Genomic DNA, 144,179 nt, shown 5'->3' on the forward strand with positions numbered 1-144,179 from the left:
TGTATTCATTCCAGGGGCCCCATATCCTTGACCACTTCCAGGGCAACCCCGCGCAACACATACAGTCATTTCCCTATACATGCACCAATCTAGATCCGCCTTCCAATCCTCTATTTTGGGTGGTTGCGAGGCACCTGACTTTTGTGCACTATTTCCCTTTGCTATCATTAGACCGAGTGTGACCCATTGTTTGCTATTGTCGCAGGGTTTCTGTTCTCACACAGAACTGTGCACAGAGGAGTGGAACCTCGGCGAATTAGGGTGTCCCAAAACTCACCTTAGCAACCACCTCACCCCTTACCGAGCTAGCTACAGTGTCTCATTGGACGTATCAAACTCCCAATGTTTAGACAAACCAGAACATGAACTTATAGTACCTCAGGGTACGTGGAACTCATGAACACTCTTTCGTTATATTATCATTACAAACCAGAACATGGAGTAAAGAAGACACATGTGCATTTGAAATGTTTATTTACTAATGCCGTCTTCTCAGGCGCAGTATCTTAGATAATACAAGTATACTTATTATCAGTAGCAAAATTATCAGCATAGTTACTAAGACATAAAAAGCGAATGGTGACAGCATGTTAACATGCTGTAATGAATAAGAGTTAACAACACTTATATCTCACCCTCCCTAACACATATATTATATTATTAGCTAAGAAGGTCTCTTTGGGTTGTTTTAGGGCGGGCCCATACCTTAGTGTCCTAGCATGAAGGAATCACATCAGCATACACCAGCTCTCTCTGCATGTGCACCGCATCAAGTGTGTTCTATGTGCCTCGTGCAAAGCAATATCAATCCCGCCTGAAGCCAGAGTTGGCAAAGGCTGCACTAGTGTTATGACTATGAAGGCGTGGAGATCAGACCTCATAACAATTCCGTATCGTGTTGTTCCTGAAACTTCAGCACTCTTCGTGCAGACATAGTTTATTAAGCAAAGCTGATATCAGAGCAATAACATATTATTCTCACATACACCACGGCAAACTACTAGGTTGAAAGCTAAGTCAACAATTAAGTGTCGTGTGCAGAAGTTGCAAGAAAGAAAAATGGCGTTTAAACCTCAAATGTACCTATGCTAACTTAACACGATATAAGGATATACAGGAGCTATATGACACCCCCCCATGATCCGAGAACGGACTAAATATGATAACAGAAGTGCCATCTCATGAGAGCAGAACTCAACAGTAAACGAGCATGAATTGAAACTAAAGATCAAACAGGTAATGTTAAAAAATAGCCCAAAAATATAACGTGGCTCAAGCCAATAGGCAAGAAAAAATAAAAATTCACGACAAATAAGTCAACGACATGCTATAAATCAGCAAGTCAAGATGAAGCAGTGTCTATGACAAAACTGTATATGAAAAGTAAGTAGCAACAGCCTCCAATAGGAAGTCACTGTCCTCATCCGAAAACAGTTCAGCCATCCAATTTAAAAGATGAAAGGAACATACGTGTTCTTCCAGCACCGGATCCTCTATAACCATCAGAGGACAGCTCGGTGGGTTTTCAAGAAAACTCAGTTCCAAGAAATTCCGTGCTGCCGACAACACATCCCAGGGACCAATTAGTCCATGCGCCACTGCTAAGGCCATAATCCTCTCGTCAGAACAAACCAACTCGTGAGCAATGATAGGACTCATCAGTTGATTAAAATCGACGTCAGGAGAAACCGGTCCGCAGAGACACAAATCAATGGCCCACTGGAAATCACAGGTCAGGCAGTGAAAAACAGGCTGGACACAGGTGAAATAGGAGAATCGAAAAGATAATCCAAATGCCGTGCTCAAAGTTCGCCAACGGCAGTGTGCCATAATATTCAAGCATGCGATTGCGGAACCGCGTCAGCAGCAGTTGCGCGTGGTCTTGCACAGGATGGGCATCCATATTTAAAAAGACAGAAAACCACCAGAGCGCCAGCCGCTATTGCAAGTAAAAACGGGAACCCTCCAAACAAGGATGAAAAGATTGAATGGAAGAAAGCAGGGATGACTCCAAAAATTTTCTCAAAGGAAGTCACGAGACCACTGCTAACAACTTTAAAAAAATGTGATAGGCCCTTTGTGGAGGATGCGTTAAAGATAGTACGAACCATTGCTCCGAAATGCAAAGGCAAATCAGTATTCAATAGAGCCTGAACTTCCGTACGTGTGTTAGCAACGTGAAGCACGAAAGTTTCACGGGCCGAGCTCAAGGCCACCTCTTTCTGGGACAAAAGAGCTCTTATTCTTGCCATGCCGCTGAATTCTGCTCCCAAGGTTGGTATTCTTGGCCAGATGGAAGAATCTCTATGTTCATGTGTGGGAGGGTAAAGCACATTTCTGCAGCAAATAACCCGCTCACTTACTGTAACTATGAAAGGGATACCTTTAATTAAACCACAACAGTCTTCATTATTGAGCATTAAATAACTTCCATTCTCTAATAATTTAAACGTGGGGATGATAGCAGGAACAGGCGTGCCTTGTAAAACGCAAGCCATGTTCGGCCTGTCCTTGTTGCATGAACCGTGTAACTGTATGTGTCGACACATTAAGGAATGATCTGGCGTCTCAGTACACTCCTCCCCATTCAGATAAACCTCCTGGTCATCCTTAAAACATCTGTACGTGTATGGGAGTGACCAGACTTCATGAAGGAAACCGCTACCCAAAGGTTCATAACGACCTATTGGCACATATTTCATACAATTTGAAAATTTATATAAAGCAAAAGGCAGTGTTATTAAACCGTGGATAAGCCACGTTGCAGCAGAGGCTTCTGCCACTGAAAAAGGTAAAGATTCTAACCTCTCAATATGTAACATAGAAAAGGAAGCATCACGCATTGAAAGCAAGCGTTGTTTCTCAGTCAAATTAAAAGGGGCAAATAAAGAAGAAACGTTCATGTAACCCCAGGGGACTTTACCCATTTTCAGAGTTTGAAGGGTCCACGCAAACTGCATGATTGATCGTAATTGATTCTGACCATGGTATAACACAGATATTTCATCATGCACAATATCGACAACTGACGACACAATATTATCCAATGTGTAAATTCTAGAGGAAAGCACATTAATGCTATTGTCAACAACTGCAAGCACTTTCTCAAGATTAGCCTGATCAATAGCCCTAAGGCGTGTAGCAGCCTCAATCTGTGATAGCTTCCAAATTTCATTGTAAACCCCATATAACCACCTTTTCGACCTGCCACTAGCCGGGCCTTTAATGAAATCATTCAAATCCACTTCTGCATTCAATTTGGAAAGGTGATTCTTAACCGCAGGTAAAGTTGAATGCTTCAGCCAATTTTGACACAACTTGCCTACGGAATACGAGGTGACAGTATGACCTAAGTCAAACCGGGGATCAGATCTAACAGTCTTAAAACCGTCAGTTAAATTTAAAAATCTACTTTGACAAGAATCTGCACTACGGTGCCAAAGCAGCCAACCCTTAGGATTCATACTGGAAATGTTAAAGGAGGAATTGAGAAGCAGAGTCTGTAATTCTCTAATTGATAATCGAGTAAAATTACTCCACCCATCATATTCCTCCAACTCCGGGAAAGACGGAGTGTTCAACCTTTTAGATGTAGCCAATCCAAAGCATGTGGTCTGGGAAATTGTTTCATTTAAAAACAACATATGATTCGGGATGAGACATGCACGGTGCAAAGCCTCAGTGCCTTGTACCTGCCAGGCCCTTGAACCCCAAACCGATTTAACGTCTATTGTTTTTTTCCATAGCTCATAGCCTCCAGTAACTAATTGATCTAGGAAGGCCTTCGAATACAACAATTTTGTATCGGTAAGTCTAACCTTGGACAGTGGCTGTTTGTGAAATTTAAATTAAAAGGACTCGGGATTGGACTGGTTAAAATCAGTGAAATAAGTATACTTTTTAAGAAACGTTTCTGAACTCCCTTGTGTAGGTGCTGGGCAATGTTCCCACTGAGTATAATTAACAGCATCCCTTCGGGATGATGTTTTGTGTAAAAAGTGATTGCCATAATGTTGGTAACAGAACAATTCACCATAATTAGCAGATACTAAATATAAATCCTCAGCATCAAAGGCAGCATAGTATTTTAAATCAGAAAACAAACTTTCCACAGCATTAACATCCCAGTCATCAGAACGAATGTTTTGTTTCACCACATCCCCCATATTCACTCTAAGTACATTAGGAACATTAACGACTTCCGTGGGGCCATGAATCTGAAACCGAACTGCATCCCACACGATTCCATCAAGGACAGGCCATGCTGTGATGTTAACCAAAGTCAAGTCTCTTTTTAATCTGTGTGTAGAATGTGAAGAGGAAAGAGGGGCCAAAGTTCCATTTAAATGAGTAATGCATGTTCTTTCCTCGACATAATGTCCATTGATGATTCGAAAAAAATAAAACACAAAACCAATTGACATAAAAAGGTAAATCGAAACAAGGACTAGCCAAATGTAAGTCCAAGGCGGTATCAAAAAATGTTTTTTAAACAGGCTTGCATAAACTGCAACACGAGAGGGTTCCTTTGAGGCAAGAGAAACAGAGTCAAAAGAAAATCTGGAGTCTGCGGCTAAACGTGCAGGTCAGGTATGGACAAATCAGTGGGATAGGCATAGTCTGTCTCATCAATGTTAGTTCCAGGTAAATTATTTAATAAAGGACTGGAAAGAGCAGGTAATTCGATGGCTACTTCAGGTTCATTATTAGAAGCAGTAGGCATAACAGAATTTCTCACAATGGAAGGACAGGAAACAGCCGGTGTCATGCTAAGAAGAATCGGCCACTCTGTGTATCTTGACATTGTCAATTGAAATAAACCTGTTTTCCTTACGACCAGGAAGAGGTGGTAAAATGACTGTTCTAGTGCCCTTCACTCCAACGACGGGAACCGGAGCTCGATAGGAAGGTCCAAATTCTTTCTTGTTATCGATCTTCTCCCGAACCAGTTCTCCAACTTGGGGTAGCCAGCCAACTACCGGGATCTGCAACGCATCATCCGACGTGGAGGGCAAATGTTCCTTTGCAAGACTGTCTCTGGTCTTTTGTAGATTCTGTAAAACATTGCAATGTTCATCTGCGTCAAAGGAAGTGGCGCGAACCACATAGTCTAGACCGTCAAGGTCAGGGACGTACATCTTGATTCCAAAGAGCATTTCGTATGGGGTCCGCCCACCCAGAGACCTTCTAGGGAGATTATTAAGAGCACGCTGCACGCCATAGAGGTGAGCCAGCCAGTTTCTGCCAGTGCCTATAACTCGGGCTGTCAAAGATTGCTTTAAATCACGGTTCATTCGTTCAACTACACTATTACCCTCAGGTCTGTAGGGTGACGAAAACTTGACTTGGACCCCCATCGAAGTCATGGCATCCTTATACGCCTTAGAGGCGAAAGCCGGACCCTGATCCGAATGGAAGGTACCACAGGCAAAAATCCCTATAAAGACACGCAAATCTCTAATGACAGTCCGTGAATCAGCGCTGCGATGTGGCCAAACCCACACAAAGCGTGTGCATGAGTCAACTGCTACTAAGATGTATTTATACGCAGTATCAGATGAAAAAGGACCGCAGTGATCTAAATAAACACAACCTAGCGGTTTATTAGAAATGTACAACTGAGTCTGTGGCGGACGCGTAGCAGTCGAAGGTTTAATCTGCTGGCATATGTCACAAAGCAGGACATAATCACGCGTCTGTTTGTACAGTCCCCGCCACCAGAAACGTTGTTGTAATTGAGTTACAGTGGCTGAGACGCCCGCATGCGCAGACGCCACACCTTCATGTGCCGCTGTAATCAAGTCTGCTCTGCGATCCGAGTTGGGAATCAGCCGTTCCCCAACATCAGGAATTGTCACAAAAGGAACCTTTTCGGGACTTAAGTGGTATTTGTACTTCGAAGGGAATCCCGCAGGATGTTTACTTCCCTTCTCAGAGGCAGCAATCGCTGCCAAGATGTCGCTATCAATCTTGGTTTTTGACCTAGTAACCGCTGCAACTAAGTATGTAGATACTGCTGATTTCGCTGCTTCATCAGCAAGCGAGTTGCCAACAGCGTGAACTCCCACACGTTGATGACCGAGAGTATGAATCACATAAACGAGAGGCAACAGAGCCTTAAGCTCTGCCACTCGAACCCAGATCATTTTGTGTTTTATTGTGCTACCCTTGGAATCATGAAAATCATTTTGAATCCAAAAGAACAAGTTTTCATTGTAAGACTGGACACAGTAGTAAGAATCACTTACAATCAGAGTAGTAACACTTGGATCCGCGTACTCTAACGCTAGTAAGAGTGCAGGAAGCTCTGCTAATTGCGCGGTGCAGTCACCCAGGGGCAACGTGTGCACTTCCCTGGAAATGAACTCATCATTCAACATAGCACCGACCACAATGGCACATGCGGAAACGTAGGCATGTTTAGAGCCATGCGCAACCTGCGCCGACCCATCAGTGTAAATGATGCAATGGAAGTCCTCCAAAGGTCGCATAGCCAGAGGAGCAGGATGAACGAATTCATACTGCAAGTACTCTTGCGACCGTAAGGAGGCGTCAAAAATAAACGTGACATCCGTGGATGTCAATGACGCAGCCCACTGAATCCACCGAGGGTGCAAAGCTTTTGAATTTGGTACACTGGCTTTCGTGACTGCCTCCAAATGAGGACAGGGTGTTACCACTAACATGCGTTTCCCCTGCGACAGTGCTCGTTCTTTAAGAATCGCCATCTGTACAGCAGTTAAAACTTTCTCCACAGAGGGAAACCGCAATTCAGCCGAAGTGTACAAGTGTGACTTGTAAGCAATAGGTACTGTGTCACCTTCATTGAAAGTCAGGTACGTGAAACCCACCGCCCCTGGAATTATTCTTATCACCAGGTTGGTGTGGTTATCACGAGTCAGTAAGTATTTAGAAGCGAGCAGATCGGCCTGCAAAGATTGCAAAATGGCCGAATGCTCAGGCAGCCAGCATGATTTTGAAAAAGTGGGTTGTATCAAAGCATACAAAGGCTTGATACGCTGGGCATATTCCGGGACATAAGTTCTGCCGAAATTCAAGAAGCCCAGTAAAGACTGTAATTTTTTCAGTGTTGTAGGAGCGCGCAACTGTGCGCATTTCTCCAGGAAGTGAGGAGCCAATCCTCGACCTTCATTGTTCAGCTCATAGCCGAGGAACAACACTGTGTGTTCTGCAATGTGCGATTTTGCAAAATTAAACTTGTAACCCATATCTGCAAAGTTACAAATTATTGAATTCACTCGACACAGATGCATCCAAATTTCGTCGTCTGTGAGATAAATGTCATCCACATAAGAACATGCATCTGGATCGATATTCTCCAATAGAGTGACTATTCTTGAGGTGAAGACACCAGGACTATTTTTGTAGCCCATTGGGAGTCGCCGGAAGCATTTCTGCACACCAGCGGACGTAAAACTTGTCCATTGGGAGCTAAAGCTATCCAGTCTGTGGGCATAAAAACCGTTGGATATGTCAAGCATTGTCTTGAAACGCTTACGCACTAGACTATCCACTAGCGCAGAGCCGTGAGTATTCTGTACTGCACAGTTACGGCAATGCGAGTTCAAATGCCGGTAATCCAATACCAAACGATATGATCCGTCAGGTTTGGTCACAGTAAAAAGGGGATTATTCATTGGTGACACACACGTTTCAATAACTCCCTGATATTCCAATTGTTCAAGGATTTCTGCGACGGCAGCTTTAGCTTCACGCCGTATGGGATATTGAGGCTGAGGCTGCGGCTCAGACCGCAAAGGAATTTCGTGGCAAGGGGACAATTTGTCCCAACCACATTGGTTGCGGTAGAGAGCCGGTGCAAGAGCCCGAGCCCACTCTTCTGCAAAATGCTGCGCATGCTCAGTCGAGACAGTGTGCGCGAAACTGGGAAGGATTACCTCCTCCCCTCGCGGCGCTGCGAGCACAAAAGGTGGGGGCCAGTCAGCCTCGGAAAGCAAAATGTCGTACGTAGACGAAAGGTTCTCCCAAAATACCCCTCTGACAGTACGCTGTATGTCACCTTCAATTAACAGGACAATTTCAAAAAGTCTTTCAGGGGGAGCTAATCTCGTATCGGCTGTTTCTATTACAACAAACACTTCAGTCGCTGTCACCCTCAGTAGTGGACGGAGCGCCTCTCTGACTATGGTAATCTCCGCCGCGCTGTCCAGCAAGGTCAGAGCCCACGTCAGATTCCGAAGCCGCGTTCTCACTATCTGTGGCATATCTATGCGCTGTTAAGGCTGCGACTTTCTTTTTCGCAAACTGCGGACGCTTAGGCGTAGAATCTTCCTGCTTCACTGCGCCGTCCGTCTGGCGGGACTGACCACGTCCTTGTTGGCCACCACGTCCACGTCCACCCCCTCCTCCAGTGGTCTTCGGGACCGATGTTTCCTGAAAGGAACGAGGAGAGCGTTGATCAGAACCCTGAAATCGATCAGGTGATTTAATCATCGCGCGATCGCGCAAATCATAAACTTTTTCTGTTGGCGCAGGTGCTTGTACTGCAGGAAAAGAATCATGAGTCTGTGTATTCTGCTTCCCCTGTGTCTGTTTCTTAGGCCAATTTTGTTTTTTGGACTTGGGCTGGACATCTGTCACTGCAGATTGTCCCTGAGGTTGTTTTTTCTCCTTTACTGGAAAATATTTCAGACCTCTACTTGTGCGGCCAATTGTCTTATAAGCGGCCACCACAATCTTTGCTAACTGTCGGGGTTTGTCGGCATCGGGCAGAGCAGCCAAAGCATTCGACACCTGAAAGTTAACTGCATCTCCTTTAACATTGGAGAGAATGAGATCACATACAATCTCAAAAGAACCACACAGGCGCATACCCAATTCAACCGCTGCCTCTGGACCGTGATCATTCTGAACACGTCTAATGATATCAGGCAGGGCAGTCATAGACGGGGTGCCGAAGCACCGTGTATAAACTGCCGCAAATGTTTTTCCCCAGCTTTCACAGTCAACAAGTTCAGGAGTTAAATCCTTCGGTAGAGTAATCGTTAACATTCTATGCTTATCAGCAGGAGTAGAATTCGGAAAAACCGCCTCCAGTTGATCAAACTTCTCTGCTAGCCAGAATGGGAAGTCATCGTTGTCAACTGGACGAGCACCAAAAACCGAATTAACCATCACTGGATTGAGACGCATTCCGCCTCGATCCATGGGAACGGCCGCACCCCCCTGGGGACCACCAGGCAGGTGGCGACCGATGTATTGCACTAATGCACGAATCACGGAAATGGAAACCACATGCAGCCTACGAATTTCCTGCAGGGTACAAGCGCCGTGATTCGGGTGCGGGGTAAAGCCACCCAACGCAGGCCAATTTGTACCCGGAATTGAGAGTGGACCTAACCTCGCAGCTGACAAAGAGTGGGGGAGGGCGCCATCAAACCAAACTCGATGCTGCCAATGATCAATAGGTATTTCCAATGCCCTGTACGGTGTATACACAGCCGGGACATCCGAGGCGGTGTAGGAGTGGAACAAACCAGTATTAGCGTCCACAGCCGGAAACGTAACCCAAGAGTAAAACAACTCGTAAGGGAACGCCGGATCTGCACATACCACAAAAATCACAGCCATCCCGTCTACCGGGACTTGGTACGTCTGAAGATGGTTGCGTACCGCTACGCGACTATGCTGCGCAATAGCCACCGCCGCCATGACAACACTGGAAACAAGAAAACACAAAGAATACTTTTTAGCACAACTGGGTAGTAATTCAAAGAAACCGTTTAAGAAAGAATCAAGCTTGAATGAGACCTATTTTAAAAAATAGGTAGGTTTCACCGACACCCCGCTTTCCGGAAACGGAGGTGAAGGGGTTAAGGTATGAACGATAAACTACTCGAGTGTCATGATATAAGACCACCGAAACCGTTGGGCGCCATGTCGCAGGGTTTCTGTTCTCACACAGAACTGTGCACAGAGGAGTGGAACCTCGGCGAATTAGGGTGTCCCAAAACTCACCTTAGCAACCACCTCACCCCTTACCGAGCTAGCTACAGTGTCTCATTGGACGTATCAAACTCCCAATGTTTAGACAAACCAGAACATGAACTTATAGTACCTCAGGGTACGTGGAACTCATGAACACTCTTTCGTTATATTATCATTACAAACCAGAACATGGAGTAAAGAAGACACATGTGCATTTGAAATGTTTATTTACTAATGCCGTCTTCTCAGGCGCAGTATCTTAGATAATACAAGTATACTTATTATCAGTAGCAAAATTATCAGCATAGTTACTAAGACATAAAAAGCGAATGGTGACAGCATGTTAACATGCTGTAATGAATAAGAGTTAACAACACTTATATCTCACCCTCCCTAACACATATATTATATTATTAGCTAAGAAGGTCTCTTTGGGTTGTTTTAGGGCGGGCCCATACCTTAGTGTCCTAGCATGAAGGAATCACATCAGCATACACCAGCTCTCTCTGCATGTGCACCGCATCAAGTGTGTTCTATGTGCCTCGTGCAAAGCAATATCAATCCCGCCTGAAGCCAGAGTTGGCAAAGGCTGCACTAGTGTTATGACTATGAAGGCGTGGAGATCAGACCTCATAACAATTCCGTATCGTGTTGTTCCTGAAACTTCAGCACTCTTCGTGCAGACATAGTTTATTAAGCAAAGCTGATATCAGAGCAATAACATATTATTCTCACATACACCACGGCAAACTACTAGGTTGAAAGCTAAGTCAACAATTAAGTGTCGTGTGCAGAAGTTGCAAGAAAGAAAAATGGCGTTTAAACCTCAAATGTACCTATGCTAACTTAACACGATATAAGGATATACAGGAGCTATATGACACTATGGCTATTCAGGTCTGTAGGCTCCCACACATTCAGAAGGCAGCGCCGCACCTATGGGCGGAGAACAGATGTGAGCACTTCCCCAATGATGTCCTGCACTTTCCACCAGTATGCTTGTGCTTGGTCGCATTCCTAAATTATATGCAAGAATGTGCCCACTTGACCACATTGTCATCTACGATCCCTTCCCTCAGCCCTAACCATGCGAACCAAGCAAGACCCTGTAACGTACACTCTGTGGAGAATTTTGAGTTGCACTAATCTAAGTCTAGCCGAAATTGCCACCACCCTTGGGGAGGAAACCGCTTCCTGCCATTCCTCATCATCTAGATCAAGGCCATCTCTTTCCCATTTTTCTCGTAGTGGCCGAAGAGGGTCTATCATATTATTGATTAGTTTCTTATAGGTTAAGGATATTGCTTTTTCGGGCAGATGGCCATCCAGCAGTCGGTTTTCCAATGAGGAGGATTCTGAAGGGTAAGAGCCTTTCGGGAGGTGCAACCATAATGCATGGCAAATCAGAGCATACCTGAAACGCTCTGACTCCGTTAAGTCATGGCGCTGCTGCAGCGAGGCGAACAGTTGCAGCATTTTTAATGTTGGGCCTTGGTAATCATCTACAAATTCTGAAAACACACAATTGCCATGCCAGAGCATTTATGAAGAGATATAATAAGTGGTTATGGAGAAGGTGGGTAGGAAGTGAGTGGCCTGGTGGAAGTAATTATGTGTGTGTGTGTGTGTCTGTGTGTGTATTTATATTCTTTTACATTTTTCATTCCATTCATCACTTAGGCCTCCATATTACAAAAAAGTCAAATTTCTTAAGCAGTAGTTTAATATTCAAGAAGGTTGATTAAACCCAACATTTCTTCTCTCCATTGTGCAAAAAACAGAATACATCAATGTTGCCATATGTCCATCTTTTATGCCTTGGGGACGATTCTGGGTCAATATGAGTTGTGTTACCCCCAGAGGATTCCACTCTGGATGATTCCAAGTGGACTTGAGTGCCTGCACCTGGCATTAAAGATTGTGAGAACATCGGGACCCATTTTACTAGATGCAAATGTGCACTCAGTAAAACACCAAAGGGCACAGGTGCAGCCTGGCACCCCCAACCCACTCCCAGAACATGGAGGAAGAATTGTATGCTTCACCTGTAGCTGACACTCCCCTACCCCTATCCTTGCCCAATGACACACAGTCCCCCCTTCACTCTTCCAATTCTAGTTACCACCTGATCAGAGCAGGTGGTAAATGTGAACAAACAAGTAACTGAAATTGGAGATAACTATTTCCTCTACTCCCGGATCCACATGATTATTCCCCATTCTAGGGACTTGAACTTGCAATTGTATGATGGAGGTGTGAAATTACCAGCAAGAATCAGTGATTCCAGCCACAGGAATTTTAGTTCCCTTGCAGCATTCAACTCAAATTCGATCCCTTACTCACACAGCGCTAAGGCTTCTATGCCATGATAGGTTGTAGTTAAAGGAACAGCTTGTTCCCACTTTTACAAGAACACTTTTTACATGTGTGAGCATGTACCCATCTGAAAGAGTACTTATGTTCTGATACATAGCCCCACCTCCGGTGCCTACAATAGCTTTAAGAATATTCCACTATACTCCAGCCAGGCTATACAAACAAAACTTTGATGAAGTGACACTTGTTGGGACTGCTGACTTGTTGGAACTGCAATTTTCCAGCATGCTCTCAGGAATATATGTCATTTCGCTGCCACCTCTTGAAGCCGTATCGGATTTTGTTCCAGAACCATTTAGCAACTCTATCCGACACACCAATATTCCTAAACTTCCCTATGATTTCCCTGGGCCACTGGGTCTCTCTGACCACTCTAAATCTCAAGCCCAATGACATGACCCGTTGGACCTTCTGTTACCAATTGTATTGAAAATCATCCTATCAGAATGGAAATCGTTTCCCAATGTATCGACCACACATGGTGGGCTGCATGGATTACCCGCAACTCCCAGCATGATTCTCAAACCAATCCTAAGGTATCGAAGTAAGTCCCTCGAATGCTCGACCGATAAATGGACCACAATAACAACACCTTCCCCCCCTCGGCTACAAACTGGAACCATTATCGATTGAATTACATTCACACTTACATTTTCGTAATCTCACTGGGCACATCGCCTCTCCTGCCTGCCCTTCCCCCACTTGTTTCATTTGTTCTAATTGTGATACACATTTATGATATACCTTCTACAAGATGATATACATACCTTCCCATGTTCTCAAGGGACTCACCTCTTCATCTAGAATGACCATAGAAGGTGCCCTTACTTAGAACTATAACCAGTTCCTAACTCACCCACCACAAGACAAATCTTGATGCACTGACAAGGTTTAACAATTATCTTGCTGAAGGCAGATATGACATAAGGAGCTGTAACTCGAAACCTCCAATAGTCCCAGAAATGCTTCATGTATATCATACTGTTTCCGATCATTCTAATTAACCTGGGATTGTGTATCATTGTGTAGCATGTGTTATCTCTCATGATCTCTTTTGACTGAATGTCTCAGAATAACTAATAACATTTAAGGAATTACAAATATTTCTATGGGTGTAGATGCATCATGTAACATTTCTTGAGGTAGTGTGCCACGTGCAAGGCTGGAGAAAATGTTATCACTTTTTCTTTATTCACCAGTCCCTGCCATTAATTCAGAGTCACATTCCACCACTTGAAAGTGAAGGGCTTGCGCCGGACATTGGTTCCACAGTGCACCTCTCCGCAATTCCGATGATAAGGGTAAAAATCATCAATGAAGTTGCATTGCAATCCCAGGGGCTCCAGCAGACATCGTACCTCCTCTTCTAGGCAGCATTTCCCGCCAATGATTGGGCCAAAGGGCTTTGGGATGCCTAGATGTTTTTCCAGCACCAGCATATTCACCTGAACAAATGATGGGGAAAGAAAAGAAAAGAAAATTAGATAAAACTTAAAGAGGATGCTAGTGCATTTACATGTGAAACAGAAATACATTTGAACTAGAGTTATGCACCATGCCCCAAGTTCTTTTGGGAGGGGTTTAGTGTTTGTCTCAGAGCTCAACATGAATTAGTTTTTTATGCTGCGACACTGTCTTCTAAGTCTATGTCATATTTGACAGCTGTGTCTATGACCTAATCTCAGCAAAAGGATGAGTGATTTAACTAGGAACAATTCTGTATCTTTGGTTGCTTTCTGTCTATTGTGGGAGGCCTTTAACACATACATTAGAGTATGCGGACACAGATTTCATGTGTCACAACAGTCTAAAAGTTAAAAATGTAAATAATGTTGACCAGAAATAAAGCAATTGTCAATCACTCTGTTAGCTTACACAGTGTCGAGAGGATTTTAAAGAACAAAAATAAATATTCAAAGTACCTGGACAGTTCTGGATATGACAGGAAACTTTTTTGTAAAGAGAAACAGGTTAGGGACGTAAAATTATATGACTACTAAAAAGGCATGAACTGATAGCTGGGGAAGGTGAATGCACTTGCTCATGCTCTTCAACAATGCCAGCAGTGATGGTGAACACCTGACATTTGTAAGAGGCCTGAGAAGTGATCAATGTCTAACTGAAGAGGAAGGTTCTTTAGCTCATCTATGTTCCAAGAGACACTCTTCTCCCTTGGTATCCAACTTTCCAGACCACTCTCCCCCTCTCTAGAATACCGAACCAATCCAATAAGGATGCACCTGAAAATACTTTCTGTGATGGTGAGGCAAGGCGGAGCGCGAACGGAGCAGGAGCAGGAGCGGGAGGTTAAGCCTTGGCGATACAATCGAAGGATCTCCCGCCCACCCGCCCGCCAGCCCAACGGGCCCCTGCGATGCGCACAGCAAGCAGTCAGCCCGAGCAGTAGTGCTACAGCGGTCACCGTTGCTGAGACTAACACTCGACGGGCACCCGCAGTGCGATCTGAACCGCAGCCGGTAGCCTAATCGAGGCAACAACCTGTAATCTGCCGATAATTTCCAAGGTGAGACCGAGTACTCGGGTCTCAACAGAGTGGATTACAGAGCAACGGCGGCCCCAGCGGAAAATATCAGTAAAAGGTCTGCCGTTTGCCGTCGACCAAATTAATTACAAAAGGGGGTGGTGATGGACAGAGTATCTGAGTTAATCAGAACACTCCTACCCAGTCAACAGATCAGGGCTTGATCCATCACCGTTTTTTAGCTCACTGCACCATCCCAGTTCAGAACCTTTTTTTTTTTTTTTTTTTTTTACCTGATGGTGCAATGAGCAAGAGACTCATGTCTGAGCATACCCTTCCACACTCATGGTGGCCAAATTAATTACAAAAAGGGGGTGGTGATGGACAGAGTATCTGAGTTAATCAGAACACTCCTACCCAGTCAACAGATCAGGGCTTGATCCATCACCGTTTTTTAGCTCACTGCACCATCCCAGTTCAGAACCTTTTTTTTTTTTTTATCTGATGGTGCAATGAGCAAGGGACTCATGTCTGAGCATACCCTTCCACACTCATGGTGGCCAAATTAATTACAAAAAGGGGGTGGTGATGGACAGAGTATCTGAGTTAATCAGAACACTCCTGCCGTCGACCAGCAGTGCGGAGGAGACCAATGAGCAGACTGAGGCGGACCGGAGAGGGAGAAGAGGACTAGAGACGTCAGTGGAGCACCAGTATTGGAGTAGCTTGAGTGGCTTGAGGAATCGGTGAGGAGCCCCGGGAACTGGTAGACTCTGAGGAACGAGACGGCCAGCTTGAGTGGAGGCATCCGGCAGTGGGACGGTGAGAGGGGAGCCCGGGCTCAGGGAAGGGGGTGGTGGTGATTTGAGCGGTCAGTGCTGCCTTTCCCCGCCCTAGTGACCCCCCTAAAGTGCCCCGCGCCTCCAAAAGAGAATCTAAACAGCCATTTGTCTTGTGCCTAGAGGGACCTTGCCGCCGCCTAACAGCCCATACTACGTTAGGTAACACGTGGGGTAGCCTAAATACGTGGGGTAGCCAAAAAATATTTACCACCTCGGGAAGGTGGAATAAACTATTGCCCCAGAATAAGGATATGGCCTTCAAGAAGTTGAGGTCGCGAACCATTTTTATGAAACGAATGGGAACGGAAGAGGCAATTAGGAAGTCCTCTAATAAAGCGGTGAAAAGTGGACGGATACTAAGGACTCCTGCAATAACTAATTATTTTTCCACATCTACCATCAAAGACCAAATAGAAAATAAACCGCAAAACTAAGGAACAAAACCTGAGCTGAAGGAGGGTGGAAAAGACATATCGGGTGCTTTACAGGATCAATCAGGTGAACGAAATTTAACTAACCCTTCATTTGACCCTAAACAAACTACCAGTCCATCATTCATAGAGGAGTCCCCCCTGGAATCAGACTTATCCGGTCTAATTACCCTGAGTCTATTAAATATCCAACGTAGCGCTGATTGTAACAACTTATGTCCAGAAACAATCGACAAGGAGGACGAAAAGAAGCTTGAACCACAAAAAAGGGTAGAGGATATACTTACTAGCACACTACAATAGTCCCCAGATCAAGAAGATGACCTTGAATATTCACCAGACCTTTACATGTTTAAATCCTCCAGCTTAAATAATTACAACACTCCAGTATCCAAATCTCTTTTTACATTGCAAAGAATATTAGATTCTGTCCTCTCATTCTTAGGCCATATACTAGAGAACTCAGATCAAACTCTTGATGTCCAAATAGGTATACTAAAATTTCTAGTAGAAGAAAAAAGAAAAAAGATCACCCTGAGTCAACAAAGATACAAGAAACACCAGTAAACTCTCAAGAGGCAACAAGTAATAACAACATTATTAACTCGCCGCAAGTTCAGGGAAAAAGTGACATTGGTACTCAAACGAAAGGAAGATCAAATAAGGGAACTCAGAATAACCGTCAGGAACCTACTATATATTCTCTAAAGAAACTCTTCAGAGAAGATTCAATTAATACCATTAACCAATATCCTATTTTTACTAACACCAAAAATAAAATAATAACGATCAATTCAGTGATTGATCAAGGAAAGAAGACAAATATCATCCTCGATGGTGAACAAGCGGGGGATACACAAAAAATCAAGAAGAACGAAGAAGGAACTGGAAAAAAAAGAGGAAAACCGCAGCGAAGAATCACAAAAAAGAAAGCACGCAGACTCAAATTCCAAAAAGCAACAATCCCTTCTACACTCCAGCAAGAGTATGAAGAAACTACGAAAACACCGATTCCGGCAAAGGGAAAAAATCAAAACGTGGGAGTAAATGTAGACAATAACATTTCTAGAGAAAAAACCAATTTAAACCCAAGAGCCGAAGAATTTTACCTCAATCCATTAACTATAGGGTTAAGGGAGCGTGTTATAGAACCAGAAGATCATGATAAAATAACCCCATTCGGGGAAGAAACATCGTCAAAATATTTACAAATAATAGAGCTCTTTCCAACGGATAGTATCCCACTAAATGGAGGTAGGATAGTCAATCTTCTCCAACGTATAACTTCGCTACAAACCTTAACAAGTAAAGAGATCGATTTAGTAATATTCCCTGATAAAGAAAACATCAAAACAGCGGTGGTAAAATTTTGGTCACCAGTGATACCAGGGATTGTTCTAAGAGAACAGGAGACCTTGCATAAATGTGGCTACGATTTGGTCCCAACACAGGAAACCATATTCAACCATCCGAATAAATTGTTTATAGGATCTCTATGGGAGAACCCCCAAATTCAAAATAAAACTATCTACAGCACAGAAGACTCAGTAACAAATTTAAAATCTAATCAAAATTTAAGAATTTTAGTAAAGAACGGAGAAAGGGAAGTTTGGAGCCATGTTGCAGAAGCAAAGGAAGCGGCAAAAACGTTCCAGACATGGGCATGGATCTCAGAGTCACTGAACGGTAGGAAAAATGCAAAGAATCCGATACATTCTGTTTAGCAATGGCCTTTCGATAACATCTTGGAACATGGCAGGGAAAACCACAGACAAAATGATGGAAGCCATGAAAAATGGACCGGACATATTGGCATTACAGGAAACCTGGTCAATAAAAACTTTTAACCAGGACGGATATTTTGTTTATGATATCCCCGCACAGGAGACTAAACGGGAACACGCTAGAGGAGGGATAGCTATCCTATTAAGGGAAGAATATCGCTGGACTCAAGAGATTGTTGATACCAAGTCTAAGCAATTCCAGTGTATAAAGATCAGGTTGGAGACTCACTCCTCAGACCCTCAAAAAAGTCTATTACTCTTCAATGTATATGTCCCTCCAGGACCAAAGAACGATGTCAAATTTACGGAAACCTTCGATGCCATTCAGCAAATAATCGAAGCACAATCTTATCCGCCATACTTAATTATGGGTGACTTCAACAGTAAAATATCAAATACCGAAATCTCCAACTCGGCAAACTGGTACAAAGATGAAGTTCTAGAAATACCGGTGCCGACGTTCCCGACTAGAAGTAGGGCTGATAAAAGGGGGAAAATGCTATTAGCGTCACTTCCAACACTAAACGGAATTATACTGAACGGGAATGTGGAAGGTGATATCCCTGCATCCTACACCAGACGAGGAAATAAAACCCTCTCAATCCTAGATTATATAATCTGTAGTATGGAGTCGTTTGAGTCCGTTTCAAATCTTCGCACCTATTTCATTGAAGAGAGTGACCATGCAATCCTGCTATTACATATGCAATGGAAAATAAGCACCTGCTCACCTAGTCATATCATGTATAAACAAAGTACAGTCGAGGCACAAATAAATCAAAGGCGGATCTACTGGAACTCAAATATGTTAGACAAAATAACTACCTTAATCGACACAAATCACCTTTTATCCAAAGAATATTCCGCTGACCTGATAACAAATTTTGAATCCATTATTGAGAAACTAAAACAAGTCTTTCAAAATAAATTGCAACAAGTTCCATCGGTAATGAATAAAAACAAAAACAAAAACAAAATCTTGGATTCAGCAACTGCAAAAAGACTAAACAAACTTATTAGAGCACAATATGTGGACCGTACAATCTTAAGACAGGCAGAAATTAACAAACTAAAAAATCAACTAAAGCGAGAAAAGCTTCGCTTAAAAAGAATAAAGCAGGACAAAAATTGGGTCGACCTTCAAATTGCGGCAAAACAGCGCAACCAACGATCATACTGGTCACTAATTGCAAAGGAAACTGGAACAAAAAAAGCCCTGCATTCCATCCCAGTCCCGCCTCAAGAATGGGAAATTTACCTGACAGCCTTATACAGAGCAAACATGAGTAATGAAGAGGCCAAAAATGCTGGGAATAATAGTGAACGAAACAACGTACCGATTGGAACCACCTCCCCGTTTTCGATAGAAATGCACGTTCGAAAGGCGAGATCCACAGGAGCCTCCGGCCCAGACCAAATCCCCATCAAGGTCCTACAAGCAGATCCTAAGGGTTGGAGTAAGATGCTCTCTCCCCTCTTTAATTTCATCTTTAAAACAGGAGTAGTGCCAAAATCCTGGAAGGGGAGCATCATAATACCGATCTTCAAAAAAGGATCAAGACATCAGGCTGGTAACTATCGTCAAATAGCATTACAAGATGCCACTGGGAAAATCTTCGCAGCTGAAGTATTAGACCAACTTAAAAATTGGGCATTTTCTCAGGACTTAATTCCCATATATCAGGCTGGCTTCAGGCCAAAGCACTCGGTTACTGATAACATCGCAATATTACAAACAATCCTCGACAAATACGTTGTGGGAAAATCTCAAACCGGTATACGCAGCATTCATCGATTTTTCTACCGCATTTGATCGAGTTGATAGACCAACTCTCTGGAAAAAACTGAGGAAGCTAAGAATCCCTGAACAATTATTACAAATCAGAATTACATTGCATTCGCACACGTGGTGTCAAGTGCAAATGGGGAGTGAAAAAGGCCTGACTAAAAAAATTCCAACAGCAAACGGACTCAAGCAGGGGTGTCTTCTAGCCCCTTTGTTATTCTCATTATATCTTAGTGATTTGCCTCAACACCTGCAACAAGTGCCAAGTCTGCCTCCAAAGATCGCTGCCCAAAACATTCACGCCCTCTTATATGCAGACAATATTGTAGTCTTAGACCTTACCCCCTTCGGCCTACAAAGAACTCTAGACACTTTGAACAAATATACTCAAGAAAACTTTTTAATCCCGAATCTCACTAAAACAAAAATAGTTTCCTTTTCAGGGAGAAAAAGAAGCACTAAATTTTGTTGGAGACTCGGCGTTGGAATCATAGAAGAGATTGAGGAATACACTTACCTGGGCAGGATTTTTACTAAGACATTAAAAAATAATTCACAGGTTAATAACCTGACTAGGAAATCCGAGGTGCATGCCGGAGCGCTTCAAAGACTATACGTAGCATCAGGTAACAGACATTTCTCATCCCTCCTTAAAGTATATAGCTCAAAGATACCTCCAGTTTTATCGTTTGCCTTGGAATATATTCCAATAAAACAGTGGTCATTCCTAGACCAAAAAGAAGGGAAGATATTGAGGAAAATGTTGAGGGTATCACAATCTATTCCGGTGCAAGCTCTTCGCCTCGAACTTTCTATCACGAGTTCCTTTTCAAGAGCCATCGCAAATGTTATCAGATGGGCATATAACCTACTGCATGCAAAGGATGGCACTCTCCGTTCATTACTTAAAACAGAGACCTTCGACTGCGATGCTTCGAAACAAGTATTCTATAGCAACATGACCACCGCATTTAAACTAGCCGAGATTAATGTTAATCTGTTGCTCACATGGACTCCATCACAACTGAAACTCTTTTTAAAATGTTTTACCCCTAGGCTCAGTTATGATCTTGATTTCTCACATTGCGCCAAATTGATCCTGTATAAAAGCTTTGCGGAAACAATTGCACCTAGCAAGTGCAACAATACATAGACTTTAATCTTTCGCATGGCGCTAGGAGAACAATCATCCTGCTATGGCTCGGTATCTTACCAGTGCTAACTATAACATCAAGATGGCACTCAAATGGTTCTTCTTTATGTAATCTTTGCCACGGAGGGGAGCAGGATGTGGAACATCTTCTTTTCATATGCCCTAATCCAAAAGTAGTGGCAGCCAGGACCAAATATCTGTATCCTACATACATTAACTGCCGTATCACCACTGTAAAGGACTTGATCATAGTATGTAAATCTCCACCCAATGAACTGGTTTGTTATAATTTTTATACATTTTTAAAATCCTTTTTAGCTTTGTATTAATATGAAATTTAATAGTATTTGTAACTGATTTTATTGAACACAATTTGTGGTCCTCAGTAGAGTACCAAAACAAATAAATAAAACTTGAAACTGGTGAGGCAAGGCTTGATCTCTTACCATGTCTGGGAAGAAGGCACCAGCCATGCCGCAACTATCGAGTTTGAATAAGGCAGGGATATCGATGATGTCCTTCTCTGTCAGGCCCAGCTCCTTCTTCAGGAGATCCCTGCTGTGGTCAATGCAGCTCTGGCAGAAAGAAAAGGGGCACAAGGTCATGATTTGCATATAAAGCCGACCCTGGTTGAAATAATGCATAGAGAGACAGCGTCATATATGGGAAAATATAACAGTAGTGTTATAGTCACCTGCACATGCTCATTGTCTTTCTTCAATTTTTGGTCAGAAAGGATTTCATTAATAGTTTGGTTCTTAACTGTCAATCCTATAGAAAAAGTAATAAAATGTTTAAAGGGCAGTAGTAGTGTGTAGGCAGTTATCAACTATGGAACGTGTCCATTTTCAGTAGACAACACAGTATTTGGAAAAGATTGTGTGTTTTCTGCCGTATGAAAACAAAGAACAAATTATGCAAGTGCTCAGGAACTTTGCCAAAATCAATGTTAATAATAGGTAACATCGGTTTCTAATTCTTAATAATGGCATAACTCTCTGCAATATGGTCTAATGTAGTGTAAATATAAGGATGAGCAGTCAGACGACCCAATATAGGGCTAGGATTAAGTTCTTGGGGACTCATTTATGAGAAAAAAGCAGCGTGAAAGCAGCGATGCGTCACTTCTCAGTGTGACCTCCTTGCGACATGATTGATGCGTCATATTTACTGTATGACGCATCATGTCACAAGGAGTTACAGATACGTCAGTATTTCTGACATATCTGTATGGCGCAAAAGTGACGCATTGCTGGAGTGTGTCATAAAAGTGAAGCAACTCCAGCAATGTGTCCTTTCACATGGGGCAAGCCCCATGTGAAAGGGCCTGCGTCAGTCTTATGCCTGCTGTGAGGCAGGCGTAAGAAATTGATGCATTTGTGTCCTAAACCGTCACTTCTATGACCCTTTCTTGCGTCAGAACGCCCCCCCCCCTGCATACATTATACCTGACGCAGGTATAATGTAGCGCAAGATTTACAAAGTGACGCATCTACCTAGATGCGTCGCTTTGTAAATATGGTGCAACAAGGCACATTTTTTACGTCGCTGGTGCGTCACAAAAATATCTACATGTGTCCTACATTGGAATAACATATATTGTCTTACAGCTCTGTATTATACAGCCAAATACCTGGTAAAATACACACAGGGTAGTACAGTTGTTTGAGCACAGCCATCTATCTAATGCTATTTTAGTCCGAGTGACGTATTTCAGATTGACTGGAGGTTAGCTGGGATCTAAGGAGTCCAGACCATCTAAATGCTGTACACAGGACCAGGGTGCCATGTCAGACTTTAAAAAGCTGCCTTGGAAGATGCTGGAGAATGTTTGAGTCTCACTGGCCAATCAGAATGCTTAGATTTCCTTAGTGAGCAACCCCCATTTCATTCACTTTCTTGCAAGCTAAGGCGCTGCAACGATCTTCTCACCTTCACACTCCACCTTTTCGCTCCTGCTTTCACTAAACGTCAGCAGCACCAGGGGCAGGTATGGCCAGTGTGTGCTTGAGCTGTCATTCCATGCATCAGGAGCCATAAAAGGATAATTCATGCACATGAGATTTCAATACACCTATTATCAATTGATAATTGCTTCTTACTCATGATTATGTCTTCTGTAACAACCATTGATTCTATACGGAGGCCTTAAAGCCGGAAAGTGCAGTCATCAAATTAGAGCTGAACTCGACTCTCAGCAACAGGCTGCAGAATCTAGGGGGCATATTACCAACCAATAGAGATAATTTTTGTCTCTAACTTGTTTAGAGAGAAAAATTATCGCCGCAAATCGGCGATTTTTATCGCAGATAAACCTTGCTATTAGCAAGGTTTATCGCAAATGCGATAAAAAACGCCCGCAATGCATGAATATCGCTGAAAAGTCAGCGTTATTCATGCATTATCGAGCAAATGCTCTTAGCCATGTTATCCACCTCCCATTGGATAACATGGCTAATAACTGCTCCTGGGCAAGTGTTAGCTTTTGGAGATATTTGCGCTTAGCGCAAATATCTCCAAAAGTTGGTAATAGGAGATAGCGATGTTAGCAACTGTTTTCAGTCGCTAACATCTTGGCACGCCCACTTTGCATGTCATTAGTGATAAATATCACTGACATGCAAAGCGGGGCCCAAGATGGTCACTATCTCCTATTAGCTGTCGCTAACTGGTGTTAGCGACAGCTTGGTAATAGGGAGATAATTTTATCTCCGCTTTCTTGGCTTTTAAAGCCAAAAAAGCGGAGATAAAGCCCCTTGATAATATGCCCCTAGGTTCGAAATCATTCAGTAATTAACCCAGCTGGCAGCTGGATGTCACCCAACGTAGTATGGACAAGTGGATTATAAAGAGTGTGTGGGACCCAGCAGGGGGTATATTAAGAACATATTATTAGTGGCAACTGAAATCACGGAGGAAATGACCCTGAAGGTCTTTATATAACTATTGATCCTTAGAGGACTAAGTAAACACTGGTGAAAAGGAATTAATCCCACATTTTAACACATTTTATTTTGGAGTCTTAATGGGACTTAAAGCAGTGAACAGAGCCCATGCTGGCATGGTGCATTTTTTACCTTGAATGCCGGGACATTTTTTGGGGGAGGGCGGACAGGAGAGGGGGGGGGGGGGTGTTGCTTATGTGTTTTTATACTGTAAAGATTTTTAAGTAATTGTACGGTTAATAATAAAGAAAGATAGTGTTTTCATTAGATACTTTTCCGATTATCTGAAACATTAAAAAAAGAGTGGCCTGTCAGACTGTCTACTTCTAAGTAAGTGTCCGAGGAAAAGTTATGTCAGGTTGTGAAAAGCTACTTAAGAGTTCCATAGCCCATTACAAAATGGTGCTTTGGGGTCAGTGCAACAGCTTCAGTGCCTTCTTATCTTGTCCATAATCTGAAATCCTTACTTTATAGTGCTCTGAGCCCGGTCATCCCAAACAGGTTTATCTCATAACAGTGAATCTAAACTTTGTTCAATGGTTGGGTTCAACAATTCCTGTTAGTATATAATATTCAATGGATTAATATCAAGAACGTTTAGGCTCTCCTCTACCCTACTCTCTCCTCTCTATCCGCCATCGCCTTCTGTAAATGTGACTTATGGACCCAATACTTTGAATATTCATTGCAAAGCCAGGTAACACCCCTAGAATACGAGTAGAGCTATTTAACTTACAAAAAGCAGAGGAAAATATTTTGGTGAAATAAGGTCCCAGTGCTTGCATCATATTTTGTAATGAGCAGGTATTAGAGTGCTTATAGCTACAACTTAACTTACTTACACGCCTATGGATTCTTAAGTATGTTTATCACCATGTACAACTAGGGCGGTGAGCAAAACATATTCATAATTTTATAAAACAAAGAAAAAGAGAATGGGATTTGATGGTCATGAAAATGAAAGGTTGGGAGGGGGAAAAGGAATGTTGTGGTGGCTTTGGTGAGAGTCGTCAGAAGGAGAGGCGGAGAGACACAAGGTAGAGGCACAAAGGTTGGGAGAGGAAGTAAGTTTAAGAGACCATCTGAGGGCTGGTTTTGGCTTGCATGCCATCAGCGTGCACTTACCTTCAAACATAACAGCATCTCCATGGCCATCTAACCTCTTCTGCCTGAAGAGTTGGTAGCAGGCAGTGGGACTTGCAAGGACCAGTCTGAACCCCTGGATGCAGATAGAATATTAGAGGTTAGAACAAGAGGCGTACTTGAGCACTTCCAGAATGCAAGTGATTTACTTTAGTCAAAAACATCTGGGATTGGAATGGAATCCCTGGGCAAAACATTGGCAACATGAGGCTAAATGAAGGATCCGTCCACACTAATGTTGAAAAGAAACACTTTCACTTGAAACACCAACTATAGATGCACACCTGCGACCAAACACAGTCCTATAAAATCAACATATTTACCTAACACCTCCCTCCTACTTGTACATGCAGGACCACCTCACCCTCCTCTGTAAAGCAGACTAAAGATTACCAAATGAAACACTCAGCTTACCACTTACTGAAAACAGGGCCATGGCACACACCTCTCCCCCTATTGTGCACTAAAGATCAGTACACACACCTCCACCCTATCAAAATAATCCTAAAGATCAGAGTACACACGTTCAGTTTCGAGGTGCATTGTCTGTTACTCTGGAATAGCTTCTTCCATCTTTTCTCATGGTGAGCCTCAATTGCTATTTTGAGGAAGTTATATTCAAGGTTTGAGTTTGATTGAGTTGGACAGCACACCTTCAACCACATCATAATACCTTTCTATCCACTCCACTTCCCCTTTTAATGCCATGGTGGATGACATGGAGTCGCTTAACAAACAGTTGAGTAGCTTGTAAGCGATTCCACTTTGATACTGCTTTTTTAGCTTCAGTATCAGCTATCTGAGCTTAAGAGGCAGGTGACCCTTGCATTTGCAGTCTGTAGCCACGCTGGATCCTTGGAAATCACCAACAAGTTTGTGTTTATCACTATGGTAGAGAAAATTATATTCTTTTTCATGATGGCAGGCATGCCCTCTCTGTTGTATTTGTAGGCATGTTTCACAAATGTTCCACTGTCTTAAGTGGCCTGTATGGGCTAATCTATTGGAAGGTGGAATGTGAAATGTTAGGTCTAGGGCTTGCCAGGGTTGGTGATACTAATCTTCTGTTTATTATTAAAGACATTTTTCGGCTATAAATTGCTTTGGGGATTTCTTTAATGGCAACAAGGGTGGTACGTGTCCCACCAGATCAACCCTAAATTGAAGTTATAAGGCGAGTGACATTTTACGCAGAAAAGCGTCCTGGGTGCAAGACAAGCCAACGAGAAAAGAAAGCAGTGTGTTTGGTGACAATGAGGACAGCGAGACTTGCAGTGGGAAGAGCCGACATCATCATCTCACTGTAAGGTGACTTTGGGGAATATTTGCCAAAATCAACAGTGAGAGTGTGCCTAAACACAGCGTGAGAGCAGGGAAGCTAGTGATCGGCCTATAGCCGGAAAGTGCTGGTTCCGTGAGCTTGTTTCTACTTCACAGGACCCGCGAGTGCCTGCCCGCAAGTGGGTGACATCATAGTGGGCTGAGGACCCATGTGACCATGATCTCGAGCGCGCTGTGTGTTTAGCAGCTTTGCGTGAACTGAAGCAGGTGGTAAATAAGATGGAGAACTCTCAGAAGGGATGAAATAAATTTAGTAGGCCAACAAAGGGGGCAAGAAGAATGTGCTGTAGATGTGGCAGTTGTAAGCACATTGCTATGTTTGGGAATTGTTCAGCTGTAAAGGCAAGATATTTTAGATGAGAAACGACCTTTACAACAACTCATTCACAACGAAGGGCCTGAACCACGACTCCTTAACAACGACTGAACCTGAATCACGAGTCTTTTAACACCTTCGCTGCGGCGGCTATTCCGCCACAGCGCTAAGAGGTGAGGGGGGACGCGCGGCGCTCACACGCTGGTGACGGAACCGCTCCGTCACCAGCCTCGGGTGAGCTGTGCTGATGATGGAGCGGTTCCGTCATGGCCATGCCCACTCAATAGAATGCCCCGCGCAGGCGCGAAATCAGCGCTGCGCAGGCGCGTCGGGCGGCCATGACGGAACCGCTCCGTCATCAGCACAGCGCCACCGCGGCTGATGACGGAGCGGTTCCGTCATCAGCGTCGAAGAGGTTATACACTAATGCATTTACAACTACCTCTGGCCAGTAGATGGCACTCTTGGATTGCAAATGAAAGATGTATTACTATTGCGCAAAAATGATGGATGGCTGTATTTTATAAGGTTTTGTAGGGTAAATGCATTAAAGGTAAAGGCAAACTCGGCGTAAAAAATAAAAATCTTTAAATGTGAGTATTTTCGTAAGTAATAAAGGCAAGTATTATGTGTAAAATATGTGTATATATATATATTTGTAAATATAGGGTTACAAGTGTATTTTTTAGGGTTTAGGGTGAGTATGGGTTTTTGGGTGGCAAGGGTAATATTGGGATTTAAGGTGGGTATGGGTTTTTGGGTGGCAAAGGTACTTTTTACGATTTGGGTGGGCACGGGTATTTTTAGGGTTTAAGGTGGGTATGGTTTTTGGGTGGGAAAGGTAATTTTAGGATTTGGTGTGGGTTTTTTGGATTGCAAGGGTAATTTTAGGGTTTAGGGTGGACATGTTTTTTTGGGTGGCAAGGTTAATTTTAGGATTTAGGGTGGGTATGGGTTTTTGAGACCGCAAGGGTATTTTTAGGGTTTAGGGTAGAGATGGCTTTTTGGATGGAAAGGGATTTTGTAGGGATTTGGGTGGATGTGGGTTTTTGGGTGGCAAGGGCTATTTTAGGGTTTTGGGAGGGTATGGGTTTTTGGGTGGTAAGAGTAATTTTAGGGTGGGTATGGGTTTTTGGGTGATAACTATATTTTTAGGGTTAAGGGTGGTATGGGCGTTTGGGTGAAAAGGGTAATTTTAGGGTGGGTATGGATTTTGGATGGCAAGGGTACTTTTAGGGTTTATGGTGGATGTGGGTTTTGGGTAGAAAAGGAATTTGTAAGGTTTAGGGTGGGTATAGATTTTTGGGTGGAAAGGGATTTTTAAAGGTGTGGGGTGGGTGTAGGTTTTTTGGGTGGAAAGGGATTTTATAACATAATAGTGAGTATAGGTGTGTGTGTGTGTGTGTGTGTGTGTGTGTGTGTAGTGTTAATACTTACCAATATTCACTTTACAATGCATGTCTTTAGCATGCATGCCTTTACCACAAAATTTAAGTGTTTTACAGGTACATACAAACCCATTACCCATACATACATGTGTGTATATATATATATATATATATATTTATATATATATATATATATATATATATATACATATGGGTTTATACTTACCAGTAAAATAGATACATTAATTGGGTAAAAGCAAGCGAGGTAAAGGCATAGTAGTTGTCAAAGATAGTTGTTGTTAAAACTTTAGTGGTTTAGACTTAGTGGTTAAGAAGTAGTTGTTTAGACTGTAGTTGTTCAAGTGGTAGTTGTTCCATCATACAACTGTTTCAAATGTAATAGGGTTGGTCATTTTTCTAGAATGTGCAACCAAAGGAGAACCGATCATAAGGAAAGAGTCAACTGGGTGCAACAGTAAAGGGAAGGAGACATGGTTGAAGAAAGCGGATCAAAGGAGGAAGTTGAAGCTTTGATGTAGGGCAATGTTGAAATGAAGGTAGTGTGTGAAACTCATACAGGTGTCCCCAAGGATGATCAGTATTGCCCACCTAAATGTAAGGTGCCTCTAATGAGGGGTTGATGTTGCGATGTGGCTGCACTCTTGTTCACCATATCTGTTGATCAATCAAGAGATCTGGTGTGATCTGGGTTAAGTGGAGCTGTGGACACCCAATGTGGAGTTGGTGGGGTATGGAGGGTCAAAGTTACTGATTTGCATTTTAAGGATAGAGTTACTAGCTGGTGTGTGTATGTGGTAGAGAAAGGATGTTGTTTGCTTAGATGGAGAGAGCAGAGGGCACTAAATATTGTGCTGAATCCAAATGCAAAGGAACAGGTGATGTTGATGACACCTGATGACGGGGATAGGTGGAGCGAAGAGTTTCCAACTTTGTTTGGAAATGGAATAGAATACTTAAAGAAATTTGTACTCAAAATTGCTCTAAGAAAGGGAACTGTTGCTAAGGCTCAAAAAGTATGTAATGTGCCAGTTATTTTACGAGATGCCATTAAGGCCGAATTGGATAGATTTTCGGAAAAGGATATCATCGAACAAATAATAATCAGAGCGGTTAAGTCCAATGGTCATTGATCCTAAGCCCAATTGTAGTATAAGGATGTGTGTGGATTTGAGAGATCTGAGTGGATCACCATCCTATCCCGAATATAAATGAGCTGCTGGCTGGTGTGAAAGGAGGGTGATTTTATTTTACACTCAATCTCTCGAGCGTCTATATTCAAGTGTTGCTGCATACAGAGTCAAAGCATTTGACTTCTTTTATAATGCCAAATGAAGCATTCTGTTTTGTTCATATGCCTTTTTGGACTAACATCCATTTCAGCATTGGTGCAACGGGTGGTGCAGAATTAGTCGGGTGGAGTGGAAAATGTGAGAGTGTTCCAGGATGATTTTTTGGTGTGGGCGGCAAGTAAGGGAGAGCATGATAAGTTGATGTGGAAGGTGTGTGGGATCTTGGAGGAGGCAGGCCTCACTGTGGAAGCTAGCAAATGTAAGATTGCTTGCCTGAGTGTGGAATATTTTGGCCACACCATGTCATATGATGGAATATCACCCAAGATCAAATTAATGGAGGCAATTGTTATGTTGATGGAAACTTGGCTAAATGAATCAGCTGCTCCCATCATGGACTTTTTAATACCTCCCAATTATGATATCGCTAGGTTGGACAGATCCAGTGGTCATGGTGCAGGCATCGCATGTTTACATCGCAGCAATCTAACAGTGAAAAAACGACATGCCGTCCTCCTGCCATCTTGTGAATACCTTTGAATTGAAGTGCCTGGTTGCAATAACCATTCATGCAAACTACACACGTTTTACCACCCACCTTGTGACAACTTTCCCTTCACAGAGCAGATCATGGACATCATCTCGGCCAATGCTGATTTTCATGGCACTCAGATATTTCTGGGAGATTTCAATCTCCACTGGAACAATGGTAATGATGTGGTGGTCAATAGCATTAAATCATTCCTATTTGACCTTAACCTAATCCAAATCTGTGACAGACTTACTCATATCAAAGGAGCTACCTTAAATCTTGTCATTGGTAAGCCCAACTCCATCCTCCTTGATTCGATCCTCCCATGTGAGTGGGCAGACCACTTTTGCTTCACCTTTCTCATCTTGGAATCGGTAAGAACAAGTAGAGCCCAGCCTAAGAACCCAAAATAGCTGAAATGATGTCTACGGAACATCAAATATCAAGATCTGACTGTTCTCTGCAATAACATCCGGTCCCCTCCCTTGAACATGTCGGATGTCCACGTCCTTACAGCCCACAATAACCAATCAATGTTTAAGGTACTAGACTAGGTTGTACCCCTACAGCTTAAAATAGTCAGCTGAACTGTCCAAACCATGGCTCAAAGATAGTCTTAATTCCAAAAGAAGAAATCTAAGACTTGCTGAAAGGATGTGGCGATCCCATCCCTCTCTTGAACATCTCTACCATTTGAGATCCCTGAGAAGCATTTATAATAAACGCATCAGATGCTGAAGGCCACCTTTTTCAGAACTCAACTAGATCAAGCAAAAAAATGTTCCAAAAAACTGTTCGAACTCATCAAGTCCCAAGCCAACAGCCATCCTAATCTCTCATCTCTGGGTCAAGGGTCAACACTGAACTGTGAAGAATTTGCTGATTTCTTCATGGATAAGACTATTAAGATTGAAACTGAATTAAGCTCTGCCCTTGATCATCGGTCGATCAGTCCACTGAACACCCTCCGTCCCCCAACTATGCATATCAATGACCCTGCGCAGACCCACCTCCCCAAAAACAATGCATTCTGGAGCCTGTTCCAAACTTTGGATGAATGCAACATACGCAAAATGCTGTCAACTTTGAAACCGTCCAATCACTACAATGACCCTCTGCCATCAAACCTTTTCCCGGAAGTGAGATCCTCCTTACTAACACTTTGGACTACGATTGTAAATACATCACTTCAGAAAGGTGCTATTACGAAATTGCCTAAAATCGGGTCAAGTTATCCCAATCATAAAGACACCATCTGCTGATCCCACAGACCTTCATAACTTTCGCCCAATCCCTAACATCCCTACCTTGACAAAGCTCCTGGGGAAATGTGTGATAGCCCAAGTCTGTAACCAAATCGACCATTTCCAACTCTTGAACCAATGCCAATCTGGCTTCCGTCTGGGCTATAGTACAGAGTCTGCGCTAATGCACATCGTCAATGATGCGTTAAGAATGTTGGACCACAATGAGTTGTGCATTTTGATCCTTCTTGACCTTTCATCAGCATTCAATACCGTCAAACATGATATCCTAATCAACCTCCTAGAACGCAGGATGGGGCTGTCGGGCCTCTACTTAACTGGTTCTCTTTGTTCCTTCAGAAAAGATCCCAAAGCTTCAAGGTGTACCTATCCCTGTCCCATGTGAAGCGATGCAATATGAGGAATACTGATATGTGTGGTGAGGATGAGCTGGAGAGGTGAACGAGAGGCGAGGAAGAAGCTGTGCTGAGGGAGCAGGAGTGCGGTAGAAGGAGTGTTCAGGATGAGCGGAAAGGAATGTTTGTAAAGAGGAGTGACAGAATGAAAATGTTGCCTGGATATTGAAAGGAGTACGTTCTGAACAAGAAGTTGAAATATTGTTTACCTACAGTATTGAAATGTATTAATGTATATTAGAATGTGTAAATAGTTTATTTTATTTTATGCAAAGCATGGGTAATAATTGTGCATGCATTGTATTTTTTTTGTCATGTTTTGTGAAGGTTTGTTGGGAAGAGAGATATGTTGTATTTGTAGGCATATTTCAAGCATATTACACTGTCTTAATTGGACTGTATGGGCTATTCTATTGGAAGGTGGAATGTGGAACGTTAGGTTCAAAGAAGGCGAACATGGCAGCTGGAGTCTAGGGCTTGCCAGGGTTGGTCGTAAGAGTGTACTGCTTATTGATAAAGAACATTTTGCTCACAAATTGGTTTGGGGATTTCGTTACCCTCCGGGGAGATGTTTGGCAGGATCAGGAAGAATGCTTTGAACAGATGTGAAGTGGGACCTAGGCAACATAAAACACTTTCTTTCAGGCTTGGAGAAGCCTCAGAGGCAGAGGTGGCCCAAATGGCACAAGGAGTTGCGATGAGGTTCAGATGGCTGTAATCCAAATATTACAGTACAGACAATACTTCAAGCCACCACAGGATGCACGAGTGAATTAAGATGCCAATAGAGGCAATCATTATAGTAGCAAAGAGCTTAGATTTTCACTATGGCATTTCTTATTGGCTTGCATGTCATTAAATTTGAAACTTACCTTACTGTCAGGGGCCGGCAGAAATGATAAGAACTCGTCAATGTGACCCACTTCCAACCAATCAGACCACAATTCCAGGGGTGGCTGTACCTTTTGTGCGTTAAGGAAGTCTCTGACAACCTTTGCCATCTGTAGTCCACCATTTCTGATAGAAAAAAACACAAGAAAAAGAGTCAAAGATCAAACATGGCGATATTAAGAAAAGTAAGGAAAAGCGACTAGACTGAGACACAGCAAAGGAGGAGATCAGATACAAGAAAAGAGACAATAATCATATCTGAAAAAATAGCAGTCAGACAAGTAGAACACAAAGGACAAGAGACTTGGGGCCAGATGTAGGTCGCCAAATACCGGTCGGTAACGGCCGATTTCGGCCGTTACCGACCGGTATTTGGAGTTTGAGATGTAGGGGGCCTAAATTTACAGAATCGGTAAAGTTACAGATTCGGTATATTTACTGATTTGGTAAAATACCGAATCGGTAAATTTACCGATTCTGTAAATCCAGATGTAGGTGGCACTGAAAACAGAGCCACAGGCCCTTAGGAATTCGTTATTTACCACCAAATAATACTGGGTGGTAAATAATGAATTTCTGTGTACATGCACATCTGTGCATGGACACCGGCGCCATGTGGCACACATACATGCCCTAAGGGCATGTATGTGTGTCACATTGCACACCAGCCAGAATCAGGGGTGCAACAAGGTGTCAAAGTGACACCCTGTCCCCCTTGTAAATTCGGTAATTTTACCGAATCGGTATTTACCGATTCGGTAATTGACATTGATTCCTATGGGCCTCAAGACCCATAGGAATCAATGGCAATTACTGAATAGGTAAATACCGATTCGGTAATTACCGAATCTTACCGATTCGGTAATTGAATTGGTAAAAATACCTACATCCCGATTGCCAGTTCTTAAATACCGAATCGGTATGATTTGGTATTTAAGAATCAGTAATTGGGGATTACCTACATCTGGCCCTTGGGGCCATATGTAGGTGGCCAAATACTGGTCGGTAACGGCCGATTTCAGCCGTTACCGACCGGTATTTTGGTTTTCAGATGTAGGTGGCCAAAATATTACCGATTCTGTATATTTACCGAATCGGTAAATTTACCGAATCTGTAAATTACCGATTTGGTAAATGTACAGAATCGGTAATATGGGATGTAGGTGGCACTGGAAACAGTGCCACAGGCCCTTAGGAATTCGTTATTTACCATGAAATATTATGGCATGGTAAATAACGAATTCCTGTGTACATGCACATCTGTGCATGTACACCTGTGCCATGTGGCACACAGACATGCCCTAAGGGCATGTCTGTGTGTCACATGGCATACAGACAGAAACAGGGGTGCAACAGGGTGTCAAAGTGACACCCTGTCCCCCTTGTAAAATCGGTAATTTTACCGAATCGGTAATTACCGATTCGGTATTTGCTATTGAATCCTATGGGCTTCAAGGCCCATAGGAATCAATGGCAAATACCGATTCTGTAATTACCGAATCGGTAATTACCGATTCTTACCGATTCGGTAATTGTTAAAGAATAAATTTACCTACATTGCATTCACCGAATTGTAAATACCGAATCGGTAACATTCGGTATTTACGATTCGGTAAATGCAATTTACCTACATATGGCCCTTGATCTGGCACTTACAGGAAAGGAAGAGAGATAGAGATAGAGAAAATCAGAAAGAGAGAGCGACACTAGGGAAAGATCAGAGGGAAAAGAGACTTGTTGTGACACAAAAGAAAAAGGAGCACAAAAGATCCCGGAAAGGAAAGGAAGATGCAACATGAGAAAGGAAACATGTAAGTAGTTCATCCAAAATATGTTTTACTTTGCATTCTGGTAACTGTTTTTTTGCATTTTTAATCGGAAAGAAAAATCTACATGCATCAGAATGCAAGGAAACACGGGACTGGATGAGCTAATACTTGGTATGGAGCAGTATTATATTTTCTGAAAAAAAATATCAATAAGTACTTTTGCTTGAAAAACATATTGTATCACTCTTTCGAAGAAATACAATCATCTAACTCGCAAAGAAATGAGGATAGGAAGTTAAAAGGACAGCTTCAGAGAGCAGAACTTGTTTTTTGTCAGGTGTGAGTAGTTCACTCAGTATTTCCTTGGCACGCTTGTTTGAATTTTATTTTAAACCTGCGACCTGAATTCAAATAAAAATAGAGCTAGAGATCTCAGCACTGCACCACGTTTATTATCCTACTACTTTTATTACGCACACCAAATTGTCACACAGACTGTCACACACGAGGCACTAAAGCATACCACAGTAACATAATGCAAGTATATGTATTCCATACTCTTAAATACTACAAGTATTCGCAAAGTGGACTGCACATTTCTACAAAAAGCGGGCATTGGAGAAACTACAAGGTGAAAAATACATGAAAACCTTGGAGGATAGATATAAAATCAATTCAAAAGACTGCAAGATCAGAAAAGTGGTTCTAGAGCTTCCTCACAAAACGAATGGGCTTCTTAATGCTGGAACACCTTTTAGGATTTTATAAGATTATACAAACATGTTTGAAGGATTTAAAATCTGATTACCATGCTGCTTGGAGGGCTGGTTCTCTAGCCACTGACCTACTGGGACGCTATTGCCAATAGCAGAACTGCTTAATGCTTCGCTGTCAGACACTCACCAGTTTCCTCACCCTTAATGAGGCTGGGGAACTGAGCGTCTGGCAGGTGGGCAGCAATTTTTAACATTAGGGCTGTTAACACCTGAGTATAAATGAAGCCCCAAGTGTTTTGTAGGCACTTTGGTTGAGATGCCTAAACAGGCATGGGCTAGTGTGGAATATTTTTGATTTAGAAAAAACAAGCTGGGTATTTTTCAAAATGGTACAAAGTAAATAAGATCTATCCATCCTTAAGAAGTTTAGGTGGGTCTGGATATACAAAATGTTTTGTAGAGTACTTAGGTGGTGGATGGATTCCATGACATAGATTGAGATATCTTTGGTGGGCTTTGCTGACTAGGAGCTGATTAATGGTATTTTGTGAGAATTAGCCACATCTAAAAGGTGTTTTAATACCGAAGGCTTCAACTATCTATAAACAGTTGTTTTATGAAACAAATTTCATAGCATAGCTTGAAAAGCACTCAGCAATCTGGAGTTAAGAGATCAGCATAAATGTGTTTCTAGATTCTTGGGGCAGGTATGGCTCTGATGTTCAGATGAACTGGACCAGATTGTAAACTGAGATTGGTGTAACAAATTGTTTTATCATTATTTCGGTTATATGCAAAACTTGCTAAATTCGATCTAATGGATTCCAGTGCCTGAGGATATGTGGGAAGGTTAGGCTAGTTGGCTTAATCTCTTCTTTTCATACCCTAGGCAATCTATAAGGGATGATATCCAAGCCATGGCATACTGTGTGGTTGTGAACTTCAGATTAACATCAACATTATTATATGTAATGATGTTTTCTAAAGCCAAGTATTTGTATACTAACAAGATACTCTGGATGACAAAAGAGTTGATGGCTCTTAAGAGGCGCATTCTCTCTATTTGGAATGTAGGTCTTAATATATTATTCTTTGATAGCTTCTTGGGATAATCTAGTTGGTCGCCATAAAGAATATACAAATATTGTGGTTAAATATTTAACTTTAAAAGCATTAGGGGTCATTTCTTAAGGCTCTTTTCACAAATCTGATTGGTCTTTAGTAGTCATTATTTGTCCTAATTGCAGTTCTTTCCTTTTACATTCATCGACCAAAAAGTATGTAGGCTGATATTTCTGCACACATTCATGTATCTGTGATCTGAAAATTTTGTCTGTCCTATATTTTAATTTTATTGTGCTTTACTTGAGCAATTCAATATTGATACTATACACAAAATAAATACTGATACCTATGAAAAAGCAGAAAACAATTATCAGACAAAATGAAAGGAAAGAGAGTGGTCAGAAATGAGAAAAAGTGAGAAGGGGCAGAAGTGGACAGAGAGAAAGTGGGAGGAGGACAGGAGAGAGAGAGAGTCAGAGAGAAATCAGGCGGTACAGATCACATGAGACAAAAATGAACAGATGGAGGAGGAATAGATAAAGATCAGGCATAAGGGAGTGAGACATGGATCAGACATAAGTGACAAAAGCAATATTTATCGTAATGGAAAGAAAAAGTTCCAACACATGGAAAAGAAACAACAATCTGACACAGTGTACATACATAAGAGATGTAGTGGCTAAGATAAGACATAGGAGTATCCATAGATTTGAAAAAGGAAATGATCAGGCCTGTTAGAAACAGTGATCAGAGATGCAGAAAAGAGACACTGAACAAACATGTGCAAAAGAGGCAAAGGCTGTAGATACAACAAAGAAAGCATAAAGAGATAAACAAAGGTTATCCAAAAGGGAAGTGAAAAAAACGGAGATACAGAAAAGAGACAAGGATCAGACAAGCAGAGGAGAAGGGGCAAATATCAGACACAATGGAAAAATGCAAAGATAAGACACTATGCAAGAGAAAAAGCAGAGAAAAAGGGGAAGAGAAAATAATCAGACACCAAGAAAGTGACAGATAAAACATAAAGAAAGAGATATAGATATTTCAGAAATCCAATATTTTATTTAATGAAGTCCTTAAAAATAAAATGTATATTAAATAGTAAACTTACACTACACATTACTCTGTAGAGCTTTCTTTTTTCTGCGGTGCTATGTAGCATTGTAAGGGACAGGTAACTGTAGTGTGAACATGGCGGAAAGCAGAGAGTGCTGGTCAGGAGTTCTCTTTTCTCTGTTGTGCTATGTGCATTGTAAAGTGAATGTGCGACATAAGGAAATTAAACTACCTGCCTCTCGGTGATGGACTAAGCTCACGCATAGCTGCCAAGAATCCAGATTGCTTTGTGTGACATTTTCATAGTTTCAGTGTAATTATGAGTGACATTTCAACCACTATGAGTGACACTTTCTTGCTAGCAAAATTAAGCAAGCAAGGAAGACCAAGGAAACATTTAAAGAAATTACATCCATTTGAGCCTTGGCTTTGCGGCTCGGACTGGAGGCCAAAAAACACAGTGGTGAAAGCATGCCTAGTGTTGCAGTGGACGGGCCGGTAGAAAAACAAAAGAGATTGCCAGCCCTAAAGCCCCCCCCCCCGCCCTACTCCCTGTCATGTCTTGACATAAATAATGACAGACTCGTGGTATGCGCTTTCTATTCACTGAGCTTTATTAACACGTCTGTTCCAGTCCCTGTCCCTACTCTATCTGCCCCTTTCCTGTCACTGCTCCTCCTCTTCCTCCAACCCCTAGACTCCTCCCATCCCAACTACTAGAGCGTGTACAACATCACACTCCCTGCAAAATCAATCTGGAGAGCACCATCTCAGGATTCGGGGCCTCTCTCTGTGACGCACTCCGGCCCAATAGCAAGGGTGAGAGAGGCCCCAACAACTTCATGAACAGTTTAATTATCACGGATGATCCACCTATGCCTAATTGAACCGTGACCGTGATTAGTGCTCCCACTGATCCAGACTACAGGCTGAGGCAGCTGCTCATCGCGCCCTGCCATTGAAAATAATCAGATATAATTATTAGCACAGTGACACATAGGTGGCAGTACCTGATAACTAGTACTTACTTCAACTTTAGCAGCACTGCAGGCAGTGTGACTCTGGCAGGCAGCAGGCTCATGCTGGGAGCCACCTCGGACAGGTAATCATTTCGGTTTGCCGGCTGTCTTCAGTGAGGTCATGTGCTTCTACTGTAGATCAGCTATGCACGGGAATCCTCCTTGCTACCTCTTTCAAGTGACCAGGCCAAAACCGAGCTTCTCCACAGCCCTAGGCAAGCAGAAAGAGCCTCTAATAAGAGGCTCCACACCCTGCCAATAGATGCTAGAGGGCGGCGGGCAGTAATTGGAAGAACGGAGTGTGGGCAAAAGAAAACAGAGTCTGGGAAACAATTACAGGGCACAGCAACAGATGGAACCCTGCGGAGCATGTCTTTAGAAGGAGGACGCAATTGACACTCCATAAACTGCTTGATTTGCAACTCCTTCCACTAGCAGCCCTGGAAGTGAAATTACAACCCCAGGCCCCTAAGCCTCAACGGAACCTATCGATTCAATGCTAATGCGCCTAGTGTTTGAGACAGCAGCCGGGTAAAGAATGGAAGCCAACAATTAGAGACATAGACTGAGCCAAGGCTGACCTGAGGATGGGGGTGGCTGCGAAATGTGCTCTGAAGCGTTTCAAACATGATGCGTTGGCTGTCTCTCCCGGCGAACGGGGGGCCTGCAGCTGCACCACACTCAGTGACTTCTTGATCCCTGAAGCGCATCCGAAACTTATGTCGCCCGCTTGCACCGCAGATGGTAGCAGAGCAGGTCAGAGCGAGGACAGACCTGTGACTATTCACGGTTCGTTCAGTTCACCAGTGGTGGTCGTATTGACCTGGTCGATTCACCCGGATCTCCATTTTAAGATAATTTCCAGTGCCAGTCGAGTCTGACCCCGGCGCTTCAGACCGACCTCACTTCCTGAGGTCACAACCACCACCAGGGCGCCACAGAGCCTATAACACAACAACCCGGGGAACCAGGCAGTAGATGACAGATTGTAACATGGTAGCACTTGTAGCCCGGCACTGAGAGCTCTTTAACTGTTACTGAGCCAGTGCTGGCAAGTGAAATCTGCTGCAGCACGGCCGGGCACATGCACAGGTGTCAGAGGCACCAGCGCACGCTAGTATGTGGCGTAGGCAGCAAGTGTCAGCGCTGTCAGCAGACAGAGTGGTCAGCAGACAGAGTGCGGTCAGTGGCAAAAATGCGTAACAATACTTTTCAGTGCGGTGATGCGGGAACACCACACTGAAATGCGTTAGTACTTGGCAGGCCTGCTCACGCATCTTGGAGGTGCAGTTGCAGGGTGTTTAACTTGCTGTGGTGAACTTTCTGCAGAGGTCTAGAGGGGAACTGACCCTTGTGGACCGTGGTGTTCCCGGGCTGTTGGCAGAGGCGACGTTGAGACTCAGTAAGGATCGGAGAGCCTCGGTGCAGATTTGTTTCCGGGGGAAATACCAGGCTGCTTCAGCACTGGCTGGGTATCCCCAGCTCAGTATCCTGCAAAAACTGTGTTTAGTGAGCAGAAGGAGGATAGGAGCCATATGACTCCAGAGCGTGGGCTCAGGAAAAGTAGCAAGAAGAAACCCAGGAATCCTCTAAACTCCCCTTCCAAGACACGAGAGAGAAAGAGAAAAGGTGAGTGCAACAGGGATATGGGGAAATGAAGGAGGCTGAATTGAAGGGAGAAAACCAGATACGCTTTGAGGAATAGAAACATATGTTGGAGGCAACGACTGGGGAGTTGACTCAGAAGCCAGTTGTGGTGTCTCATCCCATCCAGGATATTATTGCAAAGGGGAAACCTAAGTCTAGTTTCCGTTAGGCCCGGGGTAAATGCAAATCTAAAGATTCTGTGGGTAGAGGGTCTAAACCAGCAGAGCGCATTAAGGTCAGCCCCCTCCCTAAGATCTTTCTTCAAGGTCCAGTCCCAAAAAGCATGTGGCAAACAAAATGGTGGGGGCTCCATCAGCACAATGGAGGTGGAGAAGCAGGGAGCAGAGGGTAACAGGATGATCTTTGAAGAAAGTACCAGGTACAAGGTGCTAGCAAGAGAGGAGGTGCATAAACAAGTACAGCCCTTGGAGTACAGTTTCAAAGTTTCAGTCCTGGCATTCAAGACTCTAAAAACCAGCATGGTGTTGGGAGATTACTAGTGACCTTACCAGAAGAGATAAGAGGCGAATTCAGGATATCGGAGAAGAATCAAGGAAGAATACACAAAACTTGCACTGCCATTACATTCAAAATGAACACCTTAATGGAGAGAATGTATGTGAAGGAGGCTTTATTAGAGGAGCTCCATAGAGAGGTTGAAGCCAATCATGGTGAAATTTAGAGCTTGAAAACAGGAGAGAAAGAACTCAGAGACAAAATAGAATCCTTGGAAAATAATGTGAGATAAAATAATGTCAGAGTATTAAACATCTCAAAAGGTTTAGAAGGAAAAAATATTCAGGGTTTAATGATTAGTATGTTGAAAGAATGTATCCTTGCTGTAGACCCCATAGAGCTTGAGGCGGTTATACAAAGGGTTCATTGCAATCCTTTCACAAAAAATGTATACAGGAAGAACCCAAGAAAAATTCTGATTAATTTTAAGACATATTCACTGAAATAGAGAATTTTATAGGAATCCTTTAAACATGGAAGCCACACAAAAGGACAATGATCTTTCTGTAGATGTTCTGATATTTCTAGAGCCTTGCAGAACAGACAGGGGGAGTTGGTGAAGTATATTCCGTAACTTGCCCACTGCCCAAATGAGACTCCCTGCCACTCTAAAAATCATGGGCAAAAATAAAATGCACAGCATAAGGGACCCCAAGCAGGTAGAACATTTAGTGGAATAGATCAAAGCACAACAGAAACAGAACATGTCAATGAATCAAACGGTTGGAAGAGGGAAGAAATCAGTAGAACAAAGCAAAACAGAGGGCAAGCAGAAAAGGCAAAACAGGGCAGAAGAGGGCAAAACAGAGTGCAGAAAAACAAGCAGAAAAGGAAAGACAGAGGGATTGCGGGAAAGCTGGCCAGGAGATTTGTCACTAGGTGAGTTGGCACAGGGACCTGTTCACACTTAACATGTTCTGGCAGAGGATGGTGTCAAAAGATGTCTACTTTATTCCAAGCATAGTGGTTAAATATATGTGCTGGTTCACTTATATAGTATAGTATACATGTAAAGTGCTTTCTCAGGCTCAGCTGGAACACTATTGGAAACACTGTGCATTTGGAAAACTTGGAAACAAAAAAAGGAAGTCCCCTGGTGTACACCTGGAGGACATTGTTGTTTTTTTCCTGCCAGGGATTTCTATGCTTGCAATCCAGTCCCAGGCAGGATAAAACTGCATTTGAAGACTTCCCCTTTGTAGTTGTAGTTATTTGGTACCTGGCTGTCAGGAAAGTCTTACATGTGGCAATGTTTCCACTGGTGTGAATAAACTGGTACCCACCTTTAAATGAGGCAGGGGAACAATTGATGGTTGGTTAAGAAATCCTTTATTTTTGGGAAGATTGTCCCTTGTTGCCCACCTACAAATTAGGCCATAGATTTCCCAAAATTAAGATGGCCTTTTCAAATTACATGTGCTATTTTTAACCAATTAAATAATTAGCCTCAAAAGGTACATATCCCTATTTTTCATGTGATTTGTAGAGACTGTATTTTCAAAATTTCTCAAAATATATGAAATAAGGAAACTGCTGTGTTAGTAAACTGTAATAGTATTTCTATGAAAAAAGTCAGTACCTTGAACAGGCTAAATTAAATAAAAGGTTTTGCAGCACATAAATACCTTGACTAGGCTACCCAAAATGTTTGTCAACGCTAAGTTGTCATCTAAGATCTTACATTTTCTCTCTGGAGGTGGTTTATTCTCTGTGGACTGTCCACTTCGGAGTGTCCATGTTTCTCCTTATGGCCACGTAGAATGGAACGAGACCTGAGATAGGATTAGTGGTCTTTTGGGAGCGTGTATTTAGACAAGCATAATGGTTGTGTAGAAAATGTAAGAATGAATGAAAGTCTGGGGTTAGTTGAGGCTATTATGTGTTTCCAGATCAAATTTCCAAAAGCTCCTCTCTACTAAGTTGACAATTTGATGGCCATGCAAAAGAGACTGAACAGACACATCCTTTCATGCTCAGCCTTATTGAGGTGAATCTCAGGAGTCAACTCTATGGTGAGCATGCTCAGTGGTACTTGACAGATGATGTGTTCTGTAAGGTAGGGCTGCCTGTGCTGGGGCTGTACATCATGCTTGGCTTTATTTATTTTATTTATTTGTGGGTTTGTACCGCGCTGGACTCGACTCCCGAAGGAGTATCTCCGCGCCTTTGACAGCTACAGCATAAAAAGAGGGGACAAACCACAGAGTGGTGTTCAGATTAGTATTTCTAAAATAGGAAAGTTTTAAGCTGTTTCCTGAAGGGGAGGTGCTCTCTGCATTGTCTGAGAGACTTTGGGAGGCTATTCCATAAGGAAGGTCCTGCCACAGATAAAGCCCTGGTCCCATGTCTGGCTTTCTTAGCCCTGGGTACACAAAGCAGGCTTTGCTCGCTTGACCTAAGAGAGCGGGTAGGGACATAGGGGATAAATTTGTTTGCCAAATATGCTGGCCCTAGTCCATTTATGCTTTTATGGATTATACAGCATATTTTAAATTTGGCTCTCTGTTTGACTGATAGCCAGTGTAGTTTCACCAGCAAGGGTTTTGATGGGGTTCGAGGAGGGGCGTTCAGTACCAGGCGGGCAGCGGTGTTTTGGACCACCTGGAGTCTAGCCGTCACCCCTTCACTTACAGACAATAGTAGGCCATTGCAATAATCTAGTCGATTTAGGACCAGTGCCTGTACTAATGTCCTTCTGGTGGAGTCTGGAAGCAATGGGAACACTTTCCGTAGCAAGCCAATGATGTGAAAGCAGGAACCCACCACCTTTGTAGTGCCATGTATGTTTTACGGATATACTATTTACTGATATGTGCAATTTACTAGTGTTGGGTTTCAAATTATAGGCCTTCATTCGACGAGAATTAATGTAGGGCAGCACCACAAACCCTCTTGCTGTGCTTCCCTACACCAGCGTGACAGGGCAGGAATGCACCGCATTTATGAAATACGGTGCATTCCTTTTCCCCTGAGATAGTGCACAATTTGCTGCCTAGTGCCAATGCAGGCACCCTTGCACCATGGTGCAAGAGTGTCTGTTTCGCATGCAGGATTGTTTTTGTGAAGGTTTGGCCACCTTCATGCACAAAAACAATACTGAGGGGCGTTTTCCTCTTTCTGTGTCTGCTGCAGAATGTAGAACACATGTAAAGAGGAAAAAACGAGGAGAAATATAAAAATATTTCTCCTCGTTACGCCTGCTCTGGGGAGGCCTAAGGTTTTGGACCTGCCCAAGGTTTACTTGATTAAGTAAATCTGGGGCAGCCTCAAAGTTGATGGATGTTGCACAGGAAAACTCACTTCAACACCCATGGAACACCTCCTTCGCGCAGATTAGGGCAACAACAGCGATTTGTGCTGCTTTGTCTCACTCCATATCTCTGAGGCCATGCAAAGCCACGCAAGTTACTTTGTGTGGCCTTGTGGATATGATTGAGAGGCTTGCGCAGCAGAAGTGTAAATGACGCAGTGTAAGCCTCTCTTAAGTTAGCCCCATAGAATTTATTCTTCCAGAGACTGGTTGTTTATGCTTCTGTTCCGGTGGTCAGTTTATGCTTCCTAACTCAGTTAACGGGGACCGCTCTTGCAGTCGAGTGCAAGTGACCTCAGGGAGGGTTGTGCAGTGCACATATTTATTGCTTGGGGAGTCCACATCAACAAGCCATTATCTTGATCAAGCTGAGTTGCAACTACATTAGCAAGGTAATACTTTGAACAGTCTAACTAATATGTCTATTAGCATGTTGTAATCATGTACCTTTTCTGCAGGCTAATAAAGATGGAAAAGGTTCAGACTGGAAATCATTGATCTTTTCTCACAATTCCTCATATAAACTAATTTGAGAATATCATCTAACTGCCATTCCTGAACCAGTTCTTTTTCTTTATCTACAATTTCTTTCCCTTTCTACATTTTGCTTATTATTTCTTCTCCCTATCCTCGCTATCATTTTCATGCTTATATTATCCCTCTTCAATACATATGTTCTCTTCCTCATCGCTCTTTAAACCTTTAACCCTGAATTAATTTTTACTCTCTGCCATGTTCCACCCCATAGCCTACACTTCTCTCATTCATGTAATTTTCCTCTTCCAATTTCCTCTCATTCGTCTGTTAACTATCTCTCTATATATATGTGTCGATTCCTCTCATCGCTTTCTCACTGCCTACCTTATATCCATCTTTTTTCATAGCATGAATGTTTCTTTCTCTCCCTATCTGTCCTTTCTCTTCCTCTCTGATTCCTCATCTTATCCCTTTGGTAACTCTGAGTCACTTGGGACTCCTGTGGTAGAACCATTTGCCTTCATTCACTCATACACTTACGTGGGATTTTTGCCACCAATCAGGATCCTACCCAATGGGTACTCCTTTCCGTTCACTGTCACTGGAGGACACACCTCAAGATTGCCGAAGGAGTCCAAGCTGTTGACTTCTTCGGGTTTTTCTGGTTCTCTTGTCACATAACCAAAATCCGGCCCCTTGAGAATGGTATATGATAGAAGTTTTTGTACAGAATTAGAAACATTCCTTTAGATTCTAAGAGAAATAGATGTGTCTTAAAAACTGTTATCAAAACACACATTTGTATTACTTCCAATGAGTAGTCTTACAATGAGTCTGTGTACAGTCATCAACTCTGCAAGTCATGTCAGATATTTAGAACATACAATGATGGAGGCAAGAAGAGGTCAGTCTGGAAGGTCACAAGGTATTTTATAAAGTTGGGAGGTGCAGAGGTTTCTTTTGAGATGTAATAGCCTCTTACAAGATAAGAACAGTTGAATTTGAATGTCCAGTCTGTTTTTAGGTCATCATGGTCTCATGGAAAGGTGAATGGCCTAATTTAGAGTTTTGCGGATGAGACACTCCATCACAAACATGATTGATAGCTCGTTTGTGATATTACAAGCGCATTATATCATATGCCACTTGTTACGTTTGTGACAGAGTATCAGATCTGCCAAACTCTAAATAAGGACTGAAGTCTATTGTGCGACTGTGAAGGGTATCATGGGGTTCCTGACGCCATAGAGAGCCCTGCAAAAATATTATGTGAGGGTAATGAGGTGTATATGGAGGATGAAGAGCGCTTTTATAATGATGCCAAGGGAGGGCCTGGGCATACGGTGCGGGTAAAATGGTTTTGGATTGGAGTAAAAGTTTCAAATGTAACACGACAAGTTCCCTTGTTGGGTTGATCTGATCATGTTTAGATGATGAGGCAGTTTCTTGTAGGTGGAAGGAGATCTTATGAGGCAGAGGAGGTGTTGTCCTTATGGTTGCTCGTGAGAGTGACAAAGATTGTGTTGGGATTTAGCAGTCTTTTGTGAGAAAAAAGGAACCCAATGTGGAAGGTGCGATTACAATTCAAGAATGACAAATCACTTTGCTCTCCTGAGGCACAGCCGGGAGCAGCGCTTTTCGCTCTTTTAAAACTGTTATTTGTGTATTTTAAAACTGTATTATTGGACTCACCCCTGGGCCACCACCTTCATTTTGGCACTGACACCCCCCGCACAGCGGAGCTATCGCTGCAGCGGGCGAGGTGCTTGAAATCCTGATTGCCGCCATTGGACACGAGCGCTAAGCCACGCCCACTCGCGCAGGCCACGCCCCCTCCGCTGGCCTCACTTTTAAGCGCTGATTACAAGCGCCGGCCCCAGAATCACTTTGCTCTCCTGAGGCACAGCCGGGAGCAGTGCTTTTCGCTCTTTTAAAACTGTTATTTGTGTATTTTAAAACTGTATTATTGGACTCACCCCTGGGCCACCACCTTCATTTTGGCACTGACACCCCCCGCACAGCGGAGCTATCGCTGCAGCGGACGAGGTGCTTGAAATCCTGATTGCCGCCATTGGACACGAGCGCTAAGCCACGCCCACTCGCGCAGGCCACGCCCCCTCCGCTCGCATCACTTTTAAGCGCTGATTACAAGCGCCGGCCCCAGAATCACTTTGCTCTCATGAGGCACAGCCGGGAGCAGCGCTTTTCGCTCTTTTAAAACTGTTATTTGTGTATTTTAAAACTGTATTATTGGACTCACCCCTGGGCCACCACCTTCATTTTGGCACTGACACCCCCCGCACAGCGGAGCTATCGCTGCAGCGGGTGAGGTGCTTGAAATCCTGATTGCCGCCATTGGACACGAGCGCTAAGCCACGCCCACTCGCGCAGGCCACACCCCCTTCAACCCCCTTACCTCACTGTTATTTAACATGTGTCACCATCGGAGCGCAGCAGACGAGCGCAGAGGGCGCGACGATTGCGCGCCGAAGGCGCGCCTAAGGCAAGCCCGTCTGCGCCCGTCCGCGGCCGGCTGGGGCCGGGGGCCCGTCATTCTGCCCAAATTATATCCTATGCCCCCCGGGACCTGATCGCATTACACTCTCCCTGGCCGTTGGAATCCACCAGCCACTTTAAATTATGCCAACTTGGCGTCTTCAACGCCCGTAGCGTTTTCCCTGAACTCAGGGCCCTCCCATCCTCCTCCACCTCCGAGCATACCGCTTCCCTCCCACCTTCCATAACCCGGCCTGCTCAATCATCACCACCCTATCTGGAACTAACTATCACCTACCTTAACACCCGGTCGCTAGTCAGTCACCAACATGACATCTGCCACCTCCTGGACTTAGATCGACCTGATATTCTACTTCTTACCGAGACCTGGCTGAATGACGACTCTTCCCCTGATATCTTGGCAGCCATTCCTCCGGGGTATTACATTCTTCAAGCTAACCGACCAGCTGGTAAATCCGGAGGTGGCGCAGCCGCTATTATCAAACTCCCCATCACATTCACCTCCCTCTCCCTACTCACTATCCCCCAGGCTGACTGCCTGGTTATCAGACTCGATTCCTCGGTGTCCCCTCTTATTTGCGTTTTGGTATACCGTCCCCCTCTACCCATGCCCAACTTCCCCTCCATCTTCTGCAATCTACTATCCCAGCTCACTATTAACTACTCTAAACTCCTGGTTTTAGGAGACTTTAATTACTGGCCGTCGGACCCACATGAAAGCACTCACTCCTTGGCTTTCACTGATCTATTAAGCGGTCTCAATGGCCTTCAACATGTCCACACAGCCACCCACCTCAAAGGCCACACCTTGGACCAGGTGTGGACCTATAACCTCGAAACCAAATCACTCACGATCCTCCCCTGTCTTTGGTCGGACCATTTCTTAATTTCTTTTCTTCTTCTGGTCCCCCCGTCGCCCCCCCCGCAGCCAGGGTCCTAGCTTCCTGGCCCGCAACTGGAATAATGTAGACCTCGACCTTTTCCTTTCCTCTCTAACGTCTTTGGCTCCGCCCGGCCTAGGCTCTCCTGATTCCCAGGAAGCCGCACTCACCAAATGGCTAGAGTCTGCCAGCGACAAGATCGCCCCTCTTAAGTCAATTAGAACTAAGCGCCCCCACGACGCACATCGCTGGTTCTCTGATGGTCTTAAAACTTTGAAGCTGGAACTTCGCCAAGCTGAACGCCGTTGGCGTAGAAACTACGATCCTTTAGAAAAATCCAACTTCTTAAAATTATCCGGAGAATATAAGCAGGCAATCTCAGCGGCCAAAACTACCTACTTCTCCACAAAAATTCTCAACTCCGCGCAAAAATCCAAGGACATTTTTGCTATTGTGGAGGAGCTTTCACACCCAGACAGGGTGACCATCAAACCCCTCCCATCTCAGTCACTTTGTGACTCCCTTAACGGTTTTTTTATAGACAAAATCAGCAAAATTAAAAACAGTATTTCCTCTGGCCCTCCGGTGCTGTCCCTCCCGGAGGCCATCCCCTTTTCTAATCCCCTCTCCTTAACTCAGCTTCCCTCTATACCCGAAGAAGACTTCCGCTCCCTCCTTAACAAAGTCTCATCTGGTTCCCCCACTGACTGCTGCCCTCCGGCGATTCTCCGGGCAGCTTTTTCGGCCTGCCCTGCCCCCCCACTCGCACTATTGAACAATTCTCTTTTACTCGGTGAGGTCCCCAGTCAGTTCAAGAACGCCATAGTGGTCCCTATATTAAAAAAAACCAACGCCGACCCCTCGGTATTGGGCAATTTCCGTCCCATCTCCCTTCTTCCTTACCTGAGTAAGGTACTTGAGACACATGTGACCAGTGTCCTCAGCTCCTTCATTGAGGATTCCAACTTTCTAGACTCCCAGCAAGCCGGGTTTAGACCTGCCCATTCGACAGAGGCTGTTATCCTATCTGTCATGGAGGAACTCCGCAAAGGCGCTGACTCCAACACCAGTCAAGCCTTAGTGCTCTTAGATCTATCGGCAGCCTTTGACACGGTCGACCACACCATCTTGGTCGACCGTGTCAAAGAGGCGGGCATCAGTGGGACGGCCCTTAACTGGGTCCGTTCCTTCCTGGCGGACCGTCACCAATCGGTCCGTCTTTCCCAATTCACGGCCCGCAGGGCGAGGCTCACCTGTGGCGTCCCACAGGGTTCGTCTCTGTCACCCCTCCTCTTTAATCTGTATCTCACCCCCCTGATCCGCTCCCTCCGCGGTAGGAATGTCACTGCATTTAATTATGCAGATGACATTCAGCTCGTCTTCAAGCTTGACTCCTCGGACGAAGCGGTTCAAGATTTTCAATCCACCCTCTGCCATATCAGTAATTGGATGGGAGTTCATCATCTCAAACTTAACCCCGACAAGACGGAGCTTGTTCTTGTCGGAGGCCCATCCAATCCCTGGAATCCAACTTTCTGGCCCCTTTCCCTTGGTCACCCTCCCCACCCTGCTGACAAAGTGAAAAGCCTAGGGGTTTATATCTCCCAGGACCTCTCTATGAAGCACCAGATCAGTGCCACAGTGTCCTCCTGTTTTTTCCAGCTCAGGAAGATTCGGAAAATAGCCCACTTTCTGACTACTGAAGCCCTCACTTTAGCACTGTTGGCACTAGTCATATCTCGGATTGACTATGCCAACGCTCTGTATGCTGGCATTCCACAATACCAAATCAACAGACTGCAGCTGATACAGAATCAGGCCACTCGCCTGATTCATCACCAACCTAAACATCACCACGTCCGTCCCCTCCTTAAAGCCCTCCATTGGCTTCCAGTCTCAGAGCGCTGTAAGTTTAAATTGGGCCGCCTGACCCATAAATCTCTGGCCGGTACCGGTCCCTCTTTTATCTCCTCTCTTCTACTTCCTTATGCTCCCTCTAGGCACCTTCGATCCTCTAATCTTGCGCTCCTTCAGACCCCCCGGTTCAGACGCAAAAAACACGGTGGTCTTAGATTCTCCTTCTTGGCACCTTCATTCTGGAACTCTCTCCCGTTGGAACTAAGACTTTCCCCCTCCTACCCTCACTTCAGGTCTCTCCTTAAAACTCACCTCTTCCGCTGCATCTACACGTAAGCCCTCCCCTCCCCGTCCTCCACCTCTCATTGAACAAAGTGACCAGCGCCAAGAAACCGTCCGGTGAATGTCGCGCTTTACAAATAACTTTTACATTACATTACATGGAAGAATTCAACGTACCAAGATATTTTTGAATGGAAAGTATTGCAGAGGTCCATTCCTGGGTGAATCAAAGACCACTGGAAAGGATTTCTGAGGAGCCTCCACATAACCAAATTCCATTTCATCCTGGTAAAAATACAAAACAAAAGTACTGAGAATTAGATCTGGAGCATTAGAAAATAACTTCGCTGACTACAGTTATAGGAGTAAGAAAATAACAATAGTTAGTATTTTGATGAAGAGTCAGTTGGAATCCACTGCATTTATACTTTTTGAGTTTGGTAAGAAAATAGAAAACTAGCTGCCACTGGAATTTGTAAGAGTCCCAATAGGTTGAGGGAATAAAAATAGAAATTCAGGGAGATATCAAAAAGAAACAAACTGGACTTTAGAGAATGGATTGGAAGAAGTTATATTTTAAACACAATGGAATCTACAGATGTCTTTCACATCCTGCCTCATAGGTTTTTTGGCTGTTTTGGACTTTAGAGCATTAAAGACATAACTAACTCTCCTAGCTTAGAAACTACGGAAAAATATACTTTTGTAGCCTGAATGTATTGAACATGCCACACTTTCATAAGTTATTAGGTCATCACCTAGTGAGGTCCATCCCTTTCCGCTGCGGATTGTGGAGTGCTATGACCTATGACCTATGTGGGAGCACTTTCTGTTGTTATATACAATGATTAAGAAGTTGTTCTGAAAAGGAGGGGAGTGGGGATTGTTGCCGTATAGTTAAATACACCTGGCTAGTAGGTGTCCCTTCCTTTATTTTAACAACTAGCCTGTATGGTTAAAAAATAGGCGGAGTTTTATCACAAGAGATTTATAATGGATCTATTCCCCTAAAAGTTCAGCATATTCGAGCCATTCCCCTAGTTGGTTCCTTTTCAGGACCTCGGGAAGCTAGTTCCCTATTTCCACTCCTCCAATTCACACTGGACCCACACTATTTTCATGCAAAAAATATATATACTGTTACCACCTAATAGGCGTTCATTGTTTGGCAATAAATATGATGCTGTAATGTTGCATCATGGTACCTCCGAGGGTAGAGGGTGGTCTGTTTTCATACCTGCATCAAGGCAACACCTCTTTCTTTCCACCTACCTGGATATTCCTACGGATACCACAGGTATGATTTAACATTACAACAATCCGACATTAATCCTATCCCATCCGACTCTAGTGGAGCAAATCCTCTGTGCCTAAGACGGAGGAGTCGCTGGTGTGCCGGTGTGAGCTGAAGAAGGATTTCCGCTGGTGGATTGCGGGCGAGTGTGAGGGCCATGAGGAGCCTACTGCGGCCGATGCTTGGTGTCCCCTCGCTTGCTATCTGGTCCTGTGTGGCCGTGGATGTGTCCGGGGCCTGGGCCGGGTTCCGCCCGAGGTGAGGTGAGAGGGGTGCTGGAGGGCCAAGTGGGGGTGGCCGGCTGCCGCACGTCCTCGCCCTACCGGCCTGCCTGGGTGACGGTCTTGGTCGGGATCCCGGCCGTGGGATGGCCCCGTGGGTCTGGCTGGGGTTTTTTGCTGTGGTTGCGAGGCTCATTCCGGGTTGCGGCTGAGACACACTGGGGACTTTGTTGGTGCTGGTGCGTGACGAGGTGTTCACCCGCAGCCTTGGTGACTAGCCGCTGCTTTGGGGCCCAGGATTGGGTCCGGGATCAAGACTACGCACTTGCCGCCATCTTTGTTCTCCCTAGGGCCTCCAGATAACAGGCATTGGCTCCGCCGGCCCCTTAATCCATCCTGCACTGCTGGTTTGGGCCCAGTGGTTGAGGCTCAGGAAGTGGGTTTCTCCTGTGTGGTGCCACATAGATTTTTGGGACACGTTACAACTCTGCATTCTGCACTGCCGAAGAGGATGCTGCTCCTGGACGCCGCGGTATAAGGAGTGTTCTGTGCGGTGGTGGTCCGGCGAGCTAATTTCTTTTAGAGGGGCCTGCTTGGCCATTCGCTGCGGTTGCAGAGGTGGCTGGATTAGATCCTGTGCGGCTTGTGACCTAGTGGGGGACGGATTCCGTGAGAACCGGCAGTGGTGCGCCCCTTGGAGAGTCCCCAGAGGTGGAGGATCTGAACCCCCATGACCCTGTATACCCTGCCAGATTGAGATTCACCCCAGAAGTAACCGGAACAGCTAATTGGTGAGATTCACAATGGGGAAGGACAAACCTGGTGCCACAGGTCCGAAACAGAGCACCCTGGACCAGTTTGCAACGTCTGCAATTTGGGGACCTCCACTTGGTCCCGTTCCGGATACTGCAGCCTTGCTTGCAGCCATTACAGATGCAAGGGACACGCTGGGGTCCAAGATTAGCGCAGTGGGTACCGAGGTCTCATTTTTGTGGCAGTACCTGCGTAAGGCTGTTGATCGCATCACAGAGACGCAGGTGTTGTCTGTGGAAGACACCGTAGAGGTGCTTCAACAGCAGGTCAATAAATTGACTGTGATTTCCCAGGAGATTGCTACTGAGCTGAGGATGCTGAAGCCGCGCCAGGCGCAATAACCTCCGGTTCGTTGGTTTTCCGGAGGGTTGCGAAGGCGGCTCTAAGAATCATTTTCTTACTTCGTGGCTTAAGGATCTGCTGCCGGCAGACAAGATTTCGGCATGCTTTGTGGTCGAGAGGGCTCACTGGACGCTTACGAGAAAGCGACCCCCTGGAGAAATCCACTGCCTGTCTTAGCCAAATTGCTAAACTATGCGGATAGAGACGCAGTGCTGCAGTATACCCGCTTGAATAAAGATAAGCTTGTCTTCGACTCCAGGCCCATTATGATTTTTCCGGACTAAACCCACCTGGTGCAACAACAAAGACAGTCTTTTACAGCAGCGAAACGGAGGTTACGCAAACTAAACATCTCTTATATGTTAATGTATCCTGTCAGGCTCCAAGTGATTTATAAGTCCAAAACATTATTTTTCGGTTCGCCCGAAGCTGTCTTCGCCTGGTCCGAGGAAAGGGCCCACCTGAAACAACACTCCCCGCCACCACTTGACTCTGACTCCTCTAGGGGCTCGCAGCGGAATTGATCGCAGAACTAAGTCTAAGAGGCGGCACCGTTCTGGCTCTGACTGTTGATCATCTAGTCCTGCACAAGCATCTTGATTGACCCATGGCCTGTGATATTCCTATTAGCACATAACTGATTGTTCATGGGTTGGGTTTACCCAGAGTATTCTGCACTAAGTAGGGGGACATTATGCAAGGTGGTTGACCTGCACAGCCGCTAGCTCCCCACGGTTCATGTTCTTTGGGGTGGTTGGGATCCACTGAAGGGGGGGCCTTGGGGTCCGTGGTTTGGGTCCCGAGGTTCCCCTTACTGCGACAGTTGCTCCTAGTTCTTGGCAGTATCGGGGTGGGGAGGGAGGACATCGAAGGGGGGGTATCAGAAATGTAGAGGTATGTTTTTTGTTGTTTATACACATTGACGCACATCCCATTCTTCACTTGGCAGACCATTACTTTTAGACCCAGGCTAGATATATGGCACTTCCGACAACGGGTTCCCATATCGGTAAACTGACGGTAGTGACATGGAATGTCCGGGGGCTGCTCAACAAGGTAAAATGGGGGGCCGTGCCTAAGCAAGCGAAACGATATGGGGCTGACATTCTTCTATTGCAGGAGACTCATCTTCTGGGTAATAAGGCTCCTTATCTAGTGAGGTTCAGATGCCGACAAGTATTCCATGTTGGTTTCACTAGGGGCTCCTGTGGGACCGCTATTTTTATTCATGCTTGTGTCCCCTTCCTCCATACTAAACTCGGGACGGACTCTGGTTGTAGGTACGTTATCCTGACAGGGATGCCTTATGGTGAACCGCTCACACTGGGCAGTGTATGTGCTCCCCCGCCCCCCGGCACTACGTTTGTTGAAGGTTTGACTCGGCTGTGGGGTGAACTCCTTGAGGGTCTGTCTCTATTGGGTGACCGCTGGAATGCTGTTATGACACCATATGATAGGAGATAGGTGTTGGGGTGGCTCCCCCCGCTGGCACCTCCAAATTATTATTTCTTGTGGGGGCATTGGGTTGGGAGGATCTATGGCGGGAATACCATCCCACCGAGATAGGCTACACATACATGTCAGTGGTACATGGCTCCATGTCTCGATTGGACTACCTGTTCACACCAAGGAGTTATGTCCACAGGTTCTCCCAGGTTTCACATCTTCTGACAGGGTTGTCGGATCACTTGCCTGTCACAGTGACACTCCTCCTAAATTTTTCGAAGCTCCGTTTAGATGGCAGATGTCTCCATGGCATCTGCGTGATACTGATTACCAGGAGTGCCTCCACACTGCGATCCACGATTATCTCTCCCTGAACTTTGACTTTGACCCCTTTTGAGTAACCCTGTGGAAGGCCCTGAAACCCACCATTAGAGAGGTGGAAATTAGCTATAGGACTAACAACAAGCGTAAGTGCTCCGCTCAGAGGTCTGAACTTGAGGCCCAGTGCATTTCCTTGGTAACGAAATACTCGCTGGAGCCCACTCTGACCCTTCGGAGGAACCTTTCCCTTGTGCAACAGCAGCTGCACCATCATCTTACAGGAGGCAAAAGAAATCTAGTTGGCGTCCCAGTATCAGATATACCAGTGGGGGGACCAATCTAGGAAAATGCTATACAAATCATGTCAAGCCAGGCAGGGCCTGGCCATGGTCCCTGCCATCAGGGGTAGTGACAGTGTCTTGCGTACAGTACCCGCGGAGGTGGTGGAGGAATTTGAGCATCATTTTTCCTCGCTGTATACCCAGAGGGAACAGGTCTCGGGAGAAATCATCGCAGAGTTCCTGCGGGATATTCCCCCTCAGTGGCTATAGGCTCAAATGAGAGATCAATTAGATGCTCCCATTACAATAGACAAATTACAGCTGCAGTCAATGTGATGCGTCCAGCTCGTGCTCTGGGTCCTAATGGGTTCCCTATGGACTCCATCGTCTACCATATGGCCATGCTGGGTCGGCACTTATTGGGAACGATCCACAAGGCCCTTGAGAAGCGACTGCTGCCTCGTGACTGGCATCAAGCTGAAATTGTCTTCTTTTTAAAGCCCGGCTGTCCACTAGAGGATACGTCCTCATACCGTCCTATCTCCCTAATCAACTTTGAATCCAAATTACAGGGGAAAGTCCTGGCAGACCCCCTGCGGTCATGCATTTAAGATCTGGTCCATATGGACCAATCTGGCTTCATGCCGCATTGGCCCACCCAACATAACATTTGCCGGGTCCACAATGGCCCCGGAGCTGGACCGCCCTTGGGCCTTACTCTTGGCAGATATAGACAAGGCCTTCGACTCCCTTAGCTGGGAGTACCTCTTCCAACTTCTAGAAGCGATTCATTTTGGTCCACATTTTCTAGCTTACGTGCGTCTACTCTAAACGGAACCTATGGCCTCTGTGCGTATAGCTAGCCACCGTTCTCCCTTCTTCCCCCTTGGTCGAGGCACACGTCATCGCTGCCCCCTATCCCCTATCCTTTTTGCCCTGTCAATGGAGCCCCTGCTAACGTGGGTCGGTGGGGATCCTGTGCTCAGAGGTTTTGATTGGCCACCCTCACAGCCTGACTGTAGTGCGCTTTACGCAGATGATGTCCTGTTTTTTATGACCGACCCTTGGATTTCGGGTCCACGTATTCTGCAGATCCACAGGGTCTTCAGTCAGAACTCTGGGCTCCACACTAACCCTGCTAAATCAGTGCTGTTTCCAGTATGTGGCCATCAGGGCAGAAGCACTTGAGCAGTCCAGTTAAAACACGCCACTGAAGGGTTTCAATATTTGGGAGTATTTGTGTGCCCCTGTCCACAGATTTTGTGGTCACGCAATATAAATCTGCTTCTCGCCAGCCTCCAAGACGAGACAGCTATCTGGTCTTCCCTACCTCTCTCGTTATACGGGTAATCTGCAATTTTTAAAATGGTCTCTCTCCCCAGGGTTCTTTACTGTCTGCAGAATTTCCCTCACCATATACCGCTTACCATATACTATGTAGCAACTCATCTGTTAATCATTAACGACAGGTGGTATATTTCACCTACGGACCCAGTGTTCGCATTAGAACATATCGCCATGGGGAGGACTCTCCTCCTGCAGTTACTCTACAGTGCGCAGAGTCTTGACTTTTTACCACACGCCAGTCGAACACAACGATCAGGTTGTGGCGGTATACGGTTCGACAAATGGGATGGCACATGCGGCTGATGCAGGCAATGCCCTTATGGCACGGTAATTATTTATGTCAGCTGGCCACACTGAAAGGGTTCTGCCAATGGGACCTGATTGGGATTTCCCATTTGGGGGACAATATGCGGGGTACCGTCCTCAAATAATTTCAGCGACTGCAGGAGGAGTTCCATCTCCATAAAACCCAGTTCTATAGGTACCTCCAACTACGTCATGCCTTGACTCCCTCGCTTGTAGACACCATCGACCTACCTGAATTCCATCTGCTAGAATGTCACCTTCTTATGGGTGATCTGGGTGCCACAAAATAAGACAGATATACCAGACGGTGACGACGCACTCTAACACAACCCTACATAAAATGAGGAGGGTGTGGCAGGATGACATTCCAGACCTGACGGATGATGACTGGGGGAGGGGATAGCTAGTCCTCGCAGTGAAGTGGTTGCTTCCAGATACCATCCTATTCAGTTTAAGTATGTGCTTTGCCAGTATTACACTCGTCTTTGTCTTTGGAGGATGGGAGTGGTGGCATCCCCGCAGTACTTGTGGCAGGGAGGAGTGGACACTTCTTCATACGGTATGGAAATGTGTGGCTCTACAGCCCTTCTGGCATAGGGTACCGACCTGCTTTAAAGAGGTGCTGTCCTGGGACCTCCCGCACGATCCCTGACTGTTTTACTTCATAGTACTGAAGACATAGGTGGGATCCGATATAAGCAGCACCTTCTCTTTCTCGCCCTCACAATAGCCAAACAGGAAATTGCTCAATTATGGAAGGGTACTTCTCCACCAACAATAGGAGAGTGACAAAGAGAACTAGAAAAAATGCATGGGTGCAGAGATGGCGGTTGCCCCCAAAAACAGAAAAATATGGTCTTGATGGGCCACATACTGGGGCATTGATCTTCCTCCTCGCCCATCACAATCCCCATAACTACCCATATGGGAGGTTTGCAGACCACAATGTACAATGTATTGTTTTATCTTTTTGTGTATACAAAGGCATTGAAATTTTCTTGCCAATGTGGGTGGGATGGGAAAGTCTGCTTGCAGTTTTCAGTGTTTTTTTTCTTGTGTTATGTGTACAAATTGTACTCATTGTCTTGATGGGCCACATACTGGGGCATTGATCTTCCTCCTCTCCCATCACAATCCCCATAACTACCCCTATGGAAGGTTTGCAGACCACAATGTACAATGTATTGTTTTATCTTTTTGTGTATACAAAGGCATTGAAATTTGCTTGCCAATGTGGGTGGGGTGGGAAAGTCTGCTTGCAGTTTTCAGTGTTTTTTTTCTTTTGTTATGTGTGCAAATTGTACTCATTGATATTTCCACGTCTGGTAACCCTTTATTAATTTGTCTTCCTGTGGATTATGTTGGGCTCTTGCTCATGTGGCACTTTCAAAACCTAATAAAATATGTTTTAAAAAAATGCTTTGCTTTCCCAGGGGAGGAACAATGAAGAGAACTTTTGTTTATTTCTCCTCGCTTTTTCCTCTTTCCATGTATGCTGGATTTCGCAGCACACACAGAAAGAGGAAAAAGTCTCAGAGGATTGTTAGTATGCAGGTATGCAGGAAGGTGTCACTTTCTGCACAAAAACAGACCTACCTAAAATGCAGACACCTTTGTACCATGGTATAAGGGTGCCTGCAACATGGTGCAAGGCTGCAAGAGTGCCTGCATTGGTGCTAGGCAACAGTTGGTGCACCAGTGCAGGCAGAGAGTAGGAATGTGCTGTATAATGTTAAATACTGAGCATTCCTGACCTCTTCCTTTTATGCCGCACAGCAAGAGGATTGCTGCATTGCCTTGTCTGAATATTTAATGAATCTGACCCTCAAAGAAATGATGACAAAGGACCTGAGTCACAAAGGTAGCTTAGACTTTTGAGGAAATGTACTACTTTTTGGATTTTCTCAAAATCCAAGTGTAAACTTACTACAAAATATTACATGTCTCCACTAAAATGAAGGGCTTCAGGTTATTCACAAACTGCAGGTGCTATTCACCAAGGTAAATTACACTTTTTGGTTTTGTACACATGCAATTTACGCTTACACTTTTGAATAACTTTACACTTAGATTTTGTTAATAGCCAAAAGTAGTGAAGTTACTCAAAATTGTAATAATAAATTACATGTGCAAGTCACTGAAAAGTGTAGGTTATCCTTATGAATTAGGCCTGAAATGTTTTGAAGCCCACCTTTCACTAAAGAAGAGTCTTTCTGTGCAGCTGTGTTCTAAGGCAGTGGGGTTGTAGTCTTTTTAGAACAATAGGACACATGTATACATACACCAGAGAATAGGTATTCCACCTTTTTGGGAAACAGCAGACTAACTATTGAGAGAGTTTTTTTTCCCATGGAGAAAAGTTACCGATTGGGAGAAACATTGTACTCATTCGGGAACGGTTCACGGTACAAGTATACCAATTCGTTCTGCACTCTGTTGTTACCTGAATCCAGCGGTCTCCTCGATGATCCGCCTCAGTGCAGATGGTCAGCTGGCAATTAGCCTTTTTCACTAAACTGGTCAGCTGCCCCAAAAACTCGGTGTTCTCAGGTATGCTACAATTGAGAGAAGGAAACATGATAGTCAATTGTGTATTTGTAAACTGAGAATGCATGCAGTGGCCTCTCAATCCAGCACTCATTTACCTGCAGACGAAGACTTCCAGGGGTGTGAGGGTGTTAGGGGTCATGATCCACGGGGCGACCCGGAAGACCACCTCATCAGTAAAAAGTGCTGAGTCTGGCAAGCCCTAAAGAGATGATAAACAGGTAAGCTGCCATAGAATGTATGGAGTGTGGGCCTAATATACAAGAGCCTGGTAGAGTGCAGTGGGAACATGGACATTATTTCCTGGCACACAACAAATATGCCCACTATCCCATGCCTAAAAAGGGATTTTATAGTGCACAATAATCGAACCATTATACCATAGCTCAAAGAGAACAACACTAAAGTCCCTGGGCATCATATATCGGGTTTTTGCCGCAGGGCATCACAGCAGGCCTTGCTTCTGCGCTGCCCTGTGGCTAAAGAAAAGGGCAGGAATGCCCTGTATTTATTAGTTACGGCGCATTCCTGCCCTTTTCCCCAGTGCTGCCGCACAATGGGCAGCTGCGCGCCAACGCAGGCACCTTTACACTATGGTGCAAGGGTGTCTGCGTTGTGGGATGATTATTTGTGTGCAGGAAGGGAAACCTTCTTGCACTAAAACAATCACAATAGGCTTTTTCCTCTTCTAGTGTGCTGCATCTCCAACACACATAGAAAGAGAAAAAACAAGGAGGAATAAAGATATTTCTCCGTGTTGTGTCTCCCTTACAACTCCGCTGGGGAGGCATATGTTTTTGCCGCTGCATTAGACTTACGATTTCTGGTAAATCTGGGACAGTGTAAAAAAGACAAGGATGTTGCTGAGAACGCCCCCAGCAACACACATGGAACGCACAGGGCAGCACAATATTCTGCGTGAAAGGGGCACATATATATAAGGCCATGAAAAGCCATATAACATGGCTTGACTTGGCCTTATAAATATGCCAGTGGCATATTGCACCACCAGAACGTGTAAAAAAGACAAGGACGTTGCTGAGAACGCCCCCAGCAACACACATGGAACGCAAAGGGCCGCACAATTTTCTGCGTGAAAGGGGCACATATATATAAGGCCATGAAAAGCCACATAACATGGCTTGATGTGGCCTTATAAATATGCCAGTGGCATATTGCACAACCAGAACGTCAAAAAAGTGACATTCCGGCAGCGCAATAGTGCCAGTAGGGCCTCATGAATGAGGCCACCAAAGTTCAGTGATCCCCTACCAACAATGACCAAAGTCTGCACACAGGAACAAATACCAGTATTCCACGATCTGCAGAGAGCAAGGCAGGTATGCAGTGCACAAAGTGTAAGGCCAGTGTTAAGGAAGAGGCAGAGAGCAACTCCCATGGAACAAGGCCGGTGTCTAAGATCCTAGAGAAGCTCTATACAAAACACCCTTGGACACAGGATACAGGTCCATTGCTTTCCACCCGTTGTGAAACAGAGTGAGCAGAATAATGCCAATATAAGCCAAGACCAAACTTACACTAAATTTAGAAGCTATTTTCTTTGGTAAAAATGGAGCAAGGGCTAGGCTCTGCAGTTCACAGGGATCATGTATTACATGCACATTATGTACTGTGTACTGATAAATTCCATGGCTCTTAGGACATTGTGATTGTTCTTTGCTCAGAAATTCAGCCAACTGCAAATTTATGTTTCACAATTAGTGAGTGAACTGTCATTGTGTTTTTCAGTGAAGTCACCTGTTGAATGACTATTGGATGCTGGATTGTGGATGTTGAGCTCTTTTTTTCACATACCTTTTTGAGCTTATCCTGGAGAGTGAGTTTGATGGAAACCAAGCCTGAAAAGTTAACATCGGGGAAGCTGAGCCCTTCCACGTAGAATTTGGTCTCCTCTTGGCCACTGCATGAAACCTCATAGTCGACTGTAGACCCACCTAGAATGTGATGGTGCTGCGAACCTACGCCAGCCACGGCACAAGGAGAGAGCAGGAGGCACAGGTATCAGCTCATTGTGATGGAAATTACAGTAAAACACCACACAAATCATACACAAGTACAGTATCATATACATCCACCCCCAAGGTGTACAGAGGCAGTGCTAGGTAGGAGGTAGAGGCCACAGGAGTGATCCACATTGAGGAGAGTCACTGGATGGTGCTTAGTGAGTGGTGAAGGTTAGTATGGTGCATCGTGGCTCTAGTAACTCAGAAGACCTCCGTAAGAAATATCACAAGCAAGAAAAAACTGTTAGCCTCATAGAAGGCATATACCCAAAAGTAGGGAAGATTTGTGGGTGCCTTTAACAGAAAACTCCTAAGGCTCAGAGACGGACAGCAATCTCAAAACAACAGCGCCATCTCTAGAGTCAAATAATGTATTGTCCTCAGGCAGGCTTACACACAAGGCAGAATGGGCCCAGATTTGGCACTCCAAATCCTTTCTCTCTTTTAGCCTTAAATTTGATATGCCAAAAAGAAAGGATGTGGGGAGAGGATGTGACCTAACGGCTAGGGCGGTCAACCTCGAATCTGGAGAACGGGGTTCGAGTCTCGGCAACCATGCGCAACATCCTGTGATTCTGGGCAAATCACTTGGTGCGAGTCTCTGCAATGACACTCAACATCCTGTGATTCTGGGCAAATCACTTAATCTCTCAGTGCCTCACAAAACTGAATGTGTCCATCTGTAACGCATCTGGTGCTCATGTAAAGTGCTGTGATACCTTCAGGTCAAGTTCAGGCTATATAAAACTCAGGGGGGAAAAACAAGAAGGAAAAGAACATCTTTAAATAAAAGGCAATAGTGATCCCTGGATGTACTAAATGAGGGTTGCATTAGAGTACACGATATCTGTAGGCCATAATTTCAGATTGCCGTAGAACAGATTAAAGAAATGTATCTGACGAAGTAACAACAGCACAAAAATCAAGGATCGGTGCTTTTTTTTTTTGTCTCTTTTTTTCCCACTCACCCCAAGTTAAAAATGATGCTGAGACATCCTCAGTACTCACCAACCACCATGAACACACCAACTTTATCCACTACATCCTTTGAAATGTTGAGCGCTACAGTATACTTCTCAAAGATAGCCCGAGGGCCGCGGCATCTCAGAATCATGGGGGACATGTCCTTCACATCTAGGGAAGAGAAGTCACATGAAGAGAAAGATCAATCAACAGAGCTGAAAACTCAGAACAAAAGCCTTTCAAAACTGGCGAGAGGCACAAAAAAGAGAGATTAGTAGGTGGCCTAGGTTCCTCCAACCTCAGGTGTTCCCAAACACCATGAGAAAAAAGGAGAGGGTTGTCCACAGAAGGGGTCTCCATTGAATTCTCTGGTCTATTTTGGTAAGGTGCACTGGACATGTGCATTGAATGTTTTAAAATCTTGCTGGCTGCACTAGTTATCATTGGCGTACCAGAATCTAGGATGTGTGAATGTGTGTGTGTTTGTATTTATATAGCGCACTTCTACCCAGAGGTCTCATAGCGCTGTATTCATACCGCTGTGGAACCCATCCTGGCTTTCCTGTGAAATGTCCACTCCTGGGCACCCCCAAGGTGAAGCCAGGCATCCAAGCGCTGCTGGGGCCTTTGTGGAGATTAAGCAAGCTATTGCCCAGAGTCACAGAGTGGGACCCATGATTAGACTAGGCACTGAGGCGAGAATTATCAGGTCCGGGGAAATTGAGTCGAAGAGCCGCCAAGGCGGGAATTGAACCCTGGTCCCGGGCCAGACCTCTGCATCAGGGTCTGCCACTCTAACCATTGAGCCACGCTTCTCCACCAGCAGGCAATGGTGCTGCTTTGTCAAATAAGAAAGGTAGCATCGTGATTATGCAGTTGTCTCACATTTGTTTATGAAACTTTTCTTCAAAGAGCCAGTCTTTTGAGTCAATGAATAATCAGAAGCGTTTCAGAAAGCTAAGTGCTGCTACCTTTGGCCATTTTACCACAGATCTAAATAAGGGTGCTATCTCATCTTGTATCTACATACATTTTCCATAATGTGTGGTTGTTTGATCTTGGGTTGAGAGGGAATAGAAAACCCTTGGAAAATCCTCCAGAATGTGGAGGACATTCCATTACCACAAAATGCTAAATCACACCAAATGTTCTATCTCAGCCCCCAGGAACCTCTGTTTAAATAGACCAGGCTTTTATCCCTGTACAAGTCATACTGATAACATGAAAGAAGCTTGACCTGGGTCAAGCCAATTTGCATGTATATGGGGCCAACGTGCTCCCCAGAAAGTGTTTCTGCACTGCAGGGTAGGTGGACATGTAACAATTAGGACAAACCAGGTTATAAATCTTATCTTCATTTCCCCTATACCTTGTTCTTCCACTCGGCCTGACCTTTTTAACTCATGTACTCATAGATTCTGATTACTAAGGAGCTGTATGGGAAGATATATTTACCACAACCAGTAAATACTTATAATCCAAGGTGGGTTATTTACCAGGTACTGCAAATACTTCTCATTGCAACTTTTTCACCTGAAAATTAAGCATAACATGACGTCTCAATCTTTAAAGAATAAAACTCTGCATGTTTTCTGGCCTTTTCTCCCAATACATTGTTGGCAGGTTTAACCAGCCTATTCTGCCAGGGACATATATCTGGGTGTGATAATAATCACACAACTTGGAATTTAAACCCCAGATTATAAACAGGGCCATAGATGGTTTTGGAATAAATGTATACATTCCCATCTATCTGGTGTGTAGTGACACTTGCATGCGATTAGTTTGATTAGATTTTGTTTCCAAATGAAACTTTTGCAAGAAATGCTCAATTGTTACTAAAGTAGAATAACATATAAATCATTAACTGGGACTGCCTGGAGGGAGACTATCCAAATGAAAATAGACCTTCGTGGGAAGCTCTGCCTTGAATGCCACACCAGGTGAAGGGTCCTTTGCTTTGTTAATTTGCCCAAGTTCCAGGACCGGTGTTCTCACAGAGCACATAGCGGACACCTGGCACAAAGCTCAGTGGGTTGGGACCCTTTGCTGCTCTGACTTAGAGGCCAATGTTCTTTAGAAGTGGAAGTGGTATAGAACAAAAAAAGGGATAACGGTTTTGCCAGTACATAGACTTGGGAAAGCTTAGGTGTGCACCCTGAATATAGACACCAGAATATCGATGGGGCACAATATTGAGGGCAAACTATCTAAAATAATATATCGACAAGGAAGTGTACATTTTCTACACTTAACTCCACGTATATGTACATTGACAATCTATATATCTTCAAGGTATGTAGATGTAGGGTTAAGTATAGTAAATATATACTTCCCTATATGCACTTACTTCTTAATATTTTGTCCTGCAATTTTCTGTCATAGACATTCTTGTACAACAATATTCTGGGGGTTGATATTCAGTAGAACAGCAAAAGCTTATGATTTGTAACTGGTGGTTTGAGTTTTTCGCAAATAAAGTCAAGGCTTTCCCCTATAAGATGCCGAAAAGTGCTCAAAATCCATATGGACGTTGGGATCAAGACAAGAACGTATCTGACACACTAAACAAAGAAGTTATAAACAGGGATCTTCCTGCACATAAACATTCATTGGGTTTTGCTGTTTCTATGTGTGCTGCACAAGGCAGCACACATGGAAACAGCAAAAACTAGAGAAATACAGTATTTCGCCTGTTTAAGACCAGGGTTTCCTTGGTCTTGATTTTGGCGCTGCCTCCTATTTATGCTGCTCTTGTAAATAGGGGGCAGTTTCAAAATCAATGGGTGTTGCCGTTGAACACCCACCACAACACACATTGCCCGTCCCTTTCACGCTAAGTGTAGCGTGAAAGGGTGCCTTATTTACGAGGCAACATTTAGCAACTAAGCCCCTATCACCATCACAATGTCACTGAAAGTGATGTGGTGGCAATAGGGGCTTGTAAATATACCCCTTAGTACGATCACCATCATTCAAATTAAGAGCATGCCTAATGAAGATGGAGAACACCCCCTAAATTTGTTGTTGGCCCTACTGATGTGAGGGCAACACATTTTTGAAGTAGGTAGTCGGAGAGTCATCTTAAGACACACACCAAGCATTTTCATCTTCGCCTTCTTGAGGTCCTCCTTAAATTTGAGCTCTAGGACCCTTCTATGGGCCCTCTGGTTGGTTGTTTGACAACCACGTGAGATGCCTATATACTTCATGCTTCGAGAAGTTGTATCATTATCTCTCTCTCCCTGGCTCCCCTTTATTTTCTTCAGTATACAAATCTCCAAGCCATTTTTGTTGAGGCGAATCGTATTGTGAGCTGCGGACAGACACATATTACTTTTCCTCAGAGCCTATAGTTGCACTGTATGTGTCTTGAGAGACTGGCAGATTCTTTCATTTGAGTTCTGGCTTTAGTGGGCTGCTGCAGCCTTAATCAGTCATTTCGATGTTCTTCCAGGTGACTCGTGCACAATTGGAAGGAAGCTGCTGCAACACACCCGGGCCCAGATTTATCAAGCCCTTGTGTCACACAAGATGATTCAAGGGCAACGCAATCCTTAAGTCAGATTTACCAAGCCACGCAAGGACACCTCGTGTAACCCTGCATTGCTTGCTGAATATGGAGTAACGCATGGCAGCACAAGTCGCTGTCTTGCATTATTCTGACCCTGGAAGGCGTTACGTGGATGGAGCGTGGGTATTCCCACGTGTCTACCCATGCTTTTTGGCACATTCCCAGATTTATCAAGACTAGTAAACCTAGGAATGCATCAAAACTGTACGCCTTCCCGATAGAGGCACAACAGGGCGAAATATCATTTTTTCTCTCTGTTTCCTCTTTCTCTGTGTGTTGCATTCTATAGCACACTTAGAAAGATGAACACACCTCCGAGGATTGTTTTTGTGCAGGAAGGTGGGCTTCCTGCACATAAACAATCCTGCCTACAACGCAGGCACTGTTGCACCATGGTGCAAGGGTGCTTACATTGGCGTTAGGAAGCACCTAGTGCACCATCGCAGGGAGAGAGCAGGAATGGCCCACATCTTGGTAAATATGGTGAATTCCTGCCCTCTCCAAGTTGTCTTGCTGCATTGCACTGAACCAAATAATGATACATCAAACCCTAGATGTTCCTTTACAGTGTTGCAAGTCTGTTGTCTGGCACAAGGTCAACTACAGTAGTGGTTTGTCATATTTGGTGGGAGAAATCTCTGGACATTGATAAATCATATTTAAAATTAACAGGTTCCTTACAGAGAATAAGTGCTATGTCTGCTGCCTACCTGTGGAACAAGGATGGCTGTTGTCCACGCAGTCCATGTTCTTGGAGCATTTGTTATCTCTATCACAATTCACCAACAGTACTGCTCCGCGTCCTTCTGGGCCCCAGGTCCAGGAAGCCTACAGGCGTTGGAATAAAGGTAATATTGTTAATATTGGTATGTGTGTGAGGGGGCAGTGATAGCAGAGGCATGACGGGAATTCATATAGAGTGGAAAGCAGTAAGGAATTGAAGAATATGGAGAAATGTGGGATTAGGAAGCATAGAAGTAAGTACATTTTTATTGTTTCTAGTTATTTAAAACAATAAAACTTTAGCAAAGAGGATTAAAATAATAGGACAGAGTCAATAATATAACAGTTATTTAAAGAATACATCTGTCAATTCAGAGAGCCATAAAAGTGCTTAAGCATTGCATTTTTTAAAATCAATAATACAATTATCTATACTAATATAATAAAGAGAGAGCCCAAACCTTTGAGGCGGGTAATCTCAGGAACCACAGCACCAATCACAACACCCAATACAGCGTTGGAAAGGGCAGTTGCAGCAGAAGGACATAGGCTATGCAGACGCCCACCATATACATTTAAAAGGTAAAAGAACCGTGCCAGCAAAGTAGTCCCTTGTGGGCGGGTCTTTGTTGTGCTGTGGGCATGTGCTGGGGGCGTGACAAACGCTGGGGGCGTGTGGTACGTTCCGCCCTTCATGCCATGTCTCATATCGTGTGCTAATCCCACCCAGCTCCCTTTAAATACCCCTGTACCCCTGCACCCCATAATCATAACCCACCCTTACTCCTTAAAATACCCCAACACCCTTAAACACTAACCCATCTAAACCCTAAAAATACCCCTGTACCCCAAAACCCAAACCTAGCCCTGAACCCTATAAATATCCCTCTACCTCAAAACCCAAACCTACCCCTGAACCCTAAAAATAACCCTGTACCCCAAAACCCAAACCTACCCCTGAACCCTAAAATACCCCTGTACCCCCAAACCCAAACCTAGCCCTGAACCCTAAAAATACCCCTGTACCCCAAAACCCAAACCTAGCCCTTAACCCTTAAAATACCCCTGTACCCCCAAACCTACCCCTGAACCCTAAAAACACCCCCATACCCCAAAACCCAAACCTAGCCCTGAACCCTAAAAATACCCCTCTACCCCAAAACCCATACCTATCCCTAAACCCTAAAACTACCCCTGTACCCCATAACCCAAAACTATATCTGAACCCTTAAAATACCCAAACACCCCAAAACATATACCTCAGTACCCCAAAACATATACCTTATCCAAACATTAAAAAAAAACATGCTTTTACCATTCATGCATTTACAACGAATTTCGTTGTAAATGTATGCGTGGTAAAAAGCATACAAAATGTAATGCCATGCGTTATAATGGCATTGCGGAGTCATGGTACTTTCGTAATGAAAGTATGCGGAGTGATGGTATGCGGAAAGAAAGTTGCGGAATAATGGGTGTTTACCCTCCCCCGGTAAGTACATTGGTGGCACAGCGGCCCACATCTCCAGCAACATACTCATATTTTTTCACCACCCATTTGAAAAATGCACAGGTCTCTCTCATTGATGGCCAGCACCGACATACACTTTTAGACACACCTCCCGCCACAAGTCCTAGAATTGCGAACTTTAGAGCTGGGGAGCTACGTTCGAATCTCGGCATCAGCTCAACATCCTGTTATTCAAGGCAAATCGCTTTGCCTTCCCATGCCTACCACAAATGAATGTGTCCTTCTGTAATGTAAATTGTGCTCATGCCATGTTGTCGAGTTTGCGCTATATAATATTGCAAGGAAAAGTAAAGTAGGGAAACTCGAGTTCACACACTACTAAACGCGCACTCTTAAGTGCATCAGCAGTGCACTGTGAATCAGAGCGTTTCACAGGCCTGTCACAGATAAGAAATGCTATCAAAACGAAATCCTATAAAACAATATACTACTGGCCGGCAGCAATTCATACCCGGACAACGTCGGGACGGGCTGCTAGTGATATATAAAGTAAACTTTCAATAAAATAAAACACTATTCTGCCCACTCGCTCCATTGACAACATTCAGTTCTAATAATAAAATGCAATATACTTTGAAATAATTGCAAAGTTTGGCGCGGTTGCTAGATTAAAAAATTAAGGAAATTAGCCAAAGTGGTACCACGGAGTGGTTCATATGAATATACTTTTAGTGAGCCTATGATTCTAAGGACTAACATTGCTAAAAAGATAATTCTGACAAGGAAAAAGTAACATTCATGCTGTGTCCAATCAGGATCATAAAACATAGGGTAGCATATCCACTAGTCCAAAAACCACGGGGCAGATTTACAATAAGTGGCGCATCCCTGCATATCAGCAGGGATGCGCCACTTATTGTGCGCCATGCCTCCGCCACCATTGATGCGCCGCATTGTAAATGCGGCGCACCAATGGGCAAAAACAGCACAGATGCGGACGCATCTGTACCCTAAAAGCGGCGCATTGCTGGAGTTGCGTCGCAAGCGCGACGCAGCTCCAGCAAGGCTCTGGGGAGCCCTATCTTGTTAATGCTGCGTCCATCCTTACGCCTGCTTCAAGCAGGCGCAGGGTTACGCGCAGCATGGGCCCCAAAGTGACTGACTGTGAAATCTTGTAGATTTCACTCAGCCACTTTTAGGAGGCGTTCCTGCGCCGGAATGCCCCCTCCCTGCGCAGGAACGCCTCCTACTGGCGCAGGGCTTTACAACGTGACGCATCTCTTAGATGCGTCACGTTGTAAGTACCCAGCACCATGGCGCTTCTTTTGCGCCGCCGCTGCGCCACAAAAGTGTTGCAACGGCGGCGTAAAAGGGGCGCAAGGGGCATGTAAATCTTCCCCCAGGAGTGAAGGGCTTACGGGTATAAAATTCTTACCCACCAGCCTGGAGGGGAGAGGCTAAAGTTGCCTTGTTTACGCCACTAGTCTTTCTGTTTCTCTGGTGCTGAGAAAACCTGTTTGTTCCAAGGTTGGGCCCAGATCTAGGCTGGCCAAGGAAGACAGTTGTCAATAATCTGACCATAGTCACTAAAAGCGTAAATGAGACTAAAAGAGATAATACATTCAGAGTTGTTTCAAGCATGGGAGGCCCACACTATGCTTGATGGCCTGGGGGCCTCAAAATCGTTAAGATGTCCCTGGGGAGAGTACGCTAAAAATATAATGCCTAGAAAAACTTTAAAACTGTGCTCACTTTGGATGCGGGCTGTACAGTGCAGCACACATGCAAAGTACGAAGAGTTAGGAGAAATAAAAGCGTTTCTCCTTTCTAACACCAACTTCAAAGTGGCATTATTTTTTATGCAAAACCCTGTCTGCCATTGTTAGTAGATAGGATTTTGCTCCAATACCACAGGTGGTAGCATGGAGATGCCCATGTACTACTAATGGAACGCCCCTTTGATTAAGACTAACGTAAAGAAGCGCTTGGTGCTGCTTTTCGTTTACTTTGAGGTAACTTTCCATTGCAAAACAAGCTTTGCACTAGACAGGACATTTTTAAAAACTTGCACAGGTGTGCACCTCTTTCGTGAATCAAACCCAGTGCAAAATGTTTGTTAATCCGGGTACTGGACTCTTTATGAGGGGTTCTCTAGCAGGGCTCAAAAAGAATCCCCGACAGCAGGCAGAGAAGAATGCTACAAACTTCTGTTCATTTTGAAAAAGAAAACAAACCAGAACATATCAAAACAAAAAAAAAAAAGGAAATTAAACACCTCAAAGACCAATCTACACTAAAACACTGAAATGAAAACTCTTCATACCAATCCTTCAAAAAGCACTTCAATGCACAACTCCTAAACCAGTGAAACGAAGACTATCGGGGCTATTCACAAAGGTAAGTTACACTTACGAGTATTTTTAAACATTCTTACACCATAGAATAATTTTACTAATTTCGGCTATTCACACAATCTGAGTGTAAAATTACTTAAAAGTATAGCCTTACACTTCTCCACTCCCTGATAAAGGGTGTGGAACCTAACTAACAAGTCTAAGGGGCAGTTTTTGTGGGACTTGCGTCACGTTTACGCCGCCGTTGCGTCACGCAACGGCGCGGAAACGTGGCGCATCCCTGCGACCTATTTACAACGTGACGCATCTAGGCAGATGCGTCACGTTGTAAAGCCCTGCGCCACATGAAACCTGCGTCAGGTTTCATGTGGGCGTTCTGTCGCAGGGTGGGCGTTCCCTTGTAGGAAAGCCCCGTAAAACTGACGCAGTGAAATCTACAAGATTTCACTGAGTCAGTTTTACGACGCTGCTGGGTCAAATCCTTACGCCTGCTTGAAGCAGGCGTAAGGAGTGACGCTCCACGTTATGTATGGGTGGCCTCTGTACATTGCAGGAGTTGCGTCGCACTTGCGACGCTACTCCAGCAATGCGCCGCCCGTACACCACAAGATGCATCACACATCTGCCCTTCCTTGCACCATGGTGCGCTGCATTGTAAATGCGGCGCATCTGTGGTGCCGCAAGGAGGAAATTGCGTGACGCATCAGTTCTGGCGCATCCCTGCTGATTTGCAGAGATGCGCCAGAACTCATAAATCTGCCCCTAAGTTTCTACTAAGAAAAACAGCAATAAGTCTAGCACCACACATGGTCAACCCCTGGATGTGCAACACTCCCCTATTGAAAATAATGGCGGCAGGAACTTTAAATGTAAACCCTCATAAGAATTTATGTTAATTTAAATTAAATTATTTGCAATAGATACAAATATAAATAAGTAGGATTTCATGTTAAAAAGATAAATAAAAACATTGAATATTTTAAATAATTTTTTGCATTTAAAAGTTAATGTAACAACAAATTGTAATAAATATGATGCAATTACTTTTAAATAATTACATTTCGCACCTTTAATAACATTTAATACATAATATTACAAATTCTTGTTTTACTTTAGCTTTGAATTTATTTTTTAATTTAACCTTGAGAAATATAAGTTTCATGTAATTTAATATATTTTAAATAATATTTTTTTTCATTCAATCTGAAGTTAATTGTGCTGTAGCATTTTTGCTGTACTTCTACATTTTATATATATCTATTTATCCAAGCTGAAAAAACGTTCTACTTTTTCTGTAGGGTAAAATACAGGGAACTTTTCCCCATACTTTACCATGCAGAGATCTCCGCCCGGAGTCCATGATGTTTTTGCCACTAAGTCTGTCACAAGGACCAGCCACATACAAATGGTAAGATGCAGTTTGAGTCCCTTGGTATTGTTGTAGTATTCCACCCTTCGTCCTTGTGTTTTAGGTTTACACTCTACGTGCAACCTGTATGGCCAGATGTGGGATCTGTGTTTACTGTGCGACAGGACTCAAACAGTACCCCATGAGGAGGCCCAGTGAGGTTGATATCTGTTTGAGATTATTTGTGGTCACTTTTAGAGTCAACCTGTCTAAGCAGTGCAAGTTGGACTATTTCTATGGGAGCAGATTTAATTTTTATTTGTATAAGACTTGACCCTGCCGGTACAATACAATGAGCAAAAAGACGGACTGGAAGTTGAGTATATCAATTGGTGGTGAATGAGGCTTGTGCAAATATTTCACCATCACCTTTTTATTTTTGAGTGGCTACCTAAGTATGATGGCTAAGCCACGGCCTAGGTCCCATGCTCTATGTGCTACAAGAATTAAGCTGCACCTCACTGATGAAGCTCAATGAGGTTGAAACTGACTAGGGATCTCATATGTTCCTGTCTAGATAGGATCAGTGTAGCAGAGCGGAATGGACTCTTCCTATTCAAGCAGGATGAAGTCTTATTTACCCATGGCTGCTCTCTGTCTAGGTTGAAATTAGAGGCAGGTAAAAGAGGGACTGCAATGCCACCCAAGTGATTGCCAGCAGCTGAATTTTGCAGGTATTTCAGCCACCACCTTTGTGTTTCATCATTAGGACCTTTCTGTATAGCTGGCATACCCAGAGAGTGCAAAATGCTATAGACTTTCTTTATATTGACAGGGAATTAAATAAAAGAATACCTCCCTGTTAAATGTGTTTCTGGAAGCAAGCGGTGTCTCAGACGTAATCTGAATTTACTGTAGCAAACCATGTCTATTAGCACAACCATTAAGCATTTGACCTAAATTTTCTAAACATAAATGCAAAACCTGAGACAAACTGTACACATTTGCAGCTTTGTTTCCAAAGAGAGATCCCATCACTATTAAATGAACACTCGAGTAGTCACTAACCACATCAGGTACCCCAAATTCCCAAGAAATAGCGCCTGCAGGCCTTTCTTGAAACTCCCAATGATGAAAAGATCTACGAATTAAATCATGTCAATCTGAAGCCAACACTTATCTCATCCCTTTAAAGCTAAAAAGACAAAATCCATCGACTATTTTACTGAAAACATCCAAAATGAGGCTTGAAACAGAAACAATGGTGTTCCAACTAGTGCCTAGGCACAAATCATAGGCTGAGAAACTGTGATGGCCCCATCGGTGCAAACAAAGCCTGCTGCCGGCATGTGCTGAATTTCCGATGTGTGTCCTCACCAGTACTGAGTACTCAACTAGCAAGGCGAGTCTTTCTCAGCAGTTTCTCCGTAGCGCCGTTGTTGGACCACAAAAAGTGAATAGAATGGAGAAGAAGCCCCTGATTTTGCCAGAGAAGACACCAAACAACACTTCTATATTCCAAACTGCCTAGTTGGCCTACACAGACAAACCTAAAACCTGAAGTACACAACATCTAAAAGTAACCATGGGACTACAGTTTTGTTTCCACACACAGTATCTGCAAATTAGAGATGCACTGATCTGCCTACTAACTAGTAGACAGTAGTAAGAGACACTTGTGGGATCTTGGGTATATCTGGAGGTAGAACTCAGCACAGCAGCACAGTTGCTTAAACTTCCAACTCCAGGCATTTTCCTGTTTGCCTGAGTCCAACTAACGCCTTCTCACTAGGCTGAACTATACAAGCTTTACATTCAGTCTCTTCGGTCTCAGCACTCCAGGTTTCCTCCCAGTACTCCCGTCCTGCCTTTTCTCTCAGCATCTTGTCTTTCTGCTGCCTCTCCACAATGCTGGTCAACAAGGCTGCCACTATTCTCAGACTATGGTGAGATCTCTTCTTGAGACTTTCTTATTTTGTTTTTACTGTTATTTCGTTATTTATTTTTCTTCAAGTTATGCCTTGTCACTATTGAACCAAAGTGTCATAGTACATGAAAATGCAGACCTTATATACTGTAGTCATAGAGTTATTAAACAATTGTGATGATGCGTAAATTTCATGTTAGTAGATAATAAACCACACCAGGAGCAACTTGCAATACCCTCCTAAATGTACGACATATCGGTCATATGGTATGAACATAGCATCTCGCCATATATCATAAAGTAATACATGTGCCTTCTTTGAAAATTATCAACAGTCATAGAGGTCTAGGTATGACATTCTGGTGAATAACATCAGCATACAGCCGCAATGTCATAAAACAGGGAGTAAGCTAAAAACTGGGGTGGAAGTAGGGTGTGTAGAGGAGCTGGCAGTGGCAGGCTGTGTCATTTGGAAGAGAGAAGTGCGGACATTGGCTGGTGGACATATGTAGCTGAAGACAAACAGTAAGACAAGATAGAATCAGTGGGTAAGTGCGGAGTGTGGGGGAGTTGGAGGGGTAGAGGAGGCGTCCACTACAAATATCCGCCCAGTACAGGCAGGACAGGAGTCAAAATGGTAGACCGGGTCACTGAATGAGGGAACCCCATGGCCCGTGCATCGAACAATAATCACAAAGGCAACTTGTATAGATCATGGGGGATGGTCATCATTCCCTGCCACCTGCAGAAAGTGTGTGAGGAGGGTAGCCCATTGAGGGGAAACTGGACGTTTGTGCAGGAGGCCTACCTCCTCATAGCATAGAGCCTCTTCCTCATCCCCCACCCCATTTGCAAACCGCCCCATGCCAAACCTCCACTGGTGGAGCCGTTGGAGATCGCTACTGGAGTGTGAGTCCGTGATTGGTGAGGAGGGATTCCAGAGCCGCAAATCGGGGGTTCACCTTATGTTGCTTCCTACTTTTAAAAATGCCCAGTGCACATGACTCCCACGTGCAGATGTTAGGTAATTCCATGACCTCCCACAGGGTAGTATGCATCGATTGTCAGTAACTCTGCAAAGTCGAGAAGGACCATAGCGTATGTCCAAGGTCCACATCAGAGATATGGCATGGCGGACAGTGACATACATGTATATATCTCCAAGGTATGCAGATGTGGAGTTAATACGCATCTCTGTGGTATATGGTAGTTGATATACTTGCCACAATAGTTTGACTTGATATATTTGTCCTCAGTATTCTGACATACAAACGTTGTATGTTAATCAGCTGTGCGAAAGGCTATCAACTTGGATGACCCACGCCCTTTGACGCATCCCTCAAAATGCATGACTATGTATCTAGAAGAATCCCATTAACGTAACACAAGTGAAGAGTCACGGGTGTCAATTACTTCAGTTCTTGAGTGGATGGATCGATGCATTTCGCAGAGTGATCGAATTTTACGAACCTTCTCTCTATTCTGCCAATCTTTATATCCTCTCCTTTTGCATGCCTTTTTTCAGCATTTTATGAGTGTGCACCAGGGAATGGATTTATTTTAATTTCCTCTGAAGTCGGTTTACTGTGCCTTTGATATAGGACCGTACTTAGAACATTGTTTCTGATTTTCTTGCATCCAGTCCAGGTCTGCATCTTTACGTTAAAGAAAAGGCTTTTGTAAACCAGTGTCTGTGTTTGGAAAATGGTCAGCCTGCTTTCTGTCACCATCCCTCTTAGCTCTCTGTTTATGTGCCTCCAATATCTTTTCCCACTCCCAGAACGCCACATCCGGTTTTTGTCAGGTTGTTCCTCTCTTGTTATTTTCAATGAACACCTTTAGTTGTCAAAATGCTTTCTGTCTCCTTTCTACCTTCCGTGGTACATTCTTGATGACCTAAATGAAGGGCGCCATGTGAGGCACAAAGGGAATTATGCCATGCCAGATGTGAGTTGTTGTGCATGGACATTGAATGCAAAGGACTAGGAAGGGGGAAGGTGAGACAGAGCAACATTTTCTCTTTGAACCATAAACTGAGGGGCATATTGACAAGAAACTAGCAGAGTGCTGTGTTGGCCAAAATTTGTAACTCTGCGCTCCAACAGTTTCAAAATGTAGGGACGCACCGTATTCACAATAATGCGGCGCACCCCAACGTTAGCCCTAGCGCTGGTAATAAAAAATCTGCGTAGCGCCATTTTGTAAGGGTGCCTGCACTGCAGGGGCAATTCTTTATGAGCAGGAAGGGAACCCTTCCTGCACATTAACAATCTTTACAGGCGATTTGTTCTATCTATGTGGGCTGCAGAAATCACCACGTGTGGAATGAGCAAAATAAGAGGAAGAAATAAAATATTTCTCCTTGTATCACCAGCTCAAGACCATGTATTTCCTGGCGGTACTTCTGGCACTACCCCATATCTTGCAAATATGGGGCAGCATCAAAATGCAATGGGTGTTACGGCGGAACACCCATTATAATACTCCTTGCTTTTTGATGCTGCCCCAGATTTGCAATGTATGGGGCAGCGTGAATAGGGTCATTATTAACAAGGCGGCTTTAAGAAACGCTAGGTGGCTTAACACCGCCTTGTAATTAAGGTGAAGGAGTTAATGCCACCAGAACATTGGAAAAAATGACGTTCTGGTGGTGTTAACTCCTTGTAAATATGCCCCTGAGGGTCCCTCTGAAAACATCGGCATAGGCACACCCTGTGTCCGGTAGTGTTGCAAGCAATCATAACAGAGGATCTCTCTGGTGAGGGGCCTGTCAATAAACTTGTGGGCTAACTTTTCCAGTACAGACTCTCACTAAACAACGATGAGTGCTATCTTACAGTTCTAGTATGCGGGTGTGCTGGGTGGTAGTTTCCTTACCTTGTTGGTTTTATCATTGCTGACCGTCCCGTTGCGGTGTACATCAACGTTGAGTGACAGTTCTGAAAAAGAAAGGATTGTTACCCAGGTTTGTGTAAAAACACTCATCACACCAGGTCAACTGACATTTTACCTTAGTCCCTCTTCCCTTCTTCCAAACCTTCTCCCTTACACTTTCCTCACTAGCCTCCTCCTCTCCAGGCAGCCAGCCCCTTCATGATGACAGGGTTACACTATCCAGCAAGAGATGGAGGAGCAGGTTGGTGGCTGTCATGAAAAACTGTTTTACTTAAGAGCCAAATACAAAAGACCCAATAGAAAGATGACTTGCTTAGTGTGATGGAGTCACATTGGTTGGCACTTCTGGTCATTGCCTTCTAGGTTAGGCTAGTCCACGCCATTAAAGCCTGAAACTGCCACGTGACACCCAATGGTTTGTTAGCAGCCACAGGAGGCCCCAACACATTTGGGCCTAGATGTATCAAGCCGTTTGCGAATCGCAAACAGTCTATTTGCATGTTTTGGCATGCATCAAAAATTCCCAAATTAAAGAATTGCAAAAATTTGCGATTTCTTATTTTGCCATAGCATTTAAGGAATCGCAATTTAGCGATTCCTTAAATGCTATGTATGTAGCATTTCTCAATTGCGAATTTTGGTTAAGAAATCGCAAATTACCACCAACTTGTAGTTGATGTTAATTTGCGAATTCTTTTTAAAATGCACATTTTGGCATTTTTTAAGGTGGCATGTGACGCACACACATGCCCATAGGGCATGTATGTACGCCATATGCACACGCATGTACATTTCAGGGGTGCAGCAGGGTGTCCTTGAGACACCCCTGCACCCTTGAAATTATTCTCAATTTGCGATTAGCAAATTGCGAATCGCAAATTGAGATTAATTTCACAATCATTATTCCTTATTTGCGAATTCGCAAATTGCGAATTCGCAAATAAGGAAGATTACGAAATCACTAAAAAATAGCGATTTTTTACATACATCCCATTTTGGGATTTCTGAATAGCGATTCCTTAAAAATCGCTATTTAGAAATCGCAAAGGGGTATGTTGATACATCTACCCCTTAGAATCTCATTACGAGCGCCCTAGTAGATCAGCCCCCTGGAATTACTCTTACCGATTGTCCTAGTAATTCTGGGGCGAGCAGATTAAAAGGAATTCTGAGTTTTAGGGGAATCAGTCTTTTCTTGCCAATTCCAACATTTATTTATTTATTTGGTATTTCCGGTGAAAAACCATGGATCTGTGGTATTCGTCCTAAACTTCTACTTCAAGACTCCTGCAATGAGACATTAAGTGCAGCCTTTCTTTTCCCTTGATGAAATCAAATATCTTCTCACGAAGTTTAGCCACTTAAGCTGCTCTGGCTAGAGACCCAGGGAATTTAGAAAGGTGAATCTTGATGTAAGATATAGCGCATCAGGTCCAGCTGATCCATATATTACGGTGCCTACTCTCAACACTGCTGTCTCTGTCGAACGTCAGTGTTACCTATGCGCTCTGTTTCCATAATGTTTACAAAATTATTAAAAATTATTTGACCTACAAAATCTTTTACGTTTTTTCTGCATAATTTTACTTCACCAGTCATCCCCCGGCTCATTTCTGTATAGATCTTTTCATGTTCCTTTCTCTTGCGCATTGCATTACGTTCCGGCTATTTTTTCAAATCATTTGTAAAGGAAAAGCTTACATGAAATTTATATTGTCTTACTCACACGAGACGAGTGTCTTAAAACTATGGTAAGACCACAAGAAGTACTCCAGGTGTTAGTAATGAAAATGATTGAACGAATAAATGTATATTCAAGATAAACACAATGGGCCCGATTTACAAAGGTAAAGTTAGGGCAGAAGTCTAACTTTACAACTTTTCAGTATTCACAAATGGCATTTATTACAAAGGGCATTTACGAATAATAATTGCCCTTTGTGAATGTCGAAAGTCGTAAAGATAGACTTTCGTCTAACTTTACCTTTGTGGATCGGGCCCAACACCCATGTCTTAAAGAGAGAAAAGCGATTCTTAACATTTTAACTTCTGAGGACTCTCACTTAATCATTGCTGGAATCCAGGGACCCCCACTAAGTGAATATTTGAATCCGGGACCCGTCCTAAGCAATTTTGATAGCTGAACCATAAAACAATAGGGAAACAACCATTCATCAAACAAGTCATGAAATGCTGAAATATGTCATTTGTTTCACTAACAAATAAAAAATAAAATCTAAATCTAATTTTAATGGGAATGTTTGAGCTTTTCTAAATGTAACTAAGGCAGCCCATTATCCATACTATGTTCTGTTTGATACAATCGCACTTGTCCCAAGAATCAATATGAGGATTCCAACTTCATTGTTAAACTCAATTTCGAGTTCCTTCACCAATGCAGAACATAAGAACATTTTCAGTTTTCATTTTCCTTCTTTATTTATATACTCTTTCATAATCTGTTAATATTAATTAATATGTTAAGCAGTCACTAACTCCCTGAGTAGGTGTCAGGAAACCCCAAGGGTCCCCCAACCACAGGTTAAGAAGAATTGGCATAGGTTATAGAACCATGTGGTTGAATCTTTCTGCTACCCAAAGGGTAGGGAACTCTGGGCCTGATTATGATAGCGGTCGGACGAGCGTCCGATTGCCATCCTGTCGGGAACGGGAATAGCTGACGGGGAGTCGGCAGTCCCGCCATGCAAACAGGCCCGGACTGGCCGTTGTGGGCACCGGGCAATCCCCCGGTCGGCTGCAAGGGTGGGGGCCGGTTTTGGGCCCTGGGAGCCGTTTTTGTTGCAGAGCCGTTTTTGCAGCATAGCTGCAAAATCGGCCCTGTAACACAATCGGCTGAAAAGCGGCCCTGGCAAAGCGCTCGCCCCCCTCCCGCCCAGGGGGCGGGGGGGCCGGCCGAGCACTTTGCCAGGGCCGGTTTTGGTTCCCAGTCCGGCCCTGCATGCAAATTATGATCCGACCGCCATGGATACAGTTGGAAAAATGCCTTTGTATCATTGAAGCTGGTGCTGCGGCCAAAAAAAAGGGCTGCAGCACAAGCCACAATTCTAAGAGGCATGTTTATAAACATCCCTGTACCTTGTGACAGGCACCATGGGGTGCCTGCCACATGGTGCAGGGAAGTTTAAGGGGGCACCCTAGGTCTTCCCCGTCACCATTGCTGAGGGCCAGGGGGAAGCGGGGCCCGCTAGAGGCCTACCAAGTCACTTCCCCCCTGCCTTTACATGGCGTGCGGACCGCCATAAAAAGGCAGGTGGAAAGGGACAGGAGAGAGGGGTTGGCCTAACGCCTAAGGCGCTCGACCTGGGGATCTGGGTTTGAGTCTCGGTAACGACGCCAAAAACCCCCTGTGATTCTGGGAAAATCACTTAATCTCCCCGTGCCTAAAATGAAAGTGTGTCCTCATGTAACGTAACTGGTGCTATGTAAAGCGCTCTGATAACTGATTCGGTTCGGTTCTAGTTCGCGCTATATAAAAACTCTGCAAAAAAAAAAAAAAAATCCCTACGGCGGTTGCCTCAGTAGGCAGGCACTACCCCCATTTGTAGGGATTACTGTCCCTCTGATGGTTCAGCCAGATCCTTGAGCCCATCGGATCCGTTGAGCACGGCTCTCCACTAGATGCCTTCACCCGCCGCATCCAATGCAGCTGGCAGACCTGCAGGGCCAATGGCGATGGGACCGCCACCGGCGGCCTGGCGGTGGAGGTCCCATCGCCATCGTAATCAGCCACTATGCACTAATACTTAATGACATCATTATGTATTATTTTGTCTGAAATGTGTGTGTTTTACCTTCAACACTAAATGTTTTCAATATGTTTGCATGAAAGCTTTTTCAGAGGCAGGAGAGTAATTATTTATTCCAAACCAACAAATGAAGGTGGTACCAAAACGTCTGTGGCGCTCTCAACTATTCCTTTTTATCAATTATATTCCATATTTTTAGAACATATGATCAGTTTTTAATGGTATTTTCTCTTTTTTGCAACACATGAAGATATTTTATGAGCAATGCATGACAAAGTGTAGTTGGACCTGATAAGGCATTCTATATTCAGTTTTTTTTTTATGTAAAGGCTACTCACAAGAACAGGGGCGCCAAAGTTTTTTCCACCCAGGGAGCTCCTTGCACTCCAATAAAGAGAGAACAAGTGTTGTGTGTCTGGTTTGTAGGTGGAGATCTTCCTGCATTCATTTTTGTGAACATTAGTTGTTTAAGCACACTTTGCAGGCATTGCTCTACCAGGCACAGTTTAACAGGAGGCAACTTTCTCCTGCCATAGAATGCTTATGGCATTGTCCTTCCTGGCACAACATTTGTGTTTGCCTTCAGTGTTCTGTATTCAGAGGACAGATTAATATGTGTGCGATGTTATCTAGAATTATTGTTTCTAAAACAGTATTTTAAGAGCATTACGTTTCCTGACACACTTTTAAGTATTTTTTTTCATTCTACTGTAGCCTTCACTGGCTATTGTTCGTTCTTGGTCAATTTGTCCTTCTGCACTTTGTTTTTGAGTGTTAATCTTCCTGGGACAATATGACATTGACGTCTTTCTTTCTACTCTAGGTTTCTCGTACCACAATATTAAAAGTATTATCCACATGTTGTGCTCTAGTGTATTATCCCACCCAACACAGTTGTAATTCACATTTACATTCTTGGCACAATTCGATTATGTTTATTCTACTTGCTTTTGTGCATTAAAATAATTGGGGCATTGGGATGGAAATGATTTATTTCGCAAATATAATGTGACCAATATACATGGTCTCAACAACATTCCAAGTGGTAAAATAACTGCTGGCACTCTATTCCTAGCAGACATACTCTCCCTTGCACAACATACTTGGGGACATTATTTCTCTTGTAACCTGTTCAAGAATATAATTTTCAATACATAGGATTCAGTGGCAAATTGTCTTCTGAATGGTGTTTTAGGTAAGCCTGGGTGTGAACTCTGCTCTGTTCGCGGAGTTTGTGGAGCTTTTTGCACTCCGAGAAGCTTACAACGTGTAGTAGAGTTTTTTGCTCACTCACCAACGGTAAGTTGGTGAGCGTGAATGAGAAAAATCCAACGCTAGACCACTTCCCTGCACGATTTCTATGCACGGGCGATCATGGATGGTCTCTACCGCTCGCGTTGAAAAACCTTCTGTTCGCGCTGAGGAAGCTGATGCTCAAGGGGAACTTCTACTCGAGCGACAGAAAGAAGCAGCACCCTCTTGCACCGTGCGAGATACAGTTTGCGCAGGACAAACGCCTGCCACAAAAAATCAGTACCAATTATGCAAAGCAATGCACTCCGCCCCTTGCGGAGGTCCGCGTAGCTTGGTGGAGTTTTTTTGTCACTTTGCGGAGGTCTACGTAGTGGAACTCCGCCCAGGCTTAATTTTAGGGAGCGGTTTCATCCATCACAGTCGACTGAGCGACATAATTGATTTGGCACACTACACTTGTGATAGAGATTGCATAAATCGTATTTGGCATCTGTTTACATATTAGACACACAAAGGCTTATGTTTGGAGCCTGTTTTGGTGACAGAGGCTTTACTCCTTATATTTCCCCTCAATGTATCTTGGTTTGCACTTACCAATACTAGTGAGGTGGAGCGCGGCACTGTTCGGGGCCCTTTTCTCGCTCCTTCCATAATATGTAACATTCACCTGTGGAAACAGTCAGAGATATCACACTCTTTGTAATGAAAGGACAACAAGTCAGAATTCAAGTACATTTATATGCAGTAACAGAGGTTTAAGGATCATTTCATCAAGGTGCTGCAAAATGGTTCACACAACATCACTTTTGCACTGTCATTGCTTATGGTACATTTGCACTACTCCCCCTTTTCACAGTAGGCCTACATTTGGTATTACAAGGGTACAGCCACAATGTGTGTGTGTGTGTGTGGGTGTGTGTGCATGTATATCTGTGCGTGTGTGCGTGTGTGTGAGTGTGTGTGTGCATGTGCGTGTGTTTGTGTGTGAAATGTAATGTGCAAATGCATGAGCGATGTGGAGTGTTGAATATGAAACGGTTGGTTTTCAAATAGGAAAGAGACGTACTTACACTGAGCTATGGTGAATAAATAAACGTAATACAGGGCATGTCATCACTTTAAATGTCCAGCATCAGATACAACATTTGGCAATGCCAGCCCTACCATGTTTCCTAGGTTAACCTGTGATGTGCTGTTTCAGTCTAAGATTTTTCATTTAAATCTGGCACTTATGGTCTTGTTTATTATATTATATAACAGGACTACAAGTCCCAGAATTCATAGGAAACCCTGGACTGGAGCAGCACATCACACATGGACCTGGAAAACTTGCCAGCTGTGCAACTAAATGGGCCTCTTGTGTTAAACGGCATCCATGATTTGGGGCATTCTACCACACAGCCTGGTGGCAAGGACAGTCTAGGAATATGGGTGCTCTGCTCTGCTAGCGATGTCTAGAGATGAACAGGCAAGCAACTTGAGAGGGAGAGCTGAGCCAGGGATGAGGCTTGACCCTCTGAACCAAACCACAAGTTACAACACCCAAAGACCTACTATGTAATCACCTACTACATGATATTTAAAAACAACCTGGAAGTTTGGTGGAAGTATGTTGGACTTGGCCCTTTCTGCAGGGTGTCCCAAACTTTATGCATTTGCCTTCCACTTTTTACTGAATTCATATCTGTTGGCCTTAGGACTCTGTGACGTTTACCACTGCTAACTAGTGCTAAAGTGCTTGTGCTCTCTGCTTAAAAAATGTTAACATTGGCGTATATCCAATTGGAATATTTAATTTACTTGTAGGTCCCTTGTAATGTGGCACTACATGTGGCTAGGGCCTGTAAATGAAATGCTACCAGTGGAGCTGCAACACTGATTGTGCCACCCACTTAGGTAGCACTTTCAACATCTCTCAGGCCTGTCATTGCAGAGCATGTGTGTGCAGTTTTAGACTACTCTGTTGACCAGGCAAAGTAAACCTTTTAGAAGGCCCAAACCTTCCTTTCTAATACATATACGTCACCTCTAGTGTAGGCCTTGAACAGCCCAGATGGCAGGGACAATGTATTTAAAAAGTTGATCATGCACTTTTAAGTTTTACATGTCCTGATAGTAAAAAACTCTTACATTTGTGTTTCATTACTGCAAGGCCTATCTCTCATATAAGATAACGTTGGAGTTGCCTTATAACATTTTATAAGTGTACTTTCCAAATGGGCTCTTGTAAACCCTACATTGTCTACTAGGGGGAGATCAAGGGAATTAGGCGCTCGAGACTCAGTACACAAGAAGCTGCAACGTGTTATATTAGTGCGGTGCTAAAAGAGAAGGGATGTCATCCCTGCATCCCAGACACAGAGGTAAGATACTTAAACGTAAGTCTCCAAGCACACACAATGTTATATAAACACAAATAAGAGCCATCCCATCATACTTATGTTCTTCAATCCTTTCTTTAATTGAATTCAGATGCTTCTGCCAGCTGACAGCCCCGTTAGCTCTCACTAGCAATCAATCAATCAATCAAAGCATTTGTATAGCGCGCTACTCACCCAGAGGGTCTCAAGGCGCTTGGGGGAGGGGGGTCCGCTACTGCTCGAAGAGCCAGGTCTTGAGTTGCTACCTGAAGGCGAGGTGGTCTTGGGTCAGGCGGAGGTGGATGGGGAGGGAGTTCCAAGTCTTGGCAGCCAGGTAGGAGAAGGATCTTCCTTCCGTGGTGGCTCTTCTGATGCGTGGAACGGCGGCGAGGGCGTTGGTCGATCGAAGCTGGCGGGTGGGCGTGTAGAAGGTCAGGCGGTTGTTGAGGTATCTGGGGCCCTGGTTGTGGAGGGCTTTGTGTGCGTGGGTGAGGAGTCGGAACGTGATTCTCTTGCTGACGGGGAGCCAGTGCAGGTCTCTCAGGTGACTGGAGATGTGGTTGTGTCGGGGGATGTCCAGGATGAGTCGAGCGGAGGCGTTCTGGATGCGTTGGAGTCTTTTCTGCAGTTTGGTTGTGGTTCCGGCGTAGCGGGTGTTTCCGTAGTCTAGTCGGCTGGTGACGAGTGCCTGGGTGACCGTCTTTCTGGTTTCTGTGGGGATCCATCGGAAGATCTTACGCAGCATGCGTAGGATGTTGAAGCATGACGAGGAGACGGCGTTGACTTGTCTGATCATCGAGAGGGAGGAGTCCAGGATGAAGCCCAGGTTGCGTGCGTGGTCCGTTGGTTTGGGTGCGCTGCCCAGGGCAGGGGGCCACCAGGAGTCGTCCCAGGCGGAGGGTGATGATCCTAGGATGAGGACTTCCGTCTTGTCTGAGTTCAGTTTCAGGCGGCTGTTCTTCATCCACTCGGCTACTTCTTTCATTCCTTCGTGTAGGTTGGTTCTGGTGGTGGCGGGGTCGTTGGTGAGGGAGATGATCAGCTGGGTGTCGTCGGCGTAGGAGATGATTTTGAGGTTGTGTTGGCGTGCGATGGCTGCGAGGGGGCTCATGTAGACGTTGAAGAGGGTGGGGCTGAGAGATGATCCTTGTGGTACGCCGCAGATGACTTCGGTGGCCTCGGATCTGAACGGGGGGAGGCGGACTCTCTGTGTTCTTCCGGCGAGGAATGAGATGATCCACTCCAGTGCCTTCTCCTGGATTCCGAGGTTGTTGAGGCGCTGCACTAGGGTGCGGTGGCAGACCGTGTCGAACGCTGCGGAGAGGTCCAGGAGGATGAGGGCCGCTGTTTCCCCGTTGTCGAGCAGGGCTCGGATGTCGTCTGTGGCTGCGATGAGGGCGGTCTCGGTGCTGTGGTTGGCTCAGAAACCGGACTGCGAGTGGTCGAGGGATCCATTTGTCTCAAGGAAGGTGGCAAGCTGTCTGTTGACGGTCTTCTCGATGACTTTGGCAGGAAAAGGGAGAAGCGAGATGGGGCGGTAGTTTTTGAGGTCGGTGGGGTCTGCTGATGGTTTCATCAGTAGGGCGCTGAGTTCGGCGTGCTTCCAGCTCTCCGGGAAGGTGGAGGTGTTGAAGGAGGTGTTGATGATGTCCCGGAGATGGGGTGAGATGATGGAGTCGGCCTTGTTGAAAACGTGGTGGGGGCAGGGGTCGGTTGGTGATCCGGAGTGGATGGTGTTCATCGTGCGGATGGGTCTTCGGTGCTGACCGGGGTCCAGGCGCGGAGGGTGGTGGTGGGGGGCGTTGGTTCGGTGTTAGGGTGCTTGGGCTGTGTGCTGAAACTGTTGTGTATGTCTGCGATCTTGCTGTGAAAGAACGAGGCAAGCGAGTTGCAGAGGTCTTGCGAGGGGGTGATGTTGTTGTTTCCGGCGCTGGGGTTGGAGAGCTCTTTGACGATGTTGAAGAGTTCCTTGCTGTTGTGGGCGTTGTTGTCTAGTCGTTCTTTGAATGCGGTTTTCTTGGTGGTGTGGATCAGCTGGTGGTGTTTTCGGGTGGCGTGCTTGAGGGTGGTCATGTTGTCTGTAGTCGGGTCTTTGCGCCAGGCTTTCTCGAGTGTGCGGCAGTTCTTCTTGGAGCTCTAGAGTTCGTCGGTGAACCAGGGGGCTTTCTTGCTGCCGGGTCTGCTGGGAGGGGTCTTCAGTGGAGCGAGGTCATCTGCACGGTTGGAGATCCACTGTGTGAGTTTGTTGGCAGCTTGGCTGGGGTCCGTTGAGCTGGCGGGAGGGTTCTGGCTCAGAGATGTGGTGAGCTGGTCGGTGGTGATCTTGTTCCAGCTCCTGCGGGGAACCTGCTGCGGGTGGTGGTGGGTTGTGGTTCTTTGGAAGCTGAAGTGGACGCAGCTGTGGTCTGTGCAGTGACGTCCAGTGGCGTGACTGAAGGAGATGTCCTTGCTGGAGGAGAAGACGGGGTCAAGCGTGTGTCCGGCGTAGTGGCTGGGGGTATTCACTAGCATGCAGACTAACATTAATGAAAGCTAACCAGGACGTAAATATTCCACAATTTACCTGCGAGAATTTCCTTTCTAGATTCTCTTTGACTGATTTATTTTTTGGATCTTCATATGAAACATTTTGTCCTGATGATGGTCTCATAGATTCACCTCACAAGAGACCGGAACGTTGACACTCTAACCCATTACCTTTTAGTCTCTGTTAAATTTTAATATCTGAGGATTTATTTCCTATGTCTACAACACTCTCCAAACTAAATGTCCATATGAATGGCCTATTGAACATTGAGTGAACTCTAAAGAATTTCTTCTTGTTCATTTATTAATGTTGTTGAAGTATTTCTTCAGGTTGAACCCTTAATGAAACCACTTATCTATGATTGAAATGCAAAAAAATTTGAGAGATACGCCTGGCTATGTTGATTTATTCATCTAATTAAATATTATAGACTACTCTGCTTTAAATTTGTTTTCTTATGTCATGATTAGACTCTAAACAAGTAATTTGAGATTTTTTACTTAAATATTTCTTTAAGTACATACCTTGTAGACATCATTACCTAACTTTTAATCATCGAAGACCCAAGAGTATACTGGGTTGCCTAATTTTGTGTTAATATTTTTAGAAAGTTGGCATTTTCATGCTGTTAGACCTTTTTGTCCCTTTAGCCTGTCTTTGGTCACATGACTGGGATTAACTGATAGCTAGACTTTGTGAATTCTTCTCAGACAGTCCCACAATGGAGAGATTAGGTGTGCCTGAAGGGGCCATCTGCTGGTAGGATTGGGGGACGGTGCTCAGTACAGCCGCACTTGCACCTAAATCACCTGTACTCTGCCTTCACACAAAGAGCTTAATGCCCCCACATTGTTACTGCATCCAGCTTGGAGCCAGGGAAGGGGAGGCAGGAGATTCCATGCACTTCAAAGACACTGTCTAGAAGCTTCTCCCACCTTCCAGAACTAGGTTACCAGGGTATAAAAAGGGGACCTCAGAAATGAACTCTTCAGTGAACTTCTGGACGTGCAGATACACAGCCAGGAAGAAGGTCTGTTGTGCTGCTACAAGGACTGCCAGTCTGCTGGACTGCTGCTCTAAAGGAGCTGCTGCCCTGCTGTCCTGACCTGCTTCTCCCTTGCCTGGGGAAGAAAAACTGAACCTGCAACTTCATCTTGAACCCTGGACCCAAAAGGGACTCAAATGACTAGTCTGCTGACCACATCGTCAGAGCCCCAGGGACACAAAAGGCTCCACACACACAGCACCAGGATCAAGCTGCAGTGAGTTCCTGACCCCCAAGTGATGCCTCTTAGGTCCTGGACCCTTGGTGTGCCTCGCAGGCCGCTTAAATTAAGTTTTTGGGCTCTTGTTGGCCTGTTCACACCAGGACTGAGCCAGTCACACCAAAATTCAGCGCAAGCTGCTGTCAGCCCATCTTTTTGCACAGCAAGCATTGATTGCCCGCGGAGGACCGCCAATGCAAAGCATTATCCAGCCCGTCCACAACAACCAGCCTGCGCTTCGCACCATGTCAACCACCGCCTATGATGCTCTCCTTGATCCTCGCAACCTTCTCTAATGCGAACAGGACTCTTGGCACAAAACTTGAGATGATACACCTTCAGCATGACTATTATGGAACTGCATGCAACCTACTTTCCATCGCAGTCAGCGTGAACTTTTGACTTTGACCAGTTCCAGCTTGCCCAGATAGCCGCTGTTCGCACTGTGTGCTTTTAGGTGCTATTTTACACTTTATCCTTTAAAAATTCATGAGACCGGTTCTACTGATTCGCTTTCTGTCGTTTTTGTCTTGTTGTATTTATTAAAGTCTGTTCTATTTTTCTAGCTTGATGTGAGATACATTTTCTGTGGTGTTATCACTCTTTTACTGTTTTAAGGGTCACACAAATACTTTACACATTGCCTCTAAATTAAGCCTAACTACTCTGTGCCAAACTGCAAGCGGATTGAGCACAGGTTAATATGAGGTTTGCTTGTGCCTTACCCTGACAAGGATTGTGGTTGCCGCTGGACCAGGGCTCACACCCCAGTCAACCAGTAACCCAATTTCTTACAGAGGATAAACACATACATTTATAGGCCTGGCCTTTGATAATCCTCTAGCTCTCTCCCCAGATTATAGTTTCTCCACAAAAAACATACATAATATCTATACAAAGAGTTTTGGTCAGCAGGCTTTATTCACTGGTCTGTTTAATTATCAACCCCAATTTGCTTCCACCCACCAAATTATAGGGCGTGGGGCAATGGGCCAGCCCGCTATGCCCAATGGCTTCCTCCACTTCGAGTGACCGCAGTAAGCCTGGGCTCATAGTTCCCATGTGCCTAAAATCACCACCTTTCTCTTCAGTGACAAGTTAGTATCAAAGTGTTTTTATTTTATTTATAGTTTATATTAACTTTCAATATAATTTATTTATTTTTTCTGCACTTTTGGTTAGATCGAGAGTAATATTCTGTCTCTTTTTTAAAGCTGCTGTAATAAAGCGTTTAAATGACACTGTACAAATGCTCAATTAGGTGGTGATTTTTTCTCATTTTCTTCACAAATAATAAAATGCAGGTACAGCTGAAAGGCTTAGGATTCAAAAATATCTCTAGTAAAATGGATGTGTCAATGATTATTTTTTAAATATTACATTTTGTATTCTAAGCATATGCCAGCCATGTTTAGATAGCTAAACGTTTTTTTTCTTCCTCTTATGGCATATGCTTGCATTAAAAAAACAACTAAAAATGAATGTAACCATTCCACAAGCTTTCGAGGACCACACCTTTTGCTTTTCCTTTCTCCCACTGTACTTCATCATCTGTCCTTTAATTTGCAGGATGCTGCTTCATTATTTTTCTCTTACCAAAATTGCACAAAGAAGAGAGGAAGTGACCAGTGACATAGATTGTCTGCAGCACATCCTTTAATTCGAAATAGAGCCTGGTTAGAGAAGAACCCGTGGCTCAAACCTGCCTTCTGCCTTGGCTTGCCCACATATGGGAAAGACATTCGATTTTGGCACATGTTTGGATGGATTGGCCATGTGGCACAGAGGAAAGAAACCTGGAGGACAGGGTGGCCTTTTAGGTGGGGTGGGTGGATGGAAAAATCATCAGCTATCTAGCCTAGTAAACAGTCCACAGGGAAAACACAAACAATGTTCATGTAGACATGTTTATAATTTTCCACTGCCCCCAAAATGTACCTGAAAATGGTCTGTCTTGCTTGCTTCATTCCCTCATACACTTTGGTATGAACAAATATTCCAGAGCCACTTTCTGTTCCCAGTATACAACTGACTATGGAATTTTAAGGTCTATCTTTAACTTGTGAAGAAGATGGAGGCATTGTTGCACATGGGGGATTTCAGCATGGGGACACAAGGCCGCAGCACTGACATGTGCACTGGAACACACATGCCCGTGGTCAATTTGTAAGAAAAGCTTAGTGAGTAAGCATGCACCTTCCAGCACCCCATCCAGTACACTGCCACCCAGGAAAAAAGGGGTTCGAATCCACCATTCTTCTTCTGCTCACCGGTAGATAAGTCCATGGGACAAGTTCAGAGCATGCATGACAAAGGAAGGTTGAGGGGAAACAGTAGAAGAATGTCTGACAACACCCACTCATTTCTCCATCCTCTCTGCTCATCTAGCACAAAGTGACACGTGAGCATCCTACTTCAAACTATCTGACACCCTTCACTGGCCCGCTGCTGAAGCTTGACAGGCGCAAAGGGCAAACAGCACCCTCCGACACCCCATCGCACACAAAGAACTGAAGTCCTACCAAGAAAAAGAGGGATATCTACAGGACACACTAACAGGACTTATTCTTGCGTTTCCAGTACCACAGACGTTATAAGGCACAGGGAAAGATGGCATGTGCCCAGAGCGCCACCTTTCCTCTGTGAAAGTGAACTTTCGCGCTTACTCACTTACGTGTATGTCTCTAACTCATCCGTTAACCCATTGACAGGGGCTCGAATTCCGCCGCGGTGCGGGCATTTTAATCAATGGGCAGGGTTTGGACGTCCCCCGGTCGTCCCCCGCACACGCCCACCGTCAGATGGGACGGCCGGGGGCTGTCCTCAGCATGGAACGGTTTAATGTATAATTTAAGACTATTTCTTATTGAGTACTAGTAGCATAGGGCTTGAATTAACAGAAAATGGGTAATACAATTAAAAGTTGTTCCAAACAAAAGCGCCTAGAATATTTCTTGCCGGGGGACCCCAAAAGTCTTAAGGTGACACTGGCCACGACCACACCTTCTCCAAAGACTCCACTGCATTGGACACAGAGAGCTCACTGCAGTCCTGCTGTAAAATGACAATGCACTTCTCGCTTAAAAAGGGGGTAGGAAACTTTTCTTTAGCTACCAGCCAAGGGCCACATTGGGATGCTAATACCCACAAGTGCCCTGCTCTGTGCTCTCTCCCCTGACCAGGCTGAAGAACTGTACTACCTAACCCACAAGAGAAAAAGAGGGAGAATACAACAAATCAAAAGTGCTGGTCATTTGTTTACCTTTTCCAATTATTGAAAGGCCAACAGTGGATAGGATGAAAAATAATTTGTCTTACATTCTGAATATGGATTTGACTCTCAAATAGACGTGATTTCTCCATGTGTTTGCTGTTTGGGTTCATTTTTTAATAAAAAGGGAACAAATAGAGGATTTCACTTTTTTCCCAAAATATTAATTGTCATGGTCTTAAAAAGACATTCCAGGTCGGTGAAACACTGGCCAAGTGTCAAACCTCCCAGTTTTCGCACACGTGAAGTGAAAGGCCCCAGTGAAGGAAGGACCTCAAGACCTGGCTCTAACGATGATCCCAGCACCTAACAGAGTCCCGCCCCAGCAGCTTGAGACCCTCACGGATGAGTAGCTGTGCTTTAAAAACCCCTGATTGATTGATTGATTGACTGAAAGGCTCCGAGGGCCTGATTCACAATGAGAATTCTCATCGTGGAGATCCTGCCTCGAGTGCGGCTCCCTCGACTGTGGGGCCTCCGCTACGAGTGCGGAGGCCCTTTGTGAATCAGGCCCTATGGGGCATATTAACAAGAAGGGCGCTAAAATTATCGCCGCTTTAGCGGCAGGAAACTGCCACTAAAGCGGCGATAATGGGCTTGATAATATGCCTTTGAGAATTCCCATAGAAGCCCATGTTCACACCAGAACATGGGCTTCTATGGGAATTTACAAGTGCATATTATCAAGCCCATTATCGCCGCTTTAGCTGCAGTTTCCTGCCGCTAAAGCGGCGATAATTTTAACGCCTTTTCTTGATAATATGCCCCGTATATGTGCTCTGTGCCGCATCAGTGCTCAGTGGGAAGGTGGGGCCTGCCACATGTGTAGGGGGAAAGTCAATACCGCCAGAGGACCTACACTCAAGGAAGAAATAAGTGGTCGAGTGAGCCAGTGAAGAGGAATACGTGACCCATACAACAGGTGAAGGGGCTGAAACATGGCTCACTCATAAGCAGCTTAGTACGACTCAGAGAAGAAGAAGATGGTCAAAAGGAAGCCTAGTAGAAAAAAGAGCGCATGATCCAAAGATAGACCTAAGTGAAAGAAGTATGTGGCCCAGGAATAATCGAGGAAAACAAGGAGTGTACCAGTCCTAGCAGTGCCCTAGAAGAAAAACAAATACACTGTCCAAAGCTGACCCAGAAGACAAGAAGAACGGTTGACTCTGGTGAGGCCCAGAAAAAAGAATTCTTGTTCCAATGGTGACCAAAAAGCAAAAAGGTCTTGTCCCATTTGAGATGCTGACTTAAAATATCTTGCGCGAGGGCAATGTATTGAGCCTGGCACATCCTGAAAGAAAAGTCCAAAATGGGCCAGCAAGAGATGAGAAGGCCTCACGAGGCACTCAGATAAAACAACAATCCTCGCCCTCACAATACCAGCCTTCAAGTTCACTAGAAAAAACATGACCACCTTATGGCAAATCCGTCAAAACCTTGTCATTTGTAGCATGTAAGGCGAGATATAGCACTGGCAGTGCCTAGCATCAGAATACCAGCCCGCGTACAGTACCACGTTCTCCGCCCATGAACATGACGCTAGACAGTGGACTGCTAAAGACTAGGGGACATATTTATCAAAATGTTATGCATTGCAGTGAACCAAGTCAGCTTGCTGTGCTTTGGTGTGCTGTGTAATAGGGAAAGGGCAGGAATGCACCATATTTAACAATACACAGCACATTCCAGTCATTTTCAAGAGCAGGCGCACAATGTGCTGCCTAGTGCCAGCTTAAAGATGCAATGGTGCAAGGGTGCCTGTGTTGTTAGCTGGATTGTTTTTTTTGTGCAGGAAGGGACACCTTCCTGCACAAACACAATCCTGCAAGGCATTTTCCTCTTTCCATGTGTGCTGCAGAATGCAGCACACATGGAAAGAGGAATTAACGAGGAGAAATAAAGATATTTCTCCTAGTTACGCCTCACCTGGAGAGCGTAGCCTTTTGATGCATTCCCATGTTTCCCACTTATGGTAACTCTGGAAATGTGCCAAAATCCATGGGTGGATGCACGGGAGCACCCATGCTCCACCCATGGAATGCCTCCCTGGAGCAGAGTAATGCAATTCAGTGATTTGCACTGCATTGTGTTACTCTGGATGTATCAAGCCACTCAGGGCCAAGCAAGGTGGCCTTGCGTGGCTTGATAAATCATACTTAAGGATTTGCAACACTTTTGCGCCCAATTGCATGGCACCAAAAGCAACACAACCCTTTGATAAATATACCCTTGGGAATCTACCGAAGAGCAGACTGGAAGTAAGCAGTCTATCAAGAGCTGGATTGGAATTGTTCTGAAACTAGCTATCCCCGAGGCTATCAGCATCCAAGAAATGAGAGCAATTGTCCGCCTCAAGCCAATTAAATGACTACAATATTAATCCATTCACAAACACTGGGGACTTTCCAGGTTTAATATTCTGTGAAGAGGAATGTAGTATACTTGTGTGCATCTACCATTCATGCTGACCCCTCACCACTACCACAGGATGAAGATGCGGTTTCAAAGCGTTCTCGACAGCTGTTACTCGAGTTTCAGTACCTGGTCTTTCCAGAAGAACTCAATCCAGCAACTTTAACAAACCCCAAATTCACACCCTAAATTCATCCAGGCATCCCTCACTCATGACTTGCTTTCTCATTCACCCATTAAATCATTGGGGCATTTGTGCACTCAATGCATGAGAACAACTTACTTTGATGTCATTGGGTTCAGTGCTGAGTTTGGTGGTAGTGATTGAGACCTCCAGATTTTTGTCCAGAGGCCACTTCCCCGCTTCTTTTTGGATAGTTTCACTTGAAAGACGACTTGCAACCTTCACGTCTACTCCTAGACTTCCTTCTATGTCAAATGTGGTGGCATCAAGTGGGGCTGATCTGGAACAGAGATGTGTGTTAGAAAATTGTCCTTTAAGCGCATTAGCAACATCACCAGCTCTGTTGTTGGGACACTTGCTCAAGTCCAGCGTTGTTGGGCACTCAACTCTCTTGGCAGCCTCAGAACCACTGCTATGGTGTAGCTCCTGTCAGTGGCTCAAGAAACAGGGGTGTAGTTATTATTAGCACAGCTTGTGCAGTGTCACCGATCCCAGTGATATAAGGAACCCGCTGGTCCCCAAATATAGTTGTTTTCACCTAGGGAATGTGGCCTATTTCCTTGCTTGCAATAGAGTCCATGGCTCCCTTGCTACTAAAAGGCCAAGAAAATATGGTTACACACATGCACCCATGGTCCACATTGAGCGGCACGGGGTCCAAATATCACATGTAAAAATGTGCATGATAAAATACTACATCAAATACATCTATCAAACCACTACATGCAAGTAAGAAAAGCGTATGAGGATGTGTTTTTAAGGATGTAAATATATAATTACATTGACATTGAACAACTGTGTTATTCTAGTATTGTAAGAAATTGGGTTGTAGGTCGACTGGGGTACGAGACCTAGTCAAGCAGCAACCACAATCCTAGACAGGGTAAAAAGGAGGCAACCGCTAAATTAACATGTGTTCACCTTCTAATAGCTTGGCACAGAACAGGCAGGGTTAACTTAGAGGCAATGTGTAAAGTATTTGTGCATTACTTCAAACAGTAAAACAGTGAAAACACTATACAAAAAGATTCTACACCAGGTTAGAAAATAGCTTTTAATTTAATAAATAAAACAAGACTGAAACGACAAAATACAAAACATTTTTAAAGAATAAACTGTAAAATAGTGTTTAGAAGCAATAAGAGCTTACTTAGGCTATCTGATTGTGCAGACAGGGCCAAAGTAAAAAATTTAGGCTGACCACGTTGGAGCGTAGGCCGGATACAGAGACCCAGTGATGCCCACTGAATAAAAGTACCTTAATCCTGGCTGCATTGACATATAAGATGTGGGGTGCGTCATCCTGATCCACGCAGCAACAGGAATGTGTTGGCTCCAATTAGTGAAGAGCTGCGATGCGGAGATTCGTCATCGTCCTCTTTGAGGATGCCGCAATGGGTATGCGAGGACTCTGCACAGGGTAGATCGTTACATAGTGGTTGTTCCAAAGGTGATTCGTCGTGCTGATCCACACAGCAGAAGCAATGTGATAGTTCTGGTCCACTCAATGGTAGCGATGCACCAGTTCTGATCCATACAACAGGGACGATGCACTGGTTCTTATCCATGCAAAGGCAGGGATGCGCAGGTTTGACAAATGATGTGTGGATTTTGTGGCATCAAGCACCTTGGGCCCACTTCCAAGGCTCCAGGACTGGGGTTGCACCACTTGGCAGGGCAGAGTCACAGATGGGAGAGTCCAGGTTCAGAAGCTGGTAGGTTGGAAGTCTTTATGTCCTGAGACGTCAGATTAGGAGGCCAGCCATCTAGCCTTTGAAATCACTTTCACTTCAAGTGGTGCAGGTCCAGTCCTTCTCTCCCAGACAGGGGAAAAGCAGGCAACAGGGAAGCACAGCAAGGGAGGTGTCCAGCAAAGGAGCAGTCCAGTGAGTGGCAATCCTTCAGCAGCAAAGCAGTCATTCTTCCTGGTAGAATCCTCACAGGTCCAGAAGTGTACTGAAGTCCTGGTATGAGAGTTCCAGTTGGGCCTTTGAAGTGGGGAGACTTCAAAGACAGGCCATTGAAGTGCAAAGAGGTTCTCCCTTCCAGTCCTGACTCCAAACTCACTAGAGGGGGTATGCAGCCCTTTGTGTGGGGACAGGACACAGCCTATTCAGGTGTAAACGAGGTGTGGTGCAGTTCCTCTCCCCCAGAATAACCCATCAAGTCACACCTAATCTTACTTTGTGTTGCACTCCAGGGGGGATGCACAAAGCCCAGTTGTCACCCACCCCAGACTGATCAGGGACAGGCAGCAGGCACCAAATGGCTAAAGAAAGAAAATGCCCAGACGTGGGTCCCTTGCTCACTTTGCCACTGGATTTAAGCTAGCCTGGCTGAAGAGGGGTGTTCCCCGAAACTGGTCCCAGGATGCTTGTTTCCAGTTCAGGGAAGACCTGGCTTGGCAGTTTGGGCTGAACTGCTCCCATGAGACACCAGGTCAAGACTGATTTGTATATAGGTCGGTCTGAACTGAGGTGGCGAAGCGAGCTAAAGAATGATGATGGATTCAACCCAGATTTGGTACTGGGGGGGAGCGTCTGAAACGTTTCATCGCTCCCCTCATAATCTCCTTGTGTTACTTTGTTCCCCCTAAGTTGGCAGGGTATGCCCAGATGTGGGTCCTTTGCTCACTTTGCCACTGGATTCAAGGTAGCCTGCCCAAAACTGGTTCCAGGGTGCTTGTTTCCGGTTCAGTGAAGACCTGGCTTGGCAGTTCGGGCTGGACTGTTCCCATGAGGCACAGGGGCAAGATTTATTTGCACATAGCTGAGTCTGAACTGAGGTGCCAAAGTGAGCTAAAACCGATGATGGTTTCAACCCAGATTTGGTACTGGGGGTGAGTGTCTGAAACATTTCAGCGCTCCGTCCATCACCTCCTTGTGTATGCTTTATTCACCGTAAGTTGTCAGGATATGCCCAACGTGGGTCCCTTGCTCACTTTGCCTCTGGGCTGAAGAGGGGTGTAACCTGAAACCGGTCCCAGGATGCTTGTTCCAAGTTCAGGGAAGACCTAGCTTGGCAGGTCGGGCTGGACTGTTCCCATGATGCACAGGGTCAAGACTGATTTGGATATTGCTGGGTCTGACCTGAGGTAGTGAAGTAAGCTACAGAACAATGATGGATTCAACCCAGATCTGTGACTGGGGGCGAGTGTCTGAAAAGTTTCAGCGCTCTGTCCATCATGTCCTTGTGTTTGCTTTGTTTGCTCTAAGTTGGCAGGGTAGGCCAAAACGTGGGTCCCTTGCTCACTTTGCCACTGGATTCAAACTAGCCTGGCTGAAGATTGGTGTTACCCCGAAATCGTCTGAGGATGCTTGTTTATGGTTCAGGGAAGACCTGGCTTGGCAGTTCGGGCTGGACTGTTCCCATGAGGCACAGGCTCAAGACTGATTTGCATATATCTGGGTCTGAACTGAGGTGGCGAAGTGAGCTAAAGAACAATGATGGATTCAATCCAGATTTCTGACTGGGGGTAAGTGTCTGAAAAGTTTCAACTCTCCATCCATCATCTCCTTGTGTTTGCTTTGTTTACCCAAAGTTGATAGGGTATGCCCAGACGTGGTTTCCTTGCTCACTTTGCCACTGGATGCAAGCTAGCCTGGCTGAAGAGGGGTGTTACCCCGAAACCGGTCCCAGGATACTTGTTTCTGGTTCTGGGAAGACCTGGCTTGGCAGTTCAGGCTTGTCTGTTCCCATGAGACACAGGGTCAAGACTGATTTGCCTATAGCTGGGTCTGAAATGAGGTGGCGAAGTGAGCTAAAGAAAGATGATGGATTAAACCCAAATCTGTGACTGGGGGCGAGTGTCTGAAAAGTTTCAGCTCTCCGTCCATTATCTCCTTGTGTTTGCTTTGTTAACCCTAAATTGGCAGGGTATGCCCAGACGTGGTTCCCTCGCTCACTTTGCCACTGGATTCAAGCTATCCTGGCTGAAGAGGGGTTTTATCCCGAAACCGGTCCCATGATGCTTGTTTCTGGTTCAGGGAAGACCTGGCTTGGCAGTTCGGGCTGGACTGTTCCCATGAGGCACAGGGTCAAGACTAATTTGCATATAGCTGGGTCTGAACTGAGGTGGCGAAGTGAGCTAAAGAACGATGATGGATTCAATCCAGATTTCTGACTGGGGTAAGTGTCTGAAAAGTTTCAGCTCTCCGTCCATCATCTCCTTGTGTTTGCTTTGTTTACCCAAAGTTGGCAGAGTATGCCCAGACGTGGTTCCCTTGCTCACTTTGCCACTGGATTCAAGCTAGCCTGGCTGAAGAGGGGTGTTATCCCGAAACCGGTCCCAGGATGCTTGTTTCTGGTTCAGGGAAGACCTGCTTGGCAGTTCGGGCTGGACTGTTCCCATGTGGCACAGGGTCAAGACTGATTTGCATATAGCTGCGTCTGAACTGAGGTGGCGAAGTAAGCTAAAGAACGATGATGGATTCAATCCAGATTTGTGACTGGGGGTAAGTGTCTGAAAAGTTTCAGCTCTCCATCCATTATCTCCTTGTGTTTGCTTTGTTTACCCTAAATTGGCAGGGTATGCCCAGACGTGGTCCCCTTGCTCACTTTGCCACTGGATTCAAGCTAGCCTGGCTGAAGAGGGGTGTTATCCCGAAACCGGTCCCAGGATGCTTCTTTCTGGTTCTGGGAAGACCGGGCTTTGCAGTTCGGGCTTGACTGTTCCCATGAGGCACATGGTCAAGTCTGATTTGCCTATAGCTGGGTCTGAACTGAGGTGGCGAAGTGAGCTAAAGAAAGATGATGGATTCAACCCGAATCTGTGACTGGGCGTGAGTGTCTGAAAAGTTTCAGAGCTCCATCCATCAAACCCTTGGTTTTGCTTAACTTTCTAAAAGTGGCATTTCCTGAATTGTAATTTAAAATCTGACTTCAGCATAAGTTAGGATTTTCAATTAGGATTTCAGAGACATTATCTCTTCCCAATTGGAAATTACACGTATAAAATCTAATAAGGCCTTTCGTAAAGGTTTGAAAACATAGCTTTTCTTACATTAAACTTCAGGCTTAGGTGGGGGGAGCTTTCATTTCAGGGCCAGGACACCTTTTGGTAATAGTGCGCTCTATAAATGTTATAAACAAATAAAGAAATAAGGTAATCCGAATTGTATCCTATTAGAGAGATAGGCCTTGTAGTAGTGAAAAACTAATTTAAGAGTTTTTCACTACCAGGACATGCAAAACTTAAAAGTACATGTCCTGCCTTTTAAATGCATAGCACCCTGCCCTCTGAGTATTTCAGGGCCTACCTTAGGGGAAACTTATATGTAACAAAAGGGAAGGTTTGGGCGTGGCAAAAGAGTTATTTTGCCAGGTCGACATGACAGTGTGAACTTGCACAAACTAGTTCTGCAGTGGCAGGCCTGAGACATGGTTAAAGGGCTACTTTAGTGGGTGGTACAATGAATGCTGTAGTTCCACTAGTAGCATTTAATTTGCGGGCCATGGGTACGGGGGTACCATTTTACTAGGGACTTAAAAATAATTTAAAAATGCCTATTGGGGATGAACCAACATTACCTTGTTTAGGGGAGAGAGCACAAACACTTTAGCATTGGTTATCAGTGGTGAAGTGTGCTGGGTCCTAGTACCAGCAAAAACGAGATCAGAGAACTGGAGGGAGGCAGGAAAAAACTTGGAGGGAGACCACCGTATGGCTGTCAGTTCCTTCTTAAATGCTGGCTCTAGGATTTCCAAGATTGAGTGCTACCTATTCTTTGCTCACCTCTCCTTCTTCTCTTGACAGAGACGCAGCCAAAAGCTCACATATCTGACAAAGGTGTATAGAGTGCCCTCCACCCTCAAATTGTGATAACCTCTAGAATAATTCAAATTTCAAATACATTTTTGTTTTTGTAATATGGTTTGAAAATCATACGCTTGTGAAACAGTCACTAGCAAAATAATAAATATTTTCTCAGCTACCAAATCTGGGACTTTAGTCATGGGCTCTACCGGATCCAGCTAGCCATGCTGCACATGACTCACTTGTGCTTGCGGCGTCTGGTTATTTTTCTCACACTCTTTACTGTAATATCAGAAGTAGTTTTTCCTCTCATCCACACAGAGTTGTAACAAAAGTATTCTGTGTTCCTTGTAGCTTCTGATGACTTTTTCTATCCAAATATGGTCAAGTTCTTAAATTCAATGCTGGCTTTTCTATATACCAGCATCTGTTCTTTTTGCATTTGTCGCCCTAAGTGGGAAGGGTATGCCCAGACATGTGTCCCGTGCTCGCTATGCCACCAGATTCAAGCTAGCCTGGTTGATGAAAAGTGTTACCTCGAAACTGGTCCCATGAAGCTTGTTTCTGATCCAGGCAAGACCAGGCCTGGCAGTTCGGGCTGGACTGTTCCCATGGGGAAAAGGTTCAAGACTGATTTGCATATGACTGGGTCTAAACTGGAATGGCATGGCGTGCAAAAAAACTATAGATTTAACCCAGATCTGTGACTGGGGTGAATGTTTGATTAATTCAGCGTTCCGTCCATCATCTGTTCTTTTGGCTTTTCCATATACATCAATCCATCATGGATCCAGTGTGGTGTATAGATAAAAGCTACAGTATAATGGTGACTTATGAACCAGTACTCTACCAGAACTGTTGGTATGTGGAGTGTCTTTTGACTAGCAGTAAGAGTTAATTAATTCACTGATCAGGTTGGTTGGGTCTGCTTACCAGATTTGATCTTAGTCTAACATAACCCCTTTAAGTTCTTTCTAACATTTCACTGCACCCAAGTGTATTATTGACTTTCGCCCCCCTTTGCAGTGCTTGTGTATTTTGGGCAGATAATGATAATCACTATATGGCCATATTCTCACTATTAGCAAGTGCTCACAGTTTGTACCATAGGGTGTAGCGCTTTTAGGATTATAGATGGATGTACGTTGTTACAACGCATGCTTTTACCACGCATGCTGTTACAACGCAAGTTTTACAACGCAAGCCTTTACAACGCATTGCTTTGGGGGGGGTGCTGGATAGTGAATAGTTTAATTTACTATTCCAACTCCAGTCCCCGTGGATAGTAGGGAAGGTTTTGGATAGTAAATTAGAACTATTCCCTATCTTAGAGCGCCCCCCAGTGCAATGCGTTGTAATGGTTTTTGTTGTAAAACCTGCGTTGTAAAGGCACTGCGTGGTAAAGGATGTTTCCCTTATAGATACCCCTTCCTTTCTTACTCCTTAAGCCTTTTTGCTTGTCCCTTTCTCTTTGGATGGGTCTGCCACTTCCTATTCTGTCATTCTGCATGTAAGTGTCCTCATGTCAGAATCATCTTCTTCCTCCCTTTCTTTCACTCCAGAGTGTCTAAAGTTTTCACAGTTATCTGCTCTCTCGTCTCACTGGACCTTGTTGGAGCATCCTTCAAAAGCTAGCACTCCTCATCTTCAGTTTATAGCGTTCTTTGGCTACCTCTTATATAAGAGTGTTGGATCAACATTTTTTTTACACTGACTTTAATTTAGCACATATTCATCCTGTTTAAAGAACCTCTCCCCCTCTCTAACCAAGGCACATTTAATTTGACCATGACATTCTTTCAGAGTTTAGTTCTGACAGTCATCTCCTCCATGTATGTTTTGAAATATCTGTTTTGGGAATATTTCTTCTTCTCTTCTGCTGCCATGTTGGCCTTCTGTTCTTCTGCCACTACCCCTTGAGGACCTTCTATTACACTCCTCCACAGGGACAGGTGCTGTGTTTTTTTTTGTTTGTAGGATGGATGAAAGAAATACAGCAGAAACAATTACTTTCCTTCCAAATCAAACATATGGTCAGGTGGGCAGTGGTTTATTATGGCCACCATAATAGTTGACAAGGGTCATTTATTTTATTTCAAAGCAGAGGCATAGTGGACATGAGCAAAGAGGGAGGACAAATGATCAATATTTTATGTACATCTACTTTTTCTTAATTGTGGGCTTCAGTTTAATGAAGGACAGCCCAATGTTAAAAGATCAGGACTCAACCAAGACGGAGCATGCTTACAATAAGGCATATTTATTCTATTTAATGAACAGAAGTAAGAGTAGTAGGTTTGGGTGGAATAAAAATCGTAGCAGCAAGGTTGCGGGATAGAGAAAGAGAAAAATCTCCTCACTAAGGGTTAGTGTTAGTAAGGATTATTTTTTTTCAGCAATGTCGGACTGCAGATTAACGTATGCTGCTTTGGCCAAGTTGCCTGCCAGAGGCGTGCAAAGGAAGGACCGATTGACAAAGAACTAACAAGGGTTTGGAGATCTGCAGCCGCGGCCCATGCCGGTAAGAGCGGTCGGGCCGGGTTGGAGGGATTTAGAAAGACGACGACGAGGGAAAATGTATTATTCATTTAATTTCCCCTCGTGGTCATCTGTCGATCCCCCCTTAACCCAGCCCCACAGCCCTACCACTCTTACCTGCATGGGCCGCTCCTGGAGATCTGAAATGGTTGGTCATTGAATGGAGTACTTTGGGACGATGGAGACACTATGTAAGCCCCAGGTGCATTGCAATCCAATCCTTAAAGTCCAAAGGAGGTGGTTCTTTCTATGTTTTGTGAAGATATCCTATGCATCAGACCTATTTCCAGTGTAATGTAAAATGATGGCTCTGAAGTTACCCCCAGTGAATGAATTTTAGTCAATCTGCTTCAAACAATGTCATTTCTTGCAGGGGTCTTGTAATCTCTACATATGATATCTTACTGATGCGCGTTCTCTTTTTTTCAGTGAGTAGATTAGTACACAGGCTTTTTTTAAGTCATAAGTTCTGACAAGCCCCATTCTGCGTCTTTCAACAGACAGATTTCCCCCAAGCCCCAAGGGTCTCCATATATATGGTGAATTCTGGTAAGTTTTAGCCTATCTTCAGTGACATGATCCTACATCAGACCCACGTGATACTTTTTAGGGCCTGTGGGCTCTTTTCAGTGACGTGGGACTTAACCCTCCCTTCAAATATTTTTTAAGTAACTAAAGTGGATGTCAGTTTTTTATCATGGATAGATTTCTACCTAGAAACAGATGGGTGATACATTTTAGTTTGTCACTGTCTGTAATCAGTACATATATGTCACTCTACTGTGATTAGTTCTGGTAGCCCTATGTGATTATCCATGATTGGCCACAGCCTGTTTTAAGGACAGATATTGACCAAGGTCCCTGCTCGTGTTTGGTTGGCCTCAACCTGAAATCAGTGAAAGAATCCTCTCTATAGGACTCCAGTGCCAGTCCCATCTGGGGGATGAGCCTTTCTGCAGTCTCCTTTTGGACAGACAACTGTATTCTTAACTCTGTCTAGGCCTTCTCCTCAGTTCATGAGTTATAAAATGCTTATTTAAACACAGTAACCACATCAAAGCAATATATCGAACTCCTAGGCTCTAGAAATAAATGAAGACCTGACTCACAGTCTAACATTCCATGATCTGATTATATGTAATTATATGTAAACAACGGTTTCATTGAAATGCATGATGTGTAATGAGAGCTGACTCCACCCTGAAAAGCAAGCTTGGCATCTATGTTAATGTGTCTGCAAACACAAACCTCCCCCTCCTAATGGATCGAGAAAATAAAGCTGCTCTTGATACAACTAAGGGGCATATTATCACACCAGAACATGGACTTCTATTGGAATTCCCAAGGGCATATTATCAAGTCCATTATTGCCGCTTTAGCTGCAGTTTTCTGCGGCTAAACCAGCGATAATTTTTAACGCCGTTCTTGATAATATGCCCCAAAGTTATTTTTCTCGACCCAGTAAAAATGTGACCTACAAGAATTTCCTAGGAGAAACCCTATCTCCAAAGCCCACGTGTGGGTCTGCCCCGTTATTCCGGATATGTCTCCCCTTGACTATTAAAACCATCCATCCACAGTCCCATCGCATTGCCTCCCTGCGAAAATAGCTCCTTTTACAAGAAGATTCCTTGAAAAGAGCATCTTCCCACAGCCCTAGCAGGTTCTGTGTGAGTGCAATCTATGCTAAAATACAAGGATGTCAGAAATCCCCTTCTATAACCTGTCGTCGTCGATATCCTTATTAGAGACTGGTTCCTACATTGCTCCTCACCTGTAATAAGATACTGACATTACTACTGGACTGTAATGATTCCTTGCAGTTTAGTTGTGACATTGCAGTGCCTGCTCCCCGAGCCTGCAGGGAGCATCACAATGAGCTTCCAGGGCAAAATGCCAACTGCAAATTACATTAATAAAGTAAAGAGTAGCCTGACAGCTGCCTTTCTATCTAGAAAGAAACGCAGTGGTCGGCTTACAAGGAGACATTTCAATGAAACTAATGTAATTATAGAAAAACATTTTGTAATATCATCTGAAGAAAAGGGCTAGCTAAGTTTGAAAGCTAATGTATTATTCATCGCTCTCAGTTTATATTCAGTTGCCCAGTAGGATTTGTCAAAAACCTGAAGAGCCTAGATTTAAAGTGACATTTTTGGGAAGAATACTAATGTATTTTACTGCTGGACTTCACTACAGGAGAACACGAAACTAGGATCATACCCCACGATTTCTACAACATCAAACTGTCTTCCAGAGTGGCATGCATCAAAGCTCTTATTATGTGTGAAATAAATTACAAGCTGCATACAGGTATGTCTTTCGTTCCACAGGATACTTTCCACATTTACTCTGTATATCTACAAATAGAAAAACGTCTTAATCATAATCATGAAGAGAAGAAAGAATGAGGTTGGGGACAATAATTATGCTACCGACCTATGTTATATGGAAAAAGTGCAGTGTGTACTCTAAAAGGATACTTCGCTTTGGAGTTCCAAGACTTTACAAAGTAACTCCCCCTTCGGCCTCATTCTCTGTTGGGTCAAGGGGCCCTACTTTGACTCAAATAGCCTGATCACTTATGGAGCATCTTACCCCATTCAGGACTACATTTCCCGATACAGGCATATGTTTCCAGTCTATCCATTCCTATGGAAGCAATTTCTATTATCACAAATGGAAGTAATTCCTGTTATAACAATGGTCCCTACAATAAACATCTCTCCGCGGCTCCAGGCTATTTCCCCCAAATGCAAGATTCCAGGTTTCATAGCACGTAGGAAATAGGTGAGCGGAGTCCAAAATTACCTTTTCCCTCCAGTTCTGTGCAATTTCGAATTTGAACAGCCGAAAAGGGAAATGAGATGCATAATCCAGAAACCTGGACCTTTTCGCACATGTATAACACTGACCCTGTTCGTAGGAGGAATTTATTTGCAGAAACACAAGGGAAGATACCTGACTAGGTTAGTGATAGCAACCCCCAAGGAGACATGAATCCATCCGAAATTGATTCGCACCCGTTAAGCTCCACTGGGCATCACATTCCGCTTTTCCACAGCATCAAAAAGAGTAAGTTTTTGCAACAGCTATTGTACCTATAACAACATCCCTGTGAAATGCCCATGCTTTCAATATGATGATGGGCCAAAGGTGTGGAAGATGATGGGGTATCAGTGCTCATCAAAGATACAAAACATATCCTGCTTACCCACAGATATCCACAGTGGTCGGTGTCCCCACCACACACACTGACTGCGTAGGTAAGTTGAGGGAGACAGGGATGGCTCTTTGCTGAGACATGGCTGTCCGGCTGTCCTGCAGTCGCTTGGGATGAAGATGCCCAACTGTGCTGTTGACTCTATGGCTGTCCGGCTGTCCTGCAGTCGCTTGGCATGAAGATGCCCAACTGTGCTGTTGACTCTATGGCGAGCTGTGTTCAGGTATTCCATGACAACCTGACTAAAAAGGGAAACATTTTAAGTCCCTCCCCTTTCCTAATTAGCTAGATACGTTTGATGAATACTTTTGCATGCATATGGCTAGGAATGACACAAGCTGCTGTCTCCTGTTTAATTGGCAGTGACTCTTGGCATTACGTGGCAGGTGACTTCTGACGTGCTTCCAGAAGATGATGGGGTTACTTCTTTGAACCTGCTCAACCAGAGGTAAGAGGACACTAGAGGTGAACACAAACCTATTGTGTACATTTCCAAACTGTTTTGTTTTAGGTTTCTACAGGCAGTGTCCCCTTTTGCAAATTGTGAACTGTCATAAGAAATGTTTCTAATGTGGAGTAGTCATTTTGACATGTTTTCTTGTAAGGTTTTATGTTTGTCTCTTGAAATGGAAAGGTGCTGGGATATGGTGGACTCCCAGCTCTGCTATCTACCATGAAAGAGGGTCTGAATCACACTTGCTTTTACATTCAAAACCTTGACTGTGACTGTGGAGCAGGAGCCTGGTCAGGGCACATCTGAGAAAAAGGAACATTATCTTTTAGTAAAATATTCAGGACGATGTGTGACCTCAGACCACTGCAAGAGTGAAAACATTTAGCCCAGAGGCTAAAAGCCTCATTAGAGATAGCCAGCACTTCCCAGTAAATGCTGATACCATCAGATGTGGAATTAACTGTGAGCTCAATTGCCACATCATTCTGAGTTCGAATGAGTCATAACATGCACCAAGCACCAACAAACTTGAGAAACTTAAAAAGGCATGATGTGGCTCTTGTAAATTCATTAAGCTAGGAATAAAATGAATATGGCGATAAATTGTGACATACATTATTTGCCGCAGTCCTTTGGGCTAACACCAGTATTTTCAAATTTCAGTTCCCATGTGTAAACTGGTTTAAGTACACTGATAGTACCAGAAACCCTTCTGATAAAGGATAATAGCTGCTCTGCATGTGCCAGATCTGAGACTCCACCTTTAGACATGTGCAAGATTGCATTCCAGTGGTGAGGACAATATGTCCTCCCGATTTCCATTGTAGTGCCGTGTTTGTTTTGGACTCTCAGAAGGAAAACTCTGGGAGGTACCAGGACTAGTTCCACAACCAGCTGTGCCTTTTCATCTCTAGACATTTCTTGGAAAATCGCACTGAGCCTGTTCTGATTAATATCTAGTGCAGCATTGTCTCAAAATTAATGGCTGTCTCTTGGCTTTATTCCGCCCACTGATCAGGGCGTTGCATTCAAATTCCTTGCAGAGACATCAATTTAATTCGAACGTGTCAAATGATGTGGCTCTGTTCTTGTCTCAGGAGTACAACAATTGACACGAACAAAAAGTAACAGGCCAGAGTTTGGGATTGGCACAGGTATTTGTAGGATTGTGATCGGGACAGAGGACGGCATGGGGTGGCAATGATTTTTAAAAATCACTTTGGGATTTATTCACAAACCTGTCCATTGAAAAAAATATCTTCATTTTTGCTTGTCTTTTGCAACTAATTCAGGAGTCTGTGTTTTTCTGCCTTTCATTCCTGGACTTTATGATGTGTACCAATGGACATGGTAAGTGCTGTGGTTTTGGAATTACAACTTTTGATGAATGTGCGTGGTTATTTCTCAATAACACTGCAAACCAGGGATTGTGACCCTTGGCAAATGTAAATTGGATTTTAATTCTTGAAAATACAAAGCAGAGCATGAGAAACAGCAACATTGTACTACTTGCTAACTACCGGGGATTCCAAATGTTTGTTGTTCAACATGGGCCATTAAAAAACTATGGTTAGCGCCAATGCAGGTTAGAGAAAATTGCAGTATTTATGTTTAATATTTTATTCCTATGATTAAAATAAAGATTTGGTGGGAGCTATCAAAAGATTTTGTTGTAAATTTGACTGAAAGTATCAGAACTTGTACATAAAGATTTAAGTTATAACATTTTGATGCACATTATGGCTGGCATGGGAAATGAAAGACACACAGATGGAAGCAATGCAGAGCAAATCAAACATTCACCCCAGTCAAGAGATCTGTGTTAAATCCATTGTTCTTTTGCTCAACATGCCACTCCAGTTTATTACCAGGCATATGCAAATTAGTCTTGACCCTGTGCCTCATGGGAACAGTACAGCCTCAACTACTAAAGCCAGGTGCTCCCTGGACCGAAGACAAGCATCCTGGGACTGGTGTCGGGGCATCAACCCTCATAAGCCAGGCTAGCTTGAATCTGGTGGCACAGTGAGCCCGGAACCTATGTCTGAGCATACCTGACACAATTAGGGCGAGAAAGCAAAACACACACAGATGATGGATTGAATGCAGAGCAAATCAAACATTCACTTCAGTTAATAGTTCTGGGTTAAATCGGTCGTACTTTTGCTCACCATGCCACCCCACTTTAGACCCAACATATGCAAATCTGTCTTGTCTCTGTGCCTCATGGGAACAGTCCAGCTCGAACTTCCAGGCCAGGTCCTCCCTGGACCACAAAGAAGCATTTTTGGACCAGTTTCAGGTGAGTCTCTGAAAAGTTTCAGCGCTCCGTCCATCAATCAATCAATCATTCAATAAATCAATCATTTAATTTATAGGGCGCACTACTCACCTGTGAGGGTCTCAAGGTGCTTGGGGTGGGGGTTGCTGCTACTGATCGAACAGCCAGGTCTTTAGAAGTCTTCTGAAGGTGAGAAGGTCCTGGGTCTGTCGAAGGTGGGTGGGCATTTTGTTCCATGTCTTGGGGGCGAGGTGGGAGAAAGATCTGCCGCCGGTGGTCATACGGTGGATGCGTGGGATGGTGGTGAGGGCGAGGTCAGAGTAGCGAAGCTGGCGGTTCGCACTGTGTAAAAGGAGAGTCGCTTGTTGAGGTATGCTGGTCCAGCGTTGTGGAGTGCTTTGTGGGTATAGTTGAGGAGCTTGAAGGTGATCCTCTTGTTGACGGGGAGCCAGTGCAGGACTCTCACGTGGGCAGTGAAGTGGTTACGGCGGGGGGTGTTGAGGATGAGGTGGGCGGAGGTGTTCTGTATGCGTTGAAGTCTTTTCTGGAGTTTGGCCGTGGTTCCTGCATGGAGGGCATTGCCGTAGTCCAACCTGCTGCTGATGAGGGCTTGGGTGACCGTCCTTCTGGTTCCTGTGGGCATCCATCTGTAGATCTTAAGAAGCATGCGGAAGGTGTTGAAGTAGGAGGAGGAGACAGCGTTGACTTGCTGGGTCATTGAGAGCGATGAGCCCAGGATGAATCCCAGGTTGCGTGCGTGGCTGGTGGGTGTCAGTGCATCTCCCAGTGTTGCCAGCCACCAGGAGTAATCCCAGGCAGAGGGGGTGGATCTGAGGATGAGGACCTCCATCCTGTCCGAGTTCAGTTTCAGCCAGCTGGTCTTCATCCATGCTGCGACGGCCTTCATTCCTTTGTGGAGGTTGGTTTTGGCGGTGGCTGGATCCTTGTTGAGGGAGACGATCAGCTGGGTGAAATCGGCATAAGAGGCGAAGTTGAGGTCACACGATCGGGCGATGTTGGTGAGCGGTGCCATGTAGATGTTGAAAAGGGTCAATCTGAGGGATTATCCTTGGGGTACGCCGCAGGTGATCTTGGTGGCTTTGTATCGGAAAGGGGGAGGCGGACTCTCTGGTTCTACCGGTGAGGAAGGAGGTGATCCAGTCCAGCGTTTTGTCGCGGATGCCTTAGTCTTGGAGGCGTGTGCATAGGGTGTGGTGGCAGAAGGTGTCGATGGCGGCCGAGAGGTCCAGAAGGATGAGGACCGTAGTTCCGCCATTGTCCAGCAGAGTCCTTATGTCGTCGGTGGCGGCAATGAGGGCGGTTTTGGTGCTGTGGTTTCTGCAGAAGCCTGATTGGGACGAGTCCAGAATGTTGTTCTCCTCTATGAGGTGGGTCAGTTGTCTGTTGACAGTCTTCTCGATTACTTTTGCCGGGAACGGAAGCAGGGAGATGGGCCAAAAGTTCTTGTGGTCCTTTGGGTCCGCCTTGGGTTTCTTGAGTAGGGTGTTGATCTCATCGTGTTTCAAGCTCTCCGGGAAGGTTGCGGTCTCGAAGGAGCTGTTGAGATCTTCCGGAGTTGGGGTGTGATAATGGAGCTCACTTTGTTGAAGATGTGGTGGGGACAAGGGTCGGATGGTGAGCCGGAGTGGATAGTGTTCATGACTGATGGTGTTGTCGTCGTTGACCTGGTGCCAGGACAGCAGGAGGACAGTGTGCTTGGGGGGCGGTGGGTCTGAAGTGTTGGTGTCTGGCGGGATGTCTGGGTGTTTAAGCTGTCGTGGATGTCGGCGATCTTGCGGTGGAAGAAAGTGGCTAGGGAGTCATGGAGGTCTTGTGAAGGTGGGATGTTGTTGGAGCTGGGGTTTGCGAGTTCTTTCACGATGTTGAAGAATTCTTTGCTGTTGTGTGCGTTGTTGTTGATGCGTTCATTGAAGGAGCTCCTTTTGGCGGTACGAATTAGTTGGTGGTGTTTGCAGCTGGCGTTCTTGAGGGCTATGTGGTTGTCCGGTGTCTGTTCATGACGCCAATTCTTCTCGAGTCTTCGGCAAGTCTGCTTGGAAACCTGGAGGTCGGTGGTGAACCAGATGGCCCTCCTGTTGGTGCATCTGTTGGAGGGTTTCCTGATCGGGGCAAGGGTGTTGGCGCAGTCGTCAATCCATTGCCTGAAGTTGCCATTGGGTCGGTTGGTGGGGCTCGGGCAAGGGTGGCGATTAGCTGGTCTTCGGTGACATTGTTCCAGCTGCGATGTGGGATTCATTGTGGCTGGTTGTGCGTGGTGTTTTTCTTGAAGGAGAAGTGGATGCAGTGGTGGTCGGTCCAGTGGAGTTCGGTCGTGTGGCTGAAGGTGACGTGGTTATTGGCGGAGAAGATGGGGTGGAGCGTATGTGGGTGGGTGTTGTGATGAGCTGTTTGAGTCAGAGAATGGTGAGGTTGTCAATCAGGGTGGTGGAGTTGCTTTTGTGGGCATTCTAGAGGTGGAAATTCATGTCTCCAAGGATGATGTAGTCTGTGGAGGCAAGGGTGTGCGTGCTGACGACATCAGTGATGGAGTAGCTGAACTGTGGTCAGGGTCCGGGGGTCTGTAGACGAGGGTTCCTCTAAGGGTGGTGTTGTGATCGATGTGGATCTGGAAGTGTAGGTGTTCGGCCGTGCTGAGGCTGCCTTTGGTGCTGGTCGAAATTCTGAGTGTATTCTTGTGGACGATGACGATTCCTCCTCCTGTCTTGTTGATGCGGTCCCTGTGGGTGATCTTGTAGTCGTCCGGGATGGCCTATGAGATGTCGGGGGCGGAGGAGGAGTTCATCCAGGTATCTGTCAGGAAGGCTACTTCTGGGGAGTATGAGTCCAGTAGGTCCCAGAGTTCGATAGCATGCTTGTGAACGGATGGGGTGTTGAGAAGTAAGCATCTGAGATGGTTGCATCTTGCCTTGATGGGAGGGGCAGGGTGTGCCGATATTCAGTGGCTGGTGAAGCTGCAGCTTCGGCAGGTGACGGGTCCCTGGGTGCGCTTCGGGGTGGCCTGGAAGCAGGTGGATGATCGGCTGGTGTTAAGTTTGTGGAGGTAGTTGGTGTCGTAGCGGCGTCGGGTGTCGTGGCGCTCGCGGGGGCCACAGGGTCTGGTGCTGGGCGTGGTCCAGGCGCACACTAGCTACGCGGCCGCGCAGCGGCCTCCATTAAGAATAAGGGTGGGCTTAGGTCGTGAAGTAGAGCTTCACAAAGCTACGCAAAGTGCACTTCGCACTACGCGAACTTCACGTAGTACTACGCGAGCTGCATAGTAGCATGTTCGCACCATGTAAGATGCGTTTTCAAGGACTGCACAGTGCGGACAAGCATCCGGCACTGGGCAATCATTGAAAATGGCATCTTGCACAGTGCAAGCTGTCGTTTTCTGCCGCTCGAGTAGATTTTTACTCGAGCGGCAGCTTTCTCAACGCGGACTGGTAGTTTCTCATGTGCGACCACTCGCAAAGAGAAACCTGACCTCCTCGCGTTGAGAATCCCGCCGGGATGTCATTTTGCTTGCTCGCGGACGCGAACATGACGTTGAGGCCCGCGAACAAGCAAAAAATGACCGCTGCACTACGCTGCGCTACCCGTGTTCGCACTGTGCTACGTGCAGCTCGCGTAGTGCGAAGTTACGCAAACTTCACAAACTACGCGAGCGTAGCGTAATGCTTCACCCAGGGTTAATTAAGAAGGGGAGGTGGGAAGGAGGAGCAGATGGGAGGTAGGTGGGGGCAGCGAATGGGAGAGCGAGGGGGGCAGGGCCCCAGGGGTATGCCCAGATGTGGGTCCCTTGCTCACTTTGCCAATGGATTCAAGCTGGCCTGGTGGCAAAGTAGGCCAAAGAATGATGATGGTTTTAACCCTGATCTGTGACGGGGGTGAGTGTCTGAAAAGTTTCAGTGCTCCGTCCGTCCTCTCCTTGTGTCTGCTTTGTTTGCCCTAAGTTGGCAGGGAATGCACAGAAGTGGGTCCCTTGCTATTTTTGCCACTGGATTCAAGCTAGCCTGGCTGGTTAGGGGTGTTACCCCGAAACCGGTCCCAGGATTATTGTTTCCAGTTCAGGGAAGACTTTGGTGGCAGTTCTGGCTGGACTGTTCCCATGAGGAACAGGGTCAATGCTGATTTGCATATAGCTAGGTCTGTACTGAGGTGACGAAGTGAGCTAAAGTACCATGAGGGTCTCTACCAAGATCTGTGACTTATAATGAGTGTCTGAAAAGTTTGAGCGCTCCCTCCATCATCTGGTTGTCTTTGCTTTGTTTGCCCTAAATTAGCAGGGTATGCCCAGACGTGGGTGTCTTGCTCACTTTGCCACTGGATTGAAGCTAGCCTGGTTGATGAGGGGTGTTACCCTGAAACCGGTCCTAGGATGCTTGTTTCTGGTTCAGGAAGACTTGGCTTGGCAGTTTGGGCTGGACTGTTCCAATGAGGCACAGGATCAAGACTGATTTGCATATAGCTGGGTTTAAACTGAGGTGAAAAGTGAGCTAAAGAACAATGATGGTTTCAACCCGGATCTGAGAAAGGGGGTGAGTGTCAGAAAAATGTCAACCCTCTGTCCATCATCTCCTTGTGTTCAGTTTGTTTGCTCTAACTTGTCAGGCTATGCCCAGACGTGGGTCCCTTGCTCACTTTGCCACTGGATTCAAGCAAGCCTGGCTGATGAGGTGTGTTACCCCAAAACCGGTCCCAGGATGCTTGTTTCTGGTTCAGGGCTGGACTGTTCCCATGAGGCATAGGGTCAAGACTAATTTGCGTTTAGATGGGTTTGAACTGAGGTGGCAAAATGAGCTAAAGAACGATGATGGTTTCAACCCAGATCTGTGACTGGAGGAGAGTGTCTGAAAGGTTTCAGTGCTCTGTCCATCATCTTTGTCTTTGCCTTGTTTGCCGTAAGTGGGCAGAGTGTATGCCCAGACATGAGTCCCTTGCTCACATTGCCACTGGATAGTAGCTAGCCTGGCTAATGAGGCAAAGGGTCAAGACTGATTTGCATATAACTGGTTCTGAACTGAGGTGGCAAAGTGAGCTTAAGAACGATGATGTTTTTAGTCCAGATCTGTGACTGAGGTGAGTGTCTGAAAACTTTCAGCACTCCATCCATCATCTACTTGTGTTTACTTTGTTTGCCCTAGGTTGGCAGGGTATGCCCAGACGTGGGTCTCTTGCTGACTTTGCCACTGGATTCAAGCTAGCCTGGCTGATGAGGGGTGTTACCCCTAAACTGGTCCCAGGATGCTTGCTTCCAATTCAGGAAAGACTTGGCTTGGCAGTTCGGGCTGCACTGTTCCCATGAAGCACAGGGTTGAGATGATTTGCATATAGATTGGTCTGAACTGTGGTGGCAAAGTGAGCTAAAGAACGATGATGGTTTCCATCCAGATCTGTGATTGGGGGACAGTGTCTGAAAGCATCTGGTGCTCTGTCCATCATCTCCTTGTGTTTGCTTTGTTAGCCCTAAGTTGGCAGGGTACGCCCAGACGTGGGTCCCTTGCTCAATTTGCCACTGGATTCCAGCTAGCCTGTCTGATGAGGGGTGTTATCCCGAAACTAGTCCCAGTATGCTTGTTTCGGGTTCAGGGAAGACTTGGCTTGGCAGTATGGGCTGGACTATTCCCTTGAGGCACAAGGTCAAGACTGATTTTCAAATACCTGGGTGTTGGACCTGGCCCTTTTTGGCAGGTTCACCCCCGAAACCTTTTGCTTTTTCCTAGCCTGTTTCTGTAACCTGGTGTTGGTGATTTTAGGCCTCTGCGCACTTTTTCACTGTGGTACAGTGTAAAGTGTGTGAGCTCTCTGTGTATGTGTGGTGAGTGACCTGCCCTCCCATAGGAATGCATGGGGAATATGTGTGACCATGGTAGTTCCGGATGTGTGGGGAGTGCAGGGTCGAGTTTGGTGTGTGCGAACTCGTGAGATTGAATGCTGCGCAATGATGTATGCGGCATGGATGTGTCTAGTGTGGAAGTGCCACTTCTAGACATGGGTGTGCGTGTGTAGTGAGTGTGCTGGCACGTGATTGGCTGGAGTAGGCTGGTGAGCCTGGCTCCAAGAGTCTGGATGGGTCTGCCCCGGTGGTGAATGGAGAGATTAGCATGCTGATGTGAGGGAAGGGTGCACCTGGTGAAGTGTAGCTCCTATCGTCCCAATAGGCTCTGCGCATTGGAATAATACCTACAGCAGTAAAGGCCTAGACCAGACGTTAACTAGGTCTACTACTGTCGATACTAGACTTAAAGTTTTGGGTTTGCCAGCTTAGCTCAGAGTTCACTAGAAACTTTCTCGAATGTTCAAGGAGGACTTAACTCCCCTGATTAGACAAGAAGGGATTTAGTTTCTGACAACCATAGAACATGACAACTTTGCTCTCCCCTAATCAAGAGTAAATCTCGAGAGTCGTGTGAACAAAAGGCAATTATTTTACTCAGTCAGTACGTGCATTCTTAGTCTCATCAGATTGTAGAGAAAAGGAAGAGACGGGCGTGTTCAATAAAAAGGTGTTATTTATTGATCAGTCTCTTTTCTCATACAAGAGAAATGGATCGATATTATTGCAATACTTATAGTTAAGTAAAGTGCATACATTAAAAGCAATAGTATAAAATAATACTGTAAAAACATTGATATGGTTTCTAAGCCATATGATGTTTAAAATGAATAAAATATATTACATACACATATACATTTGACTAAACGTACTCAACTGGTGTTTCTAAATACGCCTACCCCGTGTACCTGACCTAAGCCTAATACGTGGGCGGGAATAGAAAGTTACAGTTTAAGTTAAGTTTGTTTTTGCCAAGTGAATAACTAAAGAATTCTCTGTGAGGGGTTATTCAGTTCTGTACCTGGAAGTTAGGATGAATGAGGAATGGTATCTCTTTCTCTGGTCCCGATATTCCAGGCTGCCTGCGAGGGCTACCCAGAAACGCCGGGGCTGGATTCTCGGCAGGAGAAAGCAGCGCGTCTCTCAGCGCGTCAGGAAGGCGGGGCTGCTGCCAGCGGGGTCTGCTCTGCTCTGGGCTTCGGCAAGTATGGCTGCTCCGTCTCGTCACCACGCGTGCGTTTGCATAGGGCAAGATCGGTAATATTTATACCTTTAAGGTGCCGAGATTGACGTAAGGATGGACATAGATACGTCAATAAAGATGTCATACGACTTGCTCGTTAGCACATTCTTTTGCTGAAGTTCTCTGTGAAATCAAAACAATGGCCGCACGGTTTTTCCAGGTTGTCATAGGTTTGATTTGTTATGAGAACTCCGTATGCCTTATCAGGGTCTGGAGGAATATCGCTTGTCTAATTAGATCTCAAGCGTTATGACCTAATCAGATAACACGTTCCTGTGCCGTAGTGTGACTGCGTCAGATAACGGTATCTGCATCATGGGGGTTTTCCTTGCCTCATGGGCTGACTACTAGTTAACTTGTTAGTTTGTTTAACCAGAATAGGGTCAGGAATAGGGGGATCGGTTCAGAACCTATAGGAATACATCACACTGGGACCTGAATAGGGCTGGGCTTTCCCCACACAATGCTGGCTCCGCCCCCTGTGGTGCGACTGATGACCCTAGCCTGACTAGTGAATGGGAGGGGTGGCTGAGCTCATCAAGAGTACTCCCAAACCAGCTGCGCCTGGTTTTGTCCCCAACCTGCACCTTTAGACAAAGGTTTGAATGTATTAAAAGGGGCTGTGTCCCCTTACAAAATGTTCTTGTTTCTGACTGGAATCAACCAGGGGCGTGCTGCTGCTGGGGCCCAGGGGAAGGCTTGCCTCCCTGGGCCCTGCCCAGCCCCTGGATGCCCTGGAGGACTTATTTTGGACTTTTGCCCTTAAAACCTTTCCCAGGACCTTTTGCCAGAGGGGAGCGCTGTACTTTTACTTTTGGTTGCTGAGGCCCCTTTGCTATGGGAGCCCTTCTTGGGGGGCTTGAGGTCTGCCTGCTCCCTAGCGCTTCGTGAGCGCTTTATTTGAGCTCTGCAGCATGGAGCTGCTCTCTGTCCTGCTCGTGTGGATAGCAGGAGCCCACCCTGCATTTGGCCCGTATTTTTTTGCCCACCCTGCTTATTTGTGGCCATTCTTGTAGTTTATTTAGCGGGTGGCCAGCCCGCGGTATATTTTTATTTAAGGAGGGAGCCCAACCTTAATTTTCCGCCATATAGAATCACTACCATGGGCCCGGGCCCGCGTTCATCGTTGGAGCGGCCACGCTGTGACTGGCTCTCTCTGGGGGCTCGACTGGAGAGGCCGCACTGTGATTGGTGCCTCGCTGTAGACTGCACTGGTGAGACGCGCTAGGATTGGCCCAGCGCAGAGAAGAAGTGCAACGTCATAGGGGGCTCGTCTCGTGAGCCGCCATGGGATTGGCAGCGCTGACCCCTGTTGCCGAAGACGACCCGGAAGGCTGGCGATGGATTCTGTGGGGCTCCCGTTGCGTGGAGGGAGCCCCGTGTGCCGCCCGAAGTCCTGCCGAGGCCGAGTGATTGGGGGCCGATGAGGAGCATGGTGCCGGTGGCGGAGGGGGCGTGAGGCACATTTTCGGTGCCTGCCCCCGCCGCTTGAAGGAAGTGTTCCCGCTGGAGTGCCCTACAACCTGGTGAGTGGAGAGGCCGCTGGGCGTGTTCTGGTTTGTGCCCCAGAGCACCCGGGCAGGGTTGAGGTGTCTCGAGCGGCCCCTCCATTGCGGGCCGCTCCCACGTGGGGCACAGAGTCAGGGCGGCCCCGGATAGCAGTGGGCCGCCGCAACGATGTGACTGAGCCTGCGGGGCTCCACCTAGTGGCATATTGAGTTTCAAAGTGTTTAGGGGGCCAGCTTTTCCCCTTATCGAGCGCCACATGATTATTGAGGAACCAGAGTGCTCCAGAGAGCACATGTGGGTTTTGAGCCGCGAAGGCTCCACCGATGGCCCATATTTGTTTTTAAAGTCCCTGTAAGGGGCTTGGGGGGGGCATGGTTATTTGAAAGGCCCCAGAAGGGTCTGTGCAGAGCCAGGTAGCGCAGTTTGGCGCAAGTTTGTTTAAAGGGCCAGTGAGGGCCCTGTCGCAGTTTGGCTGATTTACAGCTGCCCAGCAAGTAGTGGGCAGCTGCACCGTTTAGGCTTTTTGTCTCTTTTAGGGGGACCTGTTCTTTGTGAACCCCGGAGTGAGTCGCACTCCCTTCACCCCTACCTTGGCCGTCCACAGCTGCGCAGCACTTAGTGCCAGCTGCAGCGTTTAGGCCCTTGTGATTGTCCTCAGCTGCCCAGCAATTAGTGGGCAGCTGCAATGTTTAGGTTTGCGCCGGTGGTGCACCCCTGACTGGCGCTGCGTGGCAGCGTGCCCTGACATTCTGGACACAGGGCATTTGAGCCCCTTCTTGAGATGGCCAGTTGGCCAGGGGGCTGGTAGGTGGGTAGGGCTCAAGGCCCTAATGTGATTTCTGCACAATGTGATTTTACTATGTTTAGAAAGGTAATTGCCTAATGTGATTTTTGCGCAATGTGATGTTACTGTGATTATGAGGTTATTTTACCTATCTGGGTTTATGTCAGTGAGAGTTTACTTCACTGTGAGGTACACCCCTAAATGTGATTTATTCTTAGGAGGCAGAGTCTAATGTGTTTAGACTAGTAAGGAGATTGCCTACTGTATTTTTACTGGTTAGGCCTAAATGTGATTTCTGCGTAATGTGCTTTGCCTTTATGCTTGTGTCATACTTCTAAATGTGCTCATGCTTAGAAGTTTGCTTTGCCTAGTATAGTTTATACTAGAGAGGTTATGTGTCCATGCGTGATCTAGGCCTATGGTTATTAGTATTGCGTAGTGTGTACCTACCTTTACCAGTGGTTACTGGTGGTGTTCTACAATTGTCAGTTTGTGTTACAGTTATTCTAAGTGCTAGTTCTACTAAGTGCTGATTCTGACAGTGGCCCACGTGGCCCTGTCCCGGTGTAAATAATCCCCTGTGAATATTGCCCGTGCCAGTTGGCACAATGTATATTGTGTGATTACTATCTGATGTGTTTTGACAATACAAAATGTATTTTTGTATAACCTTGTGTGGGGTTCCTTTTGTGGTGTGCCTAGGATGTTGTTGCTGTAGTGTGCGTGCGCAAATGCTTTACACACTGCCTCTGGGATAAGCCTGTCTGCTCGTGCCAAGCTACCAAGGGGGTGAGCAGGGGTTATCTTGGCGTGTGACTCTCTTGCAAAGTGAGCTAATCAATGACGATGGTTTCAACCCAGACCTGCGACAGGGGGTGAGTGTCTGAAAAGTTTCAGCGCTCCATCCATCATCTCCTCGTGTTTGCTTTGTTAGCCCTAAGTTGGCAGGGTACGCCCAGACGTGGGTCCCTTGCTCAATTTGCCACTGGTTTCCAGCTAGCCTGTCTGATGAGGGGTATTACCCCAAAACTAGTCCCAGTATGCTTGTTTCGGGTTCAGGGAAGACGTGGCTTGGCAGTTTGGGCTGGACTATTCCCTTGAGGCACAAGGTCAAGACTGATTTTCATATACCTGGGTTCTGAGCTGAGTTAGGAAAGTGAGCTTAAGAACGATGATGATTTCAACCCACATCTGTGACTGGGCATAAGTGTCTGAAAAGTTTCAGCTCTCCGTCCATCATCTCCTTGTGTTTGCTTTATTTGCCATAAGTTGGCAGGGTATGTCCAGACGTGGGTCCTTTGCTCACTTTGCCACTGAATTCAAGCTAGCCTGGCTGATGAGGGGTGTTACCTTGAAACCGATCCCAGGATGCTTGTTTCCGATTCAGGAAAGACTCGGCTTTGCAGTTCGGGCTGGACTGTTTCCATGAGGCACAGGGTTGAGATGATTTGCATAGAGCTGGTTATGAACTGAGGTGGCAAAGTTAGCTAAAGAACGATGATGATTTCAACCCACATCTGTGACTGGGCATAAGTGTCTGAAAAGTTTCAGCTCTCCGTCCATCATCTCTTTGTGTTTGCTTTGTTAGCCCTAAGTTGGCAGAGAATGCCCAGACAGGGGTCCCTTGCTCACTTTGCCACTGGAGTCAAGCTAGCCTGGCTGATGAGGGGTGTTTCACCGCATCCGGTCCCAGGATGCTTGTTTTCTGGTTCAGGGAAGGCTTATCTTGGCAGTTCGGACTGGACTGTTCCTATTTGGCACAGGGTCAACACTTGTTTGCATATAGCTGGTTATGAACTGAGGTGGCTAAGTGAGCTAAAGAACGATGATGGTTTCAAGCCCAGGTCAGTGACTGGGGGTGAGTGTCTGAAAAGTTTCAGCACTCTATCCATCATCTCCTTGTGTTTGCTTTGTTTGCCATAAGTTGGCAGGGTATGTCCAGACTTGGGTCCCTTGCTCACTTTGCCACTGGATTCAAGCTAGCCTGGCTGATGAGGGGTGTTACCTTGAAACCGGTCCCAGGTTGCTTGTTTCCGATTCAGGAAAGACTCGGCTTGGCAGTTCGGGCTGCACTGTTTCCATGAGGCACACGGTCGAGATGATTTGCATATAGCTGGGCCTGAACTGAGGTGGCCAAGTGAGCTAAAGAACGATGATGGTTTCAACCCAGATCTGAGACTGGGGGTGAGTGGGGATTCAAGCTAGCCAGGCTAGCTTGAATCCAGTGGCAAAGTGAGCAAGGGACCCATGTCTGGTCATACCCTGCCAACTTAGGGCAAACAAAGCAAACAGAAGGAGATGATGTACGAAACGCTGAAACATTTCAGACAATCACCCCCAGTCACAGATCTTAGTGGAAACCATCATAATAATTCTTTAGCTCACTTTGCCACCTCAGTTCAGACCTAACTATATGCAAATCAGTCTTGATCCTGTGCCTCATGGGAACAGTCCAGCCTGAAAATCAAAGTCAAGTCTTCCCTGAATCGGAAACAAGCATCCTGAGACCAGTTTCAGGGTAACACCCCTCATCAACTAGGCTAGCTTGAATCCAGTGGCAAAGTGAGCAAGGGACCCCCATATGGTAATCCCCTGGCAACTTAGGGCAAACAAAGCAAACACAAAGAGATAAAGGACGGAGAGATGAAACTATTCAGACACTCACCCCCTGTCACTTATCTGGCTGAAAATATCATCACTCTTTAGCTCACTTTGACACCTCGGCTCAGACCCAGCTATTTGCAAATCAGTCTCGCCCTGTGCCTCAGGGGAATAGTCCAGCCTGAACTGCCAAGGCAAGTCTTCAGTGAAACGGAAAACAAGCATCCTTGGACTTGTTTTGGGGTAATACTACTGATCAGTCAGGCTAGCTTGAATCCAGTGGCAAAGTGATCAAGGGACCCATGTCTGGCCGTACCCCGCCAACTTAGGGCAAACAAAAGGAGATGATGTACGAAGCGCTGAAACATTTCAGACACTCACCCCCACTCACAGATCTTAGTTGAAACCATCATAATTCATTAGCTCACTTTGCCACGTCAGTTCAGACCTAACTATATGCAAATCAGTCTTGATCCTGTGCCTCATGGGAACAGTCCAGCCCGAACTTCCAAGCCAAGTCTTCTCTGAATCGGAAACAAGCATCCTGGGACCAGTTTCAGGGTAACACCCCTCATTAACTAGGCTAGCTTGAATCCAGTGGCAAAGTGAGCAAGGGACCCACTTCTGGGCATCCCCTGCCAACTTAGGGCAAACAAAGGAAACACAAGGAGATAAAGGACGGAGAGCTGAAACTATTCAGGCACTCACCCAGAATCACAGATCTGGTTGAAAACATCATCGCTCTTAAGCTCAATTTGACACCTCAGCTCAGACCTCGCTATTTGCAAATCAGTCTGTCAGAAATGGGGTTCCCAACTCTGAGGGGGGTAGCATGGAGCAGAGCGGAAAGGGCCAAACTCCTGAGGACCTGTGTGAAGCATCCACGCAGTACCCACAGACAACACACCAGGCAGACCACAAAAGAGACACAACACCACTTTCGATTGAAAAAGAAGAACTCTTGTATTAGGTCCAACCTGCAAAAGTAAGACACAGTAATCACAGTGGGGCGCCAACGGGCACCAGGGCAATGTATACCAGGGGGATTATTTACAGGGGTAATGGAAAAAAAATAAAAAGGTAAGTCCATGGGTTTCCAGGGCTGAAATAAAGACAAGGCGTTATCACATGACATGAAACATCAGCAGTATCAATGTGAGGGAAAGAAACACTAGGCATGAAAGCCCATTATGCGTAAACTCCTTAGGCCAGCAATACTGCGCATAAATATGGCATCAACATTAGGCACAGTAGCATAGGCATCAATTGTCATTAACATTGGGCACCCCGGCATAGGCTGAACACAGGAGCCTAATACGCCATCTGGCAATTGGTCATTGGTGAAGCATAAGTAAACCACTCCTGTTAAACACAGACAACATTGAGTGGTTCAGGCATAGCATAAACCACTAAGCGTAAAAGCGTTATCCACAACTATAAACATGTGGGCATCACATTAGCCTCAACACCTCTAACATGGGGCATATACCATCAACTTAACCCCATTGGCACCCACATCAGGGGCATCAATAACCCTTTAGTGAACCCTATGGGCTTAGATACCGGGGGCCCTATACCTGCGGTGGGGGTGACATGACCATAGGCTAACTGGCAGGAACCCCGCTAGGTTATCACTCGGGGCATAAAACACCTTTGGCCCGTGTCCGCCTAAAGATCCCCACTCAGAGGCATGTTCCGCCCCAACCCCTCAGCCAAAGACCACCCACGCCGGGGACTCTGGAGTCCAAAGTGCCTCCTGTTGCAGCTGCCCACTGTCCAGCGTGGCAGCTGTGTTCAATAAATCAGGCCCGGCGGCTCACCCCACGTTGGAGCCCCTCCTCTGGGGTGCAGCTGTGCGGGCAGATTCCAGCGCCGACTCCCACCGCGGGTCCTAGGGGCCTCAGGTGCCGACAATGCACCTTGGCTGGCCCCCAACAGTTGAATTACCCAGCCCCACTCACCGGCTCCTCATCTTGGTCTGGGGCAGGCCGAGGGGGCCCTCGCTCTCCTGGAGCTCCCCTTGGTGAAGTTTGGGCTGATCCTGTCCCTGCCGGACGACCGCTGGTTCTGCGGGGCTCTCCCCTCCTCACGGGGGCACTCAGGCTCTACCCGGCACTTGCTCACCGGCGGAGGCGGGGTAGGCTCCCGCCCTCCGTGCTCATCTCCTACCAGCAGCTTCACCCGGGTCTTCCTGCTTCTCAGCCGGCCGCCAATTGCAGCGCGGCAGGCAAGGGGCTGCGGCCGGGTCGGCCAATGACGGTGCACCAAGGGCGGGGCATAGCCAATGACGCGGCTGGGCGCCCCGTCACGTGAGGCGGGTGTTCCTGGCCTCCTGGAATCCAGCGGCGGCTCTCAAGATTATCACGGCGGCCCTCCCCAGGCTACGGGGGGGCCGCAGCGGTGATAACACAGGTTAGGCTCCCGCTTAGATGAGGACGTGGCACTCTCCTCCCTCTTTCTCCTGGGCCGCGGCAGTGAGCTGGCGGCAATACACGGGGTAGGCACCCGCTAGGGCTGTAATATGCAGGGTAGGCTCCCACGTCTTTCAGGCATCCAGAGCGTCGCCACTACTCGGGGTGGGCACCCTCGGCGCTCCCAACAAAATAGAACCTAGGGGCAGCGCAGCGCTTCCAAAGGGCACAGCGCTCAAGATTATAGCGCTTAGCAGACAGCACTCAACCAGGGGTAGCTTCTTGAGCTGTAGCGCTTAGAAGGCACAGCGCTTCCAGTACACAGCGCTTGGTGGGCTCAGAAACAGCCTCTTCCTGCTGCGCAGCGCTTAGGAATGACAACAGTTCAGACAGTGGCACCTCCAGGCGGGTAGCGCTTTGCCGGCCAACAGCATTTGTCACCCCGAGTGGGATGGGTATGCTCAGACGTGAGTCCCATGCTCTCCACACCACTGGAGTCAAGCTATCCTGGCTGAAGACGGCTGATAGCCAGAAACCAGTCCTAGACTGCTTGATTCCGGTCCAGGAAAGATATGGCTTGGCAGTTCGGGCTGGACTGTTCCCATGAGGCACAGGGTCAAGGCTGATTTGCATATGGCCATGTCTGAACTGGGGTGGTGTGGAGTGCAAAAAAATGATAGATTTAGGCCCAGATCTCTGTACTTGGGTGAATGTATGACATTGTTCTGCATTCTGTCCATCAACTGTTATTTTTGCATTTGTCACCCCGAGTGGGATGGGTATGCTCAGATGTGAGTCCCATGCTCTCCACACCACTGGAGTCAAACTATTCTGGCTGAAGACGGCTGATAGTCAGAAACCGGTCCTAGGATGCTTGATTCCGGTCCAGGAAAGACATGGCTTGGCAGTTCGGGCTGGACTGTTCCCATGAGGCACAGGGTCAAGGCTGATTTGCATATGGCCATGTCTGTACTGGGGTGGTGTGGAGTGCAAAAAAAATTTGATTTAAGCCCAGATCTCTGTACTGGGGTGAATGTATGACATTGTTCTGCATTCTGTCAATCAACTGTTATTTTTGCATTTGTCACCCCGAGTGGGATTGGGTATGCTCAGACGTGAGTACCATGCTCTCCACACCACTGGAGTCAAGCTATCCTGGCTGAAGACGGCTGATAGCCAGAAACCGGTCCTAGGATGCTTGATTCCGGTCCAGGAAACCGGTCCTAGGATGCTTGATTCCGGTCAAGGAAAGACATGGCTTGGCAGTTCGGGCTGGACTGTTCCCATGAGGCACAGGGTCAAGGCTGATTTGCATATAGCCGTGTCGGAACTGGGGTGGTGTGGAGTGCAAAAAAACGATGGATTTAGGCCCAGATCTCTGTACTGGGGTGAATGTATGGCATTGTTCTGCATTCTGTCCATCAACTGTTATTTTTGCATTTGTCACCCCGAGTGGGATGGGTATGCTCAGACGTGAGTCCCATGCTCTCCACACCACTGGAGTCAAGCTATCCTGGCTGAAGACGGCTGATAGCCAGAAACCGGTCCTAGGATGCTTGATTCTGGTCCAGGAAAGACATGGCTTGGCAGTTCGGACTGGACTGTTCCCATGAGGCACAGGGTCAAGGCTGATTTGCATATGGCCATGTCTGAACTGGGGTGGTGTGGAGTGCAAAAAAACGATGGATTTAGGCCCAGAGCTCTGTACTGGGGTGAATGTATGACATTGTTCTGCATTCTGTCCATTAACTGATATTTTTGCAACAGCATCTTCACAGCACGGCGCTTTAGGGGTATAGCGCTTCGGGGCAGGCAGTCCCAATAGCAAGCCCCAGGGTACAGCTCCTCACCTCCAGTTCAAGGTGCCCCTTCCCTTCCAGGTGCTTTTAGGTGCAGCGCTCGCGTGGCGTCAGGTACCACCAGCCTCAGGGACCTAGGAGGGCCCTCCTACTTCAGGGGGCCAGGGGACCGAGCAGCAGGCACTACTGGGCCAGGTCAACAGTTAGTGGCGGCTTCATCAAAACAGGGCGTTAGGCTGACACCATCCTCCACTGCAGCCTGGCCCTCCTCCTGAACAGCCGCCTGAACTCCAGCAGTGAGGCTTCCACTAGCCCTGGGGACAGTAGAGGGGTGATAGATGGGTACAGGGTCCAGCACACAGGCCCAAGTGGCAGTATCCCCTGACAGCAGGTCCCCTCACGTTCCTGTCTCAGCTCTGTCTCAGCACATGGTGGCACATCCCCCTTATTTATAACCCCCTCACCCCACCTACCAGACAGTGCCAGAAGCTTCTGGAATTCTCTGGGGAACTGACTTAAACAGGCTCAGGGGGAGGAGTAGAGCACCCTGGGTGCCAGGCTTTCCCTCCAAATGCAGGGATGGCTGGGTACCTAACATCTAGACCGTTATCCTACTGCAGTCAGGTGGCACAACGTACAGCCATTGCATCCATTTTGAATTCAGCTTTCCATCAGGGTACATTTCTATAATGGGGAGTTAATCACTGCACACCATTGCATCACATTATCACATTAACATGGTGTTTCACACCACACATGTCCTATACAGTAACCTTTACCACGGGGGAGACATCCTTAAATTAGAGGGCGAAAAGCGAAAAATTTGGGGGAAAATGGGCCAAGTCCAACACAACTCCCCCCCAGCCAAAAGTCAGGGTAGACCAATCATTGCCTTGATGGGCTTCCCTGCTTGGGGCGGAAAAAGGTGGACGCAGGCCCGCAACTGCAGGGGCATCTGCAGGTTCTTCGCCATTCTGGAACCCGATGGTTCCCTCTCTCAACCCTCCCTTCACCAACCAAACCACCCCACTGAAGCTCTCTAGCGGGATGTGGCCAGGATTGGCCTCTAGGCCATCCAGAAGTCTCTGGCCCTTGCTCTCTCACAGAGTGGGGGGGCGGTAGCCCCAGGCCCGTAGTACCTGTTGACCACTCTCCTTCTCCTCCTTGCAGTTCTAAACGGCCACCGGTCCTCCCACCTGGGGTCCAAACCCTCAAGCTGACCAGCACTCAGGGGTGAGACTCTCCTCTCCCTACCTCTCCTTCTGGGGTTCCGCCCTCTCCTCCTATGCGGGACACCCTCAGAACACCACTCTCTCCCCAACCTGGAGTCGAAACCCTCAGGTTGAACCGGTGACAGGGGCGAGTCCTCCCTCCCCCTGCACCCCCTCCCAGAGTTCTGCACACTTCTAACCGGAGTAGTACCCCTGGAAGTCAATTCCGGGGGGACTCTGATTACAGATGGCCCACCCACCAGGTCAGGCAACCCCTGAACCTGGCCTCCCTACCCAGGATCTACGCCCTGTGGCTGAGCTGGGCCAGAGGAGAGTCCTTCCTCCCTCTGTACCCCCTCCCAGAGTTCCGCACCCTCCCACCGGGAGAAGTACCCCTGGAAGTCAAACCCGGGAGGACACTTTTTACAGACGTTCCACCCGCCAGGTCAGGCAAACCCTGAACCTAGCACCCCAGCCCAGGATCTAAACCCTGCGACTGGTCAGACCCCCTGAACCACTGGAGCTCCGATTACTGATGCTCCGGGTTCTCCTGACATGAGGGGATCCCTTTTACTGGAAGGCACATCCAGGTAGCATAGGCTCCCAACCTGGGGTTCCCTTCTGAAACTCTCCAGGCCCTGTGACTGCGGTTGGGGCACCTCGGGACACCTCCCCGTCTCACTGCCTCCTGTAGATAGGATGTGAGGCCCTACAATCCTCTCACTATCCTGGGACCTAGCTGGGCTATTCCTCACCTCTCCCGCCTCGCTGGGTCGGAAGATCCCTGCACCATTCCCTTCCATATCACTCCCCAATGTCCTCTCAGACTCTCTGGCACTTACCCAAAGGTCTGCCTCCCGTGCAAGTTCTCTGGAGTCTGAGAACCTACACTGCAACAGGTGGTGATGCAACCGGGGAAAACAACTGCGTAGCAGGTGCTCCTTGATGACTACCTGGAACAACCCTTCCCCAACATCCACTGCACAATCCATCACCCAATCCTCCAATGCAGTTTAACACTCCTCTGCAAATTCTCCCCAGGACTGGTGGGACAGTTTTCCCCTGCCCCTGAACACTAACCCGTCCCCCTCTTCCTGGGAATCAGGCACCGTCTCCTGGGCTCTGGGAGTGGGACTCCTGCACTGGAACTACTCTTGCTGCCACCACTGGATCCCACCCTCACTGGTGAATCCAGACCACAAAAACAACCACTCTCAGGGGACAACTTACCCACCTGAGCTACTCTCTCCCTGGCAAAGGCCCTCTCCGCCTCCGCCATCCTCTCTTGCGCTAGGACCTTTTCCGTCTCTAGCCTTTTCTCTTCCACCCTCAGCTGCGCTAACTCCTTGGCATTCCTGAGCTTCTCCAGCACCAGCTGATGCTCCCTTTCTTCCCTCCTATCTACCCACTCTTCTGGGAACAGGGAAACGGATGGGCGTCGCCACTACTCGGGGTGGGCACCCTCGGCGCTCCCAACAAAATAGTTCCTAGGGGCAGCGCAGCGCTTCCAAGGGGCACAGAGCTCAAGATTATAGCACTTAGCAGACAACACTCATCCAGGGGTAGTTTCTTGAGCTGGATCGCTTAGAAGGCACAGCACTTCCAGTACACAGCGATTGGTGTTGCCAGAACCAGCCTCTTCCAGCTGTGCAGCGCTTAGGAATGACAGCAGTTCAGACAGTGGCCCCTCCAGACGGATAGCGCTTCGCCGGCCACCAGAATCTTCACAGCATGGCGCGTTAGGGGTTTAGCGCTTGGGGGGCAGGCAGTCCCAATAGCAAGCCCCAGGGTAACGCTCCTCACCTCCTGGGGGCGGGGGTCCAGTCCAAGGTGCTCCTTCCCTTCCAGGTGCTTTTAGTTGCAGCGCTCGTGTGGCGCCAGGTCCCACCAGCCTCAGGGACCTAGGAGGGCCCTCCTTCTCAGGGGACCGGGGGACAGAGCAGGCAGGCACTACTGGGCCAGGTCAACAGTCAGTGGGGGCGTCATCAAAACAGGGCGGTAGGCTGTCACCATCCTCCACTGCAGCAAGGCCCCCCTCCTGAATAGCCGCCTGAACTCCAGCAGTGGGGTTTCCACTAGCCCTTGGGACAGTAGAGTGGTAATAGATGGGTGCAGGGTCCAGCACACAGGCCCAAGTGGCGGTATCCCCTGACAGCAGGTCCCCTCACGTTCCTGTCCCAGCTCTGTCTCAGCACATGGTGGCACATCCCCCTTATTTATAACCCCCTCACCCCACCTACCAGATAGTGCCAGAAGCTTCTGGAATTCTCTGGGGAACTGGCTTAAACTGGCTCAGGGGGAGGAGTAGAGCACCCTGGGTGCCAGGCTTTCCCTCCAAATGCAGGGATGGCTGGGTACCTAACATCTAGACCACTAACCTACTACAGTCAGGTGGCGCAACGCACAGCCATGGCATCCATTTTGAATTCAGCATTCCATCAGGGTACATTTCTATAATGGGGGGTTAATCACTGCACAGCATTGCATCACATTATCACATTAACATTGTGTCTCACACCACACATGGCCTATACATTAATCTTTACCATCGGGGGAGACATCCTTAAATTAGGGGGGCGAAAAGTGAAAAAATTTGGGGAAAAGGGGCCAAGTCCAACACAGTCTCTGTCCTGTGCCTCATGGGACTAGTCCAGCCCGAACTGCCAAGACAAGTCTTCCCTGAAACGGAAACAAGCATCCTTGGACCTGTTTTGGGGTAATACCACTGACCAGCGAGGCTAGCTTGAATCCAGTGTTAAAGTGAGAAAGGACCCACGTCTGCGCATACCCTGCCAACTTAGGGCAAACAAAGCAAACAAAAGGAGGTGATGGACAGAGCAGTGAAACTTTTCAGACACTCACTCCCAGTCTCAGATCTGGGTTGAAACCATCATCGTTCTTTAGCTCACTTTGCCACCTCAGTTCAGACCCAGCTATATGCAAATCATCTCAACCCTGTGCCTCATGGAAGCAGTCCAACCCGAACTGCCAAGCCAAGTCTTTCCTGAATCGAAAACAAGCATCCTAGGACCGGTTTCGGAGTAACTCCCCTCAGCAGCCAGGCTAGCTTGAATCCAGTGGCAAAGTGAGCAAGGGACCCACGTCTGGACATACCCTGCCAACTTAGGGCAAACAAAGCAAACACTAGCAGATGATGGAGTGCTGAAACTTTTCAGACACTCACCCCCAGTCACAGATCTGGGCTGAAACCATCATCGTTCTTAAGCTCACTTTGCCACCTCAGGCTGGTACCGCCAATTGCTTCCATTTTCCATTTTCCACTCGTCAGGGCTGTGATTAATTCACGCACTGAAAAACCAACAACTGACTGCAGCGGCGCCACCGGACGGGACGCCCTGCATGCCCCCCTTTTTAATGCTCGCCTAAATTGGGCCAACTCGTGTTCCCACTCGCACCCCTCCCAGTCTGGGTATCTGGAAACGTAAGCCTACGTGGGAATTTTACCCTCGACCTATCAATCTGGACTACTACAGCGGCGCCACCGGACGGGACGCTCAGCTTAGTATATTATCGAGGTAACAGAGGATTTACCCTCCCCTCTTGAACTGGTCACGTTAATTTTCTGGTGCCTTGGAACCGACTTACATATCTCTCCTTTATTCAGGACCTTCCTTGGAGTCTCCTTGGAATTGTCTTTTGTATTAACTGGTTTATTTGTCATTTTAATTGCAAAAGAGAAGTGCAATCATAGAGTATATGCGCAATGTCTGCTTTCTCCGTACTACATCTAAAACTCTTCCCATCATTAGAGCCTCCCCACTCCATCATCTGCTCTGTTGTATAATACAAATTAAATATCGTCTTGAGGTGCTGGGCTTTCAAGTTAGCAGACATCAAAATTCTTCCTGCAATATCTATCGACTGCTGCATGTACATACCTTCCTGTCCTAGCCTTTCAGACCATTTCCTGTCTTGTGTAGCTATATCGTCCTGCTGAATTTCCATTAATACCTCCTATAATACACCTATTCTTGCCCATCGTCTGATTGCCTCTATTAACGAAATCTTAGTTATTCCCTCCACCAAATGATCATTAAACAAAAAATCCTGAATTTGTAAATACTTGAAGAATTCATTTTGGCGAAGTCCATATCTATCAGCTAAGTCTGAAAATGCAACTAATACCCCCCCTCAAAGAAGTCTCCTAATTGCCTAATCCCCTTCGCCCTCCAGCTTTGCATCCTAAAATCCCATAGTATGGCAGGAAATATAGAGGTCGAATTGAATAGAGTAGTATAACTAATCCATGGCATATTTATCATTTTGTGCACAGCTTTCCAAACTTTATACCCCACAATAAAGACTTTGAACCGTTTTTTTTAAGTAGCTTGGTTCGATAACCTTAACTAAAGAATTCCTAACTTCTGCAAAAAACACCATCTAATATATAGAAGGTGCCTCCGCCAACACCACATCTTCCCCTGTCAGCAATATCCAAATATTTTGGAGTATACATGCATAGTAATAAAATGTGAAAGTAGGGACTGCCCATCCCCTTCGAGCGTGTGTTAACATCAGAAATGGTCGGCGCGCTCCTGACGGCTGGGGCAATTTTTAACTGTGTTTACTTGTGCTTTTACTCGCGCTGTTGGTCATCGCGCTACAGAGCGTCTAGGGCTCATTTTACTTCGCGCTGCTTCCCAGGTGTCGGATCATTAGGCCGGGGAATCAGATCAGGCTTACCTGCATTTTAATTTGGCATTCACCCGCATTTGGCGGGACACAGATAGTGTAGCGGGTCCGACCGCCATCTTGGGTGGGGGTCAAGGCTGGGAGCACTTCGGGCGCCATCTTGGTGAGGGCAAGGGACGCAGGAGGCGGACTTCCGCACCTGGTAAGCTTATTTAAGCTACCAGGTTGCAGCCAGGTTAGATCTTTGGTTGGCGCGCTCCTGACGGCTGGGGCAATTTTTAACTGTGTTTACTTGTGCTTTTACTCGCGCTGTTGGTCATCGCGCTACAGAGCGTCTAGGGCTCATTTTACTTCGCGCTGCTTCCCAGGTGTCGGATCATTAGGCCGGGGAATCAGATCAGGCCTACCTGCATTTTAATTTGGCATTCACCCGCATTTGGTGGGACACAGATAGTGTAGCGGGTCCGACCGCCATCTTGGGTGGGGGTCAAGGCTGGGAGCACTTCGGGCTCCATCTTGGTGAGGGCAAGGGACGCAGGAGGCGGACTTCCGCTCGGCCGAATACCAGATAAGGATGGAGATTCAAACGCGCAGCGGTTACGCGCAGCGGGCGCGTCGTAGGCGCGCCGGAGGTGCGCCAGAGGTAAGCCCGTTTGCGCCCGTTCGCGCACCGGGGGCGCATGGGGCCGTTCCCTCTGGCTCATCACATTCTCCTCGCCTAGTCTATTCTCGGGCTGCCTTACTGGAACTAAGACCGTCCCTGGCGCCCCTGACTTGGAGGCTGATTGCCCCAGGCTCCTCTCATTCTCTGTCCTGCGGACTTCTTAATGTTCGGTCGCTCTGCAAGCACCATATAGAGATTGCCTTCCTGATTGAATCCTCAGGGTTGGATTTGTTGTTTTTAACAGAAACCTGGACCCGGGAGGACTGCCTAGTTGAACTGGGATTGGCCTGCCCCCCAGGCTTTAAAATCATTCACACCCCTCGATTGAAGAACAGAGGTGGTGGAATTGGTATCATCTATAGAGAGTCGTTGGGTCTTTTCCAGCTTAAAATCAGTGAGGTTTCGGGCTTCGAATTGATAGGATTCTCCATTAAAGACCTGGAGAGAACACTCCTTGCAGGTGTGTTATGTTATCGCCCACCGGGCTCTGTTCCCTCCCTATCAGACTTTCTTGATCTGATATACGACCTATCGAATACTCACTCTAAGTTATTGGTCCTGGGGGACTTCAACTTATGGCAAGGTGGCCCACTGGACGGAGCGTTCACGACACTCTGCCAAGCACTTGGTGATATTCAGCTGCAGCAACTGGTTGGCGCCGCTACTCACCGGGGAGGTCACGCCCTGGACCTGATTTTCGCGGACGCTCAATCAGTAGTGGTCAGTGATATCCTACGCCAATGCTGGACCGACCACGCACTGGTGGCTTTCTCTCTTTGCATAGGGGTTCATCCCTCTGAAGCTGCTGGGGTAGGATTATCAAAACTGGGTAGACCTTGGTCCCGACTTTTTAAGTCATCTCCACTGCCTTCCTTATTACCAGACAATTTTTGTCTGAGCAACTCGGTGGAGGAAAGCTACCTCTCCCTGTGCCGGTCTATCACTGACTCGTTAGATGAGCTGGTGCCCCTTCGTAGGTCTCGAGGGAGAGTGAATCGTGCTTTCCCCTGGTACACGGAAGAGCTACGACAGCGAAAGCTGAGCTGTAAACGTGCTGAGAGAGTCTGGAGGAAGCAGTATTTAGCATCGGATAAGGCAGCGCTTAGGCTCGCACTGCAGGGCTACAAGGCGCAGATTAAGTTGGCAAAGGCGGCCTTTCTGGAATCCACCTTGAAAAAAGGCGCCTAATAAATCTCAAGCCCTGTTCAAAATTGTCAGGGACTTGTCTCACCCAGTGTGTGTAGCCAACACGGTCGTGGCGTCGCAAGCCCTGTGCGACTCCCTGGCGGGTGCTTTTGAGGAAAAGACTGTAAAGATCTTAGAGGGCTTAAAAAACCCTCTGCCCGTTGCTCTCGGTTTGGGAGCTCCGGTTAGCCCGCTCAGTCGACCCCGGCCAGTAGGGCCTTGCCCTGGTTCGGGAGCTCCGAACGGGTCACCCAGTCGACCCCAGCCGACTGCCGTAGCTCTCACACAGGTTATTCTTGGCATGGGCGCTCCGGCTGGTACGTCCAGTCGACCCCAGACGGGCACGTCTGGCCCCAGTCTGGTAGCTCCGGATGGACCACCCAGTCGACCCCAGCCGAGTGACCCAGCTCTTTATTTGGGAGCTCCGGAGACCTCCTCTAGTCGACCCCAATTAAGACTGTTTCCATGTCCCTCCTTTGAGGATTTCTGTAACCTGGCACATACGGTAGCCTCTGGCTCTCCGCTCGACCCACTTCCTCCCAAATTCTGGAAGGCCTTTCACGCAGAACTCTTTCAACCCCTGCATTCCATCTGCCTCCAGTCTTTGGAGTCGGCTTCGGTCCCCGAGTGTTGGAAGCTAGCAGTAGTGTCACCTCTGCTCAAGAAGCCAACGCTGGACCCTGTTTGCCTTTCTAACTATAGGCCAATCTCTTTGCTCCCTTTTCCTATTAAGATCATGGAAAAATGGGTGACCCGTTCGCTTTCAGCGTTCCTGGAGGACATCGGATGGTTTGACGAGGCCCAGTTTGGCTTCCGCCCCGGGCACGGGACGGAATCTGCCCTTGTAACCGTACTGGACAACCTTCGATCGCGTGTCGACAGTGGTCGGGCAGCCTTTCTAGTGTTGCTCGACATGTCGGCCGCGTTCGACACGGTCTGCCATCAGACCCTTATCAGGAGACTGGAGGAATGTGGCGTCACAGAGGGTGCAAGAGATTGGCTGATATCTTATTTGGGTAATCGGCAACAGCTGGTCTCGCTTCCCCCATTCAGTTCTGAGCCAAGAAAAGTTGGACAGGGGGTTCCACAGGGCTCGGCCATCAGCCCGATACTTTTCAACCTATACCGTCGCCCCCTGGTCCAGCTTATCATATCTTTTGGTGTCTCGGCTTTTAACTATGCCGACGACACCCAACTGGTTTTTTCTCTGGAAGGAATCAATGCGGTCCCGCTGGAGACATTTCATCTCTGCATGACAGCCACAGCGGACTGGTTACGGGCCAATTCCCTCCAATTTAACAGCTCGAAGACGGAGGTGCTCTATTGCTCTATAGACCGGATTCCGTGTGTTCTTCCAGAGAACTTTTGGCCTACCACCTTCCCCGAGCCAGTAGCGGCGGCTGGATCAGCACGCAACTTGGGGGTGATTTTCGGCCCAAATTTACAGCTTGATCTGCACGTCAATAAAACTATCTCTACGTGCATGATGCTGTTACGCATGTTGCGTAAAGTTCTGCCCCTTCTCCCCGCCCAGGCCAGGCCGGAAGTAGTTCGCAGCACCATTCTAAGTCGTTTAGACTATTGTAATGCGCTACTTCTGGAGGCCCCTAAAAATCTGCTGGGGAAGTTACAACGAGTGCAGAACATGGCCGCCAAGTTGGCTCTTTCCCGCCCCAGGTCCAGCTCCTCCACTCTCGCTCTAAGAGACTTACATTGGCTTCCGGTACATCTGCGAGTGTCGTATAAAGCCGCGTGCCTGGTGTTCAAGGCGGTACACCAACTGGGCCCGATACCATTGCGGAATATGTTTGCCTGGTATTCTGCTTCGCGGCCTCTTCGTTCCTCTTCGGCACAACTGCTGGTTGTCCCAAGGTTTCAGAGAGTTAGGATGGGTGGCCGCTCATTTAGCGTTGCAGCGGCCAAACTTTGGAACTCCCTGCCTAGTTCTCTGAGAAGCCATAAGGACTACCTGCCGTTTAGGAAAGCGCTGAAAACGCACCTCTTTCCGAAAATTGGTTGAGCAGTGAGTAGTGTACCGTCCAGAAGTTCATAGCGCCAGGATGCCCTCTGGGTGACAGGTCTGCGCTCTACAAATACACTAAATAAATAAATAATCACAAGGGTCCAGAGAATGGCTTGACCGAGGGAACCAGAGGGGTACCAGGAGCGAGCTGCCTCCAACAATAATATTATAACACACTAGAGCTGCTCCCTGTATAAAAATGTGCACTTAATTCAATTTTGTGAGTTCTGGCATCTCACAAAATGTAAAAGACTGGTCTCACACACCACCTGGTGTCATGCTTCATCATTGACTAGTCCTCGCCCTCTAAAAACTCGGTTTGATAGAGGGCGGGCATAAACCTGACGACAGGGATGCACTTCTAAACTAAGTGGGGGCCCAAAGAAAACAAAAATGTGAGTTAAAAGGCTATTACAGATGTCTCATTATTTTTAATATTACTGACAACTGTATGGTGCTTTAAAATCATGAGTGGTGTATTGAGGAAATAACGTTCCTCAAAGGGGCTAAATGCCCAATAGGAGTGTGAGGGCAGGGACCCCTTTGGTCCAAAGCTAGATGTATATCGATCCGCTCTTCGCCGAATCACCTCTCTGCATCCTCTTCCTCTCCTCGATGGGGGTCCCTGCCCTCACCCTCCTATGGGGCATTTAGCTCCTTTGTTAGGATCCTAGAAACCAAAGCTATCATTTCTTTGGAGCGTGTCCTTACACCCCACCTAGTGGACTTTCTCACCCTGCAGCTCGGTGAGAGTGGAGCCCTTACACATAGGTCCTGATGAATGCCATGGACCCATCCGGGCCACTAGGCAGAAACATGTTGACCCTTTGACCTTGGTGAGAGGAACATTATTTCCTCAATACACCACTCATGATTTTAAAGCACCATACAGTTGTCAGTAATATTAAAAATAATGAGACATCTGTAATGGCCTTTTAACTCACATTTTTGTTTTCTTTTGGCCCCCACTTACTTTAGAAGTGCATCCCTGTTGTCAGGTGTATGCCCGCCCTCTATCAAACCGAGTTTTTAGGGGTCGAGGACTGGTCAATGATGAAGCATGACACCAGGTGGTGTGTGAGACCAGTCTTTTACCTTTTGTGAGATGCCAGCACTCACAAATTTTAATTAAGTGAACATTTTAATACTGGGAGCAGTTCTAGTGTGTTATAACATCAGAAATGTAGCTGCTTTTCGCGCTTTCCTTTCTCCCCATAAAGACCTATCACATATAGAATGTACGCTCTGCAATTGCTTTTTAGTTAATTCCAACGGTACCACTCTAAAGTCATCTTAAGTACATTGCACTTCCCCACTAACGAAAGGTGTAAGCATTCTAGACAATCAAGCTGCTATTTTATCCCAGAGACTATTCTTCCCCAATTGACCTCGATCAAATCTTGCAGGGACATTCTAATTTTAATACCTAGATAGCTAGCTTCTTCAGGCACTCGAATATCCCCAGGGCATGCCATTGTTGTACATACCATCTGCGTTTTTGTAGTATTTAATTCATAGCCTGAAACCCCACTAAATTTAACAGCTAACCTTTCTATCTTGACGACTGCTTGCGCAGGATCTGATGAAGCCACAGCAGTATCATCAGCATAAGCTAAAACCCGCACCTGATATTGCCCGCAACTCAAAGAGCTGATATGTTCACTCTGTTCTAGCATTACCAGAAATGGATTAATATATATAGAGAATAACAGTGGAGAGCAGGGACATCGCTGTTTTGTCCCCCTTCTGATATGAACCTGCTCTGATTCCCGACCCATAACACATATCCTAGCTCGTGGTGCCTCATGCATGGTTTGTATAGCTCTAATATAGCCCTGCCCAAAGCCAATCTTCTGCATAATACCCCTTAAAAATTACCATGTAACGCGGTCAAACGCTTTTACCGCGTCAAAGAAAATCAGCCCCATCCTATTGTTATGTACATTAGAGTACTCTATAAGGCTAACCACTCTGTTGATGTGATTAACCGTACTCCTGCCTGGTATAAAACCATGCTGATATATGGATACCAAAGGCGCAATTACATGCGCCAGCCTTGTAGCCATAATTTTTTGCGTATATTTTACTGTCAGCGTTTAACAGTGAGATGGATATGTAAGATTCTGGCTGATTAGTGTGCTTTTCTTTCTTTTTAAACACCACTATATTAGCCTCATTGCATGATGGTGGCGGGTTCCCAAGTTGTACCTCTTGGAATGTAGTCAGCATATCTGTCTTCAGTACTGAAGACAATACACGATAGAGCTCGAGTGACAACTTATCAGGTTCTACTGCTTTACCGCTCGCCAGTGATCCCATTGCTTCCTCCAACTCCTCCATGGTTATCATAGTGTCCAATACCTCCTGCTCTTCCAAACTTAATTTGTCTAAATCCATTCGTTGAAAAAAGCTCTCTATCTCTTGCTCAGTACACTCACTATGTTTATACAATTCTTTGTAAAAAAAACATTACAAAAACAGGATACCCTCCATAGTTTCTACCATATTTCCAGCTGAATCTAACATGGTTACTATTTTCTGAGAAGATTGCTTTACTCTTAACCTCTGAGCCAAAAATCGTCCAACCGCTTCCCCATATTCATATCTATCTGATTTGCGTACTTGTATTGATGGGCGGTTTCCTTACACCATATCCCATGAATTTTTGTTTTACAACATTCAATCTTGGTTTGTACTTCCACAACATCTTGTCCCCGCCTAATCACCTGCATCAGTTCCTGCTCCGCATTACTTAAGTCACCCAATAACTGCCTAATCAAAGTCTGTTGTTGATTCTGCATTGACCAACCGTAACTAACAGCTTCACCACGTACTCCTGCTTTGAACGCATTCCATACTATAGCCCTGGAGGTGGACCCCTATTAACTTTAAGAAATTACTGAGCCCAGGTTAATATATGGTCAATAAATACTTTATCCATCTGGAGCTTTTTATTAAAAGTAAATGCCCTGCAGACCTGCATCAGGCCTAGCCTTTGTACATCCAATAATAATGGGCCGTGATCTGCTGTTATCTGGTTAACCTCGACATAAAGATATAGTCCAACCATACTAATTTACAGTGAAGATGTGAATAAAAGGTGTAGCCGGAATCCGGGTAGTTTAAGGTTGTCCATACATCTACCAGTCCATGATCTTTTAACAATTGTCCTAATGCTCTGAAGACCTTGGGTTTTCGCTCCATAAATCCCCTATTACTACCTTCTAACACATGTTCATCCAAATGTATATTAAAATCGCCACAGAGTATCAGCGGGGTACCCCATAAAGACGGAGGCGGAGATCTGCAGCTACCCGTTGCCTCTTATTATTACTATTTAATCCACACACATTAAAGGAACATTTAAGTAACCCAGTTATGACCATTTAACCAACAAGGTCTTGCCATTTTGACTAGCCCCTTGCATGTCTTTCTTGACACAAATTCTATATTTTGTATTTACCACTATGACTCTGCTATGGATTGCTTTTTTTGTTTTTAATACCCACCCCTTCCTACCCTCCGACGCCCTTGCCCAAACCCAGCTCCCCCACTCACCCCGAGTCCTCCCTAACCCTCTCAGCCTTCCTCCACTCTCTCCCCAAAATGTGGGCATTAGGGCTGGGAATAGTCCTTTCGATGGAAAGTGAGTCGGCAGCCCTGTGTCCACCCGTCCTACCAACATAATCCAGGCCGAAGTATAATCTACGCCAATCATTTGTTTTCTTTATAGGAGACATTAATTACACTCAAATTAAATTCCTAACCCATACAACGACAAGAGTCTCCCTACATCATTACTTCACAGCCAGAGAAATAGACAATCCTAAATAGCAAGGGCTTGTTCAAATAGACATCAAATACTCTTTACTTTGGACCTCTGAGGTAAAAAATCTTGTCTGCCCCTTGCATAGCACCTTGAGTGTAGCAGGATCTAACAAAAAGAATTGTGCCACTTTTGCCTGAAGAGGACTAATTAATTGACACAACTGTCACCTCTTCTCAACCATAAGGTGGCAGTAATCAAGTCTGACCATAAACCAACAGATCACCCAATACTTGCAACTGACACGCCAATATCTGTCCCAATTTAGATATCCACATCGCCTCCTCGCTTATCCCAGCTACCGCTTCAGTAACCTGGAATAATACATCTCTTTACCAGAGGGCAAATCTATACATCAAAGTGTATTGCACCTACCTTACCTTACAATCTGCACACAGTACCTGAAAAGTTCGTGTTTTTTTACTTTAGTTTTTTTACCTCATGCGTTACTTTATCGGAATCAGCAGGGAGACATGAAGAACAGCCTCACCTCCGACATGCCGTCACCAGTTAGTCCACACCTGGATAACCTCACTGCTACAGCGTCTACATGCTACCATACCAGTAAAGCCTTTGCGTGTTTCATATCACAGTTCACTGCTCATCGCTGCCGCTGCAAACGATGTCGATATCAATGTTGATTCCACACGCCTGCCGGTTTCTCCAGCGGCGCAGCTGCGTAGATCTAGTGCCGATATCGGCATCGCTCCCAATCCCTCCCACAGCAATACTTCAGAGAAATAATCAGACACAACACATTTTTAGTGGAGAAAATTGCTGCAGGTTTATTTGCATAACAAATATGCCAACATGGTGGGTTATCTTACAGGCGATCCCAGGGCAGGCAACCCCTCGCCGCCTACCCACCTGATGAGCCAACCTACCCGGTGGCCCTCGCAAACCGATGTTTGTCGATTTGGGGGAGGGGATAGCCCCTCCCACTGGTGGACCACCAGTCCACCCCCTTACTCACGCCCCTCCCAGCTCAGGGGGCGGAGTGTTGCAGGCAACCCCCAGTTGCTCAGGTCCCCAACTGCCCGAAGGACTAACGGAGCGCTGTTGCTCCTCCAGGGTTCAACGTGAGGACCTCCATGGGGATTTTTGGCTTTTGCACCCTTACTGTGCTCCTGTAGAGAACCTTATAGCCTCTGGATCACCCTGTAACTCCGCCTGCAACACAAAATACTAAGTTAGTTAAACACACCCACCCTGCCTGTATGGCGGGCACGCGGTGGGGAGGGAAACGGCTTCAGGGCAGCAAGAGAAAGAGGGTGCTCAGTGGGCGGGAGAGGTATAAGTACCTCTCCCCCGCCTTCTCCTGCCCGAAAGTTACGCAGGCCTAGGGGACCCTCGAGGTTCCCCCCAACACTGGGAGGCTAACAGTGTGGTATCCTGTAGCACTAAGTGGGGCCGCCGTCTTAGAAGGACCCCTTTGTGGGCCTGAGGCAGCCCTAAATAGTGCCAATATCGGCAACACTCCCCATCCCTCCCAGAGCAATACTTCAGAGAAATAATCAGACACAACACATTTTTAGTGGAGAAAATTGCTGCAGGTTTATTTGCATAACAAATATGCCAACATGGTGGGTTAGCTTACGGGCGATGTCAGAGCAGGCAGCCCCTTGCCGCCTGCCCACCTGAGGAGCCAACCTACCCGGTGGCCCTCGCCAACAGGTGTTTGTCGATTTGGGAGAGGGGATAGCCCGTCAGACCGCCAGTCCACCCCCTTACTCACGTCCCTCCCAGCTCAGGGGGTGGAGCGTTGCAGGCAACCCTAGGTTGCTCAGGTCCACAACCGCCCGAAGGACTAACGGAGCACTGTCGCTCCTCCAGGGTCCAACTTGAGGACCTCCCTGGGGATTTTTGACTTTCGCACCTTTACTGTGCTCCTGCAGAGGGTACCCTTCTGTACCTTACAGCCTCTGGATCGCCCTGTAACCTAACCACAGCACTGGGTGTGGCCACCATCACCCCAGGGCCCCCACCATGATAGACCTAGTTACCTACCCCCTGCTGATTCCAAGGCCTCCCTCAGATCAAGCAAGAATAGGTCCATTCCCCCTTTGAACAGGTGTATCCCATCTGCATCTAAACACCCTGTGGACTTGGAGTGCAGTAACCCATACAAGATAAAACCAAACCCCTGTTCTCTGTGAATATACGCATGGCGCTTTTCACCCTCCTGCGCGAGGTCTCCATGGCTTCCCCTGAACGGCCTCCTGCCCCACCTGCCGAGGGGGGCGTATTTCAGACCACCATAATTCACCGGTCCCCAGTTTGATGCTCAACTCACACCTCTGTGTATAGCGCTTGTTGGAGCAAGTCCATCAAAATAAGCCAGTCACCACCCTAGGTGACGCCTTGCCCTCCCCAACTTCTGCTAGTATTCTGGGAAATGTTTTTTAATACTTTGTAGCGCATTTGTGCTTTAACCCAGAGTTTCCCCAATCTTTGGACTGTAGCACACTTGTTGGATGACAACTTCCACAACCTGCATGGCTGCCAGCTAAGGCTATAGGGCGGGAGAATTCACAAATGTTTATTGTTACTCAACTCCATGGTACTCGATTTATCGACCTCAGAAGGAGGAAATGCTGAGTGGACCTACCAGGATCTCAACCTGTGACCATGAGGTCGAACACAAGTCCTATCAGTTCTGCCGCTCAACAGGCCTGTGAACTTGAATCCCAGGGCCGACTTCTGGTCTCTTAACCCTTACTTGGACATGCCTGAGCTACAAACCCACATCTAAAAGGCCTGCCAACCGCCTGACCATAAAATGCAGTCCCACTGGTAACTGACAACTCCCAATGCAAATGTGCATAACTGAAGCAACTGGTAGCATGCAATCCTTATTATCAGGGGAAATGGAGAAAACTGATGAGTAATGTACCTGCACCCTCTTACCTATGACTTCAAAATGTAGTCTGGTAGTTGTCCGTATAGTGCTCCATCCCCTCCAATTCAGCACTATCAGGCAAACCGCACCCTCTTGGGAATGGCAACTCCCGCCCCAGCTGACAGAAAGTGCCTATTTGCGTACAGACCAACCCTCGGTTTTCACTGATGGTATACCCGGAGACTGCTGAAACTTAGCTTGCTTTACTGCTGAGTGCGCGTGCGTACGCGTGCCTGCATGTGGCTCAGCCCAGGTTTACTTTGCCATGACCTCTCCTAAGTCCTTAGAGATCCCCATAAACAACCTGCAGTGGCCAGGTGGCAGGCACCCCTATGGGACCTGCCAGACCTATTTTCGCAGGCATATCCCATGCAAGATAAATAAGGACACAGAAGATCATTGCACTCTACCAGTGCCACAAGGAAAACGCTCAACTGCCAGCATCATCAGGAACGAAAAATGAACCCTAACAGCAGGGCCGGCTATAGCACTGGTGGCGCCCTGTGCGACAATGCTTTGTGGGCGTCCCCCCATGACCACCTGCACAACGAATTCCCCGCACTACGAAATACCCCTTATGTTACCATAACCACTCTCACTCAGATTCATCTAATTAGTTTATAGTGTCACTCATAAAAGTGAAGGGCGTCAGAGCACTTTACATTACACACACATTACTTAATCATGTGTGTAAACCAAAGTATAGGAAATGTTACATCAGACAGAGTGGTGGAATTTATATGTGATCCCTTCTGGTGGGCAATAAAGTTTAGGGGGGAATTGGTCTGGAGGAGCACAAGCTCCGACTTTAAAACGTAAGACCATGGTAAGATATTATCTTTAATAATTGGAATTTATTGCTACCCCAATCAACAGTTTGTACAACATTAGGATTCTGAAAATCTGGGGGGAAAATCAATACGCTCTAATGTATACTTTTCTGCATTTCATTTCTTTGATGACAGTTAACAGCTCACTGTTTTTTATTAGTATTTTAACTTACAAACTACAAATAACAAAACGAAGTCTCTTATGAAAGCAGTAACCCCCTGACCTATTTACGATATGGTCACTTCGTGGGTTGCATGATACACATTCTTTGCAGCAGGCATAATAACCCTCTGCACTACCTTAGGATGACTCAAAACATCCCTCAGTCAACACTTCTACTAGACAAAAAATCATTATCTCTCCAGGAAGAACATCAATCACCGAGTAGGCTTAACATTTTTATGGTTGGCTGAAATTTGCTGGAGGTCAGGCATGCTGCGGAGAGTGCTATTACACAATATAAAGTAGAAAACAGGCGCCCCCATGCAATGTCAGCAAGATTTGTCTGTTGACACCCAATTCTTGAGGCAGGTACTCCCCGGCTACAGATACTCAAACATTACCTGTGATGGATGCGCCACCATGTACCACAGGTGCACCAAGGCTGGCATTCCCCCAAACCCCGTGCGACGGTGTCTAGCTATCCTGCCACAGCTGCTTTGCCGACCCTTGAGTAAACGCGCACCTCCCTGTCCAGGGTACACTCGCCCTGCAGAAACAACTTTAAACATTTCGTGTTCTGCAACCCTATCGTACCCCTCCTTCGAACATACACTTGAGGAGTCCTGACATCGTGCCAAATTCAAAAGTGCGAAAGCGACCGAATGTGTGGAGCACTTTTCAGGCCGGCCCGCCCTTCCCAGAGAGGGCTGCGACCAATTGCGTCACCCAAGCACTGTCCTCGCTGCCACCAGCACAGAACGGTAATGGTGTGCCAGCGTGCACCCTCCTTATATTGCATAGAGGCACGGGTGATAAGTGATTTGCCAAGAAACACTGAATGATATTTGCACCTTCAAGCACGTGGAGTAAGTGATTTGCCCATCAGATCAGCACGGCACCTACCTAATACAAACAAGCTGCAACTAGGCCTGGGCACACTGGGCCGTGAGCACAGCCACGAAGATACCCGCAGCAGCGGTCCCCCAAAACCTGCTCGACACGGAGGTATGGCGCGCACAGCATGAGCACCGTAAAGATACACGTTCAGGCACAAAACAACTGCCATGTAAAGGAAAAGGACATAAATACAGTCATCCTTATAGTTCTTTAAGATGGGCTTCCCTGCGCTTTCCTCACCCCACTTCCAGCACCCAGTGCCATCGCAGTATCACAGACGACAGACCCAGAATGCGGCGGCAGCGGCCGTGGATCACCAACAGTGTAACCAGAACGCCCCTTCCAGCCGCACCAAAACACCTGAGGCCCAGGCCCGGCTCCAGGAATTTTTAATTGGGTGGGCCAAGGACGCATTTGGGTGGGCCACTGCGGGCTCGATTTGTCGCATATATGTCTTACCTCTTCTCAGTCTTACAAGGCCCAGTAAAACTCACTCTTTTCCAAATCTCTTTTTAATGTTATCACTCACAAAAAGTGTTTTTTCTATGTAATGATCCTTTGATGGGAAGAGGAGGTTTCTGAGGTGGGAGTATCAGGCAAGTGACACTTCTCGGGCTCCCTCTGTGTGAGCCTTCAGGGAGAATCCCTCTTCATTACTTCCTCCACCTGACCACGGACTCTTCAACGCACTCCCTTACAAGCTTGATTAGCCACTGTTCCTCTCCAGTGCACCTTATCTCACAGATGACCTTGGGCCCCGCCTCATGTCAGGCACCATCTCCCGGTAAAAACATTAGTAAAATCACCTTCATACTTAGAGCAATAAATATAATTAGCACGCACTTTAAAGTATGTTCCACAGTGGCCCTTATGGCCCGACTGCTAATTAAATAAACAAAAACAGAAAGGCCATGACAGGGCCGGCTTCAGCGCTGATGCAAAAGTCTTTTTTGGCGCTGCACCAAAAACCTCTTTCTCCATAAATACCTTTACTACCACCTTCCAACAGTGTACCTCATCCATCCATGCCCCCCCCTATTGACCTCTTCCTCGGATTCCCTCACTGCCACACGCCACAAGTGCCCCTCATCTCCCCATAACCCCTCCCCATTATGACCTCCTCCTCGGATTCCCTCACTGCCACCCTCCCCCAGTGCCCTTCGTCTCTCTGTAGCCCCTCCCCCTCATGACCTCCTCATCAGACTCCCTCAATACCACCATCCACCGGTGCCCCTCATCTCTCCCTAGCTCCCCCTCCACCCAATGACCTCCTCTTCGGATTCCCTCACTGCCACCCTCCACCAGCGCCCCTCATCTCTCTGTAGCCCATCCCCCTCATGACCTCCTCCTTAGACTCCCTCACTACCACCCTCTACCAGTGCCCCTCATCTCCCTAGCTTACCCCTCCACCCCATGACCTCTTCCTCGGATTCCCTCACTGTCATCCTCCAACAGTGCCCCTCATCGCTCCATAGCCCCTCCCACTACCTCCTCCTCGGATTCCCTCACTTGCACCCTCCACCAGCGCCCCTCATGTTTACGTATCCCCTCTCTCATATGCATTTAATTTGTTGTATAACGCTGCTCATATCAATGTAGTGTGTGTCAGTACTTTACACCACGCACACACAGAGACAATGAATCATGCAAGTATGTAAATCAGTCTACAGGGAATGTCACATAAGCCAATGAGGTCTACAAGGTGTAGGAATCATAGGTCATCCATTCTGGTGGGTAGTATATTTTAAGAGGGTTTGGTCTGGGGAAACACAACCTTAGGATTTAAAGAGTATTCCATGGGGGTCAGCTTTACTGATAAAAATGTATATCTGCCCAAACATACCCATTTTAGCAACATTAGAATAATGAAAAGACTAGGGAAGTTCTAACTATATCACAAAACAAAAAAAGCGAAGTTCTAATTATACCATTCATGTTTGTTTGCAGCTCTTTGGTGGCAGTTCATTGTTCACTGCCTTTTGTTAGGATTGTAACTTTTGAAGTAACACAAGGATCTCTGTGACCAAGGCAGTAACCCACTGAGCTATCCACATAAAATACAGTGCGTCTGCATTTAAAAAATACTAACAGACAAACGATTGCTCTAAAGTAGGATCATTAATCACAAACTTTATCTGGGCATTGCCATTTTGTATTGTTTTATTGTTGACCAGCATCGGCTATGATGAAATGATACAAACTGTTTAAATGAAGCACATACGAAGTATGTGTCCTGCTGGGCCTGTGCAGATTTTAAAAAGATTTTTTATTTTGTAACACATTCTCTTACCTACTCCATTAGTCATACTTTGTGTCACAGCCTTATGTGATAAGCAGCTGCAGGGGTCAGGGGGTGACTAGGAATAAACAGACCACTTTTCCCCTGCGCTGCATAAAAAAAGAAAATCAATGCAGCAGGACAGTAGGCAAAGGTTACCAAAGGTTACCGTTGTCAAAGAAAGGATTTGTCCCCTTTCACCATGTAGAGATGAAGGGGTGAAAAAAGTAAACAAAGCCTAGTTAACATGTTAATGGTCTTTTAAAGACCTGTTAAGTACTTTGGTGCGGCTGCGATAATCTTAAACTGTCTGTGTGCGCCCGGGAAACTGTCTCCCTGGGCTGACACACACGACCTGTGCGTTGCACGCCTGCCTTCAAGCCCTCACTGCGAGGGCCAAGACTCCTGTTTGGGT

General features: G+C 46.0%; 1 protein-coding gene across 1 annotated transcript; it reads right to left on the reverse strand.

Moving 5' to 3' along the window:
* Positions 1-11,674: 11,674 nt before the first annotated feature.
* Positions 11,675-104,445, reverse strand: LOC144754686 (protein-arginine deiminase type-3-like). The gene is made up of 16 exons (XM_078642807.1): positions 104,209-104,445; positions 92,801-92,981; positions 81,277-81,349; positions 75,644-75,705; positions 65,654-65,771; positions 61,415-61,540; positions 60,198-60,361; positions 58,481-58,584; positions 58,279-58,390; positions 49,642-49,749; positions 44,468-44,622; positions 32,331-32,475; positions 24,894-24,987; positions 21,518-21,594; positions 21,270-21,398; positions 11,675-13,790 (listed from the first exon to the last, which is right to left on the reverse strand). Exons 1-16 carry the CDS (start codon positions 104,298-104,300, stop codon positions 13,554-13,556), a joined length of 1,977 nt encoding a protein of 658 aa, XP_078498933.1. The 5' UTR covers positions 104,301-104,445; the 3' UTR covers positions 11,675-13,553.
* Positions 104,446-144,179: the final 39,734 nt, after the last annotated feature.

This window comes from Lissotriton helveticus, chromosome 5_1 (assembly GCF_964261635.1).
Source record: "Lissotriton helveticus chromosome 5_1, aLisHel1.1, whole genome shotgun sequence".
In the NCBI taxonomy this organism is placed as follows: domain Eukaryota; kingdom Metazoa; phylum Chordata; class Amphibia; order Caudata; family Salamandridae; genus Lissotriton; species Lissotriton helveticus.

Coding starts and splice junctions, on each gene's coding strand:
- LOC144754686 (XM_078642807.1), bottom strand. CDS start 104,300: ATGTCTCAGCAAAGAGCCATCCCTGTCTCCCTCAACTTACCTACGCAG. Junction 44,623..49,641: donor TTCCATTCAAAAATATCTTG/GTACGTTGAATT, acceptor ACCATTCTCAAG/GGGCCGGATTTTGGTTATGT. Junction 21,399..21,517: donor AAGACAATGAGCATGTGCAG/GTGACTATAACA, acceptor TCTTTCTGCCAG/AGCTGCATTGACCACAGCAG.